This window comes from Henckelia pumila, chromosome 4, assembly GCF_033568475.1.
Source record: "Henckelia pumila isolate YLH828 chromosome 4, ASM3356847v2, whole genome shotgun sequence".
NCBI lineage: Eukaryota > Viridiplantae > Streptophyta > Magnoliopsida > Lamiales > Gesneriaceae > Henckelia > Henckelia pumila.
In genome coordinates this window covers 168,451,100-168,595,278 of record NC_133123.1, presented here as the reverse complement: position 1 = coordinate 168,595,278, position 144,179 = coordinate 168,451,100, and positions in this window count along the sequence as shown.

The following is a 144,179-nucleotide window of genomic DNA, read 5'->3' as shown; positions in this document are numbered from 1 at the left end:
CTGCATTCATTTGAATACTGAGCTATCTCCTTTGAGATGTCTATTAGTAGGGTTGTACCCTATCCTGTTAGTGGATGGACTTCCATGGCTTTGGGTTCGGTAAATCCACTGGTATTATGGTATGGGAGCCACCTCCTGAAACGACGGTACAACATGCTACATACCAGGGCCTGGTCTATCTCTGTTATCTGATCCTTGACCTCGAGTTTATAGGGAGTTCACTTTGCATGCATGTATACTCATACTCTCGTACTGAGCGTTTTATGCTCACGTCTCGTACTCTGTGTTTCTGGACACCCTATTCCATGGGGTAGGTTTGCGATTGGACAAGGCGGGTGGATCCAAGAGGGGATAGGCAGTGGTTTTATTCTGTGGTTATTGGATTGATACAACTATTCGATTTGGTTTTATTATATTTGGGTATTTACAGATTCCTTTACTTGGGATTGTATAATGTCTATGGTTTCCGCTGCTTAATTCTGATTACTGTTTTGTTTAAGTTAATTGCATGCCTAAAGTTTTGTTTAGTAGGTGATCCGAGTAAGGGTCACTACAAGTTTAATCTAAAATTTTCTGCTGCATCTTTATTGAGTTAAAATTTAATTGCAATTTATTTTGTTAGTTAAATTATAAAAATCAATCGTTTTGATTAGTCTAGATTAAGTAGAAGTAAATATATTCCGGTAGTCATAATTATATAGTCCCTGTGGGTACGATATCTGATTTTAATCACTTTACTTTTACTTGAGCAGGTACGCTTGCCAGTAGAATTTATTCACACCGATTTTAGCCGGTCAATACGCTGCAATGGAAATCACCGCATCTCTGAAGAACTACATTGTCTCAACCATAGGTTACTCACCTATGAATTTCAATCGATAGGTTAGTCAAATCTTTCTATAGGATTTAGTTAATTTTGGACAACCTCCTGATAGTTATACATACTTGCAATCACTGTACACACATCAAGACTAAGCCAAGATTCCACCAAAATACTTGACTGGGACATTCCATAGTGCAACAGCATATGGAAACGCTTCCTATCCTGTCTCAAAACTTGAAAGTCATTTTTACTTGGTATAACTAATCTCGGAGTCCCTGATGACACTATCATCGCCAATTCCATCCCTATGAGATCAGACCAAGTGATCTTAAAGTAATCTAGTCCCAACGGATTCAATATTTCCACTAACTCATGTTCCTGCGGAAACGCATCAGCCCTGACATGATTTGACAAAGACTAAGATCCCTGACCAACACGTCATCTTTGGAACTATCACAAGTGTGGGGACCTCGGGTGCTAATCTTAATTCTTAAACACAATCAATATCAACATGGTAATTAAACAACATGGATTACAATATCCAATCTGAACAAGTAAGCAACTAACTAAACAACAAAATTTTTTTTAAAACTAGTGCCTCGCTCGAGCGACCTCTACATGCGCTCGAGAGATAGCAGCTCTGGCCGAACATATGCACAAAGAATTTGGAACATGATCAACATGCAAGTTGTAGATCTCTGTCTTAGCTTTCCAATGCCGCCAACCGCACCGAATCGGAATTTTTAGTAAAATGTTATGCTCATTCTCCCGAGATGGGTCGGTGAAGAAATTTACAAAAATTACCAAAGACTACAACAAAGTTCAAAGTTAGTAGCATGTTAAATAGAGATTTCCCATGCATTTCTGATGTGTACCAACATTAATCATCTCAAATCAAATCTACGATGATATTTATACAAGAAACAAAGTAGATCATGCTTCTTAGAGTATAAACATCTGATACATGTTTGCACTGTACAATATAACAAGATCAACTCTAGATCTAAGTTCTCAAAACAATCTAATGCTTCAATATCACAAGGTTAACAACACAATATACTTCTTAAACCCGAGTCACCACATGCTAAATCTCTCAATCTTGAGCTATCCAAGCCACATCTGACTCGCTCATGCCCAAACCTAATGCAATGCACACATACAAACAAAGCAACAGCTGGATAACTCCGGTGAGAAATACATCTCAGTATGAACAACATGCATATACATCATTTAAGCATATTGAATCTATATGCCATATTAATCTTAAGTCACAAAACATGTAATAACATGTAAATCATAGAAGCATAATCGATTCTTAAAGTCTTATAGCATATTTGTTCATTCATGGCCATATCATACCAAGCATACAAACACATTCGCATCTTGAATGGCATAAAATAACATGCTAGCATTTATAAACGCATCTTCTAAACCATAGAAATCTCTAGGATAATGCATAAATGCAATGCATGTTTCATGGAATAGGCTATCAAGTCTGATAACAATCAAATCTTGGTTCTTGGGATCCTGTGAAATAAAATCTTTAACTAACAACCGACTTTCCCAATCGAGGTGGTGCCAAATATCTTAATTCCCCTGAATTTGGTGCAACTATAGTGAGTCATCTAGCTCTGGAAGCAAATCTACAATCCATGCCACTCAACTATAGTTCTCCAAACGTCATTTCGTAATCTAGGCCAATCAGCCCTCTATGCTTTTCAAGGTAGGGTTCAAGATGAATGCAACATAATCTTTATGCAATAAATCATACAAATATTGATAAACATCTTGAACTCACAATTCAATAATCATTCAAGGCAACAATAACAAGTAAATCACATAAGAACACTTAAACAGATAAGTATGTGATTTTAGAAAACTCAATAATCAAAACGATCTCGAGTTGTTCTTCCCATATTATTTAATGTCTATTCATACCTTTCACTCGTAGTTTTGACATATTCAAGCTTGATAGCTTCAAATCTGATGACGTATCTAAATTTTTTTCCTTCTACGCTTGCTCGTCAAAGTTGATAGTTGATCAAATTCTTGATTCAACTTTGATTGTTCAAACGACTCAAACTCGTCGATTCGACTTAGATTACTTCCATTCCCAACTGAAATGAATTGTAAACCATGCTCAATATCATTATCAATCTGATATTTATTGCTAAGTTAAGTCTATAGCTGAAATCGGAGTAAAATGCAAACCGGCGGCGTAACGGTTCAAAGTCGGTAATTCCGAAAGCGCAAACATCATTCATACCATCATTTAAACATTATATCATCACCACTTCAGAAGCAATACACGTTCAATACAGCCCCCAAACATTCAGAATTATGAAAAATCTTCAAAAATCAAAAACATGTTCAAACGACGATCTTTTCTCAATCCGTCTTAGATATGCTATCGTCGTATATACTAAAACATGTTTATACAATCAAATCTTAATTCTAACAACATCTTAAAATTCAAACATGGTATAACTTCATAAAATTTAAGTCAAAACGTAGAACTCGGAGTTGTGATTGCAAATATACGATCAATCGGAAATTCTATCGGGCGGATCGAAAGATATGGAAGCTTGAAAGGTCAAAAATGGCTTAAACCCTTCTCTTTCCTTTGCTCTCGGTTTTCCTACTGAATGTGGCTGAGAAATCTGATAATTCTCTACAATTTACACGTTTAAATGGCAAGTTGCAAAGAAAAATGCACTTTGGTCCCTGAACTTTGGTCTATTTGCAAACTAGTCCCCGAACAAGCGATTTTATTCAATTTCAATCCTAAATAATTTAATAATTTTAGAATTTAATTATAAACTTTAAATATTCTCAAATTAAATATTCTTGAATTAAAATTAAATCATTTCGGACCTTATCGCATTTTAGTCCTTGAACTTCTCAATATTTGCGAACCGGTCCTTCTTCAATTCATTGATTCTAAATCAATCCTTTTCATATTTAAACTCATAATTTAAATATTAAAATCCCATAAATATTCAATTAAAATATTTTCTTCCTTTAATTTAAGAATTTCGGATATTAAAATTAAAATCCGTAAATCCTAAAATTAACTATTTGCGACCCGAAATTTAAATCTCTAATTCCATAAATTAATAACTTAATATTTTTCAGGCCTTAAAATTCCTCCCCTCTAAGGAATGATTTCGTTCTCGAATTCGCATTCGATCATATTACTGAATCTTGTAAGTTGTATAGCTGACGAAAGTAATACTTACTTCAATTCTGTGAGCTATAGATATCTATTCTAATATCTTCTCTTATTCTTCTATCTGATCGCTTCTTCAATCATGTCTATTCTATTATTCTGTAATCACAGAATCAACTTATATCTGAGCTACTTGTCCTCTAAATCAAAATCTGCATCGACTATTCTGCTTAGCTTATCTTACCAGCTTTCGCTTCATTTGATTAAATTCACATAATATATTCTAGCTGATGTTCTTCAGCTTATGCGTATGGATCACATTTCGAATATCTGATGAGTAGTAATCAATAAGCTAGATTAAATACTCACAAGAATCAATTATTGATTCACTTCTAAAATCTCTCTCTGAATTGGATAGTGCTCTAAGAAAAATTGTCTTGCGGATCATTATGTTCACAGATCAAAATCAGTATCTGTTATTCTTCTGCTATCTCTGTTGATTCTGCTTTGTTCTTGTTCAGTTCGAATAAATCGTCACAGTCTCTATCTTTTCTTGAATAATATCTGATCTGATAGCTGATACTTCTGAAATATCGTTTCAAAATAAAGACAATTGTATTTTTCTTATCATCTGATAAATAAAACACTCTCTTTATATTTATCAGCTAGTTGTCACACGAATTATAGTAATCAAGTGGCAAATAATCAATCAACTAGTACCGAATCTAGTACTATAATTTTGAGTATATACTCGAAAATCTGGATAGTCACATCTGATAGTCCATCGATCGAAAAATGGTATAATGAAATCTCATACAACCAAACACTCAAAACATCTGACAATCAGTGCCACAATCTAGAAAATAAATCTAAAGTCTCTATCTCGACAATAAACTTCAATAATTCCTGTAATCTTATCATCTTGTTAACTTCTTAAAAACTATATCTTTATGTTTGTATCATATCTCATATACTTGAATCTGTTGAAATCTACTACAATCTAAATCGCAAAATCATGACGATTTCAGTAGTTTTGAACTAAAATTCTTCGAAAAATTGATCTTATTTCGGCTTTTAAGTAACTAATATGTTACTTAAACCATCCATTTTCTTCTTTTCTGTTTCTTCTACTGGAAATTTTAGTTCTGTTGTATCTGCTTGCATTTTCTTTCACCAATACTACTTTCCAAGTAATTCATATATGTAAGTCACACATTTTCAAAAAATTGTTGCATATGAAATCTGTTGTAGTATGATTCTGTCAGAATCGGATATTCCATTTCTAGAATATCTGGCATAAGCAAACTACTTATTCACCTCATAATCAATCTACTCTGATCTGCATTCTTGTCTCATATCGTACTGTAGTGTTCTCAATCGAATTTTCATTGCTTGATCTAATATCAATGTTGCTTTAATCTTTCCAAACCAATCTAGCTTAGCTTGGATTGCAACAATTCCGATTGTTTGAGTATCTGTCTAAAATTAAAGCACAAAAAGTACAAAAATTACAAATATGTACTCAATCGATCAAGCATTCATCTATTTTCTTCCATCTATGTCTCAATTATTTGCACATTATGCAATCAACCCATAAATCTTGCTGATATTTTAAATCAAAATATCTATGAGTTACGAGCCAAATACTTCAAAATACAATAAATATATACATTAAATGATCAACAATTCTCGAATCTCGACTCAAAGGAACTTGCTTAAATCAAGATCATCCAAAATTACATATTCTGAATGACAAAATCTGCTAAGTGATACCAACTCACTTGCATCATAAAACTCAAAAAGAATGAATCAAATCAGACTCTAGAAAATAAATAAGATTCAATCAAGATCGATCGAGGTTGAATAACAAAAACCTCAGAATCAATATCAAAAGATTCAAGAATCATGATTTCTATAATGTATTAGCTTCATCAAAATTGAAGAGAAAGCTCAGCTGTAACTGATTTTTCTTATTCTCTATTGATATGAGTTTACCTATGAATTCTCTTTTGACAATAGTCGAATATTATCTTCTCGACTTAACTTGTTGTCATAGAATTAATAATCACTTCGGTACTAGGATAATTCATTGCTAATCAATATTCTGCTGTTTCTGGAGTTCTTCAGTTCAAGTAGTGCTCTTATATACAAGTTTTCATAAGACCTTCGTACTAGACACCACTCTATATAGAACTTCGTTCATTTCGTAGAAAGGTATCTGAATAATTTTTGTATAGTCTAACCACTGACAAATCTGTCAATTCTAGGTTAGTTCTATACTGATATAGTACCTCTAATAGAATTCTTCCGACACTCTTCTACTTTAATCTTGATATAACCAGTACCTGAAAGAGTGGGTGCCCGGTGAGCCAACTTGTGGCTAAGGGCTTTGATGACTCTTTGTATAAACAATCTTTTGTTTAATATAATTTACACTTTTATTAATGGCAATGACTTTATCTTTCTTCATATTGTTATATTGTGATATACTATTGTTGTTTTGATAAAGACCTTGAATATACTATAGTGTATGTAAGATGTGGTAGTGCATGGGGATGACTATCATGAAACACATCTTATAGTCACTGTATATTCTAAACAGTTCCTAGTCGATTGAGCCGTCCGTTAATAAGGATAAGGATCGCTCGAGATTGAGACTAGAATTTGTGATGCCGAGTACCACGTTTCATTGGTATGGAACATAGAGATGTTCAAAGCATGCAAATGGATATTCATACGATGAATGATCGAACTACCCTATCCGGACTTTCCAAGTGGTTATCACTTATCGAGTGGATAAAGTCCGCGGTTTTGGTTGTACACCATTAGTCCTTACTACTTGAAACATCATTGAGACTCTATATGCTAGTACTGTACTTTGACTCGTTTACCGACTCCATTGGGGTCATCAGGTGTCGGGATTGGGTACAGTTACGACACATATAGGAGTCGATGCTTTGTTGTTTAGGATTCACCACATGCTAGTGTGGATATCCTATGCAATCTGAGGAGATATTAGTGTGACGAATCTCTGGCCAGAGTACATGATGTGTTTTAAGAAATGGTTTCTTAGTAACACATGCGATGTCACTATTTGATCTTCAAGATGCATTGCATAGTTTTCGAATCTAGAACGACTCTCGATTTACTAATGGTTGTTGATTCGATCGAGATATATGGATGAAGGGACCGTACTGTACGCTAACCAAAATCTATTGATTCTTGCAGGCACTATCAGTGATACCTAGGGAATCATGGGGCGATGTTGCTAGGCGCTCTTACCATGATTCGATGGGCAAGTCGGAAATTGTTGTTCCGAGTCACAAGGAGTTGTGAGCCCACGGCTAGCTGTATCCCTGAACCATTGAGGGTCACACAGAGTAATGGATTTTTAATCCCCGTTGAGATAGTTAAATTTAAAGAGTTAAATTTAATGAACAAAGAAGTGGGACTTCTTATTTAAGAGTAGAGGAGTAAGATTTCCTAAAATGACATAGGGATGGGCATTTTTGGAAATCACTGAATTCAGATTCAGAAAATTTATCTTGACTTTAAAAGATGCAGAAATGGTTTCTGTGTACATTGGTAAAATTGGTTTATCAATCTGAGTCACGATGAATTTTATATTAATTTCTGAACATGCGGGCTTTGCTTGTCAGGCTTGAACTTATGACTAATGGGCCCTAAGCTGTTAGCAGCCCACATTATAAATAAGTTATTGCAGTACAGAAATTCCACAACAGAGGCTCACAATTTTCGAAAAACCCTAGCTGTGTTTTTAAAAGTGGCCGCCCCCTTTCTCCCCTCTCTGCTCTGAAAAATTCCAGCCTGTGAATTTTGAATTTGCAGTCTGGTTTAACGGATCAAATTCGTTAATTCTCTTCGTAGAAACTTCTGATAGATTTTCTAGTGCAATCTATCAGAGGGATTAAATTTCCGTTCGTGGACCTGATTGAAGAATTGTTCGTCCATCAGTTCTTGGGATATACAACAAGAGCAGAGTAATCTGTTGGTGTCCATAATCTCGATTCGAGAGTGGAGGTAAAAATTTAATTGTTATTTAATTTTTACACGCACAATTTAATCGTAAAGTTTTGATACCCATTATGGAATCGTTCCATATAAAATTTTTAAACTTCCGCTGCACCGGGTGTCAATCCTGATTGATCTGATCACCGTTCTCCAACAGTGGTATCAGAGCCAGGTTGCTCAGATCAAGCGATTAAATTAATCAATTGTACAAAAATTTTTTAAGCCTCGGTTTTTGAAACAAAATAAATTTTTTTAAATAAAATTTTTTCGGGCAAAACACGGGCAGCGATTGGATCGCTGCCCGGGGGGCAGCGCGATCGTCGCTGCCCTAGGGGCAGCGACGGGCTGCCCGGCCCGAGCCCCTTTGGGGCGCGGGCAGCCCGGGAGCGTCCCGGGCGGCCCGGCAAAATTAATTTTTATTTTTAAATTAAAATTTTAATATGTTAAAATTCTATTTTTGGTCCGATCGAAAATTGTTTTTGATTGGTCCACGAGGCGTCGGATCGAATTGTTCGAGTCCGAAAATTTTAAAATTGATTTTTGGATAAATTTGAATTTTTGGAAAATTTATAGATTTTATCCGTTAAATCAGATTTTATGAAATTAATTATTTTTGGTACAATTGATGATATGATATGATCTTATGGAAATATTGAGTAAAATATGATTTTATGTATAAAATTGGATTTTATATGTAAAATATGATTTTATTTGATAAAAAGATAAAATATGATTTTGTATGTAAAATAAGATTTTATATATGGAATATGATTTTATCCTTTTAATTTAAATTGCCATTGCATGTTATCCAATAAATTAATTTTGAATTAAATATTATTGGATAAGGATGATCGATTGCCATGAACAATTTTGTAGGTGTATGTTAGGAATTTACATTTGTTTTTATTGTTGTTGGATTTATTAATGGGCCTGGTTTATGGCCCAATATGAATTGTCATATGTAATAAAAGTGGGCCTGGTTTATGGCCCGTTCCCACCCCTTAAAATGTATCCCCTACTTGTCATAGTTATTTATTGTAAATACATTAGATTTAGTGGGAGATGAAGATTTGTGTAAGAGTGGGTGCCCAGTGAGCCAACCGTGTGGCTATGGGCTTTGATGACTCTTTGTATAAACAATCTTTTGTTTAATATTATTTACACTTTTATTAATGGCAATGACTTTATATTACTTCATATTGTTATATTGTGATATACTATTGTTGTTTTGATAAAGACCTTGAATATACCATAGTGTATGTAAGATGTGGTAGAACATGGGGATGTCTATCATGAAATACATCTTATAGTCACTGTATATTCTAAAACCGTTCCTAGTCGATTGAGCCGTCCGATAATAAGGATAAGGATCGCTCGAGTTTGAGACTAGCATTTGCGATGCGGAGTACCACGTTTCATTGGTAGGGAACATGGAGATGTTCGAAGCATGCAAATGGATATTCATAGGATGAATAATCGAACTACCCTATCCGGACTTTCCAAGTGGTTATCACTTATCGAGTGGATGAAGTCCGCGGTTTTGGTTGTACACCATTAGTCCTTACGACTTGAAACATCATGGAGACTCTATATGCTAGTACTGTGCTTTGACTCGTTTACCGACTCTGAGGGGGTCATCAGGTGTCGAGATTGGGTACAGTTACAACACATATAGGAGTCGATGCATTGTTGTCAAGGATTCACCACATACTTGCGAGTGTGGATATCCTATGCGATCTGAGGAGATATTAGTGTGACAAATCTCTGGCCAGAGTACTTGATGTGATTTAAGAAATGGTTTCTTAGTAGCACATGCGATGTCACTAATTTGATCTTCAAGATGTATTGCATAGTTATCGAATCTTGAGCGACTCTCGATATACCAATGGTTGTTGATTCGATCGGGATATTTGGATGAAGGGACCGTACTGTACGCTAACCAAAATCTACTGGTTCTTGTAGGCACTATCAGTGATACCTAGGGAATCATGGGGCGATGTTGCTAGGCGCTTTACCATGATTCGTTGGGCAAGTCGGAAAGTGTTGTTCCGAGTCACAAGGAGTTGTGAGCCCACGGCTAGCTGTATCCCTGAACCATTGAGGGTCACACAGTGTAATGGAGTTTTAATCCCCGTTGAGATAGTTAAATTTAAAGAGTTAAATTTAATGAACAAAGAAGTTGGACTTCTTAAATAAGAGTAAGGGAGTAGGATTTCCTAAAATGACATAGGGATGGACATTTTTGGAAACCACTGAATTCGGATTCAGGAAAATTTATTTTGACTTTAAAATGTGCAGAAATGGTTTCTGTGCACATTGGTGAAATTGGTTCATCAATCGGAGTCACGATGAATTTTATATTAATTTCTGAACGTGCGGGCTTTGCTTGTCGGGCCCTAACTTATGATTAATGGGCCCTAAGGTGTTAGTGGCCTGCATTATAAATAAGTTATTGCAGTACAGAAATTAGATACAACAGGTCATTATTGAGAGACAGGATTTTCGAAAATAAACCCTAGCCTCCTCTCAAGTTTTCGGCCGCCCCCCTTCACTCTGTCAGAGAAAATTCCGGTCTGTGATTTTTGAATTGCAGTCAGGAATAACGAATCAGATTCGTTTAATCTCTTCGCAGAAAAACTTCTGATAGATTTTCTAGTGCAATCTATCAGAGGGATTTAAACCCCATTCGTGGACCTGATTGAAGGAGTTCATCAGTTCCTGGGAGATACAAGAAGCGCAGAGAAAACTGTGTGGTGTCCATTAATCTCGATTCGAGATTGAAGGTAAAATTTAATTAATTGTTATTTGAATTTTACACACACAATAATTTAATCGTTGAATGGTTGATACCCACACCATGGAATTGTTCCATGATAAAAATTTTTAAACTTCCGCTGCACCGGGTATCAATCGTGATTGATCTGACCGCCAGTTTTCCATCAGTGGTATCAGAGCCAGGTTGCTCAGATCAAACGATTAAATTAATCAATTGTACAAAATTTTTGAATCTCGGTTTTTGGAAAACAAAATAAATATTTTTAAATAAAAATAAAATTTTTCGGGGCAAAACCCGGGCAGCGATTGGATCGCTGCCCGGTGGGGCAGCAATTGTTGCTGCCCCGGGCGGCGCACGGCGCCGCCCAAAGGGGGCGCACGGCGCTGCCCAGGGCGGTGCTCGGCGCTGCCCAGGGCGGCGCACAGCGCCGCTCAGGGGCGGCGTTCGGCGCCGCCCAGGGCGACGCACGGTGCCGCTCAGGGGCGGCGTTCGGCGCCGACCAGCGGCGGCGCCAGGCGCCGCCAGGGCAGCGAGAGTCGCTGCCCTAAGGGGGCAGCCGGGCTGCCCCCGGCCCGCGCCCCGGGTGCGGGCCGGCCCGGGAGTGTCCCAGGCGGCCCGCGGGAAAAATTATATTTTTATTAAAAATTAATTTTAATATGTTAAAATTTTATTTTGGTCCGGTCAAAAATTGTTTTTGATTGGTTCGCGAGATTTCGGATCGAATTGTTCGAGTCTGTAAATTTTAAAATTGATTTTGGATAAATTTGAATTTTTGGAAAATTTTAATATTTTATCCGTAAATTGAATTTTGAAATCAATTATTTTGGTACAATTGATGATAAGATATGATCTTATGATATATTGAGTAAAATATGATTTTATTTGTAAAATTGGATTTTATAGATAAAATATGATTTTATTTGATATAGAGATAAAATATGATTTTATATGTGAAATGAGATTTTATATATAAAATATGATTTTATCCTGTTTAAATTTGAATTGCCACTGCATGTTATCCAATAAATTAATTTTGAATTAAATGTTATTGGATAAGGATGATCGATTGCCATGACCAATTTTGTAGGTGTATGTTAGGAATTTACATTTGTTTTTATTGTTGTTGGTTTTATTAATGGGCCTGGTTTATGGCCCAGTATGAATGTCATATGTAATAAAAGTGGGCTTGGTTTATGGCCCGTTCCCACCCCTAAAAATGTATCCCCTACTTGTCATTGTTATTTATTGTAAATACATTAGATTTAGTGGGAGATCAAGATTTGAAGATGGTGGGCCCAGCAAACAATAAAGACGAAGAAATGTAAATTGGAAGCTAATGTAATACGATTGCATTGCATACTACATATTACCTAGGATTGGACTAAGACTCGTGATTGGCAACCACGGGTCAATTAGAAATGGAATCGATCATCCTATATAATATATGATATTATGATTGTATGCATGTTTTAGACATAATTGCGTGAATCCGGCAAGCATGCAATAATTTGAAAAATTGATGAGACAAATTTTTATAATTAAAAATCCCTCATTTTAAATATGATTTAAAATTGATATCAAGATAAATAAAGGAAATTTAAATTTGTTTAAATGTTCCTACCTTCCATCAACGGTCAATGTATGTGATGCTACCAGCGGATACGGTCCGGCTCATATTATTGGGGCGGCCCGTCCGTCGGAAAGCTGTACATTGGATCGACAAATGTTGTAAGTTGGGTGGAACTCTCATGGGATCGGCTCATATTATTGGGGGATCCACATGGCGACCGTCCATCACAACTTAATATTGATGGGTCATCTTGACATGTCACTTTAAACGGCGTCATATTATTGGGCCCTTATTGGACATGAGGTAAATACATGGGGGTTGCTTAGGAAGCAATTGGGCTCTACCTTTTGAGAATTATGGTTGGCTGATATTATTCGGGACCATAAGTTTGTCAATTGGACTCCATGTTCTCACTAAGGAAAAAGTTTCCCGTTTTCACTAGAGGGTGGTGAAATCGTTAAAATAGTGGGAGTGAGATTCATAAAATTAAATTCGCCTATTTTATGTCTTAGTAAATTGTTAAACAATCATTGATATATGTCTGTTTTCTTTTCAGTATTTCATACAATGAATTCGCGAAATCCATTATTCTCGATCCTCGAACAAAACAAGTTGACTGGCGCCAACTATACGGAATGGTTCCGGAAGTTGAAGATTGTCTTAACTTCGGAGAAAATGCTCTACGTGTTAGAGAAAGCACCTCCGAAGGAAGCACCAGCTGACATAAGTCCGGAGGAATTGGCCAAACTTGATGCATGGTGTGACCATGACATCAAGACCAAATGCTATATGCAAGCCTCGATGTCTGATGAACTCCAGAGGCGATTTGAGGACACCGTGAATGCTGCTGACATTCACGCTCAACTCAAGGAACTTTTTGGGCTCAATCGAGGGCTGAAAGGTTCGCTACTGTTAAGGAGCTAATGACGTGTCGCATGCGTGAAGGGACTTCGGTCCGTGATCATGGGGTACGAGTGATTTGGCTCATACAGAAGTTGGCGACCCTAGATTTGGTGTTGGAACATGAACTCAATGTGGATTTATTGCTTCTGTCTCTCTTCCTTCTTCATTTGATGGATTTGTGATAAATTTTAATATGAACAAGATAGAGGCCACCCTTGAAGAGATGGTCAATATGCTCGTTACATATGAATCCACACTTAAGAAGGATAAGCCAGCTTTCTTGGTGGGCTCCTCATCTTCTGCTAAGAAGGGGCCAAGTATGAAGGGCAAGAAACGTTCTGCCCCACCCAAGAAAGTCGAGCCCGAGAAGAAGCAAAAGACAAAGGCTTCAAACAATGGAAAATCCAAGGATGTTTGCCATTACTGCAAGAAGCCGGGTCATTGGAAGCGCAACTGCAAGGAATATCTTGAGCAGTTGGGAACTGAAAAGGGTATGTTCTATATTGAAATAAACATGTCACTTAATACAACTTCTTGGGTATTGGATACCGGATGTGGATCTCACATTTGCAATGATTTGCAGGTGATGACAAGAAGTCGCAGGCTTAGAATGGGTGAGACCCAGCTGAGGCTCGGGAATGGTTCCAGAGTTGAAGCTACGGCCATTGGAGATGTTTGTTTGACTTTGCAGAACGGTTTTAAATTATTGTTAAGAGATGTTTTATTTGTGCCAGATTTAATTAAAAACATTATTTCTATTTCTATGCTTGATAGAGATGGTTATTCTTGCAATTTTGTGAATGGGATTTGCAATATTTACAAGAATGAATGTTTAATTGGAAATGGACAACTTGAAAACGATCTATACAACTTAAAACTAAAAGACGTTCCAATAAATTATATTGATAAACCGGCGACAACAAACAAAAGGAAAATCGATAGTCAAAACCCGGCAAACCTTTGGCATGCTAGGCTAGGTCATATTTCCTCAAGGAGGATGAACAAGCTAGTGGGAGAGGGCATGTTTGATGTGTCTGATATTAACTCTCTACCTACTTGTGAATCCTGCCTAAAAGGAAAAATGACTAAATCTCCTTTTAAGGGGAAACCTGAGCGTAGTCAGAATCTGTTGGATTTGATCCATACAGATGTTTGTGGTCCATTTAGAGTAGGGACTCAACATGGCCACACCTACTTCATTACCTTTACTGATGATTATTCAAGGTATGGGTATTTATATTTAATGAAATATAAGTCTGAAGCATTTGAAAAGTTCAAAGAATTCAAGGCTGAAGTAGAAAACAAGCTAGGTAAAAGTATTAAAGCACTTCGATCGGATCGAGGTGGAGAATACTTAAGTACCGAGTTTTTGGACTATCTAAAAGAGAATGGGATTCTCTCTCAGTGGACTCCTCCTATGACACCACAGCTTAATGGTGTATCGGAGCGTCGTAATCGAACCTTGTTGGACATGGTTCGATCCATGATGAGCTTCACTGAGCTTCCACCTTCGTTTTGGGGCTATGCGCTTGAAACAGCGGTTTTATTGTTGAACAACGTCCACACTAAAGCAGTGGACAAGACACCATACGAGTTATGGAATGGCAAAGCTCCTAAGTATTCGTACTTGAGGATTTGGGGATGTCCTGCTTACGTGAAGCAGACAGTGGGAGACAAGTTGGATAGTCGTTCCAGCTTATGTTATTTTGTGGGGTATCCGAAGAACTCAATCGGATATTATTTCTATTATCCTGCTGAAACAAAGGTGTTTGTTTCTAGGAATGCCACCTTCTTGGAGAAGGAGTTCTTATTGGATAAGAAAGGCGAGATGATGGAACTCGAAGAAGTTCGAGAAGAGCCCGAAATACAAAATAACGATCCTACACCTCAGGAACCATTGCTGGACACACCTGCACCTAGAAGATTCGAGAGGACTTCTAGACCTCCCATTCGATATGGTCTTCTTCTTGAAGGGGATCAAGATGAACCCGACATTGGATGTGATCCAAGAAACTTCAAGGAAGCAATTTCTGATGCGGATTCGAATTTATGGCTTGAAGCTATGCAGTCAGAATTGGATTCGATGCATACAAACCAAGTCTGGTCTTTAGTAGATCCTCCCGATGGAATTGTTCCAATAGGGTGTAAATGGATCTACAAGAGAAAGATTGGGCCTGATGGTAAGGTATTGACCTACAAGGCGCGATTGGTGGCTAAAGGTTATACTCAAAGGCAAGGAGTTGACTATGATGAAACCTTTTCACCAGTTGCAATGTTCAAGTCCATAAGAATCCTAATTGCCATAGCTGCATGGTATGACTATGAGATATGGCAAATGGATGTGAAGACTGCTTTTCTTAATGGAGACATTAAGGAGGAAATCTATATGAAGCAGCCTGAAGGGTTCACATCCATGGGAAGCGAGCATAAGGTATGCAAGCTTCAGAGATCAATTTATGGTCTAAAACAAGCATCAAGAAGTTGGAACCAGAAATTTGATGAAACAATAAAAGATTTTGGTTTCATCAAGAACCCGGAGGAACCATGCGTGTACAAGAAAGTAGTTAAGGATGCGGTGACATTCTTAGTACTTTATGTTGATGACATCCTACTCATTGGGAATGACGTAGGGATGTTGCAGTCAACAAAGATATGGTTATCAGGTAGATTCTCGATGAAGGATTTGGGTGAGGCATCCTACATTCTTGGGATACAGATCTATAGAGATAGATCTAAGAGAATGATAGGACTCACTCAATCAACCTACATCGATACCATATTGAAACGGTTTTCAATGGATGGGTCCAAGAGAGGACATCTACCCATGTGTCATGGAGTTTCTCTATCCAAGTCTATGTGTCCCAAGACTGATGAAGAGATAAAGAATATGACACATGTACCATATGCGTCAGCTATAGGTAGTATCATGTATGGGATGATATCTACCAGACCGGATGTAGCATTTGCTCTGAGTGTCACGAGCAGATATCAGTCTAATCCTGGTCAAATGCATTGGAAAGCCGTGAAGGACATTCTTAAGTACTTGCGAAGGACTAAGAATATGTTCATGGTGTATGGAGGACGAGATCTCAAATTGGAAGGCTATACCGACTCTAGATTCCAAAGTGATGTGGATGACTCGAAGTCAACCTCTGGATTTGTGTTCATGCTCAATGGCGGTGCTGTCTCTTGGAAGAGTTCCAAGCAGGACACCACAGCGGATTCCACCACTGAGGCTGAATACATTGCAGCATCAGCTGCTGCTAAAGAGGCCGTTTGGATGAGGAAGTTCGTCCAAGAGTTGGGCGTTATTCCTGAATTTGTTGGTCCAGTCCCGGTGTACTGTGACAACACGGGTGCCGTTGCTCAAGCAAAGGAACCAAGGTCTCATCAAAGATCCAAACACGTACTGAGGAAATACCACATAATCCGGGAGATTGTGGAAAGAGGAGACATCATTGTCGAACGAGTGGCCTCTGCAGACAATATCGCTGATCCGCTTACTAAGCCTTTGCCAGGACCATTGTTTGACAAACATCGCGAAGCAATGGGTCTACGTAGTATGACTAGTTGGTTATAGGGCAAGTGGGAGATTGTAAGAGTGGGTGCCCAGTGAGCCAACCGTGTGGCTATGGGCTTTGATGACTCTTTGTATAAACAATCTTTTGTTTAATATTATTTACACTTTTATTAATGGCAATGACTTTATATTACTTCATATTGTTATATTGTGATATACTATTGTTGTTTTGATAAAGACCTTGAATATACCATAGTGTATGTAAGATGTGGTAGAACATGGGGATGTCTATCATGAAATACATCTTATAGTCACTGTATATTCTAAAACCGTTCCTAGTCGATTGAGCCGTCCGATAATAAGGATAAGGATCGCTCGAGTTTGAGACTAGCATTTGCGATGCGGAGTACCACGTTTCATTGGTAGGGAACATGGAGATGTTCGAAGCATGCAAATGGATATTCATAGGATGAATAATCGAACTACCCTATCCGGACTTTCCAAGTGGTTATCACTTATCGAGTGGATGAAGTCCGCGGTTTTGGTTGTACACCATTAGTCCTTACGACTTGAAACATCATGGAGACTCTATATGCTAGTACTGTGCTTTGACTCGTTTACCGACTCTGAGGGGGTCATCAGGTGTCGAGATTGGGTACAGTTACAACACATATAGGAGTCGATGCATTGTTGTCAAGGATTCACCACATACTTGCGAGTGTTGATATCCTATGCGATCTGAGGAGATATTAGTGTGACAAATCTCTGGCCAGAGTACTTGATGTGATTTAAGAAATGGTTTCTTAGTAGCACATGCGATGTCACTAATTTGATCTTCAAGATGTATTGCATAGTTATCGAATCTTGAGCGACTCTCGATATACCAATGGTTGTTGATTCGATCGGGATATTTGGATGAAGGGACCGTACTGTACGCTAACCAAAATCTACTGGTTCTTGTAGGCACTATCAGTGATACCTAGGGAATCATGGGGCGATGTTGCTAGGCGCTTTACCATGATTCGTTGGGCAAGTCGGAAAGTGTTGTTCCGAGTCACAAGGAGTTGTGAGCCCACGGCTAGCTGTATCCCTGAACCATTGAGGGTCACACAGTGTAATGGAGTTTTAATCCCCGTTGAGATAGTTAAATTTAAAGAGTTAAATTTAATGAACAAAGAAGTTGGACTTCTTAAATAAGAGTAAGGGAGTAGGATTTCCTAAAATGACATAGGGATGGACATTTTTGGAAACCACTGAATTCGGATTCAGGAAATTGTATTTTGACTTTAAAATGTGCAGAAATGGTTTCTGTGCACATTGGTGAAATTGGTTCATCAATCGGAGTCACGATGAATTTTATATTAATTTCTGAACGTGCGGGCTTTGCTTGTCGGGCCCTAACTTATGATTAATGGGCCCTAAGGTGTTAGTGGCCTGCATTATAAATAAGTTATTGCAGTACAGAAATTAGATACAACAGGTCATTATTGAGAGACAGGATTTTCGAAAATAAACCCTAGCCTCCTCTCAAGTTTTCGGCCGCCCCCCTTCACTCTGTCAGAGAAAATTCCGGTCTGTGATTTTTGAATTGCAGTCAGGAATAACGAATCAGATTCGTTTAATCTCTTCGCAGAAAAACTTCTGATAGATTTTCTAGTGCAATCTATCAGAGGGATTTAAACCCCATTCGTGGACCTGATTGAAGGAGTTCATCAGTTCCTGGGAGATACAAGAAGCGCAGAGAAATCTGTGTGGTGTCCATTAATCTCGATTCGAGATTGAAGGTAAAATTTAATTAATTGTTATTTGAATTTTACACACACAATAATTTAATCGTTGAATGGTTGATACCCACACCATGGAATTGTTCCATGATAAAAATTTTTAAACTTCCGCTGCACCGGGTATCAATCGTGATTGATCTGACCGCCAGTTTTCCATCAATTTGAAGACGGAGGTGGGCCCAGCAGACAATAAAGACTGAAGAAATGTAAATTGGAAGCTCAATGTAATAGGATTGCATTGCATACCTGCATATTACCTAGGATTGGACTTAGACTCGTGATTGGCAACCACGGGTCGATTAGAAATGGAATCGATCATCCTATATAATATATGATATTATCGTTGTATGCATGTTTTAGACTAAATTGTATGAATCCCGCAAGCATACAAATTTTAAATGATGAGACAAATTTTTCAAAATTAAAATCCCTCATTTTAAATATGATTTAAAATTTATATCAAGATAAATAAAGGAAATTTAAAATTGTTTAAATGTTCCTACCTTCCATCAACGATAAATGTATGAGATGCTACCCGCGAATACGGTCCGGCTCATATTATTGGGGGGATCCGTTCGTCGGAAAGCTGTACATTGGATCGACACATGTTGTAAGTTGGGTGGAACTCCCATGGGATCGGCTCATATTATTCGGGGATCCACATGGCGACCGTCCATCACAACTTAATATTGATGGGTCATCTTGACATGTCACAATAAACGGCGTCATATTATTGGGCCCTTATTGGACATGAGGTAAAAACGTGGAGGTTGCTTTGGAAGCAATTGGGCTCTACCTTTTGAAAATTATGGTTGGCTGATATTATTTGGGACCATAGTTTGTCAATTGGACTCCATGTTCCCACTAAGGAAAACAGTTTCCCGTTTTCACTAGAGGGTAGTGAAACCGTTAAAATAGTGGGAGTGAGATTCATAAAATAAATTTCGCCTATTTTATGTCTTAGTAAATTAATTAAAAAATCACTGATAATTGTCTGTTTCTTTTCAGTATTTCATAAAGATGAATTCGCGCAATCCACTATTCTCTATTCTCGAACAAAATAAACTGACTGGCGCAAACTATACGGAATGGTTCCGTAAGTTGAAGATTGTCTTGACCTCGGAGAAGATGCTCTACGTGTTAGAAAAATCTCCTCCGAAGGAAGCACCAGCTGACATAAGTCCGGAAGAGTTGGCCAAACTTGATACATGGTGGGACCATGATATCAAGGCCAAATGCTATATGCAAGCCTCGATGTCTGATGAACTCCAGAGGCGATTTGAGGACACCGTGAATGCTGCTGACATTCACGTACAACTCAAGGAACTTTTTGGGGCTCAATCGAGAGCTGAAAGGTTCGCTACTGTAAAAGAGCTAATGACGTGTCGCATGCATGAAGGGACTTCGGTCCGTGATCATGGGGTACGAGTGATTTGTCTCATACAGAAGTTGGTGACGCTTGATTTGGTGTTGGAGCATGAACTCATCGTGGACTTATTACTTCTCTCTCTTACTTCTTCGTTTGACGGATTTGTGGTGAATTTCAATATGAACAAGATAGAGGCCTCCCTTGAAGAGATGGTCAATATGCTTGTAACATATGAAGCCACTTTAAAGAAGGATAAACCGGTTCTCTTCGTGGGCTCCTCTTCCTCTGCTAAGAAGGGGCCAAGTACAAAGGGTAAGAAACGTTCTGCCCCACCCAAGAAAACCCGACCCGAGAAGAAGAACAAGACAAAGGCTTCAAACATGGAAAAGTCCAAGGATGTTTGCCATTACTGCAAGAAACTCGGTCATTGGAAACGTAACTGCAAGGAATATCTAGAGCAGTTGCGAACTGCGAAGGGTATGTTCTATATTGAAATAAATGTTTCACTTAATACTACTTCTTGGGTATTGGATACCGGATGTGGATCTCACATTTGCAATGATTTGCAGGTGATGACAAGAAGTCGCAAGCTTAGAATGGGTGAGACCCAGCTAAGGCTCGGAAATGGTTCTAGAGTTGAAGCCAAAGTTGTGAGAGACGTTTATTTAATTTTGCAGAACGATTTTAAGTTACTTTTGAGAGATGTTTTATTTGTTCCAGATTTGATTAAAAACATTATTTCTGTTTCTATGCTTGATAGAGATGGTTATTCTTGCAATTTTGTGAATGTGATTTGCAATATTTACAAGAATGAATGTTTGATTGGAAATGGACAACTTGAAAACGATCTATATAACTTAAAATTAAAAGACGTTCCAATAAATTATGTTGATAAACCGGTAACAACGAACAAAAGGAAAATCGATAGTCAAAACCCGGCAAACCTTTGGCATGCTAGGCTAGGTCATATTTCCTCAAGGAGGATGAACAAGCTAGTGGGAGAGGGCATGTTTGATATGTCTGATATTAACTCTCTACCTACTTGTGAGTCCTGCCTGAAAGGAAAAATGACTAAATCTCCTTTTAAGGGAAAACCTGAGCGTAGTCAAAATCTGTTGGATTTGATCCATACAGACGTTTGTGGTCCATTTAGAATTGGTACTCTATATGGCCACACCTACTTCATTACCTTTACTGATGATTATTCAAGGTATGGGTATTTATATTTAATGAAATATAAGTCTAAAGCATTTGAAAAGTTCAAAGAATTCAAGGCTGAAGTAGAAAACAAGCTAGGTAAAAGTATTAAAGCACTTCGATCGGATCGAGGTGGAGAATACTTAAGTACCGAGTTTTTGGACTATCTGAAAGAGAATGAGATTCTCTCTCAGTGGATTCCTCCTATGACACCTCAGCTAAATGGTGTATCGGAGCGTCGTAATCGAACTTTGTTGGACATGGTTCGATCCATGATGAGCTTCACTGAGCTTCCACCTTCGTTTTGGGGCTACGCGCTTGAAACGGCGGTGTTATTGTTGAACAACGTCCACACCAAAGAAATGGACAAAACACCATACGAGTTATGGAATGGCAAAGCTCCTAAGTATTCGTACTTGAGGATTTGGGGATGTCCTGCTTACGTGAAGCAGACAGTGGGAGATAAGTTGGATAGTCGATCCACCTTATGTTATTTTGTAGGGTATCCGAAGAATTCAATCGGATATTATTTCTATCATCCTGCTGAAACAAAGGTGTTTGTTTCAAGGAATGCCACCTTCTTGGAGAAGGAGTTCTTATTGGATAAGAAAGGCGAGATGATGGAACTCGAAGAAATTCGAGAAGAACCCGAAATACAAAATAATGATCCTACACCTCAGGAACCAATGATAGACACGCCTATACCTAGAAGTTCCGAGAGGACTTCTAGACCTCCTATTCGATATGGTCTTCTTCTTGAAGGGGATCAAGATGAACCCGATGTTGGATGTGATCCAAGAAACTTCAAAGAAGCAATTTCTGATGCGGATTCAAATTTATGGCTTGAAGCTATGCAGTCGGAAATAGATTCGATGCATACAAACCAAGTTTGGTCTTTAGTAGATCCTCCCGATGGAATTGTTCCAATAGGGTGTAAATGGATCTACAAGAGAAAGCTTGGGCCTGATCGTAAGGTATTGACCTACAAGGCACGATTGGTGGCGAAAGGTTATACTCAAAGACAAGGAGTTGACTATGATGAAACCTTTTCATCAGTTGCAATGTTCAAGTCCATAAGAATCCTTATTGCCATAGCTGCTTGGTATGACTATGAGATATGGCAAATGGATGTGAAGACTGCATTTCTTAATGGAAACATTAAGGAAGAGATCTATATGACGCAGCCTGAGGGTTACACATCCATGGGAAGCGAGCATAAGGTATGCAAGCTTCAGAGATCAATCTATGGTCTCAAACAAACATCAAGAATATGGAACCAGAAATTTGATGAAACAATAAAGGATTTTGGTTTCATCAAGAACCCGGAGGAACCATGCGTGTACAAGAAAGTAGTTAAGGATGCTGTGACATTCTTAGTACTTTATGTTGATGACATCCTACTCATTGGGAATGATGTAGGGATGTTGCAGTCAACAAAGATATGGTTATCAGGTAGATTCTCGATGAAGGATTTGGGTGAGGCATCCTATATTCTAGGGATACAGATCTATAGAGATAGATCTAAGAGAATGATAGGACTCACTCAATCAACTTACATCGAAACCATATTGAAAAGGTTTTCAATGGATGGGTCCAAGAGAGGACATCTACCTATGTGTCATGGAGTTTCTCTATACAAGTCCATGTGTCCCAAGACTGATGAAGAGATAGAGAAAATGACACATGTACCATATGCGTCAGCCATAGGTAGTATCATGTATGAGATGATATCTACCAGACCGGATGTAGCATTTGCTCTGAGTGTCACGAGCAGATATCAAGCTAATCCCGGTCAAATGCATTGGAAAGCCGTGAAGGACATTCTTAAGTACTTACGAGGACTAAGAATATATTCATGGTATATGGAGGAAGAGAACTAAAATTGGAAGGCTATACCGACTCTATCTTCCAAAGTGACGTGGATGACTCGAAGTCAACCTCTGGATTTGTGTTCATGCTCAATGTCGGTGCTGTCTCTTGGAAGAGTTCCAAGCAGGACACCACAGCGGATTCCACCACTGAGGCAGAATACATTGCGGCATCAGCTGCTGCTAAAGAGGCCGTTTGGATGAGGAATTTCGTCCAAAAGTTGGGCATCATTCCTGAAATTGTTGGTCCAGTCCCGGTGTACTGTGACAACATGGGTGCCGTTGCTCAGGCAAAGGAACCAAGGTCTCATCAAAGATCCAAACACGTACTGAGGAAATACCACATCATCCGGGAGATCATGGAAAGAGGAGACATCACTGTCGAGAGAGTGGCCTCTGCAGACAATATCGCTGATCCACTTACTAAGCCCTTGCTAGGACCATTATTTGACAAACATCGCGAAGCAATGGGTCTACGTAGTATGACTAGTTGTCTTTAGGGCAAGTGGGAGATTGAAAGAGTGGGTGCCCGGTGAGCCAACTTGTGGCTAAGGGCTTTGATGACTCTTTGTATAAACAATCATTTGTTTAATATAATTTACACTTTTATTAATGACAATGACTTTATCTTTCTTCATATTGTTATATTGTGATATACTATTGTTGTTTTGATAAAGACCTTGAATATACTATAGTGTATGTAAGATGTGGTAGTGCATGGGGATGACTATCATGAAACACATCTTATAGTCACTGTATATTCTAAACAGTTCCTAGTCGATTGAGCCGTCCGTTAATAAGGATAAGGATCGCTCGAGATTGAGACTAGCATTTGCGATGCCGAGTACCACGTTTCATTGGTATGGAACATAGAGATATTCAAAGCATGCAAATGGATATTCATACGATGAATGATCGAACTACCATATCCAGACTTTCCAAGTGGTTATCACTTATCGAGTGGATAAAGTCCGCGGTTTTGGTTGTACACCATTAGTCCTTACTACTTGAAACATCATTGAGACTCTATATGCTAGTACTGTACTTTGACTCGTTTACCGACTCCATTGGGGTCATCAGGTGTCGGGATTGGGTAAAGTTACGACACATATAGGAGTTGATGCTTTGTTGTCAAGTATTCACCACATACTTGCTAGTGTGGATATCCTATGCAATCTGAGGAGATATTAGTGTGACGAATCTCTGGCCAGAGTACATGATGTGTTTTAAGAAATGGTTTCTTAGTAACACATGCGATGTCACTATTTGATCTTCAAGATGCATTGCATAGTTATCGAATCTAGAACGACTCTCGATTTACCAATGGTTGTTGATTCGATCGGGATATATGGATGAAGGGACCGTACTGTACGCTAACCAAAATCTATTGGTTCTTGCAGGCACTATCAGTGATACCTAGGGAATCATGGGGCGATGTTGCTAGGCGCTCTTACCATGATTCGATGGGCAAGTCGGAAATTGTTGTTCCGAGTCACAAGGAGTTGTGAGCCCACGGCTAGCTGTATCCCTGAACCATTGAGGGTCACACAGAGTAATGGATTTTTAATCCCCGTTGAGATAGTTAAATTTAAAGAGTTAAATTTAATGAACAAAGAAGTGGGACTTCTTATTTAAGAGTAGAGGAGTAAGATTTACTAAAATGACATAGGGATGGGCATTTTTGGAAATCAATGAATTCGGATTCAGAAAATTTATCTTGATTTTAAAAGATGCAGAAATGGTTTCTGTGTACATTGGTAAAATTGGTTTATCAATCTGAGTCACGATGAATTTTATATTAATTTCTGAACATGCGGGCTTTGCTTGTCAGGCTTGAACTTATGACTAATGGGCCCTAAGCTGTTAGCAGCCCACATTATAAATAAGTTATTGCAGTACAGAAATTCCACAACAGAGGCTCACAATTTTCGAAAAACCCTAGCTGTGTTTTTAAAAGTGGCCGCCCCCTTTCTCCCCTCTCTGCTCTGAAAAATTCCAGCCTGTGAATTTTGAATTTGCAGTCTGGTTTAACGGATCAAATTCGTTAATTCTCTTCGTAGAAACTTCTGATAGATTTTCTAGTGCAATCTATCAGAGGGATTAAATTTCCGTTCGTGGACCTGATTGAAGAATTGTTCGTCCATCAGTTCTTGGGATATACAACAAGAGCAGAGTAATCTGTTGGTGTCCATAATCTCGATTCGAGATTGGAGGTAAAAATTTAATTTTTATTTAAATTTTACACGCACAATTTAATCGTAAAGTTTTGATACCCATTATGGAATCGTTCCATATAAAATTTTTAAACTTCCGCTGCACCGGGTATCAATCCTGATTGATCTGATAACCGTTCTCGAACAGTACCGAATAAAATGAATATTATTTTCTAAAACTCGTATCATAAATCTCTAGTCATTTCTATTGCTGATCATTGCCCGGATACAATCGACTATTAACTGATACTCAGTTATTGCATTAATATCTATAAAGCATGCTAGCTTAGTACCCTAAACTTTTAATTATCGAATTCAATCTTATTTCCTCAAATCTGTATTTTATCTTTTCTGACTAATCTTATAAATGTGTTCCATCTACTCAAAGGCAAACTCTCAGCATATACAATCATTAGAACATAATTGGGGGGGGGGGGGATTTAGGTTCTATAGGCAACTTTAGCAATTTAAAGTGATTATGCATATACGCAAGCCAAAGACTTAAATCAATCAAATATAAATGCGGTAAATAAATGCGTTATGTAAATAAAGCAGTAAAAGGTATAAGAGATGTTATGGAAGTTCGACGATAAATCATCTACATCTCCCCTTCTTGGTTAAGATCGATTAACCAAGGATCCACTAGCACTTCAAACGTATTGGCCTTGATGGCTCTAATGATAGCCGTATAACTCAACAAGTTCACAGCGCCGATACAACTCGATACACTTGGCCTTAAGGGCTCCAAGGATAGCCTCAACAATAACTCAATAAACTTGGCTTCACACTCAAGTGTTTATAATGATCGCACAACCAACTCACAAATGATTTTTACAAACAACTCTCGATTTTTGAGCGAATATATCGAATAACTCTTGATAGAACACTTGAAGGAGAGAAGATTGCTTGCAAGAGATGGGAGTGAATTGGATATCTCAAATGGCTTGGAATGGCCTCTATTTATAGTTGCATTTTCGAGCAGGTTCGGATCCTCCGAATTGGTCTTTGGGTCGTCCGAAGTCTTCTGATTCAAATTCAAGTTTCTGCGGCTGTTGAACTGTTTGGGGGTTCTGAACTCGTCTTCGGGTCGTCTGAACGGCTGCATTAAATTCATTCCGGCAAATTTATTCCGACAAAATCTTCAGTCGCCATAAATGAGTTTGGGTCCTCCTAACTTAACTTTGGGTCATCCGAAGTGTGAATTTCGTGGCCTCTGAGAGTGACTCCGATCAATATTATATTTCAAAAAATATTTGGGTCATCCGAACTGTCTTCGGACCGTCCGAACTAGTCTTTTGTGGCATCCGAGCTTGTCATCGGAACATATTTAATTTCAGAAAAAATCTTCGGGTGGTCCAAACCCTCTTCGAACCGTCCGAACCTGGGAAAATTCGAACATTTAAATTTTTATCTCCAATTTTTTATTATCGGTTCTTGCTTCCAATATTGTCCATACACAAAAATATTATTATCTGCATATTTCTCACTTTAAATTGTTAGTAATATTTAACCGAGTTTTTTAATCATCAAAACACAATATTTTGAGACTTGTTAATGCATTAAAAACATTAATCTCATTTCACGAGATTTGTATGCGTTTAAGGCGTAACAATATACCCCTTTTTGATGATCACAAAACTTGGTTAAATAGGAGAAATAAATTGTAAGCAATATAGAAATAATAATTTAGAAATATATTAAACAATTAATCAATAATTTTGTTTTGCCATTAATTATTAAAACTCCCCCTCAATTTAATAATTATTTAACCAGATTAATTCTTCCCCTTTTTGCGATAATCAAAAATCAATTTAATAATAGAAGATAAAATAAAACACATAATAATTTCATTAAACTAAACTTTTGAACTTTACATGAAAAGCATAAAAGCAAATACAACTTAAAATGCAAAATAAAATCTAAGATTCATCATCGTGCTGCGGCGAAGGATAGTGGGAGATGAAATCATCAAAGAGAGTCTCCAACGAGGTAACTCTCATAGTAGGAGCATCCATAGAGGCAGTATAAGATGCGAAGTGGCAGGCTAGATTCCCTTTAATGCGCTGAAGAGTCTCGAAAAGACGATCAGACTGGTGAGGGTTGAAAGAGTGGGTGCCCAGTGAGCCAACTTGTGGCTATGGGCTTTGATGACTCTTTGTACAAACGATCTTTTGTTTAATATAATTTACACTTTTATTAATGGCAATGACTTTATCTTTCTTCATATTGTTATATTATGATATACTATTGTTGTTTTGATAAAGACCTTGAATATACTATAGTGTATGTAAGATGTGGTAGAACATGGGGATGTCTATCATGAAATACATCTTATAGTCACTGTATATTCTAAACTGTTCCTAGTCGATTGAGCCGTCCGATAATAAGGATAAGGATCGCTCGAGTTTGAGACTAGCATTTGCGATGCGGAGTACCACGTTTCATTGGTAGGGAACATGGAGATGTTCGAAGCATGCAAATGGATATTCATAGGATGAATAATCAAACTACCCTATCCGGACTTTCCAAGTGGTTATCACTTATCGAGTGGATGAAGTCCGCGGTTTTGGTTGTACACCATTAGTCCTTACGACTTGAAACATCATGGAGACTCTATATGCTAGTACTGTGCTTTGACTCGTTTACCGACTCTGAGGGGGTCATCAGGTGTCGAGATTGGGTACAGTTACAACACATATAGGAGTCGATGCATTGTTGTCAAGGATTCACCACATACTTGCGAGTGTGGATATCCTATGCGATCTGAGGAGATATTAGTGTGACGAATCTCTGGCCAGAGTACTTGATGTGATTTAAGAAATGGTTTCTTAGTAGCACATGCGATGTCACTAATTTGACCTTCAAGATGTATTGCATAGTTATCGAATCTTGAGCAACTCTCGATATACCAATGGTTGTTGATTCGATCGGGATATATGGATGAAGGGACCGTACTGTACGCGAACCAAAATCTACTAGTTCTTGTAGGCACTATCAGTGATACCTAGGGAATCATGGGGCGATGTTGCTAGGCGCTTTACCATGATTCGTTGGGCAAGTCGGAAATCGTTGTTCCGAGTCAAAAGGAGTTGTGAGCCCACGGCTAGCTGTATCCCTGAACCATTGAGGGTCACACAGTGTAATGGAGTTTTAATCCCCGTTGAGATAGTTAAATTTAAAGAGTTAAATTTAATGAATAAAGAAGTTGGACTTCTTAAATAAGAGTAAGGGAGTAGGATTTCCTAAAATGACATAGGGATGTACATTTTTGGAAACCACTGAATTCGGATTCAGGAAAATTTATCTTGACTTTAAAATGTGCAGAAATGGTTTCTGTGCACATTGGTAAAATCGGTTTATCAATCGGAGTCACGATGAATTTTATATTAATTTCTGAACATGCGGGCTTTGCTTGTCGGGCCTCAACTTATGACTAATGGGCCCTAAGGTGTTAGTGGCCTGCATTATAAATAAGTTATTACAGTACAGAAATTACACACAACAGGTCATAATTTGAGACAGGTTTTTCGAAAACCCTAGCCTCCTCTCTCTCAAATCGGCCGCCCCCCTCCCTTCTCTGCGTGAGAAATTCCGGTCTGTGATTTTGAATTGCAGTCTGGAATAGCGAATCAAATTCGTTTATTCTTTTCGTAGAAAACTTTTGATAGATTTTCTAGTGCAATCTATCAGAGGGATTAAACCTCCATTCGTGGACCTGATTGAAGGACAGAATATTCATCAGTTCCAGGGAGATACAAGAAGCGCAGAGAAATCTGTGTGGTGTCCAATAATCTCGCTTCGAGATTGAAGGTAAAAATTACATAACAGTTATTTAATTTTTACACACACAAATAATTTAATCGTAAACGGTTGATACCCACACTATGGAATTGTTCCATAATAAAATTTTTAAACTTCCGCTGCACCGGGTATCAATCGTGATTGATCTGAACGCCAGTTTTCCAACAGTGGTATCAAAGCCAGGTTGCTCAGATCAAACGATTAAATTAATCGATTGTACAAAAATTTTTGAGTCTTGGTTTTTTAAAACAAAATAAATATTTTAAATAAATTTTTTTTTTTTTTTCGGGCAAAACCCGGGCAGCGATTGGATCGCTGCCCGGTGGGGCAGCGACGGTCGCTGCCCCGGGCGGCGCACGGCGCCGCCCACGGCGGCGCACGTCGCCGCCCAGGGGCGGCGCTCAGTGCCGCCAGGGCAGCGCTCGGCGCTGCCCTAAAGGGGCAGCCGGGCTGCCCCGGCCCGCGCCCACGGGTGCGGGCCGGCCCGGGAGTATCCCGGGCGGCCCGCGGGAAAAATTATTTTTTTATTTAAATTAATTTTAATGTGTTAAAATTTTATTTTTGGTCCGGTCAAAAATTGTTTTTGATTGGTTCACGAGGCATCGGATCGAATTGTTCGAGTCCGAAAATTTTAAAATTGATTTTTGGATAAATTTGAATTTTTGGAAAATTTTAATATTTTATCCTTAAATTGAATTTTGAAATCAATTATTTTTGGTACAATTGATGATAAGATTTGATCTTATGTATATATTAAGTAAAATATGATTTTATCTATAAAATTAGATTCTGTAGATAAAATATGATTTTATTTAATAAAAGGTAAAATATGATTTTATATGTAAAATATGATTTTATATATAAAATATGATTTTATCCTGTTTAAATTTACATTGCCATATGCATGATATCCAATAAATTAATTTTGAATTAAATGTTATTGGATAAGGATGATCGATTGCCATGACCAATTTTGTAGGTGTATGTTAGGAATTTACATTTGTTTTATTGTTGTTGGTTTTATTAATGGGCCTGGTTTATGGCCCAATATGAATGTCATATGTAATAAAAGTGGGCTTGGTTTATGGCCCGTTCCCACCCCTAAAATGTATCTCCTACTTGTCATTGCTATTTATTGTAAATACATTAGATTTAGTGGGAGATCAAGATTTGAAGATGGTGGGCCCAGCAGACAATAAAGACGAAGAAATGTAAATTGGAAGCTAATGTAATAGGATTGCATTGCATACTGCATATTACCTAGGATTGGACTAAGACTCGTGATTGGCAACCACGAGTCAATTAGAAATGGAATCGATCATCCTATATATAATATATGATATTATGATTGTATGCATGTTTTAGACATAATTGTATGAATCCGGCAAGCATACAATAAATTGAAAAATGATGAGACAAATTTTCATAATTAAAAATCCCTCATTTTAAATATGATTTAAAATTGATATCAAGATAAATAAAGGAAATTTAAATTTGTTTAAATGTTCCTACCTTCCATCAACGGTCAATGTATGTGATGCTACCCGCGGATACGGTCCGGCTCATATTATTGGGGGGCCCGTCCGTCGGAAAGCTGTACATTAGATCGACACATGTTGTAAGTTGGGTGGAACTCCATGGGATCGGCTCATATTATTGGGGGATCCACATGGCGACCGTCCATCACAACTTAATATTGATGGGTCATCTTGACATGTCACTTTAAACGGCGTCATATTATTGGGCCCTTATTGGACATGAGGTAAATACATGGGGGTTGCTTTGGAAGCAATTGGGCTCTACCTTTTGAGAATTATGGTTGGCTGATATTATTCGGGACCATAAGTTTGTCAATTGGACTCCATGTTCTCACTAAGGAAAAAGTTTCCCGTTTTCACTAGAGGGTAGTGAAATCGTTAAAATAGTGGGAGTGAGATTCATAAAATTAAATTTCGCCTATTTTATGTCTTAGTAAATTGCTTAAACAATCATTGATATATGTCTGTTTTTCTTTTCAGTATTTCATACAATGAATTCGCGTAATCCATTATTCTCGATCCTCGAACAAAACAAGTTAACTGGCGCAAACTATACGGAATGGTTCCGGAAGTTGAAGATTGTCTTGACTTCGGAGAAGATGCTCTACGTGTTAGAGAAATCACCTCCGAAGGAAGCACCAGCTGACGTAAGTCCGGAGGAATTGGCCAAACTTGATGCATGGTGGGACCATGACATCAAGACCAAATGCTATATGCAAGCCTCGATGTCTGATGAACTCCAGAGGCGATTTGAGGACACCGTGAATGCTGCTGACATTCACGCTCAACTCAAGGAACTTTTTGGGGCTCAATCGAGGGCTGAAAGGTTCGCAACTGTTAAGGAGCTGATGACGTGTCGCATGCGTGAAGGGACTTCGGTCCGTGATCATGGGGTACGAGTGATTTGGCTCATACAAAAGTTAGCGACCCTTGATTTGGTGTTGGAGCATGAACTCAACGTGGATTTACTGCTTCTGTCTCTTCCTTCTTCGTTTGACGGATTTGTGGTAAATTTTAATATGAACAAGATAGAGGCCACCCTTGAAGAGATGGTCAATATGCTTGTGACATATGAATCCACACTTAAGAAGGATAAGCCAGCTTTCTTGGTGGGCTCCTCATCTTCTGCTAAGAAGGGGCCAAGTATGAAGGGCAAGAAACGTTCTGCCCCACCCAAGAAAGTCGAGCCCGAGAAGAAGCACAAGACAAAGGCTTCAAACAATGGAAAATCCAAGGATGTTTGCCATTACTGCAAGAAGCCCGGTCATTGGAAGCGCAACTGCAAGGAATATCTAGAGCAGTTGGGAACTGCAAAGGGTATGTTCTATATTGAAATAAACATTTCACTTAATACTACTTCTTGGGTATTGGATACCGGATGTGGATCTCACATTTGCAATGATTTGCAGGTGATGACAAGAAGTCGCAGGCTTAGAATGGGTGAGACCCAGCTGAGGCTCGGGAATGGTTCCAGAGTTGAAGCTACAGCCATTGGAGATGTTTGTTTAATTTTGCAGAACAGTTTTAAGTTATTTTTAAGAGATGTTTTATTTGTTCCGGATTTAATTAAAAACATTATTTCTGTTTCTATGCTAGATAGAGATGGTTATTCTTGCAATTTTGTGAATGGGATTTGCAATATTTACAAGAATGAATGTTTGATTGGAAATGGACAACTTGAAAACGATCTATACAACTTAAAACTAAAAGACGTTCCAATAAATTATATTGATAAACCGGCGACAACAAACAAAAGGAAAATCGATAGTCAAAACCCGGCGAACCTTTGGCATGCTAGGCTAGGTCATATTTCCTCAAGGAGGATGAACAAGCTAGTGGGAGAGGGCATGTTTGATATGTCTGATATTAACTCTCTACCTACTTGTGAATCCTGTCTAAAAGGGAAAATGACTAAATCTCCTTTTAAGGGGAAACCTGAGCGTAGTCAAAATCTGTTGGATTTGATCCATACAGATGTTTGTGGTCCATTTAGAGTTGGGACTCAATATGGCCACACCTACTTCATTACCTTTACTGATGATTATTCAAAATATGGGTATTTATATTTAATGAAATATAAGTCTGAAGCATTTGAAAAGTTCAAAGAATTCAAGGCTGAAGTAGAAAACAAGCTAGGTAAAAGTATTAAAGCACTTCGATCGGATCGAGGTGGAGAATACTTAAGTACCGAGTTTTTGGACTATCTAAAAGAGAATGGGATTCTCTCTCAGTGGACTCCTCCTATGACACCACAGCTGAATGGTGTATCGGAGCGTCGTAATCGAACTTTGTTGGACATGGTTCGATCCATGATGAGCTTCACTGAGCTTCCACCTTCGTTTTGGGGCTATGCGCTTGAAACGGCGGTATTGTTGTTGAACAACGTCCACACTAAAGCAGTGGACAAAACACCATACGAGTTATGGAATGGCAAAGCTCCTAAGTATTCGTACTTGAGGATTTGGGGATGTCTTGCTTACGTGAAGCGGACAGTGGGAGATAAGTTGGATAGTCGATCCAGCTTATGTTATTTTGTAGGGTATCCGAAGAATTCAATCGGATATTATTTCTATTATCCTGCTGAAACAAAGGTGTTTGTTTCTAGGAATGCCACCTTCTTGGAGAAGGAGTTCTTATTGGATAAGAAAGGCGAGATGATGGAACTCGAAGAAGTTCGAGAAGAACCCGAAATACAAAATAATGATCCTACGCCTCAGGAACCATTACTGGACACGCCTGAACCTAGAAGATCCGAGAGGACTTCTAGACCTCCTGTTCGATATGGTCTTCTTCTTGAAGGGGATCAAGATGAACCCGACATTGGATGTGATCCAAGAAACTTCAAGGAAGAAATTTCTGATGCGGATTCAAATTTATGGCTTGAAGCTATGCAGTCTGAATTGGATTCAATGCATACAAACCAAGTTTGGTCTTTAGTAGATCCTCCTGATGGAATTGTTCCAATAGGGTGTAAATGGATCTACAAGAGAAAGCTTGGGCCTGATGGTAAGGTATTGACCTACAAGGCGCGATTGATGGCGAAAGGTTACACTCAAAGACAAGGAGTTGACTATGATGAAACCTTTTCACCAGTTGCAATGTTCAAGTCCATAAGAATCCTTATTGCCATAGCTGCATGGTATGACTATGAGATATGGCAAATGGATGTGAAGACTGCTTTTCTTAATGGAGACATTAAGGAAGAAATCTATATGAAGCAGCCAGAGGGGTTCACATCCATGGGAAGCGAGCATAAGGTATGCAAGCTTCAGAGATCAATTTATGGTCTAAAACAAGCATCAAGAAGTTGGAACCAGAAATTTGATGAAACAATAAAAGATTTTGGTTTCATCAAGAACCCGGAGGAACCGTGTGTGTACAAGAAAGTAGTTAAGGATGCTGTGACATTCTTAGTACTTTATGTTGATGACATCCTACTCATTGGGAATGATGTAGGGATGTTACAGTCAACAAAGATATGGTTATCAGGTAGATTCTCGATGAAGGATTTGGGTGAGGCATCCTACATTCTTGGGATACAGATCTATAGAGATAGATCTAAGAGAATGATAGGACTCACTCAATCAACCTACATCGACACCATATTGAAACGGTTTTCAATGGATGGGTTCCAAGAGAGGACATCTACCCATGTGTCATGGAGTTTCTTTATCCAAGTCTATGTGTCCCAAGACTGATGCAGAGATAGAGAATATGACACATGTACCATATGCGTCAGCTATAGGTAGTATCATGTATGGGATGATATCTACCAGACCGGATGTAGCATTTGCTCTGTGTGTCATGAGCATATATCAGGCTAATCCTGGTCAAATGCATTGGAAAGCCGTGAAGGACATTCTTAAGTACTTACGAAGGACTAAGAATATGTTCATGGTATATGGAGGACGAGATCTGAAATTGGAAGGCTATACCGACTCTAGCTTCCAAAGTGACGTGGATGACTCGAAGTCAACCTCTGGATTTGTGTTCATGCTCAATGGCGGTGCTGTCTCTTGGAAGAGTTCCAAGAAGGACACCACAGCGGATTCCACCACTGAGGCTGAATACATTGCAGCATCAGCTGCTGCTAAAGAGGCTGTTTGGATGAGGAAGTTCGTCCAAGAGTTGGGCGTCATTCCTGAATTTGTTGGTCCAGTCCCGGTGTACTGTGATAACACGGGTGCCGTTGCTCAAGCAAAGGAACCAAGGTCTCATCAAAGATCCAAACACGTACTGAGGAAATACCACATCATCCGGGAGATTGTGGAAAGAGGAGACATCACTGTCGAACGAGTGGCCTCTGCAGACAATATCGCTGATCCGCTTACTAAGCCCTTGCCAGGACCATTGTTTGACAAACATCGCGAAGCAATGGGTCTACGTAGTATGACTAGTTGGCTATAGGGCAAGTGGGAGATTGAAAGAGTGGGTGCCCAGTGAGCCAACTTGTGGCTATGGGCTTTGATGACTCTTTGTACAAACGATCTTTTGTTTAATATAATTTACACTTTTATTAATGGCAATGACTTTATCTTTCTTCATATTGTTATATTGTGATATACTATTGTTGTTTTGATAAAGACCTTGAATATACTATAGTGTATGTAAGATGTGGTAGAACATGGGGATGTCTATCATGAAATACATCTTATAGTCACTGTATATTCTAAAATGTTCCTAGTCGATTGAGCCGTCCGATAATAAGGATAAGGATCGCTCGAGTTTGAGACTAGCATTTGCGATGCGGAGTACCACGTTTCATTGGTAGGGAACATGGAGATGTTCGAAGCATGCAAATGGATATTCATAGGATGAATAATCGAACTACCCTATCCGGACTTTCCAAGTGGTTATCACTTATCGAGTGGATAAAGTCCGCGGTTTTGGTTGTACACCATTAGTCCTTACTACTTGAAACATCATGGAGACTCTATATGCTAGTACTGTGCTTTGACTCGTTTACCGACTCTATGGGGTCATCAGGTGTCGGGATTGGGTACAGTTACAACACATATAGGAGTCGATGCATTGTTGTCAAGGATTCACCACATACTTGCGAGTGTGGATATCCTATGTGATCTGAGGAGATATTAGTGTGACGAATCTCTGGCCAGAGTACTTGATGTGATTTAAGAAATGGTTTCTTAGTAGCACATGCGATGTCACTAATTTGATCTTCAAGATGTATTGCATAGTTATCGAATCTTGAGCGACTCTCGATATACCAATGGTTGTTGATTCGATCGGGATATATGGATGAAGGGACCGTACTGTACGCGAACCAAAATCTACTGGTTCTTGTAGGCACTATCAGTGATACCTAGGGAATCATGGGGCGATGTTGCTAGGCGCTTTACCATGATTCGTTGGGCAAGTCGGAAATCGTTGTTCCGAGTCACAAGGAGTTGTGAGCCCACGGCTAGCTGTATCCCTGAACCATTGAGGGTCACACAGTGTAATGGAGTTTTAATCCCCGTTGAGATAGTTAAATTTAAAGAGTTAAATTTAATGAATAAAGAAGTTGGACTTCTTAAATAAGAGTAAGGGAGTAGGATTTCCTAAAATGACATAGGGATGTACATTTTTGGAAACCACTGAATTCGGATTCAGGAAAATTTATCTTGACTTTAAAATGTGCAGAAATGGTTTCTGTGCACATTGGTAAAATCGGTTTATCAATCGGAGTCACGATGAATTTTATATTAATTTCTGAACATGCGGGCTTTGCTTGTCGGGCCTCAACTTAAGACTAATGGGCCCTAAGGTGTTAGTGGTCTGCATTATAAATAAGTTATTATAGTACAGAAATTACACACAACAGGTCATAATTTGAGACAGGTTTTTCGAAAACCCTAGCCTCCTCTCTCTCAAATCGGCCGCCCCCCTCCCTTCTCTGCGTGAGAAATTCCGGTCTGTGATTTTGAATTGCAGTCTGGAATAGCGAATCAAATTCGTTTATTCTTTTCGTAGAAAACTTCTGATAGATTTTCTAGTGCAATCTATCAGAGGGATTAAACCTCCATTCGTGGACCTGATTGAAGGACAGAATATTCATCAGTTCCAGGGAGATACAAGAAGCGCAGAGAAATCTGTGTGGTGTCCAATAATCTCGCTTCGAGATTGAAGGTAAAAATTACATAACAGTTATTTAATTTTTACACACACAAATAATTTAATCGTAAACGGTTGATACCCACACTATGGAATTGTTCCATAATAAAATTTTTAAACTTCCGCTGCACCGGGTATCAATCGTGATTGATCTGAACGCCAGTTTTCCAACAAGGGTAGCATGAATTCGGGAATCTCGAATGAAAGCTCGGCAATATTGGCTGGAAAAGACTGAAATCCAGAAGAATAAGGTCCTTCTTTGACAGGCGGTCCATTGGGAAAGCCCCTAGCATGAGAAGAGGGCGAGAGACTCGAATAAGGTAGTGAAAAGTGTTTATCCGGAAGGTATTTCTTAATGGCACGAGTTGGGTCATCAACCCAACGAGAGAAGACATGATTCCAAGACAATTCCATCTTGGTGATCGAAGAATTGTTGAAAGTGTGGGAATCATTGATGGAGAGGGGATCAACATGATCTAAATATATATCAAAGTGAGTCAAAATGCAGTTGATGAGACGAGCAAAAGGAAGAGTGACTCTCCTTGTGGCTTTAGCCGCATTATGCATGACTTGCATAATGAAGCGAGGGAGGTTGAAAGGACCAGAGGAGACAATGTGATAGAGAATGTCAAGATCAAGATATTAGCAGGTGGAGGAGTCTCCACTGCGAGTAACGATGGAAGAGGTGATCAATTTTTGGATGATTTGATAATCAGGACGAAGTTGTTTCAAAAGGAGACGATCGTCGCCTGCAGTGGTTGCATGACCAAGAATAGTAGAAAGTACCTCATCTCGATCAAAAGTAGGATCGTCCAAAGTCCATCCCTCACCAAAGTAGAGACTGGGTCCCTCCGTGGGAAGTTGGAACCACTCATCAAGGTTGGATACAGAGAAACGAACATGCCGACCCTGAACAATCGTAGCGTTGTGAAGCTCATCGCCAAGTTCGAGTTCTAGGTTGGCATAGAACTCAAGCATCAAAGCAGGAAAGATAAAATCTGGAACGGAGGGCTGAAAAAAGGATTCCCAATGCTGGGCGGCAAAAGGAGATGAAATGTCGCAAATAGGCAACATCGAAAATACAACCGGGTAAAATCGGTCGACATGGGTAATCGTCCGGGATAGGACGTGAAAGAGCAGGTAGGTTAGGATCATGGATAGGGATTGGGCGACTAGAGCTGGCTTGATCACAACGGCATTTGGCAGGCATTTTTTAGTTTAGATTTTGGACTAATGAAGAGAAGAGAGGAAAATTTGGTGTGAATAAATTGGATGGCCCGAGGGGTATTTATAGCCGAGGGTTTGGACGGTCCGAAGTAGGTTCGGACGGCCCGATCCTATTTACCGAGGTGATAAGGTTTATCTTATCTGACAGGATTTAATTGGGTTCGGATGGCCCAAATTGAGTTCGGAGCGTCCAAAAAGTTCAAATTGAGTTCGTGTCATTCGAATGGTTTCGGACGACCCAAAGGTAAGGCGGTCAAATTTTGAAGTTTTATCGCTCACGGTTCTGAAAGCCCAAAGCTAAGTTCGGAGGGTCCGAACTGACCATTTCGGAGGGAATTTTGAAAGTCTTAAATTGAAAAGGCGCGAGGCAGTTCGGGTGGTCCGAACTGGCCAAAGTCAGAAATTCGAAGATTACCCTAAAATTTATTAAATTTTGCAATTAAATTTTAAACCAAATAATCAACATAAAATGTGACTTTTTATTTTGAATAAATACAATTGATTTATATTATCCAAAATTAAATTGCTCAGATTTAATATTAAGCTCCCCCTTAATGTGACATTAAATTTATTTTATGTCTACAAGCGATTACAACTCAATCATGCCAATTTCACCACGCAAATGAATAAAAGTGTTTTCATCTAGTGGTTTTGTAAAGATGTCGGCAATTTGATTTTTAGTGTCAACATATTGAAGTTCAACTTCATTTTGTTCGATGTGGTCACGAATAAAATGATGACGAATGTCAATATGTTTGTTGCGCGAAAGTTGAATCGGATTCTTTGTTAGACATATGGCGTTAGTGTTATCACAGAAAATAGGGATTTTTGAGAAAGAGACGCCATAGTCAAGCAATTGATGCTTCATCCAAAGAATTTGCGCACAAAAACTACCGGCAGCCATATATTCGGCTTCGATCATTGATAACGCAACACAATTTTGTTTTTTGGAAAACCAAGAGACTAAACAGTGTCCTAAAATGAAGAAGGTTTCACTAGTGTTTTTCCTATCCAGCTTATATCCACCAAATTCGGCATCACAGTATGCTTTTAAATCAAAGAAAGACTTTTTTGAATACCACAAGCCAATATTTGGAGTATTTAAATGATATTTGAAAATGCGTTTTAAGGCGAACAAATGTGATTCCTTTGGATATGATTGAAATCGTGCACACAAGCACACACTAAACATAATGTCTGGTCTACTAGTAGTAGCATAAAGTAAGGAGCCAATCATACTACGAAAGGAAGATTGATCTACAGATTTACCATTTTTATCCTTGTCGAGTCTGATTGCTGTGCTCATCGGTGTGAATGATGATTTTGTGTTCTCCATTCCAAACTACTTTAGAATCTCCTTGATGTATTTGCTTTGGTTCACAAAGAACTCATCCTTGCATTGTTTGATTTGCAATCCGAGGAAATAGTTAAGTTTCCCCATCATGCTCATCTCGAAGTGTTCCTGCATAAGCATAGAGAATTCTTGACAGAGAGATTCGTTAGTAGAACAAAAAATTATGTCATCAACATATATTTGAACAATCAACAAATCATCTTTAACATGTTTTGTAAACAAAGTAATATCAATCTTTCCTCTCGAAAAACCATTTGAAAGAAGGAAAGTAGACAATTTTTCATACCAAGCTCTATGAGCTTGTTTTAAACCATACAAAGCTTTGTTTAATCTATACACATGATCAGGAAATAAAGAATCAACAAAACCATCAGGTTGTTTAATATAAACTTCCTCTTTTAATTCACCAATAATAAAGGCACTTTTGACATCCATTTGAAATAATTTAAAATTTCTAGAACAAGCAAAAGCAAGAAACATGCAAATAGATTCAAGTCGGGCAACAGGAGCATATGTCTCATCATAATCAATGCCTTCTTCTTGACTATATCCTTTCGCTACAAGCCTAGATTTATTTCTAGTGATAGTACCATGCTCATCAAGTTTATTCCTAAAGACCCATTAGTTCCAATAATAGATCTATCATGCAGCCTAGGAACAATATACCAAACATCATTACGTTTAAATTCATTCAACTCATCTTACATAGCAATAATCCATGCATCATCTAATAAAGCATCATCAATACACTTAGGTTCAAAATGCAAAAAAAAAGCAAGATGATTGCAAATATTATTAAGAGAGGATCGAGTGGCTACTCCCTTCGAAGGACTTCCAATGATGAGATCCATAGGATGATCTTTGTGAAGCATCCATTCCTTCGGTAGTGGAGTTTCCTCAACAGAAACACCAATATCATTCAGGCTTGAGGAAGCCATCTCTTCTTCGAGTAATTCTAAATCATCGTTAATAGTACGAGAAAATACATACATAGATTCATCAAATATAACATGCATAGATTCTTCAACAATTAAGGTGCGCTTATTGAATACTATATAAGCCTTACTCGTAGTAGAATACCCAAGAAAAATACCTTTGTTGGATTTGGCATCAAATTTGCCGAGGTTGTCCTTACCATTATTATGGATATATCATTTTGAACCGAAAGCTCGAAAGTATGAAATGTTAGGCTTTCTCGCTCTCCATAATTCATGTGGAGTTTTCTTGAGAATGGGCCTTATTGATACACGATTGATGATATAACAGCCAGTGTTCATTGCTTCAGCCCAAAAATATTTTGGTAGAGAATGCTCACATATCACGGTCCTCGCAATCTCCACGATAGTCTTATTTTTCCTCTCAACGATCCCGTTTTGTTGAGGAGTCCTAAGATAAGAAAAATTGTGACCGATGCCTTTTTCTTCACAAAAATTTGTAAAACTCTCATTTTGAAATTCAGTTCCGTGGTTACTACAGATCTGTTTTATTGAAATATTTTCTCATTCTCAACATGTTTGACAAAAGTTTTAAAATAATCAAATGCAACATTTTTTTGGGATAAAAACAACGTCCACGTGAAACCTGAGAAATCATCGACAATGAAAAATGCATAAAGCTTCCCTCCTAGGCTAGCGTTCCTCAAGGGACCACATAGGCCTAGGTGGAGAATTTCAAGGGGCGTAGAATTTGTTACAAAATTTTTTATTTTAAAAGATTCCTTTGTATGTTTGCCAAGTTGACATGCATCACAAACAAAATCTAATTTTGAATTGAGTTTTGGCATACCAACAACTAGATCAAGTTTAAAAAGTTTTTCAATGGTACTAGGACCAACATGACCTAATCGTCTATGCCAAAAAATGTTGTCATCAACATTCAAGGATACAAGGCTTTTAATATTTGTCAAAGTTAAATTATTTAAAGAAACCTTGTAAACATTTTCACTTCTATATCCTTTGAAATTTATAGATTTGTCAGTCGTGAGTGATATAGTGTAGTGTTGAGTAGTGAATTTGACTTCATAACCTCTATAGCACAATAGACTTATGCTTAGTAGGTTATGCTTAAGTCCTTTCACTAGGAGTACATCATCAATCCAACAGGATTTAGATATACCTATCGAGCTGATTCCTTCAATTACTCCTTTGTTGTTGTCTCCAAAGGTGACAGTTCCCTTCACCTTTGGTTTGACCGATTGGAGTAGCTACTTGTTTCCCATCATATGTCTAGAACATCCACTGCCTAGATACCATATTCTAGGGAGAAAATTTTTCCTATTTCCCTGATAGAATTGATTTTGGTACCCTTTAGTTCTTTTGGGTCCACAGTTTTAGAAAAGAGAGGTATAAAATAGATTTCTAAGAGTTAAGTCTCTCATAGCGACATCATCGATACATTCCAAGAGTGCTCCTAGTAGTAGGTAGGGCTATGGCCTCTTTAAAAACCTATTTCCTTGGATAGAGCAGCGTTCATCAAGAAGACCAGTCGCAAGTCAAAGAAGTTTAAATCGGTCTATGATGAACTCCCTTGGATCATGTTCTCAAAATGCCGACTGATGAGTTGTTAAGAACTCTTAGGCCTCCATTTCATATAGGTCTTTTTATCATATTGATATTTCAAAGATCTACATTTATGTCTAGCATGACCTATTTTACAGCAGTAAGAGCATGTAGGGGGTGATCTCATTTTAGCTTTAGAAATGAGGCTAGCAAAGTCTATAGATTTCTTACCATAGTCTATTCCACCCTTATCAAAGCTACATTTCTACATGCTTAGTAAATTATTCAATTTATTACTACTAACATTGAATTTATCAAATAATTTTTCTAAGTGAGCTATGTCATCCTTAAATCTTAGGTTTTCATGATCCTTAGTTTCTAATTCATTTTTGAGGTTTCTATTTTTCTTTCTAAGTGATTTAGCCATATCAAACATATGTTTATATGCATGTAGTAATTCATCATAGGAAGGTACCTCGTCATCGTCGTCTGAGACGATGTCATCACTCCTAGCCATGAGGCAGATGTTAGCTTCCTCCTCGTCATCATCGCTGTCGCTCCAAGTTGCTATTAAGGCTTTTTTCTTACAGTGGCCTTGTTGTTGACAGTTGTACCATGTTACTTCCTTGTCCGTATTCTTCTTGAAGTTGTTTCCTCGCATAAATATTTTGATCTTTCTTGCGAAGAGTGCCATATCAACATCATCTTCTTCTTCGACTTGGGTGGATAAGGCAATCCTATTTTCCTTGATCTTCTCATCCTCTTTCTTAGATTCTTTCCTTGTGGATACTTCCAACTCATGGGTTTTTAGGGTCTCATGGAGTTTATCAAGATCATAGGATGTGGTGTCGCCTTTGTTGGACTCAATGATGGCCGTTGTCTTGGAATCCCACTCCTCGGGTAAGGCGCGTAGAGCTCTCCTCCACACTTTCTTGGTTGAATATTGTTCTCCAAGTTGGGCTAGCTCATTGATTATTTGAGAGAGCCTTTGGAACATTGTATCTATGTCTTCATTGGCATCCATCTCAATGGTCTCATATTTGAGCTGTAGGAGGTCAATCTTTGTCTCCTTGACTTGATTGGTCCCTTCGTGGCATATCTCTAATTTGTCCCATATTTCTTTTGTCGAGGAGCACATTGAGATCCGGTTGTACTCGTTCATATCTAGCGAACAATGCAAAATATTCATAGCTTTAGCATTTTGAGATATTAATTTCATGTCCTTCTTTGAAAAGTCATCCATTTCTTTAGGGATTTTAACCCCTTCAACCTCTTCCATAGGTATATAGGGACCTTTCACTATTACTTTCCAAAGGTTATAATCTACGGATTGGATATATAGGGACATTCAATTTTTCCAATAGCCATAGTTTATGTCATTGAAAAGAGGAGGACGATTGGTTGATTACCCTTGAGTATAATCGCTCACTAGATTTGCCATAGAGCCTTTTTGAAAATATTTTGTAAAAAAGTGGCTCTGATACCACTTGTTAGAACCTAATGGGGGGGGGGATTTAGGTTATATAGGCATCTTTAGCAATTTAAAGAGATTATGCAAATACGCAAGCGGAAGACTTAAAACAATCAAATATAAATGCGGTAAATAAATGCGTAATGTAAATAAAGCAGTAAAAGGGATAAGAGATGTTTATGAAAGTTCGATAATAAATCGTCTACGTATCCCCTTTCTTGGTTAAGATCGATTAACCAAGGATCCACTATCACTTTGAACGTCTTAGCCTTGTGGCCCCAAAGATAGCCGTACAACTCAACACGATCACCACGCCGATACAACTCGATACACTTGGCCTTAAGGGCTACAAGGATAGCCTCAAAAATAACTCAATACACTTAGCTTCACACTCAAGTATTTACAATGATCGCACAACCAACTCACAAATGATTTTTACAAACAACTCTCGATTTTTGAGCGAATATATCGAATAACTCTTGATAGAACACTTGAATGAGAGAATATTTCTTGCAAGAGATGAGAGTGAATTTGATATCTCAAATGTATTGGAATGACCTCTATTTATAGTTGCATTTTCGAGCAGGTTCGGATCCTCCGAACTGGTCTTCGGGTTGTTCGAAGTCTTCTGATTCAAATTCAAATTTCCGCGGCTGTTGAACTGTTCGGGGTCCGAACTCGTCCTTGGGTCATCCGAACGGCTGCATTAAATTCATTCCGGCAAATTTCTTTCGACAAAATCTTCAGTCGCCGTAAAGGAGTTTGGGTCCTCCAAACTTAACTTCGGAGCGTCCGAAGTGTGCATTTTGTGGCCTCTGAGAGTGCCTCCAATCAATATTATATTTCAAAAAATCTTCGCGTCGTCCGAACTGTCTTCGGACCATACGAACTAGTCTTTCGTGGCCTCCGAGCATGTCATACGAACATATTTAATTCCAGAAAAAATCTTCGGGTGGTCCGAACCTGGGTAAATTCGAACATTTAAATTTTTTTCTCCAATTTTTTATTATCGATTCTTGCTTCCAATATTGTCCATACACAAAAATATTATTATCTGCAAATTTCTCATTTTAAACTGTTAGTATTATTTAACCGAGTTTTTTTCAAAAAAAATATATTTAACCGATTTTCGTAATCATCAAAACACAATATTTTGAGACTTGTTAATGCATTAAAAACATTAATCTCATTACACAAGATTTGTATGCGTTTAAGGCGTAACAACAATTAATAAAGGCTCAACAGATAAAGATTGTAGCATAACAAATCACTATTCTATGAATGAATGCAATCTAATCAATATATAAGCAGATTAATTAGATTACTCAATTACCCGCAATCTCATTATCTTGTGCAGCTTGAGCCTAATCTTTTGTATTTGCCTATTGTCTATGAGATTAATCTATATTCAAATTTCCTCTTAATCTGCTTCAGCTAGTCTCTTATGTATTAAAATATTGGCTCTTAGACTGAATCGATCTTTGCTGTTGTGATCACTATCTCTTGCTTCATAGCTATACTGCTATGGAATATGTAGTGATGGTGATGATCATAGTTTTCTTATCTACAGAGGCATGAATAAAATTTCAACTCTGCCTCGTACAACCAGTTTGTGGTTTATTTATTTTGTCACTGACTTCAATCAACTCATTCAAGTTGTTATGCTTCTGTTCTGCAAATTCTGCTTTTCTATCTTCTCTATCACATACAAAAAGAAACAATTTTGTTTACTTACCTGACAAAAACATTTCAGTACCTCTGTTCTTCAGGTATTCTTTACAAGTCACCAACTTCTTGCTAAGGCATGGAGTTGATATATAATCAAGCTGGTTCTATGTTCATCTGAATATTCTTCACTTGAAAAACAGATCCAGCTCTTTAACTCAACCCATTTCTAGCCATAGCACATTCTGTATTCTTTTTGAGTTGGTGATTAATAGCTCTGGAGTTGTTCATCTAACATCCTCCTCAGTGCAATCATCATATCTATCGGCTCAAAAAATTACCTCAACACTGCTTTGTTTTTTCTGAGGTACTTGTTCTGTCTGCAAAATCTGTCTTACTCTATAACAAAAGCAATATATAATGCAGAGATTATAAAATACAATTCAGTATAACATACATATAATCTCATGCTTCTGAATATAACACATGCTTGCTAATTCTCATGCTTTTCAAATCATACATGCTTGCAACGACTTCACTTAGTCAGATAAATTCAATAAATCATGCATGCATATCAGCATATAAGCATGTAATTCTCTTATCAGTAAAGCAAGCAGTATTCAATCATTAATCATATTTGCATACAATTCTTCAAATCAAATAAAACATAATCATGCAATACAATAAATGCCTGCGACTCAATCTACCCCGCTCAACTTCTTTCTTAGTCCAAGACTTTACGCTCTGATACCACCTGTTGTAGGGACCTCGGGTGCTAATATAAATTCTTAAACACAATCAATATCAATATGGTAATTAAACAACATGGCTTACAATATCCAATCTGAAAAATTAAGCAACTAACTAAACAACAAATTTTTTTTTTTAAAACTAGTGCCTCGCTCGAGCGACCTCTACATGCGCTCGAGCGAGAGCAGCTCTGGCCGAACATATGCACATAGAATTTGGAAACATGCTCAACATTAAAGTTGTATATCTCTGTCTTAGATTTCCAATGACGCCAACCTCACTTGAATCAGAATTTTAAGTGAAATGTTATGCTCATTCTCCCAAGATGGGTCGGTGCAGAAATTTACAAAAATTACCAAAGATTACAAAAAGTTCAAAGTTACTAGCATGTTAAATAGAGCTGTCCTATGCATTTCTGATGTGTACCAACATTACTCATCTCAAATAAAATCTAAGATCATCTTTATACAAGTAACAAAGTAGATCATGTTTCTTAAAGTGTAAACATCTGATGCATGTTTGCACAGTACAATATAACAAGATCAAGTCTAGATCTAAGTTATGAAACTATTCTAATGCTTTAAGATCACAAGGTTAATAGAACAATCTACTTCTTAAACCCGAGTCACCACATGCTAAATCTCTCAATCTCGAGTTATCCAAGCCACATCTGACTCGCTCATGCATAAACCTGATGCAATGCACACATACAAACAAAGAAATAGCCGGATAACTCCGGTGAGAAATACATCTCAGTATGAACAACATGCATATACATCATTTAAGAATATTTAATCTGTATGCCATAATAATCTTAAGTCACAAAACATGTAATAACATGTAAATCATAGAAGCATAATCGATTCTTAAAGTCTTATAGCATATCTGTTCATCTATGGCAATATCATACCAAGCATACAAACGCATTCACATCTTGAATGACATAAAATAACATGCTAGCATTTATAAACGCATCTTCTAAACCATAGAAATCTCTAGGTTAATGCATAAATGCAATGCATGTTTCAAGAAATAGGCTATCAAGTCTGATAACAATCAAATCTTGGTTCTTGGGATCCTGGGGAATAAAATCTTTAACTAACCACCGACTCTCCCAATCGAGATGGTGTCAAATATCCTAATTTTCCTGAATTTTGTTTAACTATAGTGAGTCATCTAGCTTTGGAAGCGAATCTACAATCCATGCCACTCAACTATAGTTCTCCAAACGTCATTTTGCAATCTAGGCCAATCAGCCCTCTATGCTTTTAAAGGTAGGGTTCAAGATGAATGCAACATAATATTGATGCATTAAATCATAAAAATACTGATAAACATCTTGAACACACAATTCAATAATCATTCAAAGCAAAAATAACAAGTAAATCACATAAGAACGCTTAAACAGATAAGTTTGTGATTTTAGGAAACTCGATAATCAAAATGATCTCGAGTTGTTCTTCCCTTATTATTTAATGTCGATTCATACCTTTCACTCGTAGTGTTGACATATTCAAGCTTTATAGCTTTAAATCTGATGACATATCTAAATTATGTTCCTTCTAAGCTTGCTCGTCGAAGTTGATAGTTGAACAAATTCTTGATTCAACTTTGATTGGTCAAACGACTCGAACTCGTCGATTCGACTTCGATAACTTCCATTCCCAACTGAAATGAAGTGTAAACCATGCTCAATATCATTATCAATCTGATATTTATTGCTATGTTAAGTCTATGGCTGAAATCGGAGTAAAATGCAAACCGGCGGCGTAACGGTTCAAAGTTGGTAATTCCGAAACCGCAAACATCATTCATACCATCATTTAAACATTATATCATCACCACTTCAGCATCAATACACGTTCAACACAGATCCCAAACATTCAGAATTATGAAAAATCTTTCAAAAATCGAAAACATATTCAAATTTCCGATCTTTTCTCGATCCGTCTTTGATATGCTATCGTCATATATACTAAAACATGTTTATACAAAAAAATCTTAATTCTAACAACATCTTAAAATTCAAACATGGTAGAACTTCATAAAACTTACGTCAAAACGTAGCACTCGGAGCTTTGATCACAAATATACGATCAATCGAAAATTCTACCGGGCGGATCGAAGGATATGGAAGTATGAAAGGTCAAAAATGGCTTAAACCCTTCTCTTTCCTTTGCTCTCGGTTTTCCTACTGAATATGGCTGAGAAATCTGATAATTCTCTACAATTTACACGTTTAAATGGCAATTTGCAAAGAAAATTGCGCTTTAATCCCTGAACTTTGGCCTATTTGCAAAATAATCCCCGGACAAGTGATTTAATTCAATTTCAATCCTAAATAATTTAAGAATATTAGAATTTAATTCTAAACTATAAATATTCTCAAATTAAATATTCTCGAATTAAAATTAATTCATTTCGGACCTTATCGCATTTTTGTCCTTGAACTTCTCAATATTTGCAAATCGGTCCTTCTTCAATTCTTTGCTTCTAAATCAATCCTTTTCATATTTAAACTCATAATTTAAATCTTAAATCCCATAAATATTAAATTAAAATATTTTCTTCTTTTAGTTTAAGAATTCCGGATATTAAAATCTTAAAATCCGTAAATCCTCAAATTAGTTATTTGCGACCCAAAATTTAAATCTCTAATTTCATAAATTAATAACTTAATATTTTTCGGGCATTAAAACAAGTCACTAAATATCAAGTTACTCTTGGAATACTTCATGCTTGAAGTAACCTGCTACACATCACACACTCGACTATTGTCTGTTGCTGAAACGTAATAGCCTTGACAATCAGACCGCACATGATGCGACTCACTGACTGGAAATAAAAAATTTTCTTCATCGCAATCTTACGAAGTCTTCAATCTCAATGACAATCTTGTTGCCTACTAAGTCGAACATCAAATGATTCGATCATTTCAATTGAATCGCGCATCACATGCTAGAAGATTAGTTACAAAGATCCGGCTAGACCCTGAAATTCAAGTCTCAACTATTGTCTCATTCCACCATCAGACAACTGGTGTTCACTCGCTGATGCCTATTATAATCCGCAATACTTCTTGGATCTCACTCCAATTGTGACGCCTAAATTCCATAAATTAAATCCCATACCTAAATTAGTTTGATATTTAAATTTCTAAAATTCATGGTGATTTAAATTATTTAAATTCCCTTAGAATCTAATTTTGCCAATATTTAAATTTAATTGCTTGAGATACTAGAAATTTGTGACATTCGGCTCCGGCACGCGGCAAAGGTGGACACGACGGGAAAATCTCGTATTTTAAATTTAGATGGCCAAAACTTCATGAGAGATGAAGAAAATAAAAAGAAAATTTTTATTTTAAATTTTTCGAGTAAAGAAAATCGCGTAAGCGCATTTTTGCACTTAATTCTCTAAATTTCCCAAAGTAGCCTTTTTGGACCCGGACAAGTGAAATTTCATTATTGACATTTAAATTTAAAGACTCTAGACTTAGAAATTTGAAATGAGAGAAATCCTACAATCTAAAGTTGTAATACCTAAACTAGCACTTTTATTAGTAGAGTAGCACTTTTGTGCATGCCCCACACTCATATACCCACACCTATATATATTGTGGGGTCTCGAGTTGCTAATCTCATTCTTAGAGCAATTAGTAATTAAACATAATTCATTCAACAAGGAAGTAATAAGATCAAAAAAAATATTTTATTTTTTTTCCAAAGGGGGGCGCGCGGGGTTGGTCAAAAACAGCAGATCGCGCCCCCCCCCCCCCCCCCCCAAAACCCAACTCTCGGGTTGGGAAAATTTCGGCTGCGCCCGGTCTGCCAAAAAGTGAAATAGTGGGTGCCCTGTTAGCCAACTTGTGGATAAGAGCCTTTATGACTCTATTTGTAAACAATCTTTATTTAATATAATTTACACTTTATATTGGCATTTACTTTATCTTTTATCATATTGTTATGTTGTGACGTGCTATACGATGTTTAGATAAAGACCTTGAATATACTAAAGTGCATGCAAGATGTGATAGTGGATATGGATGACTATCATGAAACACATCTTGTAATCACTGTATATTCTAAACCAGTTCCTAGTCAATTGAGCCATCCGCAATAAGGATAAGGATCGCTCAAGATTGAGACTAGCATTTGCGATGCCGAGTACCACGTTTCATTGGTATGGAACATAGAGATGTTCGAAGCATGCAAATGAATATTCATTGGATGAATGATCGAACTACCCTATTCGGACTTTCCAAGTGGTTTTCACTAATTGAGTGGAAAAGTCCATGGTTTTGGTTGTACATCATTAGTCCTTACTACTTGAAACATCATGGAGACTCTATATGCTAGTAATGTACTTTGACTCGTTTACCGACTCTACGAGGGTCATCAGGTGTCGAGATTGGGTACAGTTACAACACATATAGGAGTCAATGCTTTGTTGTCAAGGATTCACCACACGCTTGCGTGTGTGGATATCCTATGCGATCTGAGGAGATATTAGTGTGACAAATCTCTGGCCAGAGTACATGATGTGTTTTAGGTTACTTGGTTTCCTAGTTGCACATGCGATGTCACTATTTGATCTCCAAGATGCATTTCATAGTTATCGAATCTTGAACGACTCTCGATATACCAATGGTTGTTGATTTGATCGGGATATATGGATGAAGGGACCGTACTATACGCTAACCAAAACCTACTGGTTATTGCAGGCACTATCAGTGATACCTAGGGAATCATGGGGAGATGTTTCTAGGCGCTCTTACCATGATTCGATGGGTAAGTCGGAAATTGTTGTTCCGAGTCACAAGGAGTTGTGGACCCACGGCTAGCTGTATCCCTGAACTATTGAGGGTTACACAAGTAATAGATTTCTAATCCCCATTGAGATAATTAAATTTAATGAGTTAAATTTAGCAAATGAGAAGTATGACTTCTTATTAAAGAGTAGAGGGAGTGAGATTTCCTAAAATTACATAGGGATGCCATTTTTGGAAACCACTGTATTCGGATTCAGAAAATTTATCTTGACTTTAAAATATGCAGAAAAGGTTTCTGTACACATTGGTAAAATTGGTTTATCATTTTGAGTCACGATAAATTTTAATTTAATTTCTGAATATGCGGGCTTTGCTTGTCGGGTTTGAACTTAAGACTCATAGGCCTAAGCTGTTAGCAGCCCATGTTATAAATAAGTTATAGCAGTACAGAAATTAAACAACACAGCTAAAAAATTTCGAAACCTAGAGAGCTCTCTCCCTAGGGTTTCGGTCGACCCCCACTCCTCTGTGTTTGAATTTTCAGTCTGCAAATTTTTGAATTTGCAGTCTGTTTTAACATATCAGATCTGTTTATTCTCTTCGTAGAAACTTCTGATAGACTTTCTAGTGAATTCTGTCAGAGGGATTAAGAATTCTGTTTGTGGACCTGATTCAGGAGTTGATCGATCGAGTCATCAGTTCATGAGATATACAAGAAGAGCAGATTTATCTGTTGGAGTCCCTAACCTCATGTTGAGACTTGAGAGATAAAATTTAATTATGTTTTATTTTACTTGTTTGTTTTAATCGTTAGTATTTGATACCCACGATCTGAAATAGTTTCAGATCAGAAAATAAAAAATTTTAAACTTTCGCTGCTATGGGTATCAGATCTGACAGATCCGAGAACGTGTTCCAACAGTGGTATCAGAGCCAGGTTGCTCCCGGATCTAACGATTAAAATTTTTCAATTGTACAAAGCCTCGATTTTTCAGAAAACAAAACGAAAAAAAAAAAAAATTTTTGGGGCTACCCGCTGCCCTGCGCGCAGCTGGGCCGTGAGCAGCGACCCAGCAGCGGGGCTGGGCCCCCGTGAAAGAGTGGGTGCCCGGTTAGCCAACTTGTGGCTAAGGGATTTTATGACTCTATGTAAAAAAATCTTTTGTTTAATATAATTTACACTTTTATAATGGCATTGACTTTATCTTTCTTCATGTTGTTATATTATGATATACTATTGTTGTTTTGATAAAGATCTTGAATATACTATAGTGTATGTAAGATGTGGTAGCACATGGGGATGACTATCATGAAACACATCTTATAGTCACTGTATATTCTGAACTGTTCCTAGTCAATTGAGCCGTCCGCGGGATCGCTCGAGATTGAGACTAGCATTTGCGATGCCAAGTACCACGTTTCATTGGTATGGAACATAGAGATGTTCAAAGCATGCAAATGGATATTCATATGATGAATGATCGAACTACCCTATTCGGACTTTCCTTGTGGTTATCACTTATCGAGTGGATAAAGTCCGCGGTTTTGGTTGTACACCATTAGTCCTTATTACTTGAAACATCATTGAGACTCTATATACTAGTACTGTACTTTGACTCATTTACCAATTCTATTGGGGTCATCAGGTGTCGGTATTGGGTACAGTTACGACACATATAGGAGTCGATGCCTTGTTGTCAAGGATTCACCACATACTTGCGAGTATGGATATCCTATGCGATCTGAGGAGATATTAGTGTGACGAATCTCTGGACAGAGTACATGATGTGTTTTAGGTTAATGGGTTATCCTATTAACACATGCGATGTCACTATTTGATCTCCGAGATGTTATGCATAGTTATCGAATCTCGAACGACTCTCGATGCACCAATGGTTGTTGATTCGATCGGGATATATGGATGAAGGGACCGTACTGTACGCTAACCAAAATCTACTGGTTCATTCAGGCACTATCAGTAATACCTAGGGAATCATGGGGCGATGTTGCTAGGCGCTCTTACCATGATTCGATGGGTAAGTCGGAAATTGTTGTTCCGAGTCACAAGGAGTTGTGAGCCCATGGCTAGCTGTATTCCTGAACCATTGAGGGTTACACAAGTAATGGATTACTAAAACCCCATAGAGATAGTTAAATTTAAAGAGTTAAATTTAATAAAAGAGAAGTTGGATTTCTTAACTAAAGGGAGTGGGATTTCCTAAAATGACATAGGGATGGACATTTTTGGAAATCACTGAATTCGGATTCAGAAAAATTATCTTGACTCTAAAAGATGCAGAAATGGTTTCTGTGCACATTGGTGAAATTAGTTTATCAATCAGAGTCACGATGAATTTTATATTATTTTTAGAACAACGGGCTTGGCTTGTTGGGCTTAAGTTATGGATTGTGGGCTTTAAGGAGTTAGAGTCCTAATACAATTATAACTTAATCTAGTCTAGAAATTTTCTATAAATAAGATTGCAGTGTTCGAAAATTGTGTGTTTTTCAGTCTAGCAATTTTTGAAATTTCAGTCTATATTATTCAAGGGGATTTTCGAAATCCTCTGTCCCTTTTGGAGAAAATTCGGGTTGTGTTTTTGTGAAAAATTACAATCTGTATTAACAGATCATATCTGTTTATTCTCTACGCAAACTTCTGATTGATTTCTAGTACAGTCAATCAGAGGGTTTTGTTTTCTATTCGTGGACCTGATTGAAGAAATGTTCGTTCATCAGTTCCGGGGATATACAACAAGAGCAGATTAAATTTGTGTAAGTAAAATAAATAATCACAATTAAATATTTTACCTTAAAATCTCGAAGCGAGATTATGGACACCAACAGAATTTAATCTGCTCTTGTTGTATATCCCCGGAACTGATGAACGAACGTTTCTTCAATCAGGTCCACGAATAGAAAACAAAACCCTCTGATTGACTGCACTAGAAATCAATTAGAAGTTTGCGTAGATAATAAACAGATATGATCTGTTAATTCAGATTGTAATTTTTCACAAAAACACAACCCGAATTTTCTCCAAAAGGGACAGAGGATTTCGAAAATCCCCTTGAATAATATAGACTGAAATTTCGAAAATTGCTAGACTGAAAAACACACAATTTTCGAACACTGCAGTCTTATTTATAGATAATTTCTAGACTAGATTAAGTTATAATTGTATTAGGACTCTAACTCCTTAAAGCCCACAATCCATAACTTAAGCCCAACAAGCCAAGCCCGTTGTTCTAAAAATTAATATAAAATTCATCGTGACTCTGAATGATAAACTAATTTCACCAATGTGCACAGAAACCATTTCTGCATCTTTTAGAGTCAAGATAATTTTTCTGAATCCGAATTCAGTGATTTCCAAAAATGCCCATCCCTATGTCATTTTAGGAAATCCCACTCCCTTTAGTTAAGAAGTCCAACTTCTCTTTCATTAAATTTAAATCTTTAAATTTAACTATCTCTACAGGGTTTTAGTAATCCATTACTTGTGTAACCCTTAATGGTTCAGGAATACAGCTAGCCGTGGGCTCACAACTCCTTGTGACTTGGAACAACAATTTCCGACTTACCCATCGAATCATGGTAAGAGCGCCTAGCAACATCGCCCCATGATTCCCTAGGTATTACTGATAGTGCCTGCAAGAACCAGTAGATTTCGGTTAGCATACAGTACGGTCCCTTCATCCATATATCCCGATCGAATCAACAACCATTGGTGCATCGAGAGTCGTTCGAGATTCGATAACTATGCATAACATCTCGGAGATCAAATAGTGACATCGCATGTGTTACTAGGATAACCCATTAACCTAAAACACATCATGTACTCTGGCCAGAGATTCGTCACACTAATATATCCTCAGATCGCATAGGATATCCACACTCGCAAGTATGTGGTGAATCCTTGACAACAAAGCATCGAATCCTATATGTGTCGTAACTGTACCCAATCCCGACACCTGATGACCCCAATAGAGTCGGTAAACGAGTCAAAGTACAGTACTAGTATATAGAGTCTCAATGATGTTTCAAGTAATAAGGACTAATGGTGTACAACCAAAACCTCGGACTTTATCCACTCGATAAGTGATAACCACTTGGAAAGTCCGAATAGGGTAGTTCGATCATTCATCATATGAATATCCATTTGCATGCTTTGAACATCTCTATGTTCCATACCAATGAAACGTGGTACTCGGCATCGCAAATGCTAGTCTCAATCTCGAGAGATCCTTATCCTTATTTGCGGACGGCTCAATTGACTAGGAACAGTTTAGAATATACAATGACTATAAGATGTGTTTCATGATAGCCATCCCCATGTGCTACCACATCTTACATACACTATAGTATATTCAAGGTCTTTATCAAAACAACAATAGTATATCATAATATAACAACATGAAGAAAGATAAAGTCAATGCCATTATAAAAGTGTAAATTATTTAAACAAAAGATTGTTTTACATAGAGTCATAAAAGCCCTTAGCCACAAGTTGGCTAACCGGGAACCCACTCTTTCAATCTCCCACTTGCCCTAAAGCAAACTAGTCATACTATGTAATCCCATTGCTTCGCGATGTTTGTCAAACAATGGTCCTGGCAAGGGCTTAGTAAGCGGATCAACGATATTGTCTGTAGAGGCCACTCTCTCGACATTGATGTCTCCTCTTTCCACAATCTCCCGGATGATGTGGTATTTCCTCAGTACATGTTTGGACATCTGATGAGACCTTGGTTCCTTTGCCTGAGCAATGGCACCCGTGTTGTCATAGTACACCGGGACTGGACCAACAGCTTCAGGAATTACACCCAACTCTTGGATGAATTTCCTTATACAAACCGCCTCTTTAGCAGCAGCTGATGCTGCAATGTATTCTGCCTCAGTGGTGGAATCCGCTGTGGTGTCCTGCTTGGAACTCTTCCAAGAGACAGCACCGCCATTGAGCACAAATACAAATCCAGAGGTTGATTTCGAGTCATCCACGTCACATTGGAAGCTAGAGTCGGTATAGCCTTCCAACTTCAATTCTCTCCCTCCATAAACCATGAACAAATTCTTAGTCCTTCGCAAGTACTTAAGAATATCCTTCACGGCTTTCCAATGCATTTGACCGGGATTGGCTTGGTATCTGCTCGTGACGCTCAGAGCATAGGCCACATCCGGTCTAGTAGATATCATCCCATACATGATACTCCCTATGGCTGACGCATATGGCACGTTTGTCATCTTCTCTATCTCTTCGTCAGTCTTGGGACACAGACTTGGATAGAGAAACTCCATGACACATAGGTAGATGTCCTCTCTTGGACTCATCCATAGAAAACCTTTTCAATATGGTGTCGATGTAGGTTGATTGAGTGAGTCCTATAATTCCTTTGGATCTATCTCTATAGATCTGAATTCCCAGAATATAGGATGCCTCACCTAAATCCTTCATCGAGAATCTACCTGATAACCATATCTTTGTTGACTGCAACATCCCTACATCATTCCCCATGAGTAGGATGTCATCAACATAAAGTACTAAGAATGTTACCGCATTCTTAACTACTTTCTTGTACACGCATGGTTCCTCCGGGTTCTTGATGAAACCAAAATCCTTTATTGTTTCATCAAATTTCTGGTTTCAACTTCTTGATGCTTGTTTGAGACCATAGATTGATCTCTGAAGCTTGCATACCTTATGCTCGCTTCCCATGGATGTGTATCCCTCAGGCTGCGTCATATAGATCTCTTCCTTAATGTTTCCATTAAGAAATGCAGTCTTTACATCCATTTGCCATATCTCATAGTCATACCATGCTGCTATGGCAATAAGAATTCTTATGGACTTGAACATTGCGACTGGTGAAAAGGTTTCATAATAGTCAACTCCTTGTCTTTGAGTATAATCTTTTGCCACCAATCGTGCCTTGTAGGTCAATACCTTTCCATCAGGCCCAAGCTTTCTCTTGTAGATCCATTTGCACCCAATTGGAACAATTCCATCGGGAGGATCTACTAAAGACCAAACTTGGTTAGAATGCATCGAGTCTATTTCCGATTGCATAGCTTCAAGCCATAAATTCGAATCCGCATCAGAAATTGATTCCTTGAAGTTTCTTGGATCACATCCAATGACGGGTTCACTTTGATCCCCTTCAGGAAGAAAACCATATCTAATAGGAGGCCTAGAAGTCCTCTCGGATCTCCTAGTAATAGGCGTGTCTTGTGATGATCTTGAGGTATAGGATCGCTATTTTGTATCTCGGGTTCTTCTCGAATTTCTTCGAGTTCCATCATCTTGCCTTTCTTATCCAATAAGAACTCCTTCTCCAAGAAGGTGGCATTCCTTGAAACAAACACTTTTGTTTCAGCAGGATGATAGAAATAATATCCGATTGAATTCTTTGGATACCCTACAAAATAACATAAAGTGGATCGACTATCCAATTTATCTCCCACTGTCTGCTTCACGTAAGCAGGACATCCCCAAATCCTCAAGTACGAATACTTAGGAGCTTTGCTATTCCATAACTCATATGGTGTTTTACTTACTGCTTTAGTGTGGACATTGTTTAACAACAATACCGCCGTTTCAAGCGCGTAGCCCCAAAACGAAGGTAGGAGCTCAGTGAAGCTCATCATGGATCGAACCATGTCCAACAAAGTTCAATTGCGACGCTCCGAAACACCATTAAGCTGATGTGTCATAGGAGGAGTCCACTGAGAGAGAATCCCATTCTCTTTTAGATAGTCCAAAAACTCGGTACTTAAGTATTCTCCACCTCGATCCGATCGAAGTGCCTTAATACTTTTACCTAGTTTGTTTTCTACTTCAGCCTTGAATTCTTTGAACTTTTCAAATGCTTCAGACTTATATTTCATTAAATATAAATACCCATACCTAGAATGATCATCAGTAAAGGTAATGAAGTAGGTGCTGCCACATTTAGTACCAATCCTAAATGGACCGCAAACATCTGTATGGATCAAATCCAACAGATTTTGACTACGCTCAGGTTTTCCTTTGAAAGGAGATTTAGTCATTTTTCCCTTTATGCAGGACTCACAAGTAGGTAGAGAGTTAATATCAGACATATCAAACATGCCCTCTCCCACTAGCTTGTTCATCCTCCTTGAGGAAATATGACCTAGCCTAGCATGCCAAAGGTTTGCCGGGTTTTGACTATCGTCCTTCCTTTTAATTGTTGTTACCGGTTTATCAACATAATTAATTGGAACGTCTTTTAATTTTAAGCTATATAGATCGTTTTCAAGTTGTCCATTTCCAATCAAACATTCATTCTTGTAAATATTGCAAATCCCATTCACAAAATTGCAAGAAAAACCATCTCTATCAAGCATAGAAATAGATATAATGTTTTTGACCAATTCCGGAACATATAAAACATCTCTCAAAAATAACTTAAAATTGTTCTGCAAAACTAAATAAATGTCTCCTATAGCTTTGGCTTCGACTCTAGAACCATTCACGAGCCTTAGCTGGGTCTCACCCATCCTTAGCTTACGACTTCTTGTCATCACCTGCAAATCATTGCAAATGTGAGATCCACATCCGGTATCCAATACCCAAGAAGAATTATTAAGCGAAACATTTATTTCAATGTAAAACATACCCTTTGCAGTTCGCAAATGTTCGAGGTATTCCTTGCAGTTACGTTTCCAATGACCGGGTTTCTTGCAGTAATGGCAAACGTTTTCATATTTTATCCCAATTGAAGCCTTGGCCTTTCCCTTCTTATTTGGTACAATCTTCTTGGGCGGGGCAGAACGTTTCTTACCCTTTCCACTTGGTCCTTTCTTAGAGTTAGAAGAGGAGCCAACCAAGAGTACCAGTTTATCCTTCTTTAGTGTGGCTTCATATGTGACAAGAATATTGATCATATTTTCAAGGGTGGCCTCTATCTTGTTCATATTGAAGTTCATCACAAAACCGTCAAACGATGAAGGAAGTGATAGAAGCAACAAGTCCGCGCTAAGTTCATGCTCCAAAATCAAGTCGAGTGTTACCAACTTTTCAATGAGCACAATCATGCGCACCCCATGCTCACGGACCGAAGTCCCATCTCGCATGCGGCTCGTCATGAGCTCTCTGACGGTGGCATACCTCTTCGACCATGACTGAGCTCCAAAAAGTTCCTTGAGGTGCACGTGTATGTAAGTAGCATTCACGGCATCCTCAAATCGCCTCTGAAGTTCATCAGACATTGAAGCTTGCATATAGCATTTAGCCTTGATATCATGGTCCCACCATTGATCAAGTTTTGCCAATTCTTCCGGACTTATATTAGCCGGTGCTTCCTTTGGAGGATTCTTTTCTAACACGTAGAAAATTTTCTTCGAGTTTAGAATAATTTTCAACTTACGGAACCATTCCGTATAGTTTGCGCCAGTAAATTTGTTTTGTTCGAGAATTGAAAACAGTGAATTGCGTGGATTCATCGTAATATAATACTGAAGAGGAAAAAGACAATAATTAGTGATTTGTTTAATTAATTTACTAAGACATAAAATATGGCGAATTTTATTTTATGAATTACACTCCCACTATTTTAACGATTTCACTACCCTCTAGTGAAAACGGGAAATTGTTTTCCTTAGTGAGAACATGGAGTCCAATTGACAAATCATGATCCCGAATAATATCAGCCAACCATAATTTTCAAAAGGTAGAGCCCAATTACTTCCAAAGTAACCCCCATGTTTTTACCTCATGTCCAATAAGGACCCAATAATATGACGTCGTTTATTGTGACATGTCAAGATAACCCATCAATATTAAGTTGTGATGGACGGTCGCCATGTGGATCCCCAATAATATGAGCCAATCCCATGGGAGTTCCACCCAACTTACAACATGTGTCGATCCAATGTACAGCTTTTCGACGAACGGGCCCCCCCAATAATATGAGCCGGACTGTATCCGCGGGTAGCATCTCATACATTGATCGTTGATAGAAGGTAGGAATATTTAAACAATATTTAAATTCCCTTTTTATTAATCTTGATATAAATTTTAAATCATATTTAAAATGAGGGATTTTTAATTTTTGAAAATTTGTCTCATCATGCAAATTTATGTATGCTTGAGGGATTCATACAATTTAGTCTAAACATGCATACATCAATAATATCATATAATATTTAAGGATGATCGATCCCATTAACTAATCGACCCGTGGTTGCCAATCACGAGTCTAAGTCCAATCCTAGGTGATATGTAAGTATGCAATGCAATCCTATTACATTGTGCTTCCAATTTACATTTCTTCGGTCTTCATTGTCTGCTGGGCCCACCATTTCTTCAAATATGTCTCCCACTAAGTCTAATAAATTTACAATAAATTTCGATGACAAATATGGGATACAATTTAGGGGTGGGAACGGGCCATAAACCAGGCCCACTTTTATTACATATGACAATCATATTGGGCTATAAACCAAGCCCATTAATAAACACCAACAACAATAAGACAAATGTAAATCACCTAACATACACCTAAAATATTGGTCATGGCAATCGATCATCCTTTTATCCAATAATTAATTCAATAATTAAAATAATTGGATAAACATGAAATGACATCATAATTAAAAGATAAAATCATATTTTATCTTATCCATCCATAAGATCATATCTTATCATCAATTGTACCAAAATAATTAATTTTATAAAATCTAATTTAACGGATAAAATTTATAAATTTTTCAAAAATTCAAATTTATCCAAAAATCAATTTTAAAAATTTCGAACTCGAACAATTCGATCCGATGCCTCGTGATCTAATCAAAAACAATTTTCGATCGGATCAAACACTAGAATTTCAAAAAATTCAAAATTTTTTTTTAAAAAATAAAATTTTAATTTTCCGGGTTGCCCGGGACAATCCCGGGCAGCCCGTGCCCCGACCGGGGCTCGGGTTGGGCAGCGACGATTGCTGCCCTGGGCAACGCCGTGCGCTGCCCTGGGCAACGACAATCGCTGCCCGTGTTTTGCCCGTCAAAATTTTGATTTTAAAAAAAATTTGTTTTGTTTCAAAAAAACTGAGGCTTAAAAATTTTGTACAATCGATTAATTTAATCGTTTGATCTGAGCAACCTGTCTCTGATACCACTGTTGGAAAATTGAACACCGTTTTCCTACACCCCGATAGTCGGGGGCTGCCCGGGATCGTCCCGGGCAGCCCATAAAAATTAAAATTTTATTTTTTTGAAATTTTGAATTTCGGCCTGCTAATAGTTGTTGGGCCCAGTTAATGGCCCGATCGAAAATTGTTTTGATTGGTCCACCAGGCAATGGGTCAAAAATGTTTGAACCCAAAATTTTAAGAAAATTAATTGTTGGATAAATTTTGAATTTTTTGAAATTTATAAATTTAATCCAATAAATTAAATTTTATGAAAATTAATAATTTTGGTACAATTGAGTATAAAATATGATTTTATGGATATACTAGATAAAATATGATTTTATATATAAAATGAGATTTTATGTATAAAATATGATTTTATCTATTTATATTTATTGTCATTTTGAATTGCATGTTATCCAATCATTTAATTGAATCAAATAATTGGATAAAAGGATGATCGATTGTCATGACCAATTTTTTTAGGTGTATGCTAGGTGGTTTACATTTGGTTTTTATTATTGTTGTTGGGTTTTATTAATGGGCTTGTATTATGGTCCAATTTGATTTGTCATTTGTAATAAAAGTGGGCCTGGTTTATGGCCCGTTCCCACCCTTAAATATGTTTCCCCTACTTGTCATTGAAATTTATTGCAAATTTATCAGACTTAGTGGGAGATAAAGATTTGAAGACAATGGTGCAACCAACAGACATAAAGATCGAAGAAATGTAAATTGGAAGCTCAATGTAATAGGATTGCATTGCATACTTGCATATCACCTAGGATTGGACTTAGACTCGTGATTGGCAACCACGGGTCGATTAGATCTAGGCATCGATCATCCTCTATTTAATATTTGATATGATTGTTGTATGCATGTTTAGACTAAATTGCATGAATCCTGCAAGCATACAAATTTTTTAATGATGAGACAAATTTTAAAATTAAAATCCCTCATTTTAAATATGATTTAAAATTAATATCAAGTTTAATAAAAAGGAAATTAAATATAGTTTATATTTTCCTACCTTCCATCAACTATCAATGCATGATAGATGCTACCCGCGAACGTGGTCCATCTCATATTATTGGGAAGGCCCGTTCGCCGGAAAGCTGTGCATTGAGTAGACAATTGTTGTAAGTTGGGTGGAACTCCCATGGGATCACCTCATATTATTGGGGTTCAAATGGCGACCGTCCATCACAACTTAATATTGATGGGTCAACTTGACATATCACTTTAAACGGCGTCATATTATTGGGCCCTTTATTGGATATGAGGTAAAAACATGGAGGTTTCTCTAGCAGCAATTGAACTCTACCTTTTTAAAATTATAATTGGCTGATTTTATTCGGAACTATAATTTGTAAATTGGGCTCCATGTTCCTACTAAAGAAAATGGTTTTCTCGTTTTTACTAGAGGGTGGTGAATTCGTAAAAATAGTGGGAGAGTAATTCATAAAATTATACTCGCCTTATTTTATGTCTTATTAAATTAATTAAACAATCACTGATTATTGTCTATTTCTTTTCAATATATCGTTATAATGAATTTGCGTAATCCACTGTTTCTATTCTCGAACAACACAAACTGACTGGCGCAAACTATACGAAATGGTTCCGCAAGTTGAAGATTATCCTATGCTCGGAAAAGATTTTCTATGTGTTAGAAAAGACCCCTCCGAAGGAAGCCCCGACTGATGTGAGTCCGGAAGAATTGGCCAAACATGATAAATGGTGGGACTATGATATCAAGGCCAAATGCTACATGCAGGCTTCGATGTCTGATGAACTTCAGAGGCGATTTGAGGATGCAGTGAATGCTGCTGACATTCACAAGACCCTCAAAGAACTTTTTGGAGCTCAGTCGAGATCTGAGCGGTATGCCACTGTCAAAGAGCTAATGGCATGCCGCATGCGAGATGGGACTTCGGTCTGTGAGCATGGGGTACACATGATTTGGCTCATTAAAAAATTGGTGACCCTAGAGTTGACATTGGAGCACGAACTATGTTCTAACTTACTGCTTCTTTCTCTTTATTCATCGTTTGATTGTTTTGTAGTGAACATTAATATGAACAAGATAGAGGCCACCCTTGAAGAGATGGTCAATATGCTTGTCACTTATGAGGCCACATTCAAGAAGGATAAATCGGTTCTCTTGGTGAGCTCCTCTTCTTCTACGAAGAAGGGGCCAAGTGCAAAGGGTAAGAAACGTTCTGCTCCACCCAAGAAAACTAGGTCCAAGAAGAAGCACAAGACCAAAGCTTCTAACATGGACAAGTTTGAAGATGTTTGCCATGACTGCAAGAAACCCGGTCACTGGAAGCGTAACTGCAAAGAATATCTCGAGCAGTTGCGAACTTCAAAGGGTATGTTTTATATTGAAATAAATGTTTCGCTTAATACTACTTCTTGGGTATTGGATACCGGATGTGGATCTCACATTTGCAATGATTTGCAAATGATGTCAAGAAGTCGTAGGCTGAGGATGGGTGAGACCCAGTTGAGGCTCGAAAATGGTTCCAGAGTTGAGGCCAAAGTTGTGGGAGATGTTTATTTAATTTTGCAGAACAATTTTAAGTTATTTCTGAGAGATGTTTTATTTGTTCCAGATTTGGTTAAAAACATTATTTCTGTTTCTATGCTTGATAGAGATGGTTTTTCTTGCAATTTTGTGAATGAGATTTGCAATATTTACAAGAATGAATGTTTGATTGGATATGGACAACTTGAAAACGATCTATATAGCTTGAAATTAAAAGACGTTCCAGTTAATTATGTTGATAAACCGGTAACAATAATTAAAAAGAAAAATGATAGTCAAAACCCGGCAAACCTTTGGCATGCTAGGCTAGGCCATATTTCCTCACGGAGGATGAACAAGCTAGTGGGAGAGGGCATGTTTGATATGTTAGATATTAACTCTCTACCTGCTTGTGAATCTTGCCTGAAAGGAAAAATGACTAAAACACCTTCCAAGGGAAAGCCTGAGCGTAGTCAAAATCTATTGGATTTGATCCATACAGATGTTTGTGGACCATTTAGTATTGGTACTAAATATGGCCACACCTACTTTATTACCTTTATTGATGATTATTCAAGATATGGGTATTTATATTTAATGAAATATAAGTCTGAATCATTTGAAAACTTCAAAGAATTCAAGACTGAAGTAGAAAACCAGCTAGGTAAAAGTATTAAAGCACTTCGATCTGATCGAGGCGGTGAATACTTAAGCACCGAATTTTTAGACTATCTGAAAGAAAATGGAATTCTTTCTCAGTGGACTCCTCCTGCCACACCTCAGCTTAATGGTGAAGTAGAGCGTCGTAATCGAACCCTGTTGGACATGGTTCGATCTATGATGAGTTTCACTGAGCTCCCACCTTCGTTTTGGGGCTATGCACTTGAAACGGCTGTATTGTTGTTGAAAAATGTCCACACTAAAGCAGTGAATAAAACTCCATACGAATTATAGACTGGCAAAACTCCTAAGTATTAGTACTTAAGGATTTGGGGATGTCATGCTTACGTGAGGCAGACAGTAGGAGATAAGTTGGATAGTCGATCTACCTTGTGTTATTTTGTAGGGTATCCGAAGAATTCGATCGGATATTACTTCTATCATCCTACTGAAAAAAAAGTGTTTGTTTCTAGGAATGCCACCTTCCTGGAGAAGGAGTTCTTACTTGAAAGAAAAGTCAAGATGATGGAACTCGAAGAAGTCCAACAAGAACCCGAGATACAAAATAACGATCCCACACCTCAGGAACCAATAAATGACACGCCACTTCTTAGGAAATCCAAAAGGGCTTCTAGACCTCCTGTTCGACTTAATCTCCTACTTGAAGGGGATCAAATTGAATCAATCATTGGATGTGATCCAAGAAACTTCAAGGAGGCAATTTCTGATGCCGATTCGAATTTATGGCTTGAAGCCATGCAGTCTGAAATAGACTCCATGCATGCAAACCAAGTTTGGTCTTTAGTAGATCCTTCTGATGGAATTGTTCCTATAGGGTGTAAATGGATCTACAAGAGAAAACTTGGGCCTGATGGTAAGGTGCTAACCTACAAGGCACGATTGGTCGCAAAAGGTTAAACACAAAGACAAGGTGTTGACTTTGATGAAACCTTTTCATCAGTCGCAATGTTCAAGTCCATAAGAATCTTAATTGTCGTAGCAGCATGGTATGACTATGAGATATGACAAATGGATTTGAAGATTACGTTCCTTAATGGAAACATTAAAGAGGAGATCTATATGATGCAGCCCGAGGGATTCACATCCGTGGGAAACGAGCATAAGGTATACAAGCTTCCGAGATAAATTTATGATCTCAAATAGGCGTCAAGAAGTTGGAACCAAAAATTTGATGAAACAATAAAAGTCTTTGGTTTCATCAAGAACCCGGAGGAACCGTGCGTGTACAAGAAAGTAGTTAAGGATGTTGTGACATTCTTAGTGCTTTATGTTGACGACATCCTACTAATTGGGAATGATGTAGGGATGTTGCAGTCAACAAAGATATGGTTGTCAGGTAGATTTTTTATGAAGGACTTGGGTGAGGCGTCCTATATTCTAGGAATACAGATCTATAGAGATAGGTCTAAGAGAATGATACGACTCACTCAAGCGACCTACATCGACACCATATTGAAGAGATTCTCTATGAATGAGTCCAAGAGAGGACATCTACCTATGTGTCATGGAGTTTCTCTATCCAACTCAATGTCTCCCAAGACTGACGAAGAGATAGAGAAAATGACACACATACCATATGCGTCAGCTATAGGTAGTATCATGTATGAGTTGATATCTACCAGACCGGATGTAGCCTTTGCTCTCAGTGTCACGAGCAGATATCAGGCCAACCCCGGTCAAATGCATTGGAAAGCTGTGAAGGATATTCTTAAGTACATGAGAAGGACTAAGAATATATTCATGGTTTATGGGGGAAGAGAATTGAAATTGGAAGGCTATACCGACTCTAGCTTCCAAAGCGACGTGGATGACTCGAAATCAACCTCTGGATTTGTATTCATGCTCAATGGCGGTGTTGTATCTTGGAAGAGTTCCAAGCAGGACACCACAGCGGATTCCACCACTGAGGCAGAGTACATTGCAGCATCAGCTGCTACTAAAGAGGTCGTTTGGATGAGGAATTTCGTCCAAGAGTTGGGGGTCATTCCTGAAGCTGTTGGTCGAGTCCGGTGTACTGTGACAACACTGGTGCCATTGCTCAGGCAAAGGAACCAAGGTCTCATCAAAGATCCAAACACATACTGAGGAAATACCACATCATCCGAGAGATCGTGGAAAGAGGAGACATTACTCTCAAAAGAGTGGCCTCTGCAGACAATATCGCTGATCCACTTACTAAGCCCTTTCCAGGACCATTATTTGACAAACATCGCAAAGCAATGGAACTACGTAGTATGACTAGTTGGCTTTAGAGCAAGTGGGAGATTGAAATATTTGGTGCCCTGTTAGCCAACTTGTGGCTAAGGGCCTTTATGATTCTATTTATAAACAATCTTTGTTGAATATAATTTACACTTTATATTGGCATTTACTTTATCTTTTATCATATTGTTATGTTGTGACGTGCTATACGATGTTTAGATAAAGACCTTGAATATACTAAAGTGCATGCAAGATGTGATAGTGGATATGGATGACAATCAAGAAACACATCTTGTAATCACATTATATATTCTAAACCAGTTCCTAGTCAATTAAGCCGTCCGCAATAAAGATAAGAATCGCTCAAGATTGAAACTAGAATTTGCGATGCCGAGTACCACGTTTCATTGGTATGGAACATAGAGATGTTCGAAGCATGCAAATGGATATTCATTGGATGAATAATCGAACTACCCTATTCGGACTTTCCAAGTGGTTTTCACTAATTGAGTGGAAAAGTTCGTGGTTTTGGTTGTACATCATTAGTCCTTACTACTTGAAACATCATGGAGACTCTATATGCTAGTAATGTACATTGACTCGTTTACAGACTCTATGAGGGTCATCAGGTGTCGAGATTGGGTACAGTTACAACACATATAGGAGTCAATGCTTTGTTTTCAAGGATTCACCACACGCTTGCGAGTGTGGATATCCTATGTGATCTGACGAGATATTAGTGTGAAAAATCTCTGGCCAGAGTACATGATGTGTTTTAGTTACTTGGTTTCCTAGTTGCACATGCGATGTCACTATTTGATCTCCAAGATGCATTGCATAGTTATTGAATCTCGAACGACTCTCGATATACCAATGGTTGTTGATTCGATCGGGATATATGGATGAAGGGAACGTACTGTACGCTAACCAAAACCTACTGGTTTTTGCAGGCACTAACAGTGATACCTAGGGAATCATGGGGCGATGTTGCTAGGCGCTCTTACCATGATTCGATGGGTAAGTCGGAAATTGTTGTTCCGAGTCACAAGGAGTTGTGGGCTCACGGCTAGCTGTATCCCTGAACCATTGAGGGTTACACAAGTAATAGGTTTCTAATCCCCGTTGAAATAATTAAATTTAATGAGTTAAATTTAGCAAATGAAAAGTAGGACTTCTTATTAAAGAGTAGAGGGAGTGAGATTTCCTAAAATTACATAGGGATGTCATTTTTGGAAACCACTGAATTCGGATTCAGAAAATTTATCTTGACTTTAAAATATGCAGAAAAGGTTTCTGTACACATTGGTGAAATTGGTTAATCATTTTGAGTCACGATGAATTTTATATTAATTTCTGAATATGCGGGCTTTGCTTATCGGGCTTGAACTTATGACTTATGGGCCTAAGCTGTTAGCTGCCCATGTTATAAATAAGTTATAGCAGTACATAAATTAAACAACATAGCTCAAAAATTTCAAAACCTAAAGAGCTCTCTCCCTAAGGTTTCGGCCGACCCCGCCTCCTCTGTGTTCGAATTTTCAGTCTGCAAATTTTCGAATTTGCAGTCTGTTTTAACAGATAAGATCTGTTTATTCTCTTCGTAGAAACTTTTGATAGACTTTCTAATGCAGTCTATCAAAGGGATTAAGAATTCTGTTCGTGGAACTGATTCAGGAGTTCATCGATCGAGTCATCATTTCCTAGGATATACAAGAAGAGCAGATTTATCTGTTGGAGTCCATAACCTCAAGATGAGACTTGAGAGGTAAAATTTAATTCTGTTTTATTTTACTTGTTTGTTTTAATCGTTAGGATTTGATATCCCCGATCTGGAATAGTTCCAGATCAGAAATTAAAAAATTTTAAACTTCCGCTGCTACAGGTATCAGATCTGACAGATCCGAGAACGTGTTCCAACAAAAAGAGCAGACCGAGCACAACTTTGGGCAGTCTTTTGCTCTGGTTTTTTACAGCAAAATTTGAGTCTTCCAATCCCTCCAATCCAACACATTGATATCCCAAAACATGTAGACATACATAGAACAAGATCTAAACATGTTTATAACAAGTTGATACATCAAACCAACCATTTGGAATACAACGAAAGCATGAACTATACAAGGTGTTCATCAACTCCTCAACTTCTTAAGGACAATATTCACAAGTGTTTCTAACATGATTGCTATACATCATTCCTACAACAACAACCCAAGTCCACATCTTTATACTCTCTCATGAGCTACCCTCATCGACTTTGGCCAGCTCCTGCCCCATCTATTGTCATGCACACATACAAAACAAGATAACAGCCGAAAACGTCCGGTGAGAAATCTTTCCCAGTATAATCGACATGTAAACCGTTAAATAAATCATATCAACTCTAATCATGATTGACTCAACAGTAGAGTAAATAACGCATATATCGATCATGAATTGATTCATATAACGTCATTGCCATTAAGATTCGTAACCGATCTTGATATGGATATCCATCTATCGTAGTCATTCTTGACTAGAAAATAAGGTCGCCTCAGACCTCGGCATAGAATCAATTCAATATCATATTATATCATCATCGTATCGACTCAAACTCAAACATCCACTACCTGAGATGGATCTACAACATCATACAAAATCAAAACGATAAACACGTATGTGATTTTGACGAGACAACTCAAGAAGTTTCATTCTCAAGTTACAAATCCCTGACTTGCGATGTCATCTTATACCTTTGTATTTTCTCGGTTTTGAACGCTTCAAATCTGAAACATAATATTAAAACATTCCTATCAAACTTCGTTCAAATATATCGTTTCAAAATCAATTCAAAATCATCAATAGATCTTCAATCAAAATCACTTCAACCTCAACTTCTTCTTCTTCAGTTCGAATTCAAGTTCTTGAATTGTTAGCATTCAAAACTAGTTTGAAATTGAAGAATAAAAATACTACAACATCTCAAAGAACATTTCGGCTCAATCATAAGCTATAGTAACGGTCTCAAAACACGAATCGATGGCGTAGCACTTGAAAATTGATAACCGACGAAATATCGAAACCATTCGTAACTATTAAAAATCATCCGTACATAAAATATCAGCAAGATCAACTCAATATCACTTCTAACAGTAGCCATAAACATCAAACATAAGCTGGAATTCATGATTAAGTACAAATAAATAAACTCTTCGATCTGGTTTTGATATCAGAATGTATAAACGTCGAAGAACACATACATAACATCAATTTTTTATATCTACCAGATTTCGATCTTCAAAACATGCCAAAATAAATCAAGACTTAAATCAAATCAAAGCCTTCATCACAAGGATTCCAGAACTATTTTCGGAATCAAAATCAGACGATCGGATCAAAGTTACGGGGTTTTGAAAATCGGAAAGCAAAGGAAATAAGAAGGTTTCAGTGCTCTGTACTTCACTTTTCTGAATTCATATGAAAATTAAACGTTACATGCTGATAATTCACTAATAATCGGATATGTATTGCCTGAATTGCAATTTAATCCCTAAAACTTCATAAATTTCAATTCAGTCCTCGGCCCTCTATTTAATTCAATTTCAATCCTAAATAATTTAAGAATATTAGAATTTAAATCTAAACTCTAAATATTCCCAAATTAAATATACTCGGATTAAAATTAAATCAACTCCGGATCAAATCATAATCTCGTGCCTTACATTTCTCCCCTACTAAGGCATGAGTTCGTCCTCGAATTCATAAACAATAAAGATATGCAGTTTGTATACTCATAAGAATAAAGAATAACAAAAAACTGAATAAGAACTCACATCAGTGAAATATATAGGTAAATCTCTGCTTCATATCTTCTTCAACTTCCCACGTCGCTTCTTCAACTCCATGTCGATTTCACTGAATCTTCACCAATGAAATGGTCTTGTTTCGGAGTTGTTTTTCCTTTCGATCCAGTATCTGAATCGGTTGTTCAAAGTAGCTTAGAGTTTCATCCAACTCAGCTTCATCATGTTGCAAGATATGAGATTCATCAAGTTGATACTTTCGAAGCATCGAGACATGAAATACATCGTGGATACCAGATAAAGATGTAGGAAGAGCGAGTAGATAAGCAAGATTGCCTATCTTCTCAAGTATCTCATACGGACCGATAAAACGTGGAGATAAATTTCCTCGCTTTCCAAATTGGATTGTGCCCCTGAACCGTGAAATTTTAAAGAACACCCTATCTCCCTGATCAAAAGATAACGGCCGTCGTCAAACATTCGCATATCTGGCTTCTCTATGCTGCGCTGTTCTCATTCTCTGCTGTATCAACTTTACCTTCTCAATCATTTGTCTGATCATATCCGGTCCCAATTCAGGCACCTCTGACACATCATCCCAATCAATGGCAATCGATACTTCTTCCCGTACAAGGCTTCAAATGGAGCCATCTCTATACTCGTTTGATAGTTGTTGCTATATGAAAACTCCACAAGTGGTATTGAATCTTGCCATGTAGTACCAAAATCAAGTACTACAGTTCTAAGCATATCTTCAAGAGTTTGAATGGTTCGTTTAGATTGTTCGTCAGTTTGAGGATGATAAGCGGTACTCAAATGTAAACGCGTACCTAGAGCTTGCTATAGGCTATGCCAAAAGTACGAAGTAAATCTAGGATCATGATTAGATACAATCGACTTTGGCACACCATGTAATCGTACCACTTCTCGAACATATAAATCTGCCATTTGATCATGACAATATGTCATTCGATATGGAATAAAACATGCAGATTTCGTCAACCTGTCAATGATCACCCAAATAGCATCGCATCCTCGGGATGATCGTGGAAATTTCGTCACAAAGTCCATGGAAATATGGTCCCATTTCCATTCAGGAATAGACAAACTCTGTAATAAGCCACCTGGTTTCTTCCTCTCAGCCTTCACCTGTTGGCAATTCAGACATTTTGATACAAATTCAGTCACACCAGACTTCATTTGTTTCCACCAGTACTGGTTTTTCAAATCGTTGTACATTTTTCTGCCTCTAGGGTGAATACTGAATCGACTACAATAGGCTTCCTTCAAAATATTCTGTCTCAAATTTGAAAGATCGGGAACAACAATTCGGTTATTCACATACATAATATCATCATCACTAAACATATACTCAGATTGATGTCCTGATCTGATCATTTCAATCGATTTCTGAACATTGAAATCAGATTTCTATGCTTCTTTGACTCGAATCAACAGTTCTGGCTCAGCACTGATAGCACAAACTCGCATTGGTCTTCTATCTGTCTCAAATATTACTCCAGAAATACAGCAATATTCAATCAAATTAGATACACCTATAGTAGACAATGACAAAGCACATACCTTTCTACTTTGGGCATCTGCTGCTGCATTTGATTTCCTGGATTATATTTGATTTCACAATCGAAATCTTTCAATAAATTGAGCCATCTTCTTTGTCTCATGTTAAGCTCAGATTGTGAAAAGATATTTCAGACTTTTATGATCAGAAAATATTTCAAACTTTTCACCATACAGATAATGTTTCCAGATCTTTAATGCAAAGACGATAGCTGCCAATTCAAGATCATGAATTGGATATCTGACTTCATGTGGTTTCAGTTTTCAAGAAGCATACGCAACAACATGTCCTCTCTGCATCAAAACACATCCCAAACCTCGGTGAGAAGCATCGCAATAAACAACAAAATCACCAGTACTTGAAGGGATTGTCAAGACCGATGTTGTAGTCAATCTTTTCTTCAATTCAAGAAAACTAGTTTCACATGCTTCAGACCAAACAAACGGTACAGTCTTCTGTGTAAGCTGAGTAATAGGCTTTGAAATAGATGAGAAGTATTTGATAAATTGACGGTAATAATCGGCCAAGCCCATAAAACTTCGAATTTCTGGCACAGATGTCGGTTTTTGCCAACTGATTACAGCTTCAACCTTACTTGGATCGACGGAAATACCATCTCCTAAAATTATATGACCAAGAAAAATGACTCTCTACAACCAAAATTCACATTTTGATAACTTGGAATACAATTTTTCTTCTCACAAAGTTTTCAACACAGTTCTGTGATGGTCAGCATGTTCACACAGATTCTTAGAGTATATCAAAATATCATCGATAAATATAATCACGAAGTCATCTAGATACTTTTGAAACACTCTATTCATCAATCCCATAAATACTTCTGGTGCATTAGTTAGACCAAAAGGCATGACTATAAATTCGTAATGGCCATACCTGGTTCTAAATGCAGTCTTAGGGATATCTTCATCTCTTACCCTCAGTTGATGATAGCCAGATCGTAAATCAATCTTCGAATATACTGACGAACCCTGCAATTGATCAAATAAATCATCTATACGAGGTAAAGGTTATCGATTCTTTACCGTTGCCTTGTTCAATTGCCAGTAGTCAATACATAATCTCATTGTTCTGTCTTTATTTCTGACAAACAATACCGGAGCTCCCCAAGGAGAAACACTCGGTCTAATATAACCTTTGGCTAACAGATCTTCCAGCTGCTCTTTTAGTTCTTTCAATTCAATTGGTGTCATACGGTAAGGTGCTTTCGATATCGTCTGTGTACCTGGCATCAATTCTATACTGAAATCTACCTCTCGAAATGGAGGAAATCCCGGAATCTCTTCAGGGAAAACATCAGCGAATTCACTAACCACTGGCAAGTCAGCCAATTTCGGGCAAGTTTTCAGTACATCAACTGCGTAAATCAGAAATCCCTCAGCCCCTTTCTGAAATAGATTAGTCATGGGAAGAACATATATCAAGGGAATTCTGGCTCGTGAACTTACCATAAAATTTCCACTCATCAACCATCTCCGGTCTGAACCTCACAATCTTCTGAAAGAAATCAACTGTGGCTCTGTACTTGGTTAACATATCGATACTGATTATACAATCAAAATCAGACAAACCGAGTACAACACAATAAATCTCAATCTCATGACCTTCAAACTGTAATGTACAATTTCTCACCGACTTCACTGATAAAATACCTCTTCCCAAAGGTGATGAAATAGACACTACAGTAGCTAAGGGTTCAACAGGAAAATCATGTAATCAACAAATTGCTCAGAAATAAAGGTGTGTGATGCACCAGTATCAAATAATACATAGGCAGGATAACTAGAAATGAAACAGTTACCTACAATCACATCATCAGGTTCATCTTGTGCTTGCTCCTCAGTCAGTGCAAACACTCGAGCTTGTTGCCTCTGCTGCTGGCTCCCAGCTTGACTTCCTCTAGCACGACTCTGTGATGATGGCTGAGGTTGGAATGAATGCACTGAGGATGCTTGCCTCACTAGCTGTGTCACTGCTCGAGATCCAGTAGCACCCTGAGAGCTTCTAGAACCTCGCTGTGGGCATACTCTTGCAAAATGACCCAGTTGTTGGCAAATGTGACAACTGCCAAACACTCCTCTGCATTGCTCATTGGTGTGACATCCTCCACATTTAGAACAGTAGACATCAGAAGTACCGGATTTCTGTCCACCTCTAAAATTTCTGGATCCACTTGAACTCGAAGAGCTACTACCAGGCCGCTTAAACTGTTTTCTTTTTCCTTTAAAGAAATTCTTCTTGCCACTGCTACTACCTCCTGCATCAAATTGAGGTGGTGGTGGAATCTGTGGCTGCTCTTGCGGTTGTTTCATCGACTGTGGCACAAACTGTGTTCCTCGTTGCCTCAGTATCCCTGCTTCAGCTCCCTTTGCACGATTCAGAGCATCGGAAAAGTTATTCGGTCTTCCCGAATTTACAAGAGTGAACACATCTGGATTCAAGTCATTTATAAATTGATCGGCTTGAGCTTCATCACTTTCAGAAATATGTGGAGCGAACTTCAATAAGCTGGTGAACTTTTCAACATATTCTTCTATATTCATCTCTCCCTGTTGCAAACTTGAAAACTCTGCTCCATTGTCCTTACGATAAGAAACAGGAAAGAATCATTGATAGAAAGCAGTTTTAAATACAGCCCAAGTAGTACCTCGGTTTTCAGATGCTCTCTTTGTTGCTACCCACCAATTCTTTGCAAGGCCATGTAATTGATGGATCACCAGTCTCACACAACGTTCATCTGTATAGTCAAGGGATTCAAATAACTGCTCAATATCATCTAGTCAATTCTCACTATCCACAGCGTTTTTAGTTCCTTGTAACTTTGGCGGTTTGAAGGACTGAAATCGTTTCAGTAGTTTTTCCATCGGATTTGCATCACCACTCATCGTATCAACAGAAGTACTACCCTGTCCTAGTTCAAATGTTGTTACTGGTACCTGTGTAGGATTAGTCTGTTCTGGCTAATATACTGCCACAGTACGTCTAGTACTCGGTGCTGGTCGGGGAGACATATCTGATAATCAAACAGATTAGTGTACAATTCATCATCACATCATAACACAATTCTGTTTCAGGCCCTCCTCTGATTAGCACTTTCATGCGTCGTCAAGAGATCGAGTTCTGATTCATACTTATTCAATACATGTAGCTACTCAATTCAGATATTCGGATGGCATGTAATTCAGAAAACTAAACAGTATAATCTTACCATTTAATCACATAATCATGCGATAAGACAATTGAACAACAGTACAGAATATACTATGCAAGCATTCAATAATTAATTAAATCAATCAGAAAGACTCGATCTACCCCGCTCATTTATTCTTATTCCCAAAAACTTAGGCTCTGTTACCACCTGTTGTGGGGCCTCAGATTGCTAATCTCATTCTTAGAGCAATAAGTAATGAAACATCATTCATTAAACAAGGAAGGAATAAGATCAAAAAAAATTATTATTTATTTTTTTCAAAGGGGGGGTGTGCGGGGTTGGTCAAAAACAGCGGACCGAGCGCCCCCCCCCCCCCTCCCCCCCTAACCCAACTCTCGAGTTGGGAAAAATTGGGCTGCACCCGAATGCCAAAAAGAGCAGACCGAGCACAACTCTAGGCAGTCTTTTGCTCTGGTTTTTTACAGCAAAATTTGAGTCTTCCAATCCCTCCAATCCAGCATATTGATATCCCAAAACATGTAGACATATATAGAACAAGATCTAAACATGTTTATAATAAGTTGATACATCAAACCAACCATTTGGAATACAACGAAACCATGAACTATACAAGGTGTTCATCAACTCCTCAACTTCTTAAGGACAATATTCATCATTCCTACAACAACAACCCGAGTCCACATCTCTAGACTCTCTCACGTGCTACCCTCGTCGACTTTGGCCAGCTCCTGCCCCATATTTTGTCATGCACACATACAAAACAAGACAACAGCCGAAAACGTCCGGTGAGCAATCATTCCCAGTATAATCGACATGTAAAGCGTTAAATAAATCATATCAACACTAATCATAATTGACTCAACAGTAGAGTAAATAACGCATATATCTATCATGAATTGATTAATATAACGTCGTTGCCATCAAGATTCATAACCGATCTTGATATGGATATCCATCTATCGTAGTCATTCTTGACTAGAAAATAAGGTCGCCTCAGACCTCAGCATAGAATCAATTCAATATCATATTATATCATCATTGTATCGACTCAAACTCAAAGATCCACTACCTGAGATGGATCGACAACATCATACAAAATCAAAATGATAAACAAGTATTTGATTTTGACGGGACAACTCAAGAAACTTCATTCTCGAGTTACAAATCTCTGACTTGCGATGTCGTCTTATACCTTCGTATTTTCTCGATTTTGAATGCTTCAAATCTGAAACATTACATCAAAACATTCATATCAAACTTCGTTCAAATCTATCATTTCAAAATCAATTCAAAATCATCAATAGATCTTCAATCAAAATCACTTCAACCTCAACTTCTTCTTCTTCGGTTCGAATTCAAGTTCTTGAATCTTTAGCCTTCAAAACTAGTCTGCAATTGAAGAATAAAAATACTACAACATCAACAACATCTCAAAGAACATTTCGGCTCAATCATAAGCTATCAAAACGGTTTCAAAACACGAATCGACGGCGTAGCGCTTGAAAATCCATAACCGACAAAATATCAAAACCATTCGTAACTATTAAAAATCATCCGTACATCAAAATATCAGCAAGATCAACTCAATATCACTTCTAACAGCAGCTATAAACTTCAAACATAATCTAGAATTCATGATTAAGTACAAATAAGATAAACTCTTCGATCCGGTTTCGATATCGGAATGTATAAACGTTGAAGAACACATACATAACATCAATTTCTGATATCTACCAAATTTTGATCTTTGAAACATGGCGAAATAAATCAAGACTTACATCAAATCGAAGCCTTCGTCACAAGGATTCCAGAAATATTTTTGGAATCGAAATCAGACGATCGGATCAAAAGTTACGGGGTTTTGAAAATCGGAAAGCAAAGGAAATAGGAAGGTTTTGGTTGCTCTGTTCTTCACTTTTCTGAATTCATATGAAAATTACACGTTACATGCTGATAATTCACTAATAATCGGATATGTATTTCATAAATTGCAATTTAATCCCTGAAAACTTCATAAATTGTAATTCAGTCATCAGCCCTCTATTTAATTCAATTTCAATCCTAAATAATTTAAGAATATTAGAATTTAAATCGAAACTATAAATATTCCCAAATTAAATATACTCGAATTAAAATTAAATCAATTCCGGATCAAATCATAATCTCGGGCCTTACACGTACATACACTTAAAATACTACACCATACAATTAAACCCTAGCATTTCTAACCCACACTAGCCGCCACTCTCATTCTCCTCCCCCATTTCCCACGCCATCTCCCCCTCCTCTCAACATAACCCATCGGCCGCCTCTTTTCTTCTTCAGACCGCCGCCGGCCGCCCTTCCTAGCCACCTGCCGCCATGGAGGACACCTTGGGAGATGTGTCCAGCTTCTAGCCATGAGTTGTGTGCCCAACCGCACCTCTATTCTTATTTTGTTGCAAGTTTGAGGCAAGACCTTTTCATTCTAGTTACAACCCAAGCATAGAGTATATTATTTTTGAGTCCTTCCTCCTTAACTCGAATTTTCCAGCTTTTTCATGATAAAATGTGTGTGTATGTATCGTTTTCCAACGGGTTCTATGGAGGAGGTGATTCATTTTGTGTAGATGTAGTTGCTAGCTTGTATTTCAAACATGTTTGGTCGATTCCTTGAATTTTAATGGGGTTTGCATGAATTAAAAGAAAAATTCAGATTATACATGGAGTATTCGACCCTTTCTTAGGTGTGATTGATTGATTTTAAGTCTCACATGGTATTATGCAAGCCTTTATATACATATGTTTTGAAATGTTGCAATATGACTTTAATGTTAAGCGTTAAAATCAAATCTTGATTAAATGGATGAAGTACGAGTTAAGGGCTTCCCAAGGTGAGTTTCTTGGATGAGAATGTGATCTTGGAAGTGTGTTAGATGGGTGTTAGGTTCTGTTCTTATAGGATTTTGGATGGGATGTTGGATCATAGTGTTTGAGGGTGTCAAATAGTCGTATGAGATTAAAAATTTGGATTGAGCTAGCACCGGGCAAGTGACTAGCTCAAGAACTCTTGCTGGAAATTAAGGGACACTTGGAGCATGTTTGGGTGGGTTTTGAGGTGTTAGGACATGAAGAGTGAGTTTGGGAAGCCTTAGCCTTAAGAGTGCCAAAACAGAATTTTCTAGCCTAAGCAGTTTGCCTCTAGAGATTGGTTCTGACCATGACCTTCTTGAGGTCTGGTGTAAGACCCGAAACTATTAAGTTATTAATTACGGAATTTGATATTTAAATTCTGTAAATTTGGGCAAATATTGATTTGAGAATTTATGGAAATTATATATTTAATTTCCTAGCCGAAAATAATTAATTTGAGAATTTACGAATTTTGAGATTTAAATTCCGGGAATTCTTAAATTAAAATATTAAATATTCAATTTGAATATTTATGGGATTGAAGATTTAAATTCCAAGTTTCGGGAATTAAAGAGGATTTAATTCAAAGATGCAACCTGATCAGGGATTGATTTGTACATATTAAAGTTTCAAGGGCTTAAGTGCAAAGTATCTTTTTAATTCTAATCCAAGTATATTTAATTTGGGAATATTTAGAGTTACGATTTATATTCTAATATTCATAAATTATTTAGTATTGAAATTGAATTAAAAAGAGGGTCAGGAACTGAATTGCAATTTACAAATTTTCTTGGGCTAAATTGCAATATTACCTGAATTTATCCGGTTTTTATTAGATTTATCAGAATGTCAAAGTGTAAAAGGGATATTCATTTCAGAATTTCAGAACAAATAGCCGAGATCTTCTATTTTCAATTGATTTCCGATTTTCAAAACCCCGTAACTTTTGACCCGCTCGTTTGATTTCATTTTCGAAAATAGTTCTGGAATCCTTGCAACGAGGACTTCGATTTGATGTAAGTCTTGATTTATTTCGGCATGTTTTGAAGATCAAAATCTGGTAGATATCATAAATTGATGTTATGTATGTGTTCTTCAACATTTATAAATTTCGATATCGAAACCGGATCGACGAGTTTATCTTATTTGTACTTCTCATGCATTCCAGCTTAGATTCGATGATTATAGCTGCTGATATGAAGATTATGATGATGTTTTGCTGATTTTAATATGCGTATGAATTGTATTGAAGTTGGAAATGGTTTCGATAGTTCGTCGGTTGCCGATTTTCATTCGCTATGTCGTCGATTCATGTTTTGAGACCTCTTGATAGCCTATGACTTAGCTGAGATCTTCTTTGAGATGTTATTGATGTTGTAGAAATTTTATTCTTCAATTTCAGATTAGTTTTGAAGGCTAACGAATCAAGAACTTTGAATTCAAACCGAAGAAGAAGAAGTTGAGGTTTGAAGTGAATTTGATTGAAGATGAATGATGATTTTGAATCGATTATGAAATGATAAGATTGAATGAAGTTTGATATGAATGTTTTGATGTTATGTTTCAGATTTGAAGCGTTCAAAACAGAAAAAAAATACGAAGGTATAAGACGACATCGCAAGTCAGGGATTTGAAACTCGAGAATGAAGCTTCTTGAGTTGTCCCGTCAAAACCACATATTTGTTTATCGTTTTGATTTTGTATAATGTTGTCGATCCATCTTAGGTAGTGGACCTTTGAGTTTGAGTCGATACGATGATGATATGATATGATATTGAATTGATTCTATGCCGAGGTCTAAGGCGACCTTATTTTCTTGTCCAGAATGACTACGATAGATGGATATCCATGTCAAGATCGGTTACGAATCTTGATGGCAACAACAATATATGAATCAATTCTTAATCAAGATATGCGTTATTTACTCTATTGTTGAGTCGATTATGATTAGAGTTGATATGATTTATTTAACGCATTTATATGTTGATTATACTGGAAATTATATTCTCACCGGAGTTTATCCGGTTGTTGCTTTGTTTTGTATGTGTGCATGGCAACAGATAGGACAGGAGCTAATCAAAGACGACATTAATAGCTCGGGAGAGAGATGTAGCAAGTGTTGACTCGGGTTTAAGCTGAAGAATGGTAGATAGATAGCATCAAACTTAGCAAGAAACTTGAGATTTGAAGTTTGTTTATGATATGTTGAATAGCTTGTTGTTTTGTACTTTTTGAGCTATTAGTTTGATGTAATAAATGCATGTATGGATTCTCGAGCCTTGTTACTTGTATAAATGCATGTTTGAGATCTTATAAACCATGATTTGAGTTGGTTTTTGAGGATTGAGATTGAGTTTCCAAAGTTTGACAACAAAAATGATTCTGTAGAATTTTGAAGCAGAGGCGCCCGCTCGATCTGGTGAACTCCATCTATCGAGCGAGGCCTTTAAATTTTAAAAACAGAGAATAGAGCTTTTGGGCTCGCTCGATCGGGTGAGTTCATCCGATTGAGTGAGGCCAAAATGGATTTCCACCCGAGGAATGGGATTTTTAGCTCGCTCGATCGGTTGAGTTTGTCCGATCGAGCGAGGTGATGGAATTTTTTAAAAAAAAAAAATTTAGCTCTTGGTTTTAATATTCCTTTATTGTTTGATTAATTGTTAATTAATCATTAATTTCCCTAAGATAAGATTAGCAACCCGAGGTCCCCACAACAGGTTGTATCACAGCGTAAGTTTTTCGGACTGAGATAGAAGTTGAGTGGGGTAGATTGAGTCGCATGCATATGTAGTATTGCATGATTATGCATTACTTGATTTGTTGATTTGAGGAATTGCATGTGAGCAGGATCTACTCTTTTATTATTGATTTGTATATTCTGAATTCTTATAGATTTTGTTATAAGATTTCTCGGGTGATGTAAGCACCCAAAATTGAATAGAACAGTGTTCTTTGGGTGACGTAAGCACTCCAGATTGAACAGAATCTTATTGCTCAACTGAAAGAAGTATTTCCGATTGAACAGAACAGTATCTCTGAGAATCAGGAGATGCTATACTTATATCTCTATCAGTGGTAATATGAAAGAAAAGTCAGAAATATCATCCACTAACCCGAAAAGGTATTGTAGATTCTATTGCATGTAGAAGTTGGTTTGGAGAACTTGATCAGTTGTTTAAATCCTGAAAAGATACAGATGCATGTTGTATCAGATTGACTGTATATCAACTTCAAAACCTAGCAACCAGCGTATGAATTGTGACGAAGAAATTCTGATAGAGCATAGATAGAAATTATGAGAAACAGAATATTATCAGGAGATTCTCATTTGAAGGTAAGCCTACTAAGATTCATTGAATTTTGAATGATGAAAAAAACTCAAGATTGAATTGTTTATTTATGGCTTGAATACGGAGACTATGCCTGAGTAAATGTTGACGACTGAAACATTTTATGAAAAGACATAGACAGGGCTAAGAGAACTGAAACTGAGTGATGAGGCAGAATGAATAAAATTGTAGACATGCCATAGTATGTGAGACAATCACAACTTCAGCTACAATTTTCATTATAGAGTAGATACGAGATAAAAGATATGGAAGTAGTTCTTTAACTCTAGCGGACCGAGACAGATTGGTCTGAGTCTTAATTCAGAGTATGCTAATGATTATTACACTCATTGTGGGAGGAGACATCCTAACAATCGGTGTAGAGAAATCTGGAATCAGATTTAGAGGAAAGTAGAATGAAGAACAGTTCCAGAAGTGTACAGAGGATTAGAATGAAAGGGCGCTTGAAAATAAAAATTACAGGTAACAAATTTATTTTGTGTTAACCTGTTTAAGTTATTGGTGCAAGAGACATATTAATAAGTGAAAGTTTATTATGTCTTAAACTATGTATCAGAAAATAGAATTTTTGAATTGAACTGAAGAATGGAATTTATGCTTCGATGAAATGAAATTGAACATGATTTTGTTCGCGCTTGAGTTATCTGTTTATGTTGCATGATAGATGATAATGCAATAACCAAGTACTGATTATCAGAAGATTGATGATAAGAAACGATTAAATTAGATCAGCAAGAGCATAATGTGCATATAAATATGATGATATGTTATGGGATCTAGAAATTAGGATTTTTTGATTTCGGTTCAGTGTATTTTATGTTTGATTACAAAAATGTTCCGACATAAGTATATTCTATGCACTAGATATGTTCAATATCTAAACCAGCATTGGTAGATATGCCAATGAGTGGAGATTGCAGATATGTTTCAGTAAGATTTCTACTTTAGTTTCAGTTGTGAACTGAAATTTAATAATGAATTGATGAGATTATGAATTGAATATTGTTCTCGATGTTTATAAAATAGATGATAATATGAAAATCAGTTACAACTGAGTCTTTTCTTTGATTATGCTGAATCAATTACATCAAGTGGACATATGATTCTTGAAATGTTTGATTTGAGTGGCTCTCCTTGTTTTGTTCATAGAGCCTGAGTTGATTTACTCATTCTGAGTTATGGGATGCAAGTGAGTTGTTTTCACTTCGTAGAGTTTGTTATCCAGAAGATTTGATTTTGGATGACCTTGATTGGAGATTTTCTTAATCTTGATTTATTTCTTTTGATTTTGAGAATTATTAATCCTTTGATGGAAATTTCAGCGTATTTTGAGATTTTTGGCTCGTAACTAATAGAAATATTTGACTATTATCCAGATTTTTGGATTGATTATATGATTTTTCAGTACTTTGGAAATATAAGTGAGGAATGAAATAGGCATTCGATAAAATGATTTCATATTTCTGTGTATTCTGGCTTGAATTTGTAGACGAATATATAACCAAAAAGAATTATTTTCGATTGGAAATTAGCCAGATATGTTAAGGATATGAGAGAAACACGGAAAGTAAATCAAAGTAGTAAGAATTCAGTAAAAAAATGTCGGATTGAGATATGAATTGAAGTCGCAGATTAGAGTGGATGAATTATATTGCGATTGATTATATGATTGTGCTTGCTATTTTCCAAAAGAGATATCATATTTTGAAAGAAATTCACAATAATGAGTTCAATATTCATCCAATAATTGTTTTATCAGAAGATAGAGCAAACAAATGTAACATAATTTGTGCGTTCTAGAGTTTAAACGCATAGAGAGAGTTTTAGTTGAAGTTGAAAAGCATTGACCAAATGGGTTCAATGACAGTTTAAAAACTCCAGAATTGGAAAGAGATCATGATTTGATAGATTGCTTTACTAAACTACCAAGATGAAGTAGTATGCATGATGTAAATTGTGGTAGTGATGATCAGATTGATTTGAATTACTGAATAAGGTGATATAGATTATGACCAGATCACTGAATTGTGGGTCAGAATTATTATGAGTTGTATAGTAAGCCAAAGATTATTGTTTCTGATTGAGACATTGAGTTTACTATTGAATTGTGATACAGAGTATCTAAAACTCTGAGTGCTCTTTGATGTGAAAGTACAACATATTATCCTTGAATTGAAGGATAGTCAGGGCAGATGAATCGGATTTCAAGAATAAACTATGTCAGACATGATACAGATTATCAAAAGCTCTGAGTACTTTGGAATCTGTGAATACATAATAATACTCTCTGATTAATGGATAGTCCGAACAGACTAATCAGACTTTTTCAAAATATGCTGTATGAGATGTGATACAAATATGAATAGATAGCTGTAAAGAAGTTAATGATATGATGAGATTACAGGAATTATTGAAATCTATTGTCAAGATGGAGACCTTAGATCTATTTAATCAATTGTGGCATTGATTGATCGATGTTCTGAGTATTTGGTTATATGTGATTGCATTATACCATTTATCTTATCGATGGACTATCTGAGTTGATTTTCCAGATTTGGAGAATATTCTCAGAAATCTAGTACCTGATTCGGTATTAGTTGATTTGATGAATTGCCATTTGATTCTTATGATTCTTGTGAAAGCTATCGAGTCAATATCGAGAATAGTGATTTGAATATTCGATGAGAAGAAAATCAGAGTTCTTTGTGTTGAAATGATATTTCAGAAGTTTCAACCATCAGATCAAATTTGATTTGAGAAACGCAGAGAATGTGAATATGAATCTGTACAGAATAAAGAGAGTTAGTAAATGAATGATAGATATAACTTTTGAAGTTCTTACTGATTTTTCAACAAGAAAGTTATTTTTTGAATTAACATCATTCGATTCAGAATAGAGAAAAGTAGTATATGAATTACAAATTCAGAATATGAATATTGAATACAGAAATGAAAGCTATGAAGAGAATGACGATGCAGATTTGATATATGTTCAGAACAGATCATAGAATGATATAGAAAAGCTGAATTTCACTGGATGAGATTTCAGACAGAGTTAATGGTTTCATTGAAAGATTTATTCTTTCTAGCTCGATATGATGGATCAGATTTGTTCCACGTATCTAGTATAAAGAAGTGTCAGTTAGATTCTTCATATATACTTTAATCAGATGAGATAGATATTCAAAAGATTCTGAGTTAAGTCGATTATTCGACAGATCCTTGATTGGGTAAAGAGAAAACTCTGAAAGATTTCTTTTTAGTTAATTAAAGTACAATAGAAGAATTACAGAATAGATGCAGAATAGAAAGATAACCTGACAAGAGATTATGAGATGAGATACGAAGTTCGAAGTTATACGATTGAAGTGAGAATTACTTCAGATAATCATTCAGTCTATCAGTTTTGATACTCCGATTGAATGTGATTTCGAGGACAAAATCATTCCTTAGAGGAGAGGAATTTTAAGGCCCGAAACTATTAAGTTATTAAGTACGGAATTTGAGATTTAAATTCTATAAATTTGGGCAAATATTGATTTGAGAGTTTAAGAAAATTATAGATTTAATTTCCTAGCCGAAAATATTTAATTTGAGAATTTACGGATTTTGAAATTTAAATTCTGGGAATTATTAAATTAAAAGATTAAATATTTGATTTGAATATTTATGGGATTTAAGATTTAAATTCCATGTTTCGGAAATTAAAGAGGATTTAATTCAAATATGCAACCTGATCAGGGACTGATTTGTAAATATTGAATTTTCAAGGGCTTAACTGCAAAGTATATTTTTAATTCTAATCCGAGTATATTTAATTTGGGAATATTTAGAGTTTCTATTTATATTCTAATATTCTTAAATTATTTAGGATTGAAATTGAATTAAAAGGAGGGTCGAGGACTGAATTGCAATTTACGAAATTTCATGTGCTAAATTGAAATATTACCTGGAGTTATCCGATTTTAATTATATTTATCAGCATGTCGACGTGTAAAAGGGATATTCATTTCAGAATTTCAGTTGAGTCGAGACCTTATATTTTCAATTGATTTCCGATTTTCAAAACCCCGTAACTTTTGACCCGCTCGTTTGATTTCATTTCCGAAAATAGTTCTGGAATCCTTGCAACAAGGACTTCGATTTGATGTAAGTCTTGATTTATTTTGGCATTTTTTGAAGATCAAAATTTGGTAGATATCAGAAATTGATGTTATGTATGTGTTCTTCGACGTTTATACATTTCGATATCGAAACCGGATCGATGAGTTTATCTTATTTGTACTTACTCATGCATTCCAGCTTAGATTCGATGATTATAGCTACTGATATGAGGATTATGATGATGTTTTGCTGATTTGAATATGCGTATGAATTGTATTGAAGTTGGAAATGGTTTCGATAGTTCGTCGGTTACCGATTTTCATTCGCTACGCCGTCGATTCATGTTTTGAGACCATTTTGGTAGCCTATGACTGAGCTGAGATATTATTTGAGATGTTATTGATGGTGTAGCAATTTTATTCTTCAATTTCAGATTAGTTTTGAAGGCTAACAAATCAAGAACTTTGAATTCGAACCAAGGAAGAAGAAGTTGAGGTTTGAAGTGAATTTGATTGAAGATGAATGATGATTTTGAATCGATTATGAATTGATAAGATTGAATGAAGTTTGATATGAATGTTTTGATGTTATGTTTCAGATTTGAAGCTTTCAAAACAGAAAAAAAAATACGAAGGTATAAGACGACATCGCAAGTCAAGGATTTGAAACTCGAGAATGAAGCTTCTTGAGTTGTCCCGCCAAAACCACATACTTCTTTATCATTTTGATTTTGTATAATGTTGTCGATCCATCTCAGGTAGTGGATCTTTGAGTTTGAGTCGATATGATGATGATATGATATTGAATTGATTCTATGCCGAGGTCTGAGGCGACCTTATTTTCTAGTCCAGAATGACTACGATAGATGGATATCCATGTCAAGATCCATTACGAATCTTGATGGAAACGACAATATATGAATCAATTCTTAATCGAGATATGCGCTATTTACTCTATTGTTAAGTCGATTATTATTAGAGTTGATATGATTTATTTAACGCATTTATATTGTAGTAACCCGTATTCAGAATTATCGATTAATGAGTATATTAATCATGTAATCATGTTTAGATTAAATAAAACATAATTAAGGAAATTCCAAATGGGTTAACGGAGTCCATAAATGGATTCTGGACACTCGAAAATAGCCGGGAAGGTCCCGAGAATCCGGAGGGTTCGGAAGCTCCGAACCAAGTCAGGAGGCTCCGAACTAGATCGGAGGATCCGAACTCAGGATCGGAGGCTCCGAAGTGGATCGAAAGCTCCGTCGGTGAGATCGGACGTTCTGATCGGGACCAGGGCACATGTCATCGCTTACGTCAGCAAGGTGACATCATGGCTGACGTAATATTGGGCGATCGGACGCTCCGAAGATGGGATCGGAGGTTCCGATCGTGTTCGGACATTCCGAACCGGGTTCGGAGGCTCCGAACTCCGTCTATAAATAGGGGGCCGAGATTTCATTTTCAAATGCACCTTTCCCTCTCTTCTCTCTGATTCATAAGCCTTCTAACTCAGATCTAGGGAGTTCTAGGCATCCTATTGGGAATCCGAAAGTGGCATAGATATCCCGACGTCGAGGCGGAGATGTGCCTAAGTTTTGAGGCAATTGTCATGTAGTGACCCAACCCGGATCCACTATCTAATCAGATTTATAGAAAAGCGCACGCAATAAAAGCTTTAAGGGTAAAGTACAGATAATTAAAATACAACAAATCCAATCGGCAGAATACAACCGATGCTGTCACAAGTGTATTAATACTGTTATACAACCAAATCAAAGGTTCAGGGTAAATAAATACCTACCCTCTACAACCTCGCACTCCCCAAAGGTCAGTCCTGCAGAGAGCCGCCTGGACCGTCCAGCCTCAAACCTGCCCTGCCACAAGGTACACAACGAATACCCAAACACAGGGGCGTGAGCTAGAACGCTCAATACGAAGCAATGATATAAATACAAATATGCGCACACAGATGCTTTAAAACTCAAGTGAAAATACTTGCTCATGGCGCCGGAAATATACAGTACCGGCTAGAGAGCTACTCCGCGGGGTACTCGTATATTCCATATCAGGGCTGAGCCAACCCCATCCTGACCCGAATCCAAAACAGGATACAAGCCTCATATGGAAACTGTCATACCTGACTCGAGTCCAAAATGAGATCATCGTTCCCTATGGAGACTGTCAATGACTCACATCTCTCCTGGATGCAGTCATACGTAAAATCATGTATGTGCTAAGGCGGTAAAACATGCTAAAACATGATAAAACATATAGCACATACTCATGCAACATATAGGCAAATATATCATGCCGACTATCTCGATCAGTACTTACGTACCTCTAACACTGCTGGTCAAACCTAGCTCTGCTGGTCTAGACTCCAAGCCTACTAGTCCAGTCTACTAGCTACTACAATGCAAATATCCATGCATCAACAATTAAGCTCTAAAAGCCTTAACTAAGCTATTGCATACTCCTAAATATTTTTAGAATGCCAAAGCTATACCTGCGTCCGTCGTTAGCCCTTTGCTGACGATAGTCTCGAAACTAGGCCGTAGCTCCGCGACGACGTCTAGATCACTAAGCCACTTCCGGATTCCCCGTAGGACGCCTAGATCTCCCTAGATCTGAGTTAGAAGGCTTAGGAATCGAGAGAGAAGAGAGGAAATTTGTGTGAGAAATGAATTCTCGGAACCTCTATTTATAGGCAATGATCGGAGCCTCCGAACCTGGTTCGGAACGTCCGAACTCGATCGGAACGTCCGATCGCCCCTTCGGAGCTTCCAATCGCCCGATATTATGTCAGCCATGACATCACCTTGCTTAACCGATGATGTATTCACTGAGTCAGATCGGAGCTTCCGATCCTGGAACGAAGCTTCCGATCCACTTCGGATCGTCCGATCTCCTCTTCGGACCGTCCGATCCCGCTGAACCAATTCAATTAATTCGAGTGCTCTGAATCCATTTCTGATGTCCGTTATCCCAACAGGTACTTACTTAATCATGTTTTACTTAATCTAAACATGATCACGTGATTAATTACTCATTTAATCACTAATCAGAAATGCGGGTTACTACATTCTCCCCCACTTAAGAAATTTCGTCCTCGAAATTTAAGTCTTAGAGGAAAACATAAATAGTCAACCAAATGTTCTTTATTACAAGCACAAACTCGATACAAAGAAGTACAAAATCTCAGAATAACTCGGGGTGTTCGGCTAACATCCGGCTCTCCAACTCCCAAGTAGCTTTCTCTGTACCTCTGCGTTGCCACTGTACCATTACCAACGGTATGCGCTTGTTACGAAGCACCTTGTCCTTCCTGTCGAGAATCCTGAGAGGTTTCTCCACATATGACAAATCGTGGTCTAGTTTCACCTCAGTCGGACGCAAGATGTGGGACTGATCCGCCACGTACTGTCTCAATAATTACACGTGGAACACATCGTAAATCTCCAAAAGATCGGGTGGCAAGGCCAGACGATAAGCCACATCCCCAACCTTCTCAAGAATCTCGAAAGGACCAATAAATCTAGGTGTCAGCTTACCCTTGCGACCAAACCTCATCACCATCCGGAAAGGTGACACACGCAAGAAAACATACTCTCCTACCTCAAAATGAAGTGGTCTGCGGTGAGTGTTCGCGTAACTAGCCTGTCGATCCTGGGCTGCCTTAACCCTGCGTCGGATCAATTCTACTGCATCATTCATCTGTTGAATCATCTGAGGACCCTCAACCTGAAGCTCGCCAACCTCGTCCCAAAACAAAGGTGTACGACAATGGCGTCCATAAAGAGCCACGAATGGTGTCATGCCAATGCTGCGATGAAAACTATTGTTGTAGGCGAACTCCACTAAGGGTAAATGATCATGCCACGCTGGACCAAAATCCATCACCGCCGCGCGAAGCATATCCTCTAAAGTGCGAATAGTACGCTCTGACTGTTCGTCCGTCTCTGGATGATAAGCCGTACTCAAGCTCAAAGTAGTACCAAGGGCTTGCTGGAAACTACCCCAAAATCTCGAGGTGAATCTCGGATCTCTATCGCTGACAATGCTCAACGGAATTCCATGCAATCGCACAATATCCCGCACATACAATTGCGCCATCCTATCAAAGGTGTATTTGCGGTTATAGGGAAGAAAATGCGCTGACTTCAACAACCGATCCACGACAACCCAAATAGCATCACAATTCCTGGAAGACATAGGCAAGTGGGTGACAAAGTCCATCGTCACATGCTCCCACTTCCATTCAGAAATCTCTAAGCTGTGAAGTAACCCTCCGGGTCGTCTAAATTCTGCCTTGACTTGTTGACACACAAGGCATCGGGATACAAACTGGTAAACGCTGCGCTTCATCCCTTTCCACCAAAATCAAGTGCGAAGATCCTTATACATCTTCATGCTGCCTGGATGTACAGAAAATCGACTGCGGTGAGCTTGCGATAAGATCTCATCTCTCAAGGTAGAATCCTCGGGTACCACAACTCGACCAGAAAGACACAACAGACTGTCTCCTTGCAGATGAAAACCAGAAGTATTATCACTCTCAGCCAGGCGGGCCAACTTCTGAGTCTTCAGATCAGAATTCTGAGCTTCTTGGATTCGTCTGTATAGCGCTGGCTCTGCAAGCACAGAAAAAACACGAATCCCTTGTTGTTTTTTCTTATGAAGGAATGTTATTCCCAAAGAACAACACTCCTCCACTGCCTTCGAAACTGAACTGGTATGAAGGGAACTCACATAAACTTTGCGACTAAGCGCATCAGCAACGGGGTTAGAAGAACCCGGATGGTACTTGATCTCACAATCGTAATCCTTCAACAGATCCATCCAACGACGCTGCCGCATGTTCAACTCGGCCTGAGTGAACAGATACTTCAAACTCTTATGATCGGTGAAGATCTCAAATCGTTCTCCGTACAAATAGTGGCGCCATATCTTAAGAACAAAGACAATGGCTGCAAGCTCTAAATCATGTACGGGATAGTTCTCCTCGTGAGTCTTCAGCTGTCTGGAGGCATAAGTGATCACGTGGCCATTCTGAGTCAACACACACCCCAAACCTTGGAGAGAAGCATCAGTGAAGACTACAAAACCACCTGATCCAGACGATAAAGCAAGAACTGGAGCTGTCGTCAGACGACGTCTCAACTCACGAAAACTGTCTTCACAAGCATCAGACCAAACGAAAGAAACGTCTTTCTTCGTCAACTGAGTCAATGGCTTAGCTATCTGAGAGAAATTCTCCACAAAACGACGATAGTATCCTGCTAAACCAAGGAAACTACGAATCTCAGAAGCTGTAATCGGTCGTGACCAATTCAAAATAGCCTCTGTCTTGCTAGGATCCACAGATACGCCATCCTAAGAAATGACATGACCAAGGAACACTACTCGGTCAATCCAGAAGTCACACTTACTCAGCTTCGCGTACAACTATCTCTCCCTCAAGACCTGCAGTACAGTATAGAGATGGTAGGCATGCTCATCCATGCTGCGAGAGTACACCAAAATGTCATCGATGAACACCACCACGAACTTATCCAGAAAGTCGCGGAAAACTCTGTTCATTATATCCATAAAAACAGCTGGAGCATTCGTCAAACAAAACGGCATCACTAGAAACTCATAGTGTCCATACCGCGTATGAAATGCTGTCTTAGGAACATCCTCCTGTCGAACTCGCAACTGATGATACCCAGACCAAAGATCGATCTTCGAATAGACAGATGTACCCTGCAACTGATCAAAGAGATCATCTATTCATGGAAGAGGATACTTATTCTTCACTGTCACTTGATTCAATTGACGGTAGTCAATACACAACCGCATCGAACCATCCTTCTTCTTGACAAATAGTACTGGGGCTCCCCATGGAGAAACGCTAGGTCTAATATAACCCTTATCAAGAAGATCTTGCAATTGCTTCTGCAACTCTTTCATTTCTGACGGTGCCAATCGGTAAGGAGTCCTGGAAATTGGTGCAGTCTCTGGCACTAACTCAATGCCAAACTCAATCTCCCTTACTGGTGGCAATCCTGGAATCTTCTCCGGAAACACATCTGGAAAGTCACAAACCACTGGTATCTCTTGGATATCTGGCTCTCCTAAGGATGCGTCAATGGCGTAGATAAGGTAGCCTTCCCTGCCAAACTCTAAAGCACGCCGTGCCTTCAGAGCTGAAACCACTGGCATCGGGGGTCGCGCTCCCTCACCATAGAAATACCATGACTCAGCATCCTCTGGACGAAACTGGACAAACCTCTATCGCTCGGTAGGTAGTCAATAGATCTATCCCAATGATGCAATCGAAATCCTCCATCACTAGAATCATTAGGTTAGCACTAAGCTGATGTCCCTCGAAATCCAAAACACAACCCACAACTAGACGCTTGGCTAAAACCTCGCTACCCATAGGAGTAGAAACCACTAATAACATGTCTAGAGGAATATATGGCAACTTATACTTCTTAGCAAAACGTGCTGAGACAAAAGAATACGATGCACCGGTATCAATTAAAACATATGCTGGAAAACCACATAAACTACAGATACCTGCAATCATCCGATCGTTGTCAGCCTCCGCCTGCTCCTGGTTCAGCACAAAGACCTGACCCTGGGTACGTGTTCTCAACGAAGAATGACCCCGAGAAGGAGTCTGAGTAGGCTGTCTCTGAGACTGCTGCGGATGCTGGCGCTGCTGCGAATACTGCTGCTGGAAAGGTGGCTGCTGGTACTGAGGTGGCTGAACAGATGCCTGAGAACCTCCGGAACCACTCGCTGTTCCAACCAGCATAGGACAATCTCTCTTCATGTGACCCTCCTGGCCACACTGGAAACATGCAGTGGTCGATCGAACACACTGCCCTGGCGGGTGTCTGCGTCGGCACTGAATACAACGGTTCGGTCTCTGTCCACCAAAACGATGTACTCCACCAGATCCAAAGGAATAAGAAGAAGTACCTCCTTGCTTCTTGAAGGACTGTCCTCTCGGACCCAAAGGACTAGAGCTCGCTGGCCTGGAAGAAGAATAAAGTCCCCTGTTCCTCTGAATACTGTCCTTGTCCTGGCGACAACGGTCCACCAAATCCTCGTAAGTCCCATCGCCTCTTATAGCAACCGTAAGATGAATGTCAGGGTTCAATCCCTTAAGGAAATGATCAAACTTTGCCATAGAACTATCAGCAATATGAGGACAAAAGGGTAGCAGATCAAAGAACTTCTGCTGGTACTCCTCGATCGTCATCGTCCCCTGTCGCAAACTCAACAACTCACTGTCTTTCGCCTGACGAAGAGCTGGAGGAAAATAAAATCTCTGATAAGAAGTACGGAACTCCACCCAAGTAGCTGCACCTCTAGCTGCTATGAACGGTGTGGAAGTAGATCTCCACCACTTCCTCGCTATGCCCTCAAGCATAAAGGCAAGAATCTCCATCCTATCCTCAGCCGTGCAACGGAACTCCTGGAAGCACTGCTCCATCCTCTCCATCCAATCCTCCGCCTCTTCAGCTGTCTCACCACCCGTCAAAGGCTTCAGGCTAACTTCTTTGAATCTACGCATGCTCACTCGCCTGCGCTCCTCAGGCTGTCCCCAACATTTACGATCATCTGGATCGCCCCAACGACCGCCGTCTACGCTACCGTGACTTTTGTCATAATCTGCCATCTGTTACATAAGAACAGATAATTACTTAATCCGCTTTACGATATTCCCAGTGCAATGCGTCGCTCTGATACCATAAATGTAGTGACCCAACCCGGATCCACTATCTAATCAGAGTTATAGAAAAGTGCACGCAATAAAAGCTTTAATCGTAAAGTACGGATAATTAAAATACAACAAATCCAATCGGCAAAATACAACCGACGCTGTCACAAGTGTATAAATACTGTTATACAACCAAATCGAAGGTTCAGGGTAAATAAATCCCTACCCTCTACAACCTCGCACTCCCCAAAGGTCAGTCCTGCTGAGAGCCTCCTGGACCGTCCAGCCTCAAACCTGCCCCGCCACAAGGTACACAACGAATACCCAAACACATGGGCATGAGCTAGAACGCTCAATACGAAGCAATGATATAAATACAAATATGCGCACACATATGCTTTAAAACTCAAGTGAAAATACTTGCTCATGGCGCCGAGAATATACAGTACCGGCTAGAGAGCTACTCCGCAGGGTACTCGTATATTCCATATCAGGGCTGAGCCAACCCCATCCTGACCCGAATCCAAAACAAGATACAAGCCTCATATGGAAACTTTCATACCTGACCCGAATCCAAAATGAGATCATCGTTCCCTATGGAGACTGTCAATGACTCACATCTCTCCAAATGCAGTCACACGTAAAATCATGTATGTGCTAAGGCGGTAAAACATGCTAAAACATGATAAAACATATAGCACATACTCATGCAACATATAGGCAAATATATCATGCCGGCTATCTCGGTCAGTACTTACGTACCTCTAACACTGCTGGTCAAACCTAGCTCTGCTGGTCTAGACTCCAAGCCTACTAGTCCAGTCTAATAGCTACTACAATGCAAATATCCATGCATCAATAATTAAGCTCTAAAAGTCTTAACTAAGCTATTGCATACTCCTAAATATTTTTAGAATGCCAAAGCTATACCTGCGTCCATCGTTAGCCCTTTGCTGATGATAGCCTCAAAACTAGGCCGTAGCTCCGCGACGACGTCTAGATCACTAAGCCACTTCCGGATTCCCCGTAGGATGCCTATATCTCCCTATATCTGAGTTAGAAGGCTTAAGAATCGAGAGAGAAGAGAGGAAATTGGTGTGAGAAATGAATTCTCGGACCCTCTATTTATAGGCAACGATCGGAGCCTCCGAACCTGGTTCGGAACATCCGAACTCGATCGGAACGTCCGATCGCCCCTTCGGAGCTTCTGATCGCCCGATATTACGTCAGCCATGACGTCACCTTGCTGAAGTAACCGATGACGTATTCACTGAGTCAAATCGGAGCTTCCGATCTTGCCGACGGAGCTTCCGATCCACTTCGGATCGTCCGATCTCCTCTTCGGACCATCCGATCCCGCTGAACCAATTCAATTAATTCGAGTGCTCTGAATCCATTTCTGATGTCCGTTATCCCAACAGGTACTTACTTAATCATGTTTTACTTAATCTAAACATGATCACGTGATTAATTACTCATTTAATCACTAATCAGAAATGCGGGTTACTACATGTCATCAGCGGGCTGACGACGGACGTAGGTATAGCTATGATCTCCTTAAATTATTTAGGAGTATGCAATAGCTTAATTAAGGCTTTTAGAGCTTAGATAATGATGCATGGATATTTGCATTGTAGAGTTGATGATAGGCTTGGAACCTAGAGTGGGACTGCTAGGAACTGCCTGTAGTAAGATACGTAAGTACAGACTGAGATAGCCAGCGGGTTTTGCATGCTTATATGTTACATTTATGTGTCATATTATTATGCAGCATGTGCATATCATATTGTGTCTGTCCATCTTGTGAGATGAGCCATGTAGGGCCGCTCAGCCCTGTCTGGACGGTTGATGTCTAGTTCCAGTGACTGACGGGTCATGGGTAGTTAGCATCTGGGGACACAGTCCACGTCCTATAGGAATAAGCAGTGTCGATAGGGTTTGCTCCCCGGGTTGTGCCACTCATGTCCTAGGCGCCATTACTGAGCAGTTATATACAGTTATCCCAGATATGGATACCCTATCATTTGCATGCATCATATTTGTATGTTTTACCCAGTGCTTTCATATTGAGCTTAGAGCTCACGTCCAGTCTTTTCTGTGTACCTGGACACCCCATCTGACGGGGCAGATGTAGGTGCAGGGTGGAGCACCAGGAGCTTGGATTGGCCAGCGACCAGTGAGGATAGCGAGATTAGCTGTAGGTTTTGCCTTTAGGCTATTTATTCGATTTGGTTGTATAAACGAATTTATTTAACCGATTGTATTCTGCCGGTCTGTTTTTATTTAAGTCTTCTGCAGCAATTTATTTAATGCATGTTTAATTATGCTTTTAACTCTGATTAGGTAGCGGATCCGGGTAGGGTCGCTACATTTATTGATATCAGAGCATATGCATGCAAGAGACTTGGGATATAGAAATGAGACTTTGGGTTATCCTTATAGGATGGATGAGACCTTGGAAGAAGTGATGATGCGGCAATTAGTTTGCCCAGAGATTACCATCATCGGCAGGATTTCTGAAGATTTGGCTTATGGGATATCAGCAAGTACGGACAGGAGTGATGGATCGTGTCTGAGTTTTCAATATTTCTACTCAAGTGGATCCTAGTTTTGGATCGAGTACCGGATTCTAGAGGCAGTGGAAGAGGATTGGTGGGTACTTACTTGATGCTTGCATCTGTATAGTCATTACCATGATGACACTACTCTGAAGATTCTCCACTAGTAGTTGGAGAGATTGTCAGATAGACCTTTACCAGGGAATGCCTCGAGTGCCTAAGGCATGACAGTTTTCGAGTGTAAGGTATTTAACCTCATGCAGTACATGGTTTTGCCGGTATGCTGATATCGATGCGTTCGGTAGGCACACGGGAAACTTCATGTTCAAAAGCATGATATGAATACAAGAAGAACGTTGATGGTTGATCGTGAGCAGGAGGGGTCGACTGACATGCACTGACGCAAAGCATAGCTGGGTAGCTATCACGAGCCATTTCTCCGGAGTTCTTCGTAGGAGGACATGTAGAGAGACTTGGTTGGGAGTATGCTTGTATCGATGCGTGTGTCGATTAGAAGCTTCATGCTCAAGAAACGAAGACTAGTACGATGATTTAAATACTGTATTGATGTAGTTGTAAACAGTATTTTAGTTGTAATAAATCATCATACTATGGTTGTATCATTTCAAGTTCGATTGTACATTTCATTGTATTTTGAATACTGTATGTATTACATGGGTTTGTAATTAAGAAATTATACATAAATGGAAGCAATGATACATGTTTTATTTATCCAGCAATTCGTGAATGATTGCAAGTGATTTTGCTAGGATTGACATTGTTTTAGTTGATTAGTGTTCAAATATTGTAGCTCATGGGATTTGAGTGGGCCGACTATGACAGTGTGACTTGCGGTTAGTCTAGGCGTTTTCCTAGGATTGAACTAGTTAGTCAGTTCACTATGTTAGTGCCAGTGATGAGTGGACTCATCTAGAGGCATTAAGGGTATTGTTCGGTTTAGAACGTTGAACTTTGTTCTAGGTTGTTTCCTTAGAACAGGCTGTCTGACCTTTGTTAGGTTGAGACTTGTGATGATGGGTTTTCATCGGGATACCAGGTCCAGTATATGCCGAGTGTTGTGGACTATGACCAGGACTAGACGTGATGGGCCGCGACCCTATGCCAATGTTACTCTGGGAGTCCTTGTACTTCAGAGGTTATCTACGAGCCTTTGTGCATAAGGATTGGCGGTGGGAAGGCTGTTCAGTCTAGGGATTTGGTGACAGTCACGATGAGGTATGACCTTGGATTAGATATCAGGTTTGATATCGATGGTTTGATATCGTCTGGTGTGCCAGAGATATAGTTTGAATGTTCTGCTATGGGAACCAGTCATGGAGGGATTTCCTTGACAAGTGTATACTCTGAGCAGATAGGTTTTAACCTTTGGGTTACTGCTAGACGTGTGGATCTAGTAGGTGGACGGATTTCTACCAACGATGACTACGGGTTGTCATCAGAGTTGTGATTAGAATTTCCTTATGATAGGAATTGTAACACCCAGTATTTTTAGTACGTAAATTCGCATGCATAATTAGGGATTTTATTTATTTAGAATTTTAGATTATGGGTTAAATATTTATGTGAAATTATTTGTGCATGTTTTAAGTAATTTTTAAGCATTTAACTCATAATTAGTTATTTTCATGAATTATGGAAATTTAATTTTTTTATCGCGTAGACGGGACCGTGGACGGACAAGATGACAACTTTCTACCCAAATTATTTTATGAGTCTTTTAGGGACCCAAAAATATTATTTTGAGTTTTATTTCCTCAAAATTATCAGTATTTAATTTTATATAATTTTAGGAGTCCATTTTTATCCAAATTTAGCCAAAATATTGACTTTTAATTACCTTTAAAATTCCCTAATATAAATATTTCGGGATTTTAATTAATTGTTATGTTAGTTAGTATTTTTAAAAGTTAAGATTATCTTATTTATGTTATTATCTCCCTATATTAGTTATTAAAATCCTATCTACCCAAATTAAATCCTAAATCTACCCCAAACCTCACGTTCAATCCTTTTCTCTACAGCCTAGCCGCCTCCCTCCCCCATTATTCATCTCCTTCATCGACCAAGTAGCCTCCAAGAAGGACTCCATAGCCTCGATATTTTTGAAGCATCAAAAAAGGTTGTTCATCATACCGTCGTCCCGGAAATGTTCTACGCACTTTTTCCTATTAATTCTACGGTGCAAGGCATGTTTTCTTTCACTTTTCTTTCACCATATCAGTGTTATTGGTGTGTGTTGGGTATGCATCAGTTTTTATTCAAGGATTTTCAGAAAATAATAGAGATGGGTTGAATGTATGCACTTGTTCATGTTTTTGTGAATCATGCTCACGTTTTTGGCTAGGGGGCGTGCATGGCTGCTGGTCAGGGCTGTCAAGGGGTTCGTCGGGGTCCTTAGGCTAGCTTGGCTTGGTCGGTTATGGGCTAGGTAGAGGCCTGGGCGAGCTGGTGCAAGAAGAAGCCATGGGGTGCGCAGGTTAGGGTTTCTGGAGGGGGGGTTCGGCCTTGGGCTAGGGTGAAGGGCTGAGGCCGAGCCAGGGCAGGTTAGGACCGCCCAGACGTGGGCTACGTCTGGGCGGCGGCGCTCCGGCCAGGGGCGGCCGGAGCTGGCCAGCAGCAGACCAAGAAGGTCTGCTGCTCACGGCCGCAGCTAAGGTAAGGGAGGGGGTGTTCGGGTGTAGGGTTTTGGGGGATCCGGGTCGGGTTGTTGGGTTCGAGTTGGGTTCAGTAGTCATGGGTCAAGTCTAGTGGGTCCGGGTCCGGGTTAAGTGAGTCGGGCTCGGGTATTTTTATTTTTAAGTTTTAAGTTTAATTAAGTGTTAAATGGGCCTAATTAAATCCAAAAATTTAATTGGGTTCCATTTAATTATTTGGGTTAAATTTAATTATTATTGGGCTTAAATAAATTTAATTAAGTTAGTCCAATAATTTTTATGGGCTTGGGGGCCCATGGAAGTTATTGGGCCAGTCTTTGGGCTTTTGGGCCCATTGGGCCAGATTTAGTTGTTATTGGTCCAAGTATGTGCTAATGGGATTTAATTGATTTATTGGGCTTAGAAATATGTTAATGGGCTTAAGAATGTTAATGGGCTAGTCTCAGTGTTAATGGGCCATAATTTAAGAAAATGGGCTTGAGTGTTAGGGCCAGCAGTCCAGCACAAACCATGAGAAATTGCATGTGTCCTAAATATATATTTAATTATTTTATGCATGAATGTTATTTTAGTATTTATATGTTAGTATAAAAATTAAATTTAATATATATGAAGGACACACATTTTATTTAAGTACATGCATTCATGAAATAATTTTATGGCATGATTTAATGTTTAAGGTTGAGCTAGAAAATAATTTTTATGTTGGAAGTTGATGTAGTGTGACAATTTAAGGGGGAAAAGTCCCCACATGTTAAGGGCAGTTTACTGTCAATTTAAGGGTAGTTTACTACCAGTAAGAGGTTATTCGTCACCGCCGCGTACGTTGGTTTTAAGAGACTGATCAGTCGAACTTTTAAGTTTAAGGTTACACTATGGATATGACCATGCGATGTTAGAAAAAAATGTTATGCTCAACAATGTTTATGTATGTAATATATGATTATATTTAAGTTCAAGTTTAAGTAAGATTTTAAGTTATAATTCATAATTTTTTAGCATGCTCATTCATGTATATGTTATTTATTAGTATTCCAGTGATTTAAATTATTTTAAACCCTTGTTATGTTAGCATGTTGGGCCTCTAGGCTCACTACACTTATATGGTGCAGGTGAGTACGTAAAGGAAGATGTAGTTCCTACCGGTGGTGAGGACGTATGAGCGGACATGCAGTGATCCCCCGTGACCACCGGCTGAGTCTTGAGAACATTTTTAAGAATTTTTAAACTCTTTTTCTTATTTATTCTTTTATGTCTTGTCAGTGGTGGATTTTAGTACTATTTTTATTAAATAATTTTTATTGCATGCAACCTTTTAAGTTGATTGTTTGACCGTATTTTATTTAAGTTTGACTCAGTTATTTAAGTAAAAATGTTGCAATTTATTTATGTTATTTTTAAATCTGTTTATTTTGTGCATATATGTATGGGCATGTATGTACATCTATTTTACTTAGTATTATTTTAAAAAAAAAATAAATTTCTGCATATATTATTTTAGAATGTTTGGGTCGTTTCAGTTGGTATCAAAGCCGCGTTCTTGGAGGGGTCATCACTGCTATGCGAGCTCAGAAATCCATGCTATCGGTCTGTAAGTTTTAATTGCTTTTAGTATGATTTAGTAGTATCATGTTTAAGACTTAAGCATTTATGTAAGCAGAAAATCTTTAAGTACTTAGTTATGCATGTCGATTTACGTAAAGAAATATGTGGTGGTGCAGAATGCCTCCGAGACCAGTGAACAGGCGTGGAGGATCCCCACCTCCGCAAAACCCTCTATCAGCATTGGAATAGGCCAATGCAAACATGATGGCCGGGATTACTGCTCTGTTGGAGCAGCAAGCAGCACGTCCGAGACTGTCCCATGATGAGGATGTGGCAGAGAGGTTCCAGAAGAAGGGACCTAAGGAGTTCGCAGGTGCCACAGATCCACTCATTGCTGAGGGGTGGATCCGTTCTTTGGAGAGCATCTTTGCTTACATGGGTTTGACTGATGCGGACAAGGTGAGGTGCGCAGTGTACATGCTGAAGGGTGATGCAGACTTATGGTGGGAGAGTGCATCATGGGGAGTGAATCTGACTACTTTGCGATGGACAGACTTCCAGAGGATGTTTTTCTCCAAGTATTTCACTGAAGATGTGCGCAGTAGCATGATTCGAGATTTCATGAGTCTCCGACAGGGAGACAAGATAGTTGTGGAGTACATCCGACAGTTCGAGAGGGGCTGTCACCTTGTGCCGCTGATTGCTGACAGTGCACCTGAGAAGATGAGACAGTTTATTGAGGGGCTCAGGGCAGAGATCAAGCATGACGTTCGTATGGCGGACGTCCCTACTTATGAGATGGTAGTCAATAGAGCCTTGCGTTCGGAGGATGGTAGGAGAGAGATCCATAGGGAGCAGCAGGGTAAGAGGCAGTTTCAGTCTGGATATCAGCGACCATCTTCGCAGCCTCCTGCGAAGAAGCAGTATACTGGGCCGTCTAAGGGCCCGAACCAGCAGAAGCCACAACAGCAGAGACAGCAGCCTAGGGGCGGGGCCCCTAATGCTGAAGGATATCCTACTTGCCCGAAGTGCCAGAAGATGCATCCAGGACCATGTCTTCTAGGAGTGGGCGTCTGTTTTCATTGTAAGGAGCCAGGGCACCAGATGGCCAATTACCGAGGAAGAAGAACACTACAGGGAGAGTGTTTGTGATGCAGGCTGAGGAGGCAGACCCAGATACCTCCTTGATCACCGGTATATCTTACCCCTAGTATTTTATGATTTCTTCCTTTGGTTAATAATTTCGATTTCTCTTTGTGGAATAATTTGTTATTTGGGATTTCCTATCTGCATGTTAGAATAGGAAGCATGTTTTACTTGTGATTAGAATTAAGGGTTATTAGTGACTTATCTTTGGGGGAAAAGTTTAGTAGTAGTATGAAGTTGTTGGGATTCATCTGCATGCAGGGAGAATTCTAGTTGGAGGCAACTCCACATTTGCGTTGTTAGATTCAGGGGCTACGCATTCGTTTATCTCCCTAGAGTTTATCAGACGGATAGGCATCATACCTGAGATTGCCGACAGTGGTTATGATGTCACTATGCCATCAGGACAGATTATTTCTACCTCTAGTGTCATTCAAGAGCTGGATTTGGAGCTGCAGGGGCACTCCATTCGCGCAGATGTAGTGGTTTTGCCGTTGAGCGGTTTTGATTTGATATTGGGTATGGACTGGTTGACAGTCAATGGAGCTTCGATTGATTTTTGTCGGAGGACAGTGTCAGTGAAACCACCGGGAGGCGACCCATTTACTTTTCATGCATCTTAGAGCAGTGATATTCCTCAGGTGATATATCTTATTCAGGCGAGGAAGCTGTTGAAACGGGGTTGCCGAGGTTTCCTAGCGAGTATTGTCACGGCCTCAGAACCAGCCAGTAGATCATTATCAGAGATAGAGGTAGTTCGTGACTTTCCGGACGTCTTTCCGGAGGTTGTTGCAGGGATTCCACCAGTGAGAGAGGTGGAGTTCAGTATCAACTTATTGCCAGACACTGTGCCTATCTCAAAGGCGCCGTATAGACTTGCTCCTACCGAGATGAAAGAGTTGAAGGAGCATATTCAGGAGTTATTAGAGAAAGGCTTTGTTCGTCCTAGCTTTTCTCCATGGGGAGCTCCAGTGTTATTTGTGAAGAAGAAGGATGGCAGTATGAGACTGTGCATCGATTATCGAGAGCTCAACAGAGTCACGGTGAAGAATAAGTACCCACTGCCAAGGATAGAGGACTTATTTGATCAGTTGCAGGGAGCTTCAGTGTTCTCCAAGATCGATCTGTGATCTGGTTATCATCAGCTGCGAGTTAGAGAGGCAGATGTGTCCAAGACTGCTTTTCGGACACGTTATGGGCATTACGAGTTCTTAGTAATGCCATTTGGGATGACCAATGCTCCAGCGGTTTTCATGGATCTCATGAATCGGGTATTTCAGCCGTATCTTGATCAGTTCATCATAGTCTTCATTGATGATATCTTGATCTACTCTAGGAGCGTTGAGGAGCATAGGCAGCATCTACAGACAGCCTTGCAGACTTTGAGGGAGCATCGGTTGTACACCAAGTTCAGCAAGTGCGAGTTTTGGCTTGAGCATGTGGCATTTCTTGGCCACATTATTTCTAGAGATGGGATTGCAGTGGATCAGTCAAAGGTTGAGGCAGTGCAGAAATGGGGTATTTCGAGGAATGCTTCGGAGATTCGCAGTTTCTTGGGTTTGGCAGGATACTATAGGAAGTTCATCAAGGGTTTTTCCTCTATTGCAGTACCCTTGATTTCCTTAACCAAGAAGAATGCGAATTTTATTTGGAGTCCAAACTGTCAGAGGAGCTTCGATCAGCTGAAGGAAGCACTCACTATCGCACCGGTGTTGGCGATGACAGTACCACACGAGGAGTTAGTGGTGTACACCGACGCGTCTAAGCTAGGTTTAGGCGCAGTACTTATATAGTGTGGTAAGGTTATTGTTTATGCGTCGAGGAAGTTGAAGATTCACGAGCAGAACTACCCAACACATGATTTGGAGTTAGCAGCAGTGGTCTTCGCTTTGAAAATCTGGAGGCACTATCTGTATGGCGAGAAGTGCAAGATTTTCACGGATCATAAGAGCCTCAAGTACTTCTTCACTCAGAAGGAGTTAAACATGAGACAACGGAGATGGTTGGAGTTGGTGAAGGATTATGACTGCGACATTAGCTACCATCCAGGTAAGGCTAATGTAGTGGCCGATGCTTTGAGTCGGAAGTCGACAGTGGTATCGTGTTTGACAGTGCAGTTACCACTGTAGAGCGAGATTCAGGGGTTTGGTTTGGAGTTTTACTCGAGTGGTCATGCACCGAGCTTGTCAGTGTTGACGGTGCAGCCAGTTCTACGAGATCGGATCAGGGATGGACAGCCTACAGATGAGGAGTTACAGCGGTTGGTGCAGAGGGATGAGGCTAAGGGCAATCTTATTTTTACTGTCAGTGATGGCATTATTCAGTACAGTGGTCGATTGTGTGTCCCGAACATTGATCAGCTGAGGACTGAGATCCTGACAGAGGCTCACACATCTCCGTATTCAATTCATCCAGGAAGTACGAAGATGTATAAGGATTTGCAGACTTTGTATTGGTGGCCCGGCATGAAGAGTGATATCGCACGATTCGTATCAGAGTGCTTGAATTGTCAGCAGGTCAAGGCAGAGCATCAGCATCCAGCAGGGCTGCTTAATCCTCTACCCATTCCGGTATGGAAGTGGGAGAACATCACGATGTATTTCGTAGTTGGCCTTCCGAGGAGTAACAGAGGGAGCACAGCTATTTGGGTGATCGTGGATAGACTCACCAAGTCAGCTCATTTCTTGCCAATGAGGACTACTTACTCGTTGACACAGTCTGCAGAGCTTTACATCAAGGAGATTGTTAGACTGCATGGCATACCAGTGTCGATAGTATCAGACAGAGATCCGAGATTTACGTCTGCGTTTTGGAAGAGTTTGCACACAGCATTGGGGACTAGACTTTTGTTTAGTACAGCATTCCATCCCCAGACATATGGTCAGTCTGAGAGAGTGATCCAGGTTCTCGAGGATCTACTGAGAGTTTGTGTCATTGACTTTCAGGGCTCGTGGGAGACTAGACTGCCATTAGTGGAGTTTACCTATAACAACAGTTTTCAGTCTTCTATAGGTATGGCTCCTTATGCAGCATTGTATGGGAGGAGATGCAGATCTCCTGTGCATTGGGATGAGGTTGGTGAGAGGATTTTACTGGGTCCTAAGATCGTGCAGCAGACAGCTGACATTGTGACTCAGATTCGGGATCGTATGAGGACTGCTCAGAGTCGTCGGAAGAGTTATGCAGATACTCGACGACGAGATTTGGAGTTCGCAGTAGGTGATCATATGTTTTTGAAAATATCACCTATGAAAGGGGTGATGAGATTTGGACGCAGAGGCAAGTTGAATCCGAGATATATTGGGCCATTTGAGATCTTGGAGAGAGTTGGCACTTTGGTCTATCGTTTGGCCTTGCCACCAGGGCTTGCGGCAGTGCACGATGTCTTCCATGTATCCATGCTTCGGAGATATGTCTCTAACCCATCGCATGTGTTGAATTACGAGCCCTTGCAGTTGCCACCTGATCTAGTTTATGAGGAGAGGCCAGTACGGATCTTGGCTAGGGAGGAGCGGAGACTTAGGATGCGTGTCATACCGATGGTCAGAATCCAGTGGCTGAATCACTCGGAGGAGGAAGCTACTTGGGAGACCGAGGCAGACATGAGGACTCGCTACCCGGAGTTGTTCGGGTAAGTACTTTAATTTCGAGGACGAAATTCAAATTAAGGGTGGGAGAATTGTAACACCCAGTATTTTTAGTACGTAAATTCGCATGCATAATTAGGGATTTTATTTATTTAGAATTTTAGATTATGGGTTAAATATTTATGTGAAATTATTTGTGCATGTTTTAATTTATTTTTAAGAATTTAACCCATAATTAGTGATTTTCATGAATTGTGGAAATTTAATTATTTTATCGCGTAGACAGGACCGTGGACGGACGAGATGACAACTTTCTACCCAAATTATTTTATGAGTCTTTTAGGAGCCCAAAAATATTATTTTGAGTTTTATTTCCTAAAAATTATAAGAATTTAATTTTATATAATTTTAGGAGTCCATTTTTATCCAAATTTAGCCAAAATATTGACTTTTAATTACCTTTAAAATTCCCTAAAATAAATATTTCGGGATTTTAATTAATTTTTATGTTAGTTAGTATTTTTAAAAGTTAAGATTATCTTATTTATCTTATTATCTCCCTATATTAGTTATTAAAATCCTATCTACCCAAATTAAATCCTAAATCTACCCCAAACCTCACGTTCAATCCTTTTTGAAAGAGTGGGTGCCCGGTGAGCCAACTTGTGGCTAAGGGCTTTGATGACTCTTTGTATAAACAATCTTTTGTTTAATATAATTTACTCTTTTATTAATGGCAATGACTTTATCTTTCTTCATATTGTTATATTGTGATATACTATTGTTGTTTTGATAAAGACCTTGAATATACTATAGTGTATGTAAGATGTGGTAGTACATGAGAATGACTATCATGAAACACATCTTATAGTCACTGTATATTCTAAACAGTTCCTAGTCGATTGAGCCGTCCGTTAATAAGGATAAGGATCGCTCGAGATTTAGACTAGCATTTGCGTAGCCGAGTACCACGTTTCATTGGTATGGAACATAGAGATGTTCAAAGCATGCAAATGGATATTCATACGATGAATGATCGAACTACCCTATCCGGACTTTCCAAGTGGTTATCACTTATCGAGTGGATGAAGTCCGCGGTTTTGGTTGTACACCATTAGTCCTTACTACTTGAAACATCATTGAGACTCTATATGCTAGTACTGTGCTTTGACTCGTTTACCGACTCTATTGGGGTCATCAGGTGTTGGGATTGGGTACAGTTACGACACATATAGGAGTCGATGCTTTGTTGTCAAGGATTCACCACATACTTGCGAGTGTGGATATCCTATGCAATCTGAGGAGATATTAGTGTGACGAATCTCTGGCCAGAGTACATGATGTGTTTTAAGAAATGGTTTCTTAGTAGCACATGTGATGTCACTATTTGATCTTCAAGATGTATTGCATAGTTATCGAATCTCGAACGACTCTCGATTTACCAATGGTTGTTGATTCGATCGGGATATATGGATGAAGGGACCGTACTGTACGCTAACCAAAATCTATTGGTTCTTGCAGGCACTATCAGTGATACCTAGGGAATCATGGGGCGATGTTGCTAGGTGCTCTTACCATGATTCGATGGGCAAGTCGGAAATTGTTGTTCCGAGTCACAAGGAGTTGTGAGCCCACGGCTAACTGTATCCCTGAACCATTGAGGGTCACACAGAGTACTGGATTTTTAATCCCCGTTGAGATAGTTAAATTTAAAGAGTTAAATTTAATGAACAAAGAAGTGGGACTTCTTATTTAAGAGTAGAGGAGTAAGATTTCCTAAAATGACATAGGGATGGACATTTTTGGAAATCACTGAATTCGGATTCAGAAAATTTATCTTGACTCTAAAAGATGCAGAAATGGTTTCTGTGAACATTGGTGAAATTGGTTTATCAATCTGAGTCACGATGAATTTTATATTAATTTCTGAACATGCGGGCTTTGCTTGTCAGGCTTGAACTTATGACTAATGGGCCCTAAGCTGTTAGCAGCCCACATTATAAATAAGTTATTGCAGTACAGAAATTACACAACAGAGGTCACAATTTTCGAAAACCCTGGCTGATTTTCTCTCTAAGTGGCCGCCCCCCTCCCTCTCTGCTCGGGAAAATCCAGCCTGCGAATTTTGAATTTACAGTCTGGTTTAACGGATCAAATTCGTTAATTCTCTTCGTAGAAACTTCTGATAGATTTTCTAGTGCAATCTGTCAGAGGGATTAAATCTCTGTTTGTGGACCTGATTGAAGAACAGTTCGTCCATCAGTTCCAGGGATATACAACAAGAGCAGAGTAATCTGTTGGTGTCCATAATCTCGATTCGAGATTGGAGGTAAAAATTTAATTGTGATTTAATTTTTACACACACAATTTAATCGTAAAGTTTTGATACCCATTATGGAATCGTTCCATATAAAATTTTTAAAAATTCCGCTGCACCGAGTATCAATTCTGATTGATCTGATCGTCGTTCTCCAACAGTGGTATCAGAGCCAGGTTGCTCAGATCAAGCGATTAAATTAATCGATTGTACAAAATTTTTAAGCCTCGGTTTTTGAAACAAAATAAATTTTTTAAAATAAAAAAAAATAAAATTTTTCGGGCAAAACACGGGCAGCGAGGGTCGCTGCCCATGGGCGGCGACGTGATCGCTGCCCAGGGTAGCGCACGGCGCTGCCCTAGGGGCAGCGACGGGCTGCCCGGCCTGAGCCCCTTTGGGGCGCGGGCAGCCCGGGAGCGTCCCGGGCGGCCCGCGAAAATTAATTTTTATTTTTTAAATTAAAATTTTAATATGTTAAAATTCTATTTTTGGTCCGATCGAAAATTGTTTTTGATTGGACCACGAGGCGTCGGATCGAATTGTTCGAGTCCGAAAATTTTAAAATTGATTTTTGGATAAATTTGAATTTTTGGAAAATTTATAGATTTTATCCGTTAAATCAGATTTTATGAAATTAATTATTTTTGGTAAAATTGATGATAAGATATGAAACGACCCTAACTACTCGCTAATAGACTATAATTAAAAATAAAGGAAAATTACGGATTTTTAAAAAATTTTGCCATGACCTATTTGTAAAACAAATAAGCCATCAAGACTCAAACAGCAATTTAAATAAGGAAAAAAAATTGACTTCAAAACTTAAGCGCGTTAAACATAAACATGCAATCCTAGTAACCACCTCCCGGTTACAGCATAAAGTAAACTAAAGAATTTAAAATTAATTCCAACGATAATCATAAACTTGCAAAAGCGGAAAACGTACTTCAAAACATAAGCTGTAGCACAGGGAATGCACATCCTGGCTATAAATACTACAAGATCTCAAATAATACTTCATTATTACAAATTCGATAACTGTGCGGAAAAACATAAACTAAAAGGAAGCAACGGTCACTGGGCCTTGCACTACCGATGGCCTCATCCCAGTAGATCACGCCCCTCCGTCTCCTCCACGAAATCCTCACCTGCAAACATTCAAGCATAGTGAGTCTAAAGACTCAACAAGCATAACTAGGATAATAACAAGGGTTTAAAATACGTGATGCAAAAACTCAACTTAAACTGTAATATGCATGAAACTAGAAAGATATAGAAATCATGCATTAATGAACTCACACTATGATAAACTTTAACTTTCATAACATTCAACTTAGACTCATGCATAACTGAAAGACTGACATCTATGCAAAACGAGTCAACTAAAATTGTGAAACTTTAACTTTTAAACTTTTCTTTACTTTTTCCTCTTAGAAATCTGATCCCTGATTTGTGACCCTCTGTTTCGATCATGATCATGGCTGCAGTGCACTATGCCGGCAAGACGACGAGATTTCTCCCGACGAACTTAACCCCTCTATGGCAAGGAGACCGAGATGCCTCCCGATCCCACATTGCCCCTCTGTGGCAAGGGTAAACAAGATGTCTCTTGCTCCTTGCCTAACCTCTATAACCTCTTGGTGAGTAGACCGAGGCATCCCCCGGCCTAGCAACACCCCTCTTGTCACAAACAGATAACTTCATTCAAAAATATTTGCTTTCTTTTCCCTTTTCATTTATAAAGACTCAACTCATACATTAAATGGCATGCAAACAAGTAAACTTCTTTTTCCTTTATTAAACTCAAGAACACGTCAAATGCACACGAATAAGCAATCTTTAAGACATGAGACTCGACTCGAAAATGTGAGTTTAAGGTGGATGAGTGGCTGCCCCTAAGTCCAAAGAAGACAACTTACCCAACAAAATCCTCAAACTTGACTTAACTCGAGCAAGTAAACCGAAAAGCCCTTAACTTTGTCATGCCTTATCCAAAACCCGTCCCGCTTGAACCGACACTCAACAAACACTCCAAATCATCCCAAGGAATAGGTGGTATCATCAAAAGATCAAAAGAGCAAATTTACAAAACACAAAAATCGGACAGCCCCTATTCAAAGGAAAAATCTGCACTTGCACCCAATTTTGTAAAATCCATAACTCACTCAATTCTTATCCGATTCGAGCCCATTTTATGTCGACGCGACCACAACGACACGAACTTTACTATGGTTCAGACCAAACCCTGCCCAGACCTCAGACCAGACCTGCCCTGCCCCGAACAGTACTGCCCTGCACTTCTCACCTTCCCATTTCCAACAATTCAAACACTTAGCCACTTCCCTCAACTTATCTCCACACCAAACACCCAAACACCTCCAATACCTTCTCTTAGGACTTTTCCCAAACACTTGGGCTACACTCAATCCACACTTTCACAACACATAACAAGAACAACAAGTTTTAACCATCAAAACTCCAAAATGTTGAACAATCAATCAAGACCAATGCAAGACCATTAAATACTTCAACATCAAATAAATTTCAGCCCCTACACATGCAACATTTCGAAAATTAGGTCCATATACAATCTGAAATTTCGAATTTTGGCAAGGACACTCAATTAATTCCATGTCAATGCACATATACTCAACATTAATCCACATAAACTCAACTCCCTAACATATTTAGAAAAAATCAGCCCCTAAACATGAAAAATTCGAAACCCTAACCTTCTAACAACATGAATTCTCGAAAATATTGCAAGAAATCATAAGGGTGGGGGTAGATATTGCTTGAATGTGAGCCCAAAGGAGTAGCTACACTTGCCTTTACCAAAAAAATACCTAGAACTCGAAATCAAGGAGAGGAGAAGAAGGTGGGATTTCAACCAACACACCAAGCTAAGCACCTAGGGGCTTCTCTGGCGGCTGGGAACGGCGGCAGGTGGCGGCGGACGGGTGGCTGGCGGCGGCGAGCGGTCTTCTTCAAGGGAGAGGGGAGGAGGCGGCTAGGTTAGGATTTTGGGGAGAGGTTTTGGTTGAGTCTTGATTTTCTTTTTATTGTAATGTTTTAAAAATGATAGTGTATGTTAAAAGTTTAGTGTATTGTGTGTATTGTGTGTAGTGTTTTAAAATTCCACTTGTACTAGCAAAAGTACTAATTGTACTATTAAAACTTTTTACCTCAAACTTTTTGCTATTTTCAAACTTCTAAATTTAAAATTTCAACTCACAACATTTTGATTGAAATTCCACTAATCCGGATTTAATAAAATCCTATTTTATGAAAAATTTAGGAAATAACCCAAGAAAATGATAAAATTGCTTTTTGACCCCTAAAAATTCAAAATTTTCATTTTTGGCCAAAACCCCCCTTTTACCTCTAACTTAAAATCTTAAAATTAAAAATCTTGAAAATAAACCACCGAAGCCCACCGTCGTCGCCTGCCGGGACAGAAACTTACTAGACCAAACAATTCAAGGCATTTAATCCAAATAAATCGAACAATTCTATCTTTAACTAAAACTTAAACAATTAACTTCAAGAAATAAAAATATAAATACTAAAAATAATTTTAGGCATGATTTTCAAATTTTAGAAGTTCTTGGTGCTACAAGATATGATCTTATGGAAATATTGAGTAAAATATGATTTTATGTATAAAATTGAATTTTATATGTAAAATATGATTTTATTTGATAAAAAGATAAAATATGATTTTGTATGTAAAATAAGATTTTATATATGGAATATGATTTTATCCTTTTAAATTTAATTGCCATTGCATGTTATCCAATAAATTAATTTTGAATTAAATGTTATTGGATAAGGATGATCGATTGCCATGACCAATTTTGTAGGTGTATGTTAGGAATTTACATTTGTTTTTATTGTTGTTGGATTTATTAATGGGCCTGGTTTATGGCCCGTTCCCACCCCTTGAAATGTATCCCCTACTTGTCATGGTTATTTATTGTAAATACATTAGACTTAGTGGGAGATGAAGATTTGAAGACGGAGGTGGGCCCAGCAGACAATAAAGACTGAAGAAATGTAAATTGGAAGCTCAATGTAATAGGATTGCATTGCATACCTGCATATTACCTAGGATTGGACTAAGACTCGTGATTGGCAACCACGGGTCGAACAGTACTTTCGTACCTCAAAACAGTGCAAGCTCTACCAACTCTAGGTCCACGCCTATAGTCTGCTCTACACTGCCAAATGATACTACTATCATTAAAGTGCTCTAAAAGCCTTAACTAAGCTATTGCATACTCCTAAATATTAATAGGAAGCAAAAGCTATACCTTCGTCCATCGTTAGCCCTTTGATGTCGATGCCTCCAGAACTTGGGCACAACTCTGCTACGACTACCGAACGCCTCGCCGACCTCCGGACCAAGCCTAAGAAGACTAAAACATCTCCAAAAGGACTAGAAAAGAAAGGAGAACTCGGAATTGGCAATGAAAGTGAAGCCTCGGCCTTCTATTTATAGACAACGATCGGAACTTCCGATCCTTGATCGGAACGTCCGAACCTCGATCGGAACGTCCAATCCTGCCATCGGAGCTTCCGAAGATCCTGATCTGCCACGTGTCAAAATATCACTAGTTGACTCCGGATAGGGGTGATCGGAGCTTCCGGTCCTGATCGGAGCTTCCGATCTTGCCACACGTCATGCTTGACGTAATATCGATCGGAGCTTCCGATCCTGATCGGTGCTTCCGAACTCTACCCAAGTAATTATGATTAATTCCTTAATTACTGATTTTGGTTACGGGCTACTACAGTGAATGCTGCTGACATTCACGTACAACTCAAGGAACTTTTTGGGGCTCAATCGAGAGCTGAAAGGTTCGCTACTGTAAAAGAGCTAATGACGTGTCGCATGCGTGAAGGGACTTCGGTCCGTGATCATGGGGTACGAGTGATTTGGCTCATACAAAAGTTGGTAACGCTTGATTTGGTGTTGGAGCATGAACTCAACGTGGACTTATTACTTCTATCTCTTCCTTCTTCGTTTGACGGATTTGTGGTGAATTTCAATATGAACAAGATAGAGGCCTCCCTTGAAGAGATGGTCAATATGCTTGTAACATATGAAGCCACTTTAAAGAAGGATAAACCGGCTTTCTTGGTGGGCTCCTCTTCTTCTGCTAAGAAGGGGCCAAGTACAAAGGGTAAGAAATGTTCTGCCCCACCCAAGAAAACCGAACCCGAGAAGAAGTACAAGACAAAGGCTTCAAACATGGAAAAATCCAAGGATGTTTGCCATTACTGCAAGAAACCCGGTCATTGGAAACGTAACTGCAAGGAATATCTAGAGCAGTTGCGAACTGCGAAGGGTATGTTCTATATTGAAATAAATGTTTCACTTAATACTACTTCTTGGGTATTGGATACCGGATGTGGATCTCACGTTTGCAATGATTTGTAGGTGATGACAAGAAGTCGCAAGCTTAGAATGGGTGAGACCCAGCTGAGGCTCGGAAATGGTTCTAGAGTTGAAGCTAAAGCTGTGGGAGATGTTTATTTAATTTTGCAGAACGATTTTAAGTTACTTTTGAGAGATGTTTTATTTGTTCCAGATTTGATTAAAAACATTATTTCTGTTTCTATGCTTGATAGAGATGGTTATTCTTGCAATTTTGTGAATGGGATTTGCAATATTTACAAGAATGAATGTTTGATTGGAAATGGACAACTTGAAAACGATCTATATAACTTAAAATTAAAAGACGTTCCAATAAATTATGTTGATAAACCGGTAACAACAAACAAAAGGAAAATCGATAGTCAAAACCCGGCAAACCTATGACATGCTAGGCTAGGTCATATTTCCTCAAGGAGGATGAACAAGCTAGTGGGAGAGGGCATGTTTGATATGTCTGATATTAACTCTCTACCTACTTGTGAGTCCTGCCTGAAAGGAAAAATGACTAAATCTCTTTTTAAGGGGAAACCTGAGCTTAGTCAAAATCTGTTGGATTTGATCCATACAGATGTTTGTGGTCCATTTAGAATTGGTACTCAATATGGCCACACCTACTTCATTACCTTTACTGATGATTATTCTAGGTATGGGTATTTATATTTAATGAAATATAAGTCTGAAGCATTTGAAAAGTTCAAAGAATTCAAGGCTGAAGTAGAAAACAAGCTAGGTAAAAGTATTAAAGCACTTCGATCGGATCGAGGTGGAGAATACTTGAGTACCGAGTTTTTGGACTAACTGAAAGAGAATGGGATTCTCTCAGTGGACTCCTCCTATGACACCTCAGCTGAATGGTGTATCGGAGCATCGTAATCGAACTTTGTTGGACATGGTTCGATCCATGATGACCTTCACTGAGCTTCCACCTTCGTTTTGGGGCTATGCGCTTGAAACGGCGGTATTATTGTTGAACAACGTCCACACCAAAGCAGTGGACAAAACACCATACGAGTTATGGAATGGCAAAGCTCCTAAGTATTCGTACTTGAAGATTTGGGGATGTCCTGCTTACGTGAAGCAGACAGTGGGAGATAAGTTGGATAGTCGATCCACCTTATGTTATTTTGTAGGGTATCCGAAGAATTCAATCGGATATTATTTCTATCATCCTGCTGAAACAAAGGTGTTTGTTTCAAGGAATGCCACCTTCTTGGAGAAGGAGTTCTTATTGGATAAGAAAGGCGAGATGATGGAACTCGAAGAAATTCGAGAAGAACCCGAAATACAAAATAATGATCCTACACCTCAGGAACCATTGATGGACACGCCTATACTTAGAAGATCCGAGAGGACTTCTAGACCTTCTATTCGATATGGTCTTCTTCTTGAAGGGGATCAAGATGAACCCGACGTTGGATGTGATACAAGAAACTTCAAGGAAGCAATTTCTGATGCGGATTCAAATTTATGGCTTGAAGCTATGCAGTCGGAAATAGATTCGATGTATACAAACCAAGTTTGGTCTTTAGTAGATCCTCCCGATGGAATTGTTCCAATAGGGTGTAAATGGATCTACAAGAGAAAGCTTGGGTCTGATGGTAAGGTATTGACCTACAAGGCACGATTGGTGGCGAAAGGTTATACTCAAAGACAAGGAGTTGACTATGATGAAACCTTTTCACCAGTTGCAATGTTCAAGTCTATAAAAATCCTTATTGTCATAGTTGCTTGGTATGACTATGAGATATGGCAAATGGATGTGAAGACTGCATTTCTTAATGGAAACATTAAGGAAGAGATCTATATGATGCAGCCTGAGGGATACACATCCATGGGAAGCGAGCATAAGGTATACAAGCTTCAGAGATCAATCTATGGTCTCAAACAAGCATCAAGAAGTTGGAACCAGAAATTTGATGAAACAATAAAGGATTTTGGTTTCATCAAGAACCCGGAGGAACCATGCGTGTACAAGAAAGTAGTTAAGGATGCTGTGACATTCTTAGTACTTTATGTTGATGACATCCTACTCATTGGGAATGATGTAGGGATGTTGCAGTCAACAAAGATATGGTTATCAGGTAGATTCTCGATGAAGGATTTGGGTGAGGCATCCTATATTCTTGGGATACAGATCTATAGAGATAGATCTAAGAGAATGATAGGACTCACTCAAGCAACCTACATCGACACCATATTGAAACGATTTTCAATGGATGGGTCCAAGAGAGGACATCTACCTATGTGTCATGGAGTTTCTCTATCCAAGTCTATGTGTCCCAAGACTGATGAAGAGATAGAGAAAATGACACATGTACCATATGCGTCAGCCATAGGTAGTATCATGTATGGGATGATATCTACCAGACCGGATGTAGCATTTGCTCTGAGTGTCACGAGCAGATATCAAGCTAATCCCGGTCAAATGCATTGGAAAGCCGTGAAGGACATTCTTAAGTACTTACGAAGGACTAAGAATATGTTCATGGTATATGGAGGAAGAGAACTGAAATTGGAAGGCTATACCGACTCTAGCTTCCAAAGTGACGTGGATGACTCGAAGTCAACCTCTGGATTTGTGTTCATGCTCAATGGCGGTGCTGTCTCTTGGAAGAGTTCCAAGCAGGACACCACAGCGGATTCCACCACTGAGGCAGAATACATTGCAGCATCAGCTGCTGCTAAAGAGGCCGTTTGGATAAGGAATTTCGTCCAAGAGTTGGGCATTATTCCGGAAGTTGTTGGTCCAGTCCCGGTGTACTGTGACAACACGGGTGCCATTGCTCAGGCAAAGGAACCAAGGTCTCATCAAAGATCCAAACACGTACTGAGGAAATACCACATCATCCGGGAGATCGTGGAAAGAGGAGACATCACTGTCGAAAGAGTGGCCTCTGCAGACAATATCGCTGATCCACTTACTAAGCCCTTGCCAGGACCATTATTTGACAAACATCGAAAAGCAATGGGTCTACGTAGTATGACTAGTTGGCTTTAGGGCAAGTGGGAGATTGAAAGAGTGGGTGCCCGGTGAGCCAACTTGTGGCTAAGGGCTTTGATGACTCTTTGTATAAACAATCTTTTGTTTAATATAATTTACTCTTTTATTAATGGCAATGACTTTATCTTTCTTCATATTTTTATATTGTGATATACTATTGTTGTTTTGATAAAGACCTTGAATATACTATAGTGTATGTAAGATGTGGTAGTACATGGGGATGACTATCATGAAACACATCTTATAGTCACTGTATATTCTAAACAGTTCCTAGTCGATTGAGCCGTCCGTTAATAAGGATAAGGATCGCTCGAGATTGAGACTAGAATTTGCGATGCCGAGTACCACGTTTTATTGGTATGGAACATAGAGATGTTCAAAGCATGCAAATGGATATTCATACGATGAATGATCGAACTACCCTATCCGGACTTTCCAAGTGGTTATCACTTATCGAGTGGATGAAGTCCGCGGTTTTGGTTGTACACCATTAGTCCTTACTACTTGAAACATCATTGAGACTCTATATGCTAGTACTGTGCTTTGACTCGTTTACCGACTCTATTGGGGTCATCAGGTGTCGGGATTGGGTACAGTTATGACACATATAGGAGTCGATGCTTTGTTGTCAAGGATTCACCACATACTTGCGAGTGTGGATATCCTATGCAATCTGAGGAGATATTAGTGTGACGAATCTCTGGCCAGAGTACATGATGTGTTTTAAGAAATGGTTTTTTAGTAGCACATGCGATGTCACTATTTGATCTTCAAGATGTATTGCATAGTTATCGAATCTCGAACGACTCTCGATTTACCAATGGTTGTTGATTCGATCGGGATATATGGATGAAGGGACCGTACTGTACGCTAACCAAAATCTATTGGTTCTTGCAGGCACTATCAGTGATACCTAGGGAATCATGGGGCGATGTTGCTAGGCGCTCTTACCATGATTCGATGGGCAAGTCGGAAATTGTTGTTCCGAGTCACAAGGAGTTGTGAGCCCACGGCTAACTGTATCCCTGAACCATTGAGGGTCACACAGAGTAATGGATTTTTAATCCCCGTTGAGATAGTTAAATTTAATGAACAAAGAAGTGGGACTTCTTATTTAAGAGTAGAGGAGTAAGATTTCCTAAAATGACATAGGGATGGGCATTTTTGGAAATCACTGAATTCGGATTCAGAAAATTTATCTTGACTATAAAAGATGTAGAAATGGTTTCTGTGAACATTGGTGAAATTGGTTTATCAATCTGAGTCACGATGAATTTTATATTAATTTCTGAACATGCGGGCTTTGCTTGTCAGGCTTGAACTTATGACTAATGGGCCCTAAGCTGTTAGCAGCCCACATTATAAATAAGTTATTGCAGTACAGAAATTACACAACAGAGGTCCCAATTTTCGAAAACGCTAGCTGATTTTCTCTCTAAGTGGCCGCCCCCCCCCCTCTCTGTTTGGGAAAATCCAGCCTGTGAATTTTGAATTTACAGTCTGGTTTAACGGATCAAATTCGTTAATTCTCTTCGTAGAAACTTCTGATAGATTTTCTAGTGCAATCTATCAGAGGGATTAAATCTCTGTTCGTGGACCTGATTAAAGAACAGTTCGTCCATCAGTTCCAGGGATATACAACAAGAGCAGAGTAATCTGTTGGTGTCCATAATCTCGATTCGAGATTGGAGGTAAAAATTTAATTGTGATTTAATTTTTACACACACAATTTAATCGTAAAGTTTTGATACCCATTATGGAATCGTTCCATATAAAATTTTTAAAACTTCCGCTGCACCGGGTATCAATTCTGATTGATCTGATCGCCGTTCTCCAACACTTTTCTCTACAACCTAGCTACCTCCCTCCCCCATTATTCATCTCCTTCATCGACCAAGTAGCCTCCAAGAAGGACTCCATAGCCTCGATATTTTTGAAGCATCAAGAAAGGTTGTTCGTCGTACCGTCGTCCCGGAAACGTTCTACGCACTTTGCCCTATTAATTCTACGGTGCAAGGCATGTTTTCTTTCACTTTTCTTTCACCATATCAGTTTTATTTGTGTGTGTTGGGTATGCATCAGTTTTTATTCAAGGATTTTCAGAAAATAATAGAGATGGGTTGAATGTATGCACTTGTTCATGTTTTTGTGAATAATGCTCACGTTTTTGGCTAGGGGGCATGCATGTCTGCTGGTCAGGGCTGTCAAGGGGTTCATCGGGGTCCTTAGGCTAGCTTGTCTTGGTCAGTTATGGGCTAGGTAGAGTCCTGGGCGAGCTGGTGCAAGAAGAAGCCATGGGGTGCGCAGGTTAGGGTTTCTGGAGGGGGGGTTCGGCCTTGGGCTAGGGTGAAGGGCTGAGGCCGAGCCAGGGCAGGTTAGGACCGCCCAGACGTGGCTACGTCTGGGCGGTCGCGCTCCGGCCAGGGGCGGCCGGAGCTGGCCGACAGCAGACCAAGAAGGTCTGCTGCTCACGGCCGCAGCTAAGGTAAGGTAGGGGGTGTTCGGGTGTAGGGTTTTGGGGGATCCAGGTCGGGTTGTTGGGTCCGGGTCGGGTTCAGTAGTCATGGGTCAAGTCTAGTGGGTCCGGTTACGGGTTAAGTGAGTCGGGCTCGGGAATTTTTATTTTTAAGTTTTAAGTTTAATTAAGTGTTAAATGGGCCTAATTAAATCCAAAAATTTAATTGGGTTTCATTTAATTATTTGGGTTAAATTTAATTATTATTGGGCTTAAATAAATTTAATTAAGTTAGTCCAATAATTTTTATGGGCTTGGGGGCCCATGGAAGTTATTGGGCCAGTCTTTGGGCTTTTGGGCCCATTGGGCCAGATTTAGTTGTTATTGGGCCAAGTATGTGCTAATGGGCTTTAATTGATTTATTGGGCTTAGAAATGTGTTAATGGGCTTAAGAATGTTAATTGGCCAGTCTCAGTGTTAATGGGCCAGAATTTAAGAAAATGGGCTTGAGTGTTAGGGCCAGCAGTCCAGCACAAACCATGAGAAATTGCATGTGTCCTAAATATATATTTAATTATTTTATGCATGAATGTTATTTTAGTATTTATATGTTAGTATAAAAATTAAATTAAATATATATGAAGGACACACATTTTATTTAAGTACATGCATTCATGAAATAATTTTATGGCATGATTTAATGTTTAAGGTTGGGCTAAAAAATAATTTTTATGTTGAAAGTTTAAGTAGTGTGACAATTTAAGGGGGGACAAGTCCCCACATGTTAAGGGCAGTTTACTGTCAATTTAAGGGTAGTTTACTACCAGTAAGAGGTGATTCGTCACCGCCGCGTACGTTGGTTTTAAGAGACTGATCAGTCGAACTTTTAAGTTTAAGGTTACACTACGGATATGACCATGCGATGTTAGAAAAAAATGTTTATTTATGTAATATATGATTATATTTAAGTTCAAGTTTAAGTAAGATTTTAAGTTATAATTCATAATTTTTAAGCATGCTCATTCATGTATATGTTATTTATTAGTATTCCAATGATTTAAATTATTTTAAACCCTTGTTATGTTAGCATGTTGGGCCTCTAGGCTCACTACACTTATATGGTGCATTTGAGTACGTAGAGGAAGATGTAGTTCCTACCGATGGTGAGGACGTATGAGCGGACTTGCAGTGATCCCCCGTGACCGTCGGCTGAGTCTTGAGAACATTTTTAAGAATTTTTAAACTCTGTTTCTTATTTATTCTTTTATGTCTTGTCAGTGATGGATTTTAGTACTATTTTTATTAAATAATTTTTATTGCATGCAACCTTTTAAGTTGATTGTTTGACCGTATTTTATTTAAGTTTGACTCAGTTATTTAAGTAAAAATGTTGCAATTTATTTATGTTATTTTTAAATCTGTTTATTTTGTGCATATATGTATAGGCATGTATGTACATCTATTTTACTTAGTATTATTTAAAAAAAAAAAATTCCGCATATATTATTTTAGAATGTTTGGGTCGTTTCAGGAATTATCCGAGATACTGGATGGAATGTTGTTTTAATACTTAGACTCAAATACGAGGACTACACCATGATGATTGACTTCATCTGTGATAGATTAGGTCAGACGCTAAGGATTGTACAGAGCTATCTGAGATATGAGGAAAGCCTGGCCTATACCCGTGAAACCTTGGTGGTTGCCCAGGTGGGTTATTGATGTAAGCTACCTTAGTCTTGAACTTTGCACAATCTTAACAAGGGATATGATCAGGAGAGTGTCCGAAGATTGTGGAAATCTTTGGGATTCTTTAGTTATTCTTCTTGAACTTGACGAACCGTGGTGTTCATTCTGAATGAACGAGGCAAGGATAGTGAGTCCGGTGATGGCGCTATGTACTGTCTGATATTTTCAGAGGTTGAGCGTAGGATTTTCCAATGGGATGGAAATGGGCTTAGTTTATCTTGATGTTTGCCTTGGGTGAATAAGACAACGATTAGTAGTGCTAAGGTGGCACGGGATCTGTGCTAGTGACTACTAGTGGTTATTGGGTAACTCTGTCAGAGTTAGGATGATTTAGTTCAGAATACGAAGAAGCGGTTAGTAGTGCTGAAAAGACGCAGGACTTGTGCTGTAAACTACTTATGTATTGTGATCTGACACCATTTGTAAATGGTTCTTTGTGGCAGCTAAGTCATAGTTATTGACCGAGCCATGTAGGTTGGATGATCAGTGGTGGTCTAATCTGATAAGAGCAAGCTTAAGTAGATCGACGAATTCGATCGGTTGAGTCAATCAGGGTTGATCAGGATGTAGCAATCGAGAAATACTTGGGATGGTATTTTATTGCTTAGTGCTTAGGAGATGAGTACTTGGTACAGTCTCAAAGCATTCGACAATTTGGATGATTTAGAATCTCTAGGGTTGCCAGAGACGAATATACCGAAAGATTTCAAGTGGACTTGTATGATCAAGTTAGGTGCTAACTTGACAGTGGAGACAAGCAAAGGAGTTGATAGTTTCCAGTATGGTGCATTCTTATTAAGAAGGAAGCTAATATTGATCCAAAAAATTGCTTAGTGATAGCAATAGGTCAGGAAAGGATCATGTTGTTGTTTCATGTGAAAGTTTTCCATAGAACAACAATAGTGAAGATTGTTGACCGGAAATTTTGGTTAAGTGAGGGCATCTAAGTGTACCGTTGTGTTTGGATCCGACGAGTAGTTTGAAATGCTAGTGTACATTAGCAAGGAAACATCAGTTATCTGATCTGTGTGACATTAGCTAGGATCTGATCCTTGAGATCTAGCAGGATGTGTCACTAATCTTCCAACGAGTGATGTCCGATATGTGACTGAGATAGTCAAGGATCGACTTAGTAGCCAACGAGGTTTGCCTTTGGGGTCGAAGATTTTGCAAGATCGTGACGGATCGAGTTTGTTCTATCGAGTCAGTGAGTCACATCTATGCAGACTGTTTGTCAAAGATATTGCGTTGTAGCAATAAACGATAATCAGAGACGCATTGTGTGGCAAGTTACTTCGAGCACAAGTATTTCCCAGGATTGACTAGGGAATCGACAAGTTAGATAGTTCAGTGCTGAGACTGATGCGTTCGGCAAGGGAGCGAATTGACTATTGAGAATCCGTTGGGATTTAGTTCTAGGATCAGTATGTTCAACCTTGGGAGGTTGGTATGAGCTGATGGTATTATCAGAGACTCTGAGTTGAGTTATACCAGGTGCAATGACTGTCGAGTTTCGAGACGGAATAGGAAGCGTTTCCATATGTCTGTGCACTGTGGAATGTCACAGTCGAGCATATTGGTGGGAGCTTGCCTTAGTCTTGATGAGCGTACAATGATTGCGAGTATGTATAACTATCAGGAGGATGTCCAATGATTGGGATTCATGGGTGAATAACCTATGGGTGAGGTGATGTAGATCATTAGAGGTGTAATAACTTCTATTGCAATGTATGCATGACTTCGCAGGCCAATGGCTAGGAGATGACGTAGCGTCATGAATTGCAAGTGATGATAGTTATCATCAGGGCACAATGTTGAGGTTATGCTAAGAAACGTGGACAACAGAATGTACTAGACATGATGGTTTAAGTTCCCAGTATTGGGAAGCCGGTTGTGCTTCAGGGAGAGTGGGGAGGGTAACAAGTCAAGGGAACATTATGAACAGTTACGTTGGAGTATAGACTTGAGTCCACTGGATTATCTTAAAGCGAGATTCATGTTAGAATGTGTCAGCACAATGTTGGGATTAGTGTTTTCCTGACTAGAGGTGTTGAGCACCGAGAACTTTTGGAACCATTAAATGTTTAGATTCGATGAGTAATTCGACGAATGTCGTAAGCCAATCAGGTTATGACTTGGTCTTCATCAGTATAAGATTTCCTTTGAGACGATAATCTTGATCAAATGGGTGTTTGCATCCTTCGTGATCAGTGAGATCGTGGTTACGACAGAGGACGTATCAGTGCTATGATACGTTAGTGTCAAGGAATATTGGTCTTCATCAAGAAGCGCATAAATTTCCAGCTGGGAAAATATTAATGCGGTTAAGCATTAATGGAGCATATAGGGAATTCGACAAGAGTCCGAGTGTGTTGGAAGCTATTTCGACTAGACACTTGAACAGGAGTCTTTAGTACGTTCTCGAGTATTTACCCTAGATTTCGAGGATGAAATCTTTTAAGGGGGGGAGAATGTTGTAACCCGTATCCAGAATTAGCGATTAATGAGTATATTAATCGTGTAATCATGTTTAGATTAAGTAAAACATGATTAAGAAAATTCCAAATGGGTTAACGGAGTACAGAAATGGATTCAGGACACTCGAAAATAGCCGGGAAGGTCCCGAGGATCCGGAGGGTTCGGAAGATCCGAACCAAGTCAGGAGGCTCCGAACTAGATCGGAGGATCCGAACTCAGGATCGGAGGCTCCGAAGTGGATTGGAAGCTCCGTCGGTGAGATCGGACGTTTCGATCGGGACCAGGGCACATGTCATCGCTTATGTCAGTAAGGTGACGTCATGGCTGACGTAATATTGGGCGATCGGACGCTCCGAAGATGGGATCGGAGGTTCCGATCGTGTTCGGACGTTCCAAACCAGGTTCGGAGGCTCCGAACTCCGTCTGAAAATAGGGGGCCGATATTTCATTTTCAAATGCACCTTTCCCTCTCTTCTCTCTGATTCCTAAGCCTTGTAACTCAGATTTAGGGAGTTCTAGGCATCCTATTGGAAATCCGGAAAGGGCATAGCGATCCCGACGTCGAGGCGGAGATGTGCCTAAGTTTTGAGGCAATTGTTATCAGCGGGCTGACGATGGACGCAGGTATAGCTATGATCTCCTTAAATTATTTAGGAGTATGCAATAGCTTAATTAAGGCTTTTAGAGCTTAGATAATGATGCATGGATATTTGCATTGTAGAGTTGATGATAGGCTTGGAACCTAGAGTGGGACTGCTAGGAACTGCCTGTATTAAGGTACGTAAGTACACACTGAGATAGCCAGCGGGTTTTGCATGCTAATATGTTGCATTTGTGTTTCATATTATTATGAAGCATGTGCATATCATATTGTGTCTGTCCATCTTGTGAGATGAGCCATGTAGGGCCGCTCAGCCCTGTCTGGACGGTTGATGTCTAGTGCTAGTGACTGACGGGTCATGGGTAGTTAGCATCTGGGGACACAGTCCACGTCCTATAGGAATGAGCAGTGTCGACAGGGTTTGCTCCCCGGGTTGTACCACTCATGTCCTAGGCGCCATTACTGAGCAGTTATATACAATTATCCCAGATATGGATACCCTATCATTTGCATGCATCATATTTGAATGTTTTACCCAGTTCTTTCGTATTGAGCTTAGAGCTCACGTCAAGTCTTTTCTGTGTACCTGGACACCCCATCCGACGGGGCAGGTGTAGGTGCATGGTGGAGCACCAGGAGCTTGGATTGGCCAGCGACCAGTGAGGATAGCGAGATTAGCTGTTGGTTTTTCCTTTAGGCTATTTATTCGATTTGGTTGTATAAACGAATTTATTTAACCGGTTGTATTCTGCCGGTCTATTTTTATTTAAGTCTTCCGCAGCGATTTATTTAATGCATGTTTAACTATGCTCTTAACTCTGATTAGGTAGCGGATCCGGGTAGGGTCGCTACATATATGTTGATTATACTGGGAATTATATTCTCACAGGAGTTTATCTGGTTGTTGCTTTGTTTTGTATGTGTGCATGGCAATAGATGGGGCAGAAGCTAATAAAAGACGACATTGATAGCTCGGGAGGGAGATGTAGCAAGTGTGGATTCGGGTTTAAACTGAAGAATGGTAGATAGATAGCATCAAACATAGCAAGAAAATTGTGATTTGAATTTTGTTTATGATATGTTGAATAGTTTGTAGTTTTGTACTTTTTGAGCTATTAGTTTGATGTAAGAAATGCATGAATGGATGCTCGAGCCTTGTTACTTGTATAAATGCATGTTTGAGATCTTATAAACCATGATTTGAGTTGGTTTTTGAGGATTGAGATTTAGTTTCCAAAGTTTGACTGCAAAATGATTCTGCAGAGAGCTCGCTCGATCGGGTGAACTCCATCAATCGAGCGAGGCCTTTAAATTTTAAAAATAGAGAATCGAGCTTTTGGGCTCTCTCGATCGGGTGAGTTCATCCGATCGAGCGAGGCCAAAATGGATTTCCATCCGAGGAATGGGATTTTTAGCTCGCTCGATCGGGTGAGTTTGCCCGATCGAGCGAGGTGATGGAATTTTAAAAAAAAATTAGCTCTTGGTTTTAATATTCCTTTATTGTTTGATTAATTGTTAATTAATCATTAATTGCCCTAAGATAAGATTAGAAACCCAAGGTCCCCATATCTGTACAGGGGCTACCCTAGCTCCCCTGATTGGGGGTGATTTTAGGGTCGCGTCGGTTCAATTTGGGCTTATTTCGGATAAGAATCGAGTAGGTAAAGTATGTTTTAAGTTGTAGTGTCATGAGCAGATTTTTGTAAAGTTAGGGGCTGTCCGGAAAGCCAAATTGATCGACGTGTCCGGGTTGTTGTTAAAGAATAAATACTGATCCTAGGTGTGTTTTACGATGTATTCGAGGTCTCTGTTTGAGCGGAAGGCCTTTTGAATAAGAATAAGCTAAGTTATGGACCGTGAGGGCCGAATGCTCGGTTTTAACCTTCTGGGTATAAGTTAAGCAACACTAGAATAGTCTTTAAGCCTTATGGGTGGTACTTATACTTCCTTCATCCATTAAACCAAAAATTTATACTATATTTTGTGACTCATGGCATTTTACACATTTAACACCCTATTTATTCGCGTGTGTTGGCTTCAAATTTATTGGTATTCAAGTCTTGAAGTTTAAATTAAGGAATGCATGTAAAAATAAAAGTTAAATGTGAAATGCTAAATCTATTGAAAGGTTAAAGAATGAAGTGAGTTGGTTGTGACTTGGACATGCAATGATGGGTCGGGGGATGCCCTGGTTCACTTACCAAATTAGACGTGTACTACGAGGTTGAGAGACATCTCGGTTTCCCTACCAACAAAATGTGTAGTACAAGGTCGAGAGAAATCTCAGTTTCCCTACCAACTAGATGTTTAGTACGAGGTCGGGAGAAATCTCGATTTTCCTTACCAATTAAGGGCAATGTGGGGCCGGGAGAAATTTTGGCTTCCTTGCCGGCATTGTATACTATAGCAATTGATCGATCAAAATCATAGTCACAATCGAGGATCTAAATTCCAATTAAATGAAAAGGATAAATGATTTATGAACGTTCCTGTTCATTTCATATTGTTACTGTTCCTACATCGGGCATGTTATAACGTTCTCCTTTCGTGTGAGTGATCATTGTATACATGTTACTACTTTTAGTATGCTGCAATATTTTGAACCCTTGCTTTATTATATAAATATTGCTGGGCTTTTAGGCTCACTACTATGCTTGGTGTATGTGAGTTCGCAGACGAGGCAGGATCTCCAGGGTCCGTACTATTCGGTGGCACGCCCTCGACCGTTGCCTCTCTTTACTTTTATTTATTATGTAATTGTAATAAATAACTACTGTTGTATTCGATTTCCTTCTAGTAGCAGGATGTGTTCTTCCCTGCGATTATGTTGGCATGTAAACACTATTTATCATTTTCATTTGGCGTCGGATGAACTAGTGAACAAATATTACTTTTGCATTGTGGTTGCCCTCGATTTGAGGTTTTATTTAAATTGCTGCTTGTGACAGGTGGTTTGTTAATCAAACAAATAGGTCATGCCAATTTTTTTTAGAAAAATCCATATTTTCTTTATTTGTTTAAATGTTAGTAGTTAGGGTCGTCTCAGTTGGTATCAGAGCACGGTCATTGGATTTGGGTTGTGCCAACCTCCAAACGCTAGGACTAGGAAGATCTCGCCTCAAAGTCTGCAAGATTTAAAAATTTTTCTATCTTTGACTGTTTTAATGTAGAGAATAAGAGTTTTAAAGTCCTTGAGTATTTAAAAGTTTAGAGAAACCCTTTTACCCTTTAGGCATGAAATTTAAGTGTTGGAATTTGAACTTGCGTACAGATATCCCATCGTCGAGAGCGTGTTTTGGAGCCGCCACCTCAACGCCCTCCACCTCCACCTCCTCCTCCGCCACCTCCACTATCTACGGATGTTGGGACTCAGGTGTTAGCCGGTTTGGCCTGTATCCTAGGGCGACATGTAGATGCTCCGAGGGCTGGACTTGGGACGGTTTATGAGCAGTTTAGGAAGATGAATCCAAAGGACTTTGCTGGCACTACTGATCCGCTTGTAGCGGAAGGATGGATCCATTCACTTGAGGTAATTTTTCGATATATGCAGCTGGGGGATCCAGATCGAGTTCGTTGTGTTGTCTTTCACCTCCAGGATGATTCTGCCCTTTGGTGGGAGGGAGTTGAGAAGACAGTGGATACGACTACCCTGCCTTGGACTGAGTTTAGGAGACTCTTCTTTGAGAAGTATTTTACCGCGGAGGTGAGAGCCTATTTGAAGAAGAAGTTTTTGAGCCTACGACAGCATGACTCTCGAGTGGACTGCGATGAGGGCATGACATATTCCTCCAACCTATGCCAGTCTTCCGCAGAGTTTACTCAAATTTAAAGGTTATGAAGCATTTATTTTGTTTATTTGGTAAATGTAAATGTAATTATTTTTAATATTTGTTTCTTGGTCTGTAAGGATTAAAATGTTAAATTTTGGATGTTTGTGATGTCGAACCTTTTCTCCTAGGTTCTCTTTGATTTTTCCCAGTCTACTTTATCTGTGTTTTCGGTTATAATTTTAGTTTTTTGTCTGTGACATATGGGTTTTAATATAAACGATAGGTCATGCCGAAAAATTTTGAAAAAAATCCGTATTTTATTTGATTCTTAATATTAGTAGAGGTTGAGGTCATTTCATACTCCCTAATAATTTTAGAAGTCCAAAGCTATACATGCGTTTGTTGTCAGCCCGCTGATGGTGATAGCCCCAAAACTTGAGCACTACTTCGCAATAGCTCCGCTACTGTTTCGGACACTGTCCGCCAACTCTTACTCTTAAACAAGAGCCCCCAAAGCCGTTAAAATGAGCTAGAATGTGAGAGAAATGAATTGGATATGAGCAAGGAAATGAGCTCTCAAACCACATATTTATAGACATCGATCGGAACCTCCGATCGCATGATCGGAGCGTCCGATCCCCTGTTTCCGATCACTGTCAGCCAACCACGTGTCAAACAATGGCTGGTTATCGACAACCCGATCAGATCTTCCGTTCCTGCTTTGGAGATTTCGAACTTCTTGATTTCATTGCTTACATATTATTTCGGACAGCTGGCCCTATATCCGATCAGATATTCCGAACTCAGCAGAGCTTCCAAACTTGGAGTATTGGCTCGGATCCGTTCGGACCTTCCGATCTCTGTTCGGATCCTCCGATCTGCCCAATGATCCAAGCTCTAACCGGACCAATTCGATTGTTCTGAGTTCATTTGTCAACTCCTTAAATACCTATGAAAATTCTTTAAACATGTTTTACTTCTCATAAACGTGTTACTTTATTGATTACTGTAGCGACCCAACCCGGATCCACTACCTAATTAGAGTTAAGAGCATAATTAAGCATGAATTAAATAAATTGCTGAGAAAGACTTAAATAAAAGCAGACCGGCAGAATAAAATCGTTTAGACAAATTTGATTATACAACCCAATCGAATAAATAAGCCTAAAGGACAAAAACCTACAGCTAATCCTGCTGTCTTCACTGGTCACTGGCTACTCCAAGCTCCTGGTGCTCAATCCTGCACCTACACCTGCCCCGTCGAATGGGGTGTCCAGATACACAGAAAAGACTGGACGTGAGCCCTAAGCTCAATACAAAAGCACGGGTAAAACATACAAACATGATGCATGCAAATGACAGGATATCCATATCTGGGTTAACTGTATACAACTTCTCAGTAATGGCGTCTAGGACATGAGTGGTACAACCCGGGGAGCAAACCCTGCGTACACTTCTCATTCCTAATGGACGTAGACCGTGTCTTCTAGATGCCAGTGCCGGCTAACCCGTCGGTCGTGGGGCGCTCGATATCAACCGTTCGAACAGGGCTGAGCGGCCATACATGGCTCATCTCAAAAGATGGACAGGCACAATATGATATGCACATGCTGCATAATAATATGACACACAAATGCAATATATAAGCATGCAAAACCCACTGGCTATCTCAGTCAGTACTTACGTACCTTTCTATAGTCAGTCCTAGCAGTCCCACTCTAGGTTCCAAGCTTATCATCAACTCTACAATGCAAATACCCATGCATCATTAATTAAGCTTTAAATGCCTTAACTAAGCTATTGCATATTCCTAAATAATTTAAGGAGACCATAGCTATACCTGCGTCCGTCGTCAGCCCGCTGATGGAAATTGCCTCAAAACTAGGCCACAACTCCGTTACGACGCCTGGATCGCTATGCCACTTCCGGATTCCCCATAGGATGCCTAGATCTCCCTAGATCTGAGTTAGAAGGCTAAGAAACGTGAGGGAAGAGAGGAGAGGTGCGAGTTGAAATGAAACCTTGGACCCTCTATTTATAGACATGAAACGGAACGTCCGTTCCCCATCGTTGCGTCCATTCTGCCGAACGTTGTGTCCGTTCCTCTTTGTTGCTTCCGATGTCCCATCAAGTGCGTAAGCAATGAAGTCATCTTGCTGACATCACGGATGACATCAGTAGGCCAGAACGTTGCTTCCGATCATGAACGTTGCTTCCGTTCTTGCTCACCCTTCGGGCCATTTTCGATCATTCTGAATTCATTTCCGAAGTCCGTTAATCCCAAAAAAACTTCCTTAATCATGTGGTAATAATTCAAAACATGATCACACGATTAATATAGTCATTAATCATTAATTACAGATACGGGTCACTACAATTACAATTTAATCATTAATTCTAGATACGGGTCACTACAGATATCCTGCGTGAGCAGGACGTCGGGCGCAGGGCGCAACTCCGCCTATAATCACCTCGATCCGACATTTTATCAATTATAAAATATTTTGGAACATTTTTTCCATCAAAATACCATCCAACACCATAAAAAATTCAAAAGATTTGAACCAAAAACACTCAACCATTCAAAGATTTGAACAAAATATCTCTTTCAACCTTTCAACCAAAATTCAGATTTCTTGCTTCAAAATCACATAAACCTAGATAAACTTGGACCGAAAACATTAGGAATGTTTCATGTGTCACAATTAAGCAACATCCTTGTGAATTATCATATATCATGCATAAATCATCAATCAATCGCAAAAGGGTTTACCTCGAAAATACATATACTCTTGAATGAGTTTTAAAATCAGTAAAAACCACTATAAAAAAGGGTTTTTAGAAGTGGTTTTTCAGGGATGTTTTCAAAACCGCTCTTGAAAAGCAATCAACAGAATCGGTTTTAGCTCAACCGCTTCTAATTTCGTACTTTTAAGTGTGGTTTATTAAATGCTCTTGTTGAACATTTTTTTATCATCGGTTTGTATAAACCGCCGCTAGAAAGTGCTCCTAATGTCATACTTTTAAGCACGGTTTCTTAAACGCTCCTGTTGAATACGTTTTAGCATCAGTTTGTATACACCGCAGCTGGACAGCACACTTAATGTCGTACTTTTAAGCGCGGTTTCTTAAGCGCTCTTGTTGTACATATTTTAGCACCGATTTGTATAAACCGCTCCTAGAATGTGCTCCTATTGTCTTACTTTTAATCACGGTTTCTTAAACGCTTTTGTTGAACACATTTTAGCACCAGTATGTATAAATCCCTACTGAAAAATGCTCCTAATGTTATACTTTTAAGTGCGGTTTTGTTGAAGCTCTTGCTGAACACATTTTAGCACTCATTTGTATTAACTGTTCCTAGAAAGTGCTCCTAGAATCTTAATTTTAAGCGCGGTTTCTTAAACACTCTCATTCACACACATACTTTAGCACCGGTTTGTATAAACCGTTGTTAAAATGTATGCTTAATTTCGTAATTTTAAGCACGGTTTCTTAAACGCTCTTGTTGAAAATATTTTAGCAACGATTTGTATAAAATCGTTGCTAGAAAAAGCTCCTGTTGATATAGTCGTTAGGAGCATTTTTTTAACTACTCATATCAGATATTTTTAGCAACAGTTATAAAAAAACTGGTGATGTGAAACGCTTTTATTGCTCTATTTTTTAGGATTATTTTCGAAATTGTACCTATTGAATACATTTAGTACTGTTTGTATAAAATGCTTCTAAAAATTGTTCCTACTGATATAACTATTAAAAACACTCTTGGAATTGTCATAGTGAATATTTTTTAATAGTGTTTTACACAATTCCAGTGCTCTAAGCATATTTTATTGCTTTATTTTTTTAAGCACTACTTTAGAAATTGTACATATATTAAATAATTTTAATATCGATTTGTATAAACCGCTGCTATAAATTATTCCTATTGATTTAAATATTAGGAGCACTATTGAAACTACTCATATTGAATATTTTTAATAATGGTTTTCACAAAACTGGTGATGCTAACAACTTTTATTGTTTTATATGCTTAAGATTTATTTGGAAATCATACATGTTGAATACTTTTAATACCACCATCGATATAGCTGTTAGGAACACTCTTGAAACTGGTTGTAGTGATTATTTTTAACGATGATTTCCGCAAAATCGGTGCTGTGAGCCACTTTTAGGAACTATTTCTTAGGATTGGTTTCACAAATGTGTCTGTAGAATAATTGTTAGCATCAGTTTGTATAAACCACTTTAATTGCTCTATTGTTTTGGATCGATTTATAAATTGTTTGAATACTTTTAAAACTAGATGGTATAGACTATAGACCGTTTTTATAAAACACTAGTATCGATATAATTAACTATAAGGAACACTCTTGAAGCTACTCATAATGAATATTTTAACAACGATTTTCTTCAAATCGATGTTATAATCGCTTTTGTTGTTTTGTACTTTAGGATCGATTTGGAAATTTTACTTGTTGGTGCTTTTAATATCGGTTTGGAAACTGCATCAGTAGAATGTTTTTAGTATTTTTTTTGTAAAATAAATCAATGAATACTATTCATATATATAGTATTAGAATCTCTTAGGGATGAAAATTTTTCCTGCGGGTTAGCGTACCCGCGAGAAAAACCCGAAACGGGGCGGGTTTGGGGGAGTATTTTCGGGTATGAGTTCGGGTTTGGGGATTTTTAAAAATTCCCGAAACATATTGGGACGGGTATGGGGATGCTATCCCCATCCCCGAACTCGCCTCGATAATAATAATAATACACCAATATTTTAATTATCAAATTTTATTAAATCTAAAATATTATTAAAAAATTAAAAATAAAAGTATTATTATTATTTCGTTTATATATATTTTTATACATTATATATAATACATTCGTTTATGATAGCGTAGATTTTTATAACATAAAAATATTATTTAAATCTCATTCATGTTATGTACACATATAAAGTATTTATATTATTCTAAATATATATATATATATATATATATGTATATATTATTTACTTTGATAAATTTAAAAACAATATATAATCTTAATAAATTTTTGATACATAATATTTTCTTTAAAATAATAATTTTGATTTATAGAAATATTTTGTATTTAAAATTTTTTTATTAATTTTAAAATTTAATATTATAATAAAAAATTTGACACAAAATATTTTAGGTATTTTATTATAAAATTGAATAATAATTTTTATATTCTTATATAATAAAATTTACTTATTCATATATATATTATAATAAAATTTATTTATAATATAGATATATATATATATATTTTCGGGTATAAGGATGGGGATGGGGACTTGAACCCCGCGAGGATGGATATGGGGAATCCCCGATAAGAATTAATGGGGATCTGGGCGGGTATGAGAATCGAGTTTGAATTTGGAGACGGGGATGGGGAAGACATCTCCGTCCCCGACCCGCCCCATTGTCATCCCTCAATCTCTTGACATTATCGTTCATAGTTAATATTTTAATAACCAGTAGTTTTGACAAAACTAGTGTTTTAAACCTCTTTTACTACTCTATTTTTTGGATTTGTTTGAAAATTGTACCTATTGAATACTTTAAGCAATGATTCGTATAAATCGCTGATATAAAAATGCACCTATTGATATTAGTATTAGGATCACTTTTGAAAGACTTATAATTAATTAATGCTATAGATTTTTTGAAAGTAATTAATGTTATATATAAATTTAAACAATTATTAATAATTTCTAGACGTGATTTGAATGGGAAAACCAGTTGTTATTTTATTAGTTAATAATTAATAATAAGGCGGTGATTTTTTATTGAAAATATTAAGATGATGAATTTGGTATCTCAAATTTTAATTTTATATTTTAAACTATCTCAATTTCGTAATTGTAATTTGGCGGTGTTGAGAAAACATTTTGTTAGAGTAGATGCCCTGCAAGCCAACTGTTGGCTAGGGATTTTATTGACTCAGGTGTAATAAACCATCTTTATTTTAATATAATTACTCTTTTACTCAATTCTGGCATTTACTTTATCTGCAAACTCATGCAAGTTGCATAGATATAGACCTTGAATATACTATAGTAAATAAATATGAGGTTGTACATGTGATGACAATCATGAAACACATATTTCAATTACTGTATATTCTAAATTAAGTTTCGCTCGAGCTCGAGACTAGAATATATGATGATGTGTATCACGTTTCATTGGTATGGACATAGAGATGTTCAATCATACAGATTGATGGTCATATGATGAGTTCACTGAACTACCCTACCTCGAATTTCCCAAGTGGTTATTATTCATCGTGTGGGTAAATCCGTGGTTATGGTTGTACACCATTAGTCCTTACGATCCGAGACAACACTGAGGCTCTAAATGCTAGGATTGTGCTTTGACTCGTTTACCGACTCTAAGAGGGTCATCAGGTGGCGAGATTGGGTACAGTTACGACACATGTATGAGTCAGTGCATTGTAGTCGGGAATTCACCGCTCACCTACAGGTGTGAATATCCTATGTGATCTTATGAGATAGTAGTGCATGGAATCTCTGGCCAGAATATGAAATGTACATTAGGATAAAGTGGTTCCCTAGTTGCACATGCGATGCCACTATGTATTCTCTTAGATGTATCACATCGTTATCGAACTTCACATGCAACCCTTGATGAACCAATGGTTGCAGATTCGATCGGGATATATGAGATGAAGGGACCATATTGTACGATAACCATAATCGACTGGTTCGTGCAGGCACTATCAGTGATACCTAGGGAATCATGGGGCGATGCTACTACACGCTCTTACCATGATTCGATGGGTCCAATCATAAATGAATTCTAACATTCTTATGATCAAGGAATTGATGCATAGAATGAGGCTAATAAGGGTAAGCTCGTATAAAGGACAATGTCCTGAATCACAGAGAGTTGTGAACCCACGGCTAGCTATATCCCTGAACCATTGAGGGTCACACAAGCACTAGTTTCCCTATTCCCGTTGTGATAAATTCAAAGAGTTGAATTTATAATAAAAAAATTTGATTGGATCAAATGATAAGCTTATAAATGAGTTTATAATGGCTTATAGAATTTTTGAGAGCACAACTGCTAAAAACAATTAAGGGAGTGCACCTGCTTAATTTGAGTGGAAGTGTTCCAAAATTAGCAGCTGTCTTATTTATGCTTTATTGGTTTCGAAAATTTAAAGTGTGCATCATAATAACGATTAAGTTAAAATCGTCAAATCGGTGATATTGGATCATCGATCGGGATTATGATAATATTAATACAATGGGTGCATGAATCATGGGCTAGTAGGAGTACAAGCCCATCATGATAAATTATTAAAGTAGTGGGCTTTAATAAATTAATAATATTCTAGTTAAACTAGATTAATAAAGCCCATTAAGTTGTATTAATAAATGTTATTAATTTTTACAAGGAAATAATATTGATACCATAATATAATATATATATATATATATATATATATATATATATATATATATATATATATTGAGAATATCATTCACGAAAGGGAATGATATTTTTCGAAATCTTTATTATATATTTAGTAATTAAATTTGTTTAATTATGTTTACATGTATAATTAAGATATACATATATATATATATATATATATATTAATATATAGAGATATATTAATTAGAAGCCTTCAATTCTCGAAACCAATTGTCAGACTTCCTTCATGCAATTTTCGAAATTGCATTCTCATTGTTCTAAGGATTTCGGCCACCCTAATTAATAGGGATTTGAGTCGTCACTCCTTGTTCATTCAATCTCAACGCAAATTTCTTCTTTTCTCTCTAGTTCGCGTTAGAAGAGGAATAGAAAAACTGGTCATGAACTTGATTCGGAGATTGAAGAAGAAGGTATTCCAGTTGATCGTTCGTAGGGAATTACAACAAGAGCAACATCCGCTAATCCCGGTATAGTTGGTGTCAAATGAGATATTCACTAAAGGTATAATTTCGTAAACATCCTATGAATGTATATTAAACCATACGAGTGTCCAAACATGTTTTAAATGTCAAGACGAAAAATTTTAAACTTTCGCTGCGCCTTGGGCACGAGAACACGGCACTCCAACACATTTTCCGCCTAACATTTTGATTTAATTCATATATTGGATTACAATTATCTCTCCACCAAAAGTGCCAAAGATAATTATTTGTTGTGATTAAACAACAATTTAAAAGATAATCGTCCACCAAAAGTACCAGAGATAAGTCCTCCAAAATTTTGGCGGTAGTTCAAAGTTCAAACCTTTTCTATCTTTATCTTTTCATCCGCCTATCATTTCTATTTATTTAAACCTCAAGAATTCTCTTTTTCTCGTGCATTCACTTCTCTTTTCTTATTGACATTTCTTTCTCTTTTGTGTTTTGGTGGTAATTTGTTCATCTTAGATATTTGTTTCTATTACTTTTAAATTATGCGATGATATCATGGTGAAAATTTTCAAAGTTATTTGAATTGTTACAAACTATTGTTATCTTGTATGTTATGTATATAATTATTTATTAGATGAAGCAACTCGCTCTTCCATTTTATGTGCATACTATATTTCATGTTTTTGTAGTAACCCGTATCCGAAATTAACGATTAATACGTAATTAATTGTGTAATCATATTTAGGTTAAGTAAAACATGATTAAGTAAATTTCAAATGGGTTAACGGAGTTCAGAAATGGATTCAGGACACTCAAAATGGTGGGTAAGGTTCGGAAGGTTCGGAAGATCCGAACTAGAGTTCGGAGGATCCGAACATGGACGGAGCCAGGCTTCGGAGGCTCTGAAGACTTCGGACGATCCGAAGTGGGTTCGGACGATCCGAACTATAGCCCAGCCAGTTGTCCCAAAATATTATGTCATCGGTGACGTCATAGGGGTGACTTCGGACGATCCGAAGAGGCAGTTTGGACCATCCGAACAGTGTTCGGGACAGGTGCATGGTTGCATGCGATTGGATTGACACGTGGCGGAGATCGAACGATCCGATGAGATGATCGGACGGCCCGAAGCAGTTCGGACGCTCCGAAAGCGTGAACGGACGACCCGAACCCTCGCTTATATATAGAGAGCCGAGGAGCTCATTTGAGACTCACACCAACTTCTTCTCCTTCGCGCACGTGGCTCTATTTTAGGGCTTTGGGTACTCTTATTTTAGAGTTGGAGTATGGAATATATTTTAGTATAGTCAGACAGTGTCTGACATAGTAGCGGAGCGGTGCTCGTGTAGCAGAGCAGTGCTCGAGGCTGTGGAGCTGCAGCAGGGGTGTGCCCCTAGTTGCGGGATAGTCACCATCAGAGGGCTGACGACGGACGCATGTATAGCTATGATATCCTTAAATTATTTATGAGTATGCAATAGCTTAGTTAAGGCTTTTAGAGCTTAATTAATGATGCATCGGTAATTGCATTGTAGAGTTGATGATAGACTTGGAACCTAGAGTGGGACTGCTAGGACTGCCTGTAATAAGGTACGTAAGTACTGACTGAGATAGCCAGCGGGTTTTGCATGCTTAAATGTTGCATTTGTGTGTCATATCATTATGCGGCATGTGCATATCATATTGTGCCTGCACATCTTTTGAGATGAGCTATGGAGGGCCGCTCAGCCCTGTTCGGACGGTTGATGTCGAGCGCCCCATGACCGACGGGTTAACCGACACTGGCATCTATAAGACACGGTCTACGTCCATTGGGAATGAGCAGTGTACAAAGGGTTTGCTCCCCGGGTTGTACAACTCATGTCCTAGGCGCCATTACTGAGCAGTTGTATACAGTTATCCCAGATATGGATACCCTATCATTTGCATGCATCATGTTTGTATGTTTTACCCGTGCTTTTGTATTGAGCTTAGAGCTCACATCCAGTCTTTTCTGTGTATCTGGACACCCCATTCGACGGGGCAGGTGTAGGTGCAGGATTGAACACTAGGAGCTTGGAGTAGCCAGTGACCAGTGAAGACAGCATGATTAGCTGTAGGTTTTGCCCTTTAGGCTTATTCATTCGATTGGGTTGTATAATCGAATTTGTTTAACCGGTTGTATTCTGCCGGTCTGCTTTTATTTAAGTCTTCTGCAACGATTTATTTTAATGCATGCTTAATTATGCTCTTAACTCTGATTAGGTAGTGGATCCGGGTTGGGTCGCTACATTTATTGGTATCAGAGCGCATGCATGCAAGAGACTTGGGATATAGTATTAAGACTTTGGTTATCCTTATAGGATTGATGAGACCTTGGAAGAGGTGATGATGCGGCGATTAGTTTGCCCAGAGACTATCATCATCGACAGGATTTCTGAAGATTTGGCTTATGGGATACCAGCAAGTGCGGACAGGAGTGATGGATCGTGTCCGAGAGTTCGAGACTTCTACTCATGTGGATTCTAGCTTTGGATCGAGTACCAGATGCCATAGGCAATGGCAGAGGATTGGTGGGGACTTACTTGATGCTTGCATCTGTACAATCATTACCATGATGACACTACTCTGAAGATTCTCTAGTCGTAGTTGGAGAGATTGTCAGATAGACCTTTACCAAGGAATGCCTCGAGTGCCTAAGGCATGACAGGTTTCGAGCGTAAGGTCTTTAAACTCATGCAGAACATAGTTTTTCCGGTATGCTTGTATCGATGCATTCGGTAGGCAAACGGAAAACTTCATGTTCAAAAGCATGATTTGGTTACAAGAAGAAGGCTGACGGTAGATCATGAGCAGAAAAGGTCGACTGACATGCACTGACGCAGAGCATAGTTGGTTAGCTATCTCGTGCCATTTCTTCGGAGTTCTTTGTAGGAGGATATTTAGAGAGACTTTGTCGGAAGTATGCTTGTATCGATGCGTGTGTCGATTAGAAGCTTCATGCTCAAGAAACGAAGACTAGTACGATGATTTAAATACTGTATTGATGTAATTTGTAAACAGTATTTCAGTTTTAATGAATCATCATACCTTGGTTGTATCATTTCAATTTTGGTTGTACATTTCATTGTATTTTGGAATACGGTAATTGTATTACATGGGATTGTAATAAAGAGAATTGTACATAACTTGAAGCAATGATACATGTTTTATTTATCCAGCAAATCGTGAATGATTGCAAGTGATTTTGCTAAAGTTTGGATTGGGTTTAGTTGATTAGTGTTCAACTATTGCAGCTCATGGGATTTGAGTGGGACGACTGTGACTGTTTGACTTGCGGTTAGTCTAGGCGTTTTCCTATGATTGACTTAGTTAGTCAGTGGACTAAGATAGTGCCAGCAATGAGTGGACTCATCTAGAGGCATTAGGATTATTGTTCGGTTTAGAACATTGGGCTTTGTTCTAGAGTGTTTTCTTATAACAGTAAGCTGTTTGACCTTCATCAGGTTGAGACTTGTGATGATGGGTTTTCATCGAGATACCAGGTTCAGTATATGCCAAGAGTTGTGGACTATGACCATGACTAGACGTGATGGAGCGCGATCCTATTCCAGTGTTACTCTGGGAGTCCTTGTACTTCAGAGGGTACTTGGGAGCCTTCGTGCTTCAGGAGATGGCGGTGGAAAGGCTACTTGGTCAAGGGATTTGGTAGCAGTCACGACAGGGTATGACCTTGGATTAAGATATCAGGTTTGATATCGATGGTTCGATATCATCTGGTATGCCAGAGATATAGTTTGAGTGTTCTGCTATGGGAACCCGTCATGGAGGGATTTCCTTGACGAGTGTGTATTTTGAGCAGATAGGTTTTAACCTTTGGGTTACTGCTAGACGTGTAGATCTAGTAGGTGGACGGATTTCTACCAGCGATGACTAGAGGTTTTCATCAGAGTTGTGGTTAGAGTTTCCCTGTGATAGGAGTCATCCAAGAACTTGGATGTGATGCTATTTTAAGACTTCAACTCGAATACGAGTACCATGATGATTGGCTTCATTTGTGATGGATTATATTAGATGTTGAGGATTGTACATGACTATTTAAGATGAGAGGAAAGCGTGGCCTATGATCGTGAAGCCTTGGTGGTTGTCCAGGTGGGTTATCATGGTAAGCTACCTTAGTCTTGAATTGTTGCACAATCTTAACGAGAGATATAATCAAGAGTGCGTCCAGAGATTACAAGAATCTTGGAGATTCGTTAGTTATGATTCTGAATTTGACGAATCGTGATATTCATCCTGAATGAAACGAAGCAAGGATAGTTAGTGCAGTGTTTGCGCTAAGTACTGTCCGATATTTTCAGAGGTTGAGCGTAGGATTTTCCATGGGAAGAAAATGTTCTAGGTTGATAGATCGCGAGTGATTCTTGGGCTTAGTTAGTCTTGATGTTTGCCTTGGGTGAACAAGACAGTGATTAGTAGTGCTAAGGTGGCACGGGATCTGTGCTAGTGACTACTAGTGGTTATTGGCTAACTCTGTCGGAGTTAGGTTGATTAAGCTCAGTGTACGAGGCAGCTGTCAGTAGTAAGGCACGAGATTGTGTCGATAGGCTACTAATAGCTATTTTCTAGTTATCAAGTATGGGTGTGTTGGAACCAGAGCAATCTGAGTATTCCAAGTGTTTGGAAATAGTTCTTTGTGCAGTTGAGTCATGGTTATTGATTGAGCCACGTAGGTTTAGATGATCAGCGATTGTTTGATCGAACAAGTGCAAGCATCAGTAGTTGGACGATATCGATAGGGTAAATCCAATCAGTGATGATTTGGATATAGCAATCGAGAATACTTGGGATAGTATTTTGTCGCTTAGTGCTTAGGAGATGAGTACTGGGTACAGTCTCAGATCATTCGGCAATTTGGATGATTTAGAGTCCCTAGGTTTGCCAGAGACGAATATACCGGAAGATTTCAATTGACTTGTATGGTCAAATTAGGTGTTAACTTGACCGGAGAAACAAGCAAGTAAATTGGTAGTTCCCAGGACAGTGTTCTTGTGATGATGTCTTAGTATACCGTTGTATTGAGATCCAACGAGAATTGTGTACTCGTATGAACATCAGTGGATGATCGTGAGATGTGACATTAGCTGGGATCTAGTTCTCGAGATCCAGCAGGTGGTGTCACTAATCTTTCAGTGAGTGATGTGCGATATCTCTAAAGTGACTGAGATTGTCAAGGATTGACTTAGTAGCCAACGTGGTTTGCCTTTGGGATCGAAGATTTCGCAAGATCGTGATGAATCAAATTTATTCTTTCGAGTCAGTAAGTCACATCCATGCAGACTGTTTGCCAAAGATATTGCGTTTTAGCAATGAACGACAATCAGAGACGTTTTGGGTGATAAGTTACTTCGAGCATAAGTGTTTTCCCCGGAGTGACTAGGGAATAGATGAATTAGTCTTTTCAGCGCTAAGGCTGATGCCTTCAGCAAAAAGGAATGATTTGACTCTGGAGAATCCGTTGGGATTTAGTTTTCCAGGATCTTTATGTTCAACCTTGGGAAGTTGGGACGAGCGATAATGGTATCACCAGAGACTCCGAGTTAAGTTATATCAGGCGCATGTAATTGTCGAGTTTCGAGACAAAACAAAAAGCATTTCCATTTGTCTGTGTACTGTGGAATGTCCCAGTCGAGCAGATTGGTAGGATCTTGCCTTAGTCTTGATGTGTGCTCAGTGATTGCAAGTATGTATAACAATCAGGAGAATGTCTATCGATTGAATTCGTGGGTGAATAACCTATGGTCGAGATGATGTAGATCATCAGAGGTGTGATAACTTCTATTGCAATTTATGCGTGACTTCGCAGGCCGATGGTTAGAAGATGACTTAGTGCCATTATCGGTGAGCGATGATAGTTTTCATCAGGGCACAGTGTTGAAACATGAACTGTGATTGGTACTAGACTGGATGGTCTGAGTTCCCAGTAATTTCTTGAGAAGCTCGTTCGCTTCGGTGGAGCATGGGATGGATGACCAGTTTGGAATCATGTTAAGTAGTTATGTTGGAGTATAGCTTTGGGTCAACAAGATTCTCTAGAAAAGAAATTCGGGAATTGTTGTGTCAGCACAGTGTTGGGATTGGTGTTTCCTGACTAAGAGGTGTTGAGCACGGAGAACTTTTGGAACCATTAGATGGTTAGGTTCAATTAGTGATTCGACGGATGCAGTAAACCAGTCGGATTTTGACTAGTTCTTCGTCAGTCTAAGACTTTTACTTAGGACGATGATCTCGATCAAGTTGGTGTTGGTATCTTTTGTGATCAGAGAGATCGTGGTTAGTATGGAAGACGTATCAGTGTTGTGATACATTAGTGCCAAGAAAGTTTGAATGTCAACCAGCAACGCAGTGATCTTTAGTTGGGAGGATGTTAATGCGGTTCAGCATTAATGGAGCTTGCAAGGAATTCGACAAGAGTCCGAGTGCGTTGGAAGCTATTTTGACCAGACACTCAGGCAAGTGTTTTTAATACGTTCTCGAGATTATACCCTATATTTCGAGGACGAAATCTTTTAAGAGGGGGGGTGGGAGAATGTAGTAACCCGTATCCGAAATTAACGATTAATGCATAATTAATCGTGTAATCATGTTTAGGTTAAGTAAAACATGATTAAGAAAATTTCAAATGGGTTAACGGAGTTCAAAAATGGATTCAGGACACTCAAAATGGTGGGTAAGATTCTGAAGGTTCGGAGGATCCGAACATGGACGCAACCAGGCTTCGGAGGCTCTGAAGACTTCGGACGATCCGAACTATAGCCCAGCCAGCTGTCCCAAAATATTATGTTATCGGTGACGTCATATGGGTGACTTCGGACGATCCGAAGAGGCAGTTCGGACCATCCGAATAGTTTTCGAGACATGTGCATGGTTGCATGCGATTGGATTTACACGTGGCGGAGATCGGACGATCCGATGAGATGATCGGACGGCCCAAAGCAGTTTGGACGCTCCAAAGGTGTGAACGGACGACCCGAACCCTCGCTTATATATAGAGAGCCGAGGACCTCATTTGAGACTCGCACCAACTTCCTCTCCTTCGCCCACGTGGCTCTATTTTAGGGCTTTGGGTACTCTTATTTTAGAATTGGAGTAGGGAATATACTTCAGTATAGTCAGACAGTGTCTGACATAGTAGCAGAGCGGTGATTGTGTAGCAGAGCAGTGCTCGAGGCTGTGGAGCTGCAGCAGGGGTGTGCCCCTAGTTGCGGGATAGTCTCCATTAGAGGGCTGACGACAGACGCAGGTATAACTATGATCTCCTTAAATTATTTAGGAGTATGCAATAGCTTAGTTAAGGCTTTTAGAGCTTAATTAATGATGCATGGGTAATTGTATTGTAGAGTTGATGATAGGCTTGGAACCTAAAGTGGGACTGCTAGGACTGTCTGTAATAAGGTACGTAAGTACTGACTGAGATAGCCAGTGGGTTTTGCATGCTTATATGTTGCATTTGTGTGTCATATTATTATGTGGCATGTGCATATCATATTGTTCCTGTACATATTTTGAGATGAGCTATGGAGGGCAGCTCAGCCCTGTTCGGACGGTTGATGTCGAGCGCCCCACGACCGACGGGTTAGCCGGCACTGGCATCTGTAAGACACGGTCTATGTCCATTGGGAATGAGCAGTGTACACAGGGTTTGCTCCCCGGGTTGTACCACTCATGTCCCAGGCGCCATTACTGAGCAGTTGTATACTTTTATCCCAGATATGGATACCCTGTCATTTGCATGCATCATGTTTGTATGTTTTACCCGTGCTTTCGTATTGAGCTTAGAGCTCATGTCCAGTCTTTTCTGTGTATCTGGACCCCCATTCGACGGGGCAGGTGTAGGTGCAGGATTGAGCACCAGGAGCTTGGAGTAGTCAGTGACCAGTGAAGACAGCAGGATTAGCTGTAGGTTTTGCCCTTTAGGCTTATTCATTCGATTGGATTGTATAATCGAATTTGTTTAACCGGTTGTATTCTGCCGGTCTGCTTTTAATTAAGTCTTCAGCAATGATTTTTTTTTAATTCATGCTTAATTATGCTCTTAACTCTGATTAGGTAGTGGATCCGGGTTGAGTCACTACAGTTTTACTATAAAATATTATATACAACACTTTCAACACATGTTCTTGTATGTTAATTTTTTAATATTTATAAGTACACTATTTTGAGAAACAAAATTTAAATTTATACTTTAAATTCATATTCATATCATTATCGATAAACTCATATTTCTTATTTTATATGACTATTTATGTATAAGTATTTTGCTATGTCAATTATAATTTGCAAAGCTTCAGCACACTGCTATATGCACTCAAACAAATCTTATTTTCAAAATATTTTTTTGACTCTAAAATTCATGACTCTAATATTTTTTTGACTCTAAAACTCATATTTTTTTTTTAATTTACAAATTCTTATAGAAATGCATGGTATTAATTTTTTTTCCTCTCGATGGCAGCTATATATCATGACAAATATTATATGACAAAACAAGAATGTTCCACCAAATTTCCACGAAAGTGATCGTAGATCTCTCTCATTGTCAGCGTCGGATAGATATTAGATGGAATTTGAGAAGCATTTTTATTTTATTCATTGAATTTGAAAAACTTACACATTTTTTATTAAGAATTTGAATATTTTTGTTTTTGCTAATGATGGTTGTTTGAAAAATTTATAACTATTTTATGGATTGAAATATTAATATTAATGTTTATTGTTTAGTCGATGACGTATATTAATTAATTTATTTTATTGTTAGATGAAATATTTCGAAATATTGTGTATTTGTTTGAAAAAATATAATAAAAGACTAAATATTGCTAGATTGGCTTTAAGAGCGATTTTAAACAATTAATTTCTTTTAAACGACTCTAAATTCCCGGATTAAACACTTCTATATCTATTGATTTATGAACGATTTGAAACAAATCTTATATTAATAGCTGTAAAAACGATCTTATAATCTCTCTAAATTTACGGCGTCATGAGTGATTTAAAGAGTTCTTAAAATTATTGTTTGAACGAGAGAGATTTTGGGAGTACGAAAGCGTTCTCAATTCAGATTAAAGAAAATAATTTGAACGCTTAATATTTTGTGACTAATGGGCTTAAACTAATCGGCCCGTCAGTGATAAATAAAAGTTTTAAAAACATTAACTCTCACAATTAATAAAATACAATACATCAACTTAATAACTAAAACATAAAATATTTTTCTTAACTCGCTTCGAAGGCTAGCCTCGTCCTTACGGTCAAGAATTAAATACCAAACCTGAAAACTTTAAAATAACATCACATCATAAAAAATTTCAGGCATTAAATATAGTCACATAATTAAACATAACAATTAAATTTTCTTAACTAACATGCATAAATCATATAATTTTACGTAATTTATCGTGATTAAGCTAGTGGACTTTTTGGACCTTACAAAAAATTTCAAAATTTCATAAAATTTTGTTAAGAAAAAACTGAGAAATGCTTCTAAAGAAGCTCTACCCAACATTACCTAAATACAATCTGGGTAAATCTCACCATCAATCTGTGTAAATCCTCAAGCTATGCCGAGTTTATATGCTTCTAAACCTTGCGTCGTGAAAATTAGAGAAAATATTTCGAGTCGAAGGAATATGGGCCGATGGGAATAGGGGAAGTGAAGTCCATCGTGTTCTCGATCACTATCACTTTCGGCATCGTGAGATTTAGTTTAATTTGATTTGTGAAACAATACTCACAAATTTTGTACCTTATGTTTTTTCAATTGTTAATATATGTAGACGAAACTCTCCAGATTTGATCAATTTAGATGGGTGAAAGTTTATGTGCCTCACCAAAAATAGGTATGACTGATTTAATTCAATTCAAGATGATATGTTTCTTTCTTCTATTTATTTATGATTTCGTTCGATTTTCTTAGGTCCTCTTGCAAAGGATTGTATTTGTGTTTGTTGGAAATCTGTGGAGTATACCTCATCATCGATTTCCAAAATTTGAAACAAAATGGTCTTGAAGACACCGGTTACGGATACCGTTGCGGAACTACAATTAATCCTACCACAGGAACAAGATGGGGGAACGGGGTCAGGAAGCAGAAATAAGCCTCTTTTAGAAATGGGTACACCTGCTGGTGCCCTTTCGAAGGAGCAGTTTCATAATGGGGAAGAGTTTTCTCCCTAGGTATATATCATAACAATTTTGGTGCTAATATCCAACTTATCTTGCATTTTGACATCTTATTTTGTTTTTTCCGTTTATGTTCAAACATGTGAGGAAGTAGAATACGATCACGAAAC